The following is a 144,179-nucleotide window of genomic DNA, read 5'->3' as shown; positions in this document are numbered from 1 at the left end:
GTTTTCCTGGGCAGCTTTGGGAATGCCAGGCCGAGCCTTTTTACTTGTGTTGAATTGGCTTTGGCTGCTCAGAGGCTGGTACGTGGTACCATCTGCCCGGCTTACCGAGTGCGTGAGGGTGTGTAGCTGCTCTGGGAAAAAGGGACATATGGAAAATGATAGCTGGTGAATCCCAGGAAAGAAAAGTCACGGGAAACCACCTAATTACCAAGGCTTAAGAGCCAGTGAATCGACAGTAAGGAGCTTGGTCCTGAGGTCCTGTGGCATAAATGCGTGATTACGTTAACGCCCCACTGCTACTGGGATACTTTTGTTTTTACAGGGCTTTCTCCCTTGTTGCTGGAGGCCTTCATATCCCAGATAGTCAAAATCTCTATTCAGTGCTGCCTGCTGGGCGTTTAACAAGGGTCCTTGTAACGGGACCTGGTACAAGTGCAAACATGAATGCAGAGTGCAGGGGCCAGCGCAGCACGGCAGGCTGCAAGGTAGCCAAATGGAGGCGGCCGCAGAAAAGCAGGAAAAAGTAGACAATGACCCTGGGCGCCTGAAGGCATTGCTTCAAAAGGTGTCAACACCAATTAAATTGTAAAGGCTCTGTCAGCTTCTGAGAAGTTATCTAGGCAGGGACAGAAAGTAGGGAATCAAAGGGGCTGCGGTGGGGTTCTGCGTGTCTGGCAGCAGAGCGGGTGCACACGTGCTCCTGGCGGTGCCTGGGACCCGGCTGGGAGCCTCCCGCAGACACAGAGCCGCGTGCGGGCTGGGAGACGGGCCAGGCGGCCAGCGCCGGCTCTCCTGCTCAGGCGGATTTTATCAACACTGGGGGAGTATTTAATAACGCAGAACCAGGGTTGGTTAAAGAAAAAGCTGAATGTTTCCCTCCCACCTCCGTCAGGGGTTAATACACTTGAGAAATGGATGCAACATCTTCCCCAGTAAATTTACATTCTGTGTGCTCTGAGCATTTTTAATTTCCTTGTAATAAATAGCAGCTCTCAGATTTACTTTAGTCATTGCTGTATAAAATTGCTCATTAGAAGAGGAAGTGGTGTTTTAGCAGCTAATTTCATTTGTGGTTAGGTAGATATAACCGTGAAACGCTCGTGCTGTCTTTCCCCTTTACTCGTGGGACTGTGACAGTCTCATCCCATTCTTTGGAGAGGTTAAAATGGTTGGAGGTTCAGGGTGGAGGTACACGTGGGAGTTATCCTGTACCTCATCAACGAGGCTGTTGCGATGCACACAAATGCTTGTCGTGGTCCTTTCTGTGTGGCAGTTGAGCTGTGGAGTCTAATGCAGAATGAAAGAGGGTGAATATTGAGTCTGGTGCTCATGTGGTGGGGGGGAGAAGCATGCGTCTTCTGTGTGTAGTGCCTAAATTTCCATGCAAAAAGGTAAAATGCTTCATATATGAAATAGATTAAATGGTTTGTGCTAGAAGAAAGCTTCTCTGTAATATTTATTCTCCTCTGTTGCTCTTTAAAAAACTGCTAAAAGAAGATTTTGCTTTTTTTTTAAAAAAAAGCTAATTAAAACAAGGAATTCCAGTTGTTGCTTGTAGTCTTAGAGTTTGTTCGCAAAGCATTGTTATGTCAATTCAAATGACGGAGTGATATTGATATGAAGTTGTCTATGTAGATAAACACAGCAAATCAGAGAGGTGGTTCATGTTTTTGTACCATGAATCCTAAATACGGTATTTTGCCAAATCGCCCTCGGTATTGTAACAATTTGCTTTATCAAAAATCAGTTTGGTAGGAGGAATCTGAGTTGGAAGATTTAGGAAAGCTGTTTAAGTCAAAATGTACAAAACTCATGGTGTATTGCTGCATTTTTGAAAGCCTTTTCCAGAAAAGTAGGCAATTTGGTGGGCCATAATATAAAAGCAACAATGGAAATTACTGGAATGTGTTCAGTTATCCACAGATAACTTTTTCTCTGACTGAAAGTTTGGACGGTGTTCATTTTTCATTGTTTGTTTATCTTGTGTCTTTGAAATTCATTGTTCCTAAATGTCCTGATACTGTGAGAAATGAAACACTTTCTGACAAAGTTGAAGGACAAATCAGAAAAATTTGGACTCTCTTTGTCTGCGTAGCAGTTTAATTTAGCAAATGTTCTTAGCAGAAGTACTTTAATGGAGGAAAAATTGGACTCAGCGGCAGGTTTCTCTCCATACATGAGGATTTCCAGGCTTTGCACAGGAGTCAGGGCAGCTCTTGGGACTGGCACCACAGTGCACCTGAGGTCACGCCTGGTCCTGGAAGCAGGTGAGGCTGTCTGTGACCCAGCTCCGTGAGCAAGAGCGTGAGCACACGTGTGCATCCAGCAAGGAGGTCGGGAGGAAAACAGGAGTGTGCTTGGACAGCTGCTGATTAGTATTTCTCCATCAATGATGGTGAAAGACCAGACTGTGGCTGTGCTTTGAGTTGGGAATGGAAGAGAGCAAATGTGCCGGAGCCACCACGTCTGCACTCATCAGAGGTGCTGCTGGTGAGATGCTCCCCACGGGTGTAACTCAATCAGAAGTGATAGGGAAGGGGGATGATCGTGTGAGCTGCAACTCACTACCGATTTCATCCTGTGCGTTTGTCAACTGTTGCTAGGTAGCTGCCTGGTGGGAGTGGAGAAGTGGATATTTTTTTTTTTCCCCCCCCCTTAAAATGGCTTATTGCAAATTGCTGTCCTTCTGTGCAAATGGGGAGAACACCTCCCAGCGCTGCTCTGCCGCCGGCCGAAGGAAAGTGTGGCCGTGAGCAAGGCTGTGCTCCTGTCGGCCTCCGCACGCCGGGGACAGCACGGACGCTGCAGCTCATGGTTAAACCATCCCTAAACAACTTCTGGCAGGCTCCAATTTACAGGAGAAAGGGATTAGTGGGCAGAAAGCCACCTGATTATGGCAGGAGAGAAAAAATTAATAAGGTTTTGCTGTGGTTTGGGGCGGAGTTCCTCAATCTAATGCTGGTTTTCTTCTTATTGATTAATTTTTCATATGGAACAAAAGAGCTCAAAAAGAAGATACCATTTCCATGTTGCATTTTGCTCTGTAAAGCAAAAGCATTGGAGAATGATATCATTTCTGCTGGTAAATACGAGCACAATCAGCAGTGCAATTATTGCCCTTCTGTGTGCATCAGAACAAATTCTGCAAATAGACTGTGATTCTACTGCAAAGAAAAAATAATCTTGGTCCTTTAAAGAAATGTCATGATGCAGGCATTCCGCAAGGTTTGGCAAAATTCCTACAGCTTTTTCTGGCCAGTGAGAAGAGCAGTGTGACTGTGTGTGGTGTCCTGCGACGGGCGAGGGGGTAGGGCCTCCTCGGCGTCGGGGGTCCCTTTGGCTCTGCCCTGCCTTTGTGTGGGCGTACGGCGCAGGGATTTTACATGGCTGAATGCATCGTAAACTCCGTCACTTCAGGGTATCACCCACTTAAACAACATCCTCATCATTTTTCTTAGGAAATGATCTGAGACAAAATATTGAATTATTTAGAGTACCACTGGGAGAGGGAATTGATTCCTCGCTGTATCAGAGAGAAATAGCTGCTCTTTTGAGGCTTGATCCAAAGCCTGGAGAAGTCAATGAGAATCTTTGCATTGATTTCAATAGGCTTTAGATCATGCTCTTATTCACTCATCAACTATTTTTCTTTAGTTAGAACAAAACAATGCGTCCTTTCATTGCAAGATACTCAGTTTGCTATACCTAAGAGAAATACATTCTGTCCAAGTCTGCTGAATATAAAATCACTTACGGCCTGATGAAATAAGTAGCAAACAGCTTTTTGACGTCACTGAAAGTTAGATTTAGCCCCTCTGCATCTGAAATTCTTGTAGCACGTGCACAGCTACCTGCATATGTACGTTTTAAACTCAAGATATGAGCTTGTGAAACTGTCTCCTTTCTTTGCAAGTATTTCTTCTGGTTTGGAATAAAAGGATGCATCCTACTTCTCTTTCTAGGTTTTCAAATGTGTTTCAGCCACTTAGCTGCCAAAGGAAGAAGTGTAGTACACTTTCATTAGTGACCAGTTCTTACTCTGTTCCTGGGAAAGTCCAGAGGCAGCATCTGTGTTGGACAGCACTGCAGCTTCCCATTTTGCCGCTGATTCTGAAAGAAGTAGCCAAACTCGGCAGAGCTGCTGCAGCTGCCAGCAGCTTTTCCAACAACTTCTTTTAAAAAGACATGCAAAAGTTATTTTCTTGAATGTCTGACTTGTGTCTTCTCTTTCCTCATGCCATGCATGTTTAAACAAAATTTATCCATGTGTAACGAATACTGGTCCTGTGTGTGCATTCACAAAGGAGACTAAGAACAGATCGTTAATCCAGTGGTCTTTATAAAGTGACTCAGAAATGGACCTAACACAAAATATAACAGGAAAACAAATAACAGTGAGTGCCATGCTCAACTTCTGACCTCTCAGGTTGTGTTTGAGTCAGGAGCAGGGTAAATTCATTGCTCACCATCTACAGCATACTTGCTTCTGTGCTCAGGCTGCAGAGTACACCTGATGGCTCTGCTGGAGCGGATGGAAATTCAGTTTAGTGTAATTTAGGTTTAGAGCGGGTGACACTCGTGATACGTAGCTGCCTGTAGGGGTTGCATACAGGTACCAGTCTGCAGTACTTTAACCTGTTGTGGAGCAGCCTCTGCTGCTGATCTCCTGGCATGCTGTAGTCAGCTGCAGAGGACCGGCATGCCGGCTGGAGACAGAGCACCAGTGTGTGTGTGCTGTGCCCGCAGCCGGGTCCGGCTTGCACACCTCCCGGGTAATCCCCAACCCCGGATAGGGGGCGAGAACTCCATCCGCCGGGGGCTTTGTGCAGAGGGGCACGTATTACAGAACAGTGTTCATTGTGTAATTCAGCGGTGAATTACAGACGTGCCGTGTAACTGCCTATCAGATGGATTTTCTTCTCATGGCCTGTTTTTCAGTAGAGCAATTTTTTCACTTTAATAATTTAATATTTTCAGTACATTTTACTCCTTATCTTGAAGGAAGTATTTTCAGCTATATAATTATTCAGTCATCCAGAGGGACTTCTAAGCAGCAGATTTATAGTACCCCCAATAATGTTATTCAGAAAATGGGTTGTATCAAATTGTAAAGATTTTGAAATGTTAGCAAATGATGAAAGCAAGAGGAGATTATCACAGCAGGGGCAGGGACAGCGTGTGAAAGCACCACCTGTGAAGGGTGCTGCTTTTGGGAGTTATCTCCACAGTCAGACTTGTGAAGAGTTATGGACCCCTTGGTGAAAAAAATGGAAATGTTGTTTATATTGCTCTGTGTTGCCTACCAACAAGTAAACTAATGGAAAGACCGGACGGGATTGAGGTTATTTTTTGTTTTAAGATGACTGAGGCAAGAGTTGAAAGAAGAGAAGCAGAGCATGGTTTCAGAAAACTGCCACTCAATTTTCATAGCCAGAGGGTTTCTGTCAGGGAAAAGGAAAAATAATAGCTTATATAAAATTCTGAAATTTTATTAATATTTACTAATACCAAAATATCCACCAGAATCAATCACAGAATTGGTAGCAGTAGCACATTTGAGTCCTGGTACAAGTTCTACTGAAGGCAATCTGATTGCGTGCATTGATTTTGAGAAGGATGAGAGCGATGAAGATTTTGTCAAAAATTTTGCAAAGGAAACCAAGAGATCACAGCTAGCAGCCCTTCCAGCTCCACAGTCACAAGGCATGGCATAGAGGCTGTATACTGGGACACCTTATTGGGAAATTCTCATAGCCGTTTTGGGGGGGAATTTATCAGCTTCCTTTGTCAGTGAACTTCACCTCTGAGCGAAGAATTAGCAGGGAATTCATTTCATATTTCAAATGGGATTTGAAGCTGCAGAGACTGGATTATAGCACACTAGTAGGATATAAATATGTTAATATCAGTTTACTAATGTGAAGGCAAAGCGTTCTTGAATCATCTTTGAATAGGATAATTAATCTTCAAAAACTTAAACTTGCCAGGGTGCGATTATTTAGGCGAGTAAAGCAAGCAGGATATAAACTGTTAAATAGCACAATAATACTATAGAAGGTTTAGTTTTCTACATTTTCTAATTAAAATAACTCTGAACTAAACACTTCATTTTTTTGTTTCTTTCAAATGCTTTAGTATTTGAGAAATTTATTATCTCTAGTCAAAGCTCTGCACACTTTCTGATAACTCTAAATTTGGACCTTACTGACAGGATTCTTTGTGATTTTTGCAGCTGCTTAAATCTATTTTCTGTTTAAGTCGGTGATAGTTTTGCAGATCCATAAGAAAGAGTTTCTTTCCAAGAACAAGGACAGGAGCAGTTATTCCACAGAGCGCTGTGTTTATTTTCCTGCCCCATTCCTGTGTAAGCCCTCTCTTTCCCCATGCTTGCTCCCCTTGCCTTGCAGTTACGGGTTAAGGAAAGCAGAACAGCTTTAAAAACAAGTTGATGAACCTGGTCTCAGAAGCAGGCTGCCTTTATTCTGAGGGTTATTTTCCACAAATTAATTATCTTTTAGTAAGAATTTTCGGTCTATGCTGGTGACTAAAATTTACAGTATTTGAGTGAATCATTCTATGTGGGTCCATAAGCAGACTGAATTTGGAACAAAATTGCATAACTGGATAACTAGTAAGGAGTCAAACAATTTTCTGGGAATCATCAGGGCTGGCTGAGACAGAGTCAGGTCGGTGCTACCCGCTCTGCTGAGATTTCCTCTTGGATAAGAGGAATAAGAGCTTGCAGGGCTGGGTAGTTCTCAAATCTCTTGACAGCACAAAGCCAGTTCCTTGATTTATCTGCTTGTAAAATTTCTCCTTCCAAAATAAGAAGTTCAGAGCATTTGGTGGAGTTAAAAATCTGTCAGTGATTGATATTTTTGTAAATATGGAAAAAAACAAAGATAATATTAGACTCAGAGACACTTTTAATTTTTTTTTTTTTTTTTTTTCCTTTATCTGGCTGTATTTTTCTTCAGTAAAACTGTGATTATCTCTGGCTATTTGCCTATCCTGACAACTATAGATAGATACATTGTGATCCGTTTGTAAGCTTAAAACATGAAATAAATGAGCTGAAAATTAGGTATTTATGTTACTAGTGCCTGCTGTATATTTATAATTGGTAAGATGGAAAGCTATCTCGTTTTTTTTCACTTGTATTTTTAGGAAAGTGTTCCTCCCTGTATTTGTAGAAAATAATTTTTTTGGTTAGCATTCCAATTTTAAAAGGAAATAGTACTAGTCAATCTGACAGAAATTTTGTTAGAGATGCAATTACCTTTAGTTTTTTCCTTCCCATATAGAGTTAAATTCCACTAGCATGAATACTCTCTTAAAGTTGTAAATACCTCCATAGCAGAGAGAACCATATTGATTTAATGATACTATATTTTTTGAATATAGAAAAAAATATTAGATGAGGAAAGTTGAATAGATATTTGATGCTTCCCAATTAAGAGCTGTGATTTTGCTTGTAAACAATAGTTGGAGTTCTGAATTGTGATCATTATTATTAGAATAATTTTTGCTCAGTCATCTGTTTCCTTTTATTGTCTTGTAGATTCTAATGACAATGATTTCATATAAGTAATGAGCTTGCAACATTGAGATGACGAGATGACTTGATCTTGGAAAATATTTCACAATTGCAGATATGCATATATCCTTTCCCTCATCTTTGGCAAGCTTGGCTTAAAAATTTTTGTCATTATTTGTTGATGAATAATATTCAGATTAGGTTGGGTCAACACTGCTGATTTGGACCCGCTGCCATTTTTGAAAATATGACTATGAATTTTTTGCTGCTGGAGTCCATTTCTGGAAAGAGAACTAGATCATTAGCTGGCAGGAAATGGCATAGTTGCATTGAAAACAATTTTCACTAATTGATTATCTGGCTGATTCAGTTTTTAGTCTTGGCTCTCACTTGGACCAGATGCAGTAATATAACTCACGGTTAATTTTACCGAAATGATTTTCCTGTGAAATATCTATTTGTGCAACAGAGTTAGTATTTATCTATCTTATTAAAATCTAAAATAAATTGGGGCAATCCCATCCCACATTCAGGAAAGTGTCCTATTTTTCGTCTCCATGCCAACTCTCTGGAGAAGTGTCTACTATTTTGTACCATCATTACAAGTACATTTTCTTGTTACGGATAATAAACCTGCTCTCCTTTCTATCGCCCTAGTCTATTCATTAAAAAATCATTTCATTTTTACAACACTAATGTTACTCCACCAGCTTGGCAACCCTGGGATAATAGCATAAATCAGTGAATTATTATTTTTGTTTAAGGCATTTCTAATTTTTAATTAAAAAGAAAAGTCAGACTCTTGCTGATCACCTACAGGATTGTGACTCTCCATGGTTACCTGTCACTCAAAGAGATCTAGCTCTGAGGAATGCTAATTAGCACTGTTAAAGCACTGGTAATTGAACTGTGGAGACAGCCTGCAGAAGGAGGTGGTTTGCATTCAGCACTGCTTTGCCATTTAAATGGACTAGTACAGCATGAAGGTACGGTGGATAAAAGCGAAAAACAAAAGCACTCGGGCTGTAATTTTTCATTTTGACTTCAAAGTTGTTTACCAAAGTGTTTCCTAGAAACGAGTGCCCGCACCAAAAAAGTGTCATGCGTAGAAACTTCACTGACAGTCTATGCCTAAAAAGTGCACAGTGCCCTTCCTCTCTTATTTGCTTGTTGCCTGGAACAGCCACTTGTAGCAGTGGAGCCCAAGATGCTGCGCTGGATGACCCATGCCTCCTTCCGGTGAGTGCTGAGGTTCCAAGCAGGAGGAATTAAGGAAGCACCGAATTTAAAACAAGCTGAAGAAAAACCCTGAAGGAAACTAGCGTTCACACCACAGTTGATGACTCTTTTCCGGATGTTTGTCTGACTCCCAGTGCTGTGATATCCACGTGCCCTGGAATAATGCACCTTCCGTCACAGTATTTTATGGGTTTGCTGAGGTGAGGCAGGATGCCTCTTGGCGCAGTGGAAGTGAAACCCAGGCTTTCTATTGCAAGGGCAGGCTTCTCGTCTGGCACCTTCAGATGGGCTTGATTTTCCTCTGAAGATAAAGACGCAGCATCTCCTGAAGATCTAGTACTTTTTAGAAAAGCACCCCAGAAGTGAGATAGGCGTGTCATGCTGATCTAATATGTATTTGTCATCTCTTTGGTTGCTCATGCGATCTCTTTTCCCATTGTACAGTTTAACGTCTTGAACTGTTCTGCTTCCTACATGCCGGGGCTCATGTGAGACACAGGCAGGGTGCAGTGTGTAGCCAATGTAGGGCATCACACACAGGCGCCAGACCCAATGTGGAGGGCACGGGGTAGCTGTGCTCTTAACGGGGCCTTTGCAGCATGGCGTGGTGCCCCCAGCATGGTGGAGAAGTGGTTCTGATGTCAGGCTGACCTGTCCCTACTGTGAAGCTCCCTGCCCCGCATGCCTCGTGGGTGCCGTGGACAGGCAGGCGTGCTGGCTTTGCTGCTTCTTGCTGAGGCTGGGTGCCTGTTGAAGTTTCCAGCAGCTGTGCCCACATCCCTGTGTGCTGGCAGGCCCCTGAAAATAAGAAGGAAGTTTGCCCTAGCTCCCACCTGTCAGTTAATCAAGCAAAGAAAATCAGCCTCAGAAAAGGAGGCTCTGACTTAGCTGCACCGAAGGAAGCCTGGAGTAATTTTTGACAGTCCAGGAGTCATCCAGCCCTTGAATACGTGCCATTATTGATCCCCTAAATTTGAAAGCCCACTAGTTAGGGTATAGATTAGTGCCTGTGGGGGCCAAATAAAGCCTTTACTGGGAATGGGGAACTATGGCGGAGGCTGACAGAGAGGAGTGGGAGATGCTGTACTGGGGCCTCCAGAGGCCAATGGGCTCCCGTGACCCAGTGCCTGGCTGGGAGGTGCTGCTGTTTCTGCAGCAGCCCGTCAGCTCTGGAGCAGTGGCACAGCACAGTTCTTTGATTGCAATGAGTGTCTTAAATACACAGTATGGTTTTTGAGACTAGACCAACGCTGACCTATCAGCAAATAGACTTTAAGGTCACTTAAATCAGACAGTGGACCTACTGCGTGTCCCATTCATCTAGCAGGGCAAGATAGTGTTTTAAGACCTATTTTTGGACATCTGGGGTGGCAGTCACCGTGTGCATCTCTGCAACACTGCAGGTAAAACGCCATGCTGAAACAAAGAACTTCTTCGTCTGTGGCTTCAGAGGAAGTGTATTCAAATGTGTGTTTGCTCTTCCTCACCTGTCTCTGGAGAATTATGCCAATTAGATTCACACAGAGGAGCTCAGTTTTGAGCTCAGATAGTTTCTAAATGGGCAAACCTTTTGCAGGTGTCAGGACCAGATACACTGAGCAGAGGAGACATATTTGTTTGGGGAATGTGGTAATGTGGAACACTGGAGCACTAAAAATTCTGGTTTATTTTAGTCAGTGTTACGGAGAAAAAGTGCCTGAATTAGGAAAATTAGGCAGGGACTTTATTAAACAGGCATTTCTTCTCTGTTGACTTGCCAGAAAAAATATTGGTGTTATGAACAAACCCAAAGGCAAAAAGAATAGGTGACTTACCTGGTATCACTCAACATGTGAAAACCAGAAATGAGATGCGAGTTGTCCTGCACCTATGCCCCTTTCGTTAACCCAAGCTACCTGGCACACAGGCTGTTAACAGAGGCACAGGGAAACAGGGAAATTAAAAAATCTGATGATATGTTATTTGTATCTGCCTAGTCTTTTTCAGGGCAGAAAAGCTTTTCACTTCTTAGAAGTTGTCTGCAAAGGGATATTTCATCTTGTCTATATGCCTGAATGGGCAATAATTATATTGCATTTAAAGCAATTTAATCTGAACTGCAGGTAAGTAGTACTAGGGAGTTGCATCAGTGTGACTACAGAGGTTTAGTGCTCAGTTACAGCAGCGTAATTGCCTCTATATATCTCCCCTGTGCTGACAAACCCTTAGATGAGCAGAGTAGTACTGATTTCCCCTAAGTAGCCGTTTCAGAGCAGCGACTTGCCCTCAGTGCCGATGACACTGAGATTTGGATTTCTGGAGCAGGGGTACATGCAGACAAACTCAAAGCAGCACGTGGCTGAATTTCCTGCCGGCTGTGTTGTGTGTTGTTGGGTGTGTTGTTTCATGAATCAGACGAAGAAAATGTGTGCAATGTGCTCTACAAAAAGCTAGTACAAAGGCATGGCTGGTTTTGAACCAGCAGCTTTTTTCCGCTACTTTTTATATGGGGCTACTGTCTTTTAGACTAGAGGTTGCAGTGAGTCCATTGGAATTTGAAAACACGGAGGACCCTGGAGGCTGGATCCTTTGCTCATGTAAATTAGAGTTGCACCATTCTCTTTAGTGCAGTTATCAGTTGTCAGATAACATTTGTTTGACTTCTGTGGCAGAAGAGCCATAAAAGCCTTTCATTCTTGCAAGTGAACAGTAAGTAACTGTACCAATCTGCTAATGGTGAACAAATCTAGGTGTATTTTGAGTATATTTACATTCTCTTATTGTTGGAAACAGTGTGAGTGGTCAAGCATTGGAACAAGCTGCCCAGGGAAGTGGTGGAGTCGCCATCCCTGGAGGTGTTCAGAAAACGTGTAGATGTGGGACTTCGGGATGTGGTTTAGCAGGCATGGTGGTGTTGGGTTGACAGTTAGACTTGATGGTCTTAAAGGTCTTTTCCAACCTTATTGATTCTATGAACTGGATTTCAGTGTCTCTACGGGCCACAATTAGCTGCCGTATGCAGCAATACTGCACAGGTTCAGCCCGAGCGTCTGCGTCATGTCCTTCTGACACTTGCCAGGCCCCCAAGAGGTGCGTGTCTCTGTGTCGGGAGCGTTGTTACCTCATGTGCCAGCCTCACGGAATTTGTTATCCTATTCTAACCAACCCTGCTCCAGCCATGAGAAGGAAAGCACAACGTTTAGAGTACAAGTTCCCTGGTGGATAATCTCGCTGGAGACTGTTGGGCAGCTGGAGCTCACTGTGACGTGCTGGAGGCTGCATGCTGCAGCAAGGGTGCTGCTCACCTTGCGCATTGCCCACTGCGGGCTGTGACGCTGCGTGGGTTGCCCACAGTGTGCCAGGAGAGGGGTGCCAGCCCCAGCCCCCTGGCTTTCTGTCCCCCAGGAGCTCTCCTCTGGTCGCCTCCTCTACCAGCATCAGCAGGCAGAAACGCGTACCTTCAGCAGGCGCTGGACCATGCACAGCTTCTCTGTGCTAGGGTATTTGCATTTCCTTCTTCATTCTGTGCTATTAGAGCAGATCTCGCCCCATCACCTTTAATACTGAAAAATTTAGCCATTTGATTTGAATATCACATTTCCTCTTCTGATTGTTAAACCATTCCTAAAATAGACTTGGAAACCAATTTGCAGTTTTGTCCCTGGAGCTCTCACACTGGCAGTGGGACAAGGAGCTTTGTGTCAAAGAAAGATGTCTACCTCCAGCACCAGACTCAAATAATAAATGATAATAAAACACTTTTAAGAATGCATTTCACAGTTTATCCTTAGTGTGAATTGCTTCTTACGCTGTGAAGTTTTTGGACTGTAGGGCTGAGAATTTTCCTCTGAGTCCATCCAGGTTACAACCAATAAAGGTCTTGGAGCAGAGATGGCAAAGCTTCTGCTCCGAACTCCAGAGAACCTGAAAATGGAGCTCTAATGAGGACGTCTGTCCTGTGACAGCTTTCCCAGCAAAACAACAAACTGGCCATACTCTCGCTGAGCACTAGAAACCCTTAGGGGATGCTAATGTGGCATGTACTCACTTCCTGATTAACTGTACCTGCTGAAAAAGCCTTTTTGTTCTCAGGATCTTATGAATTGCTCCAGTCTGAAGGATTACATTACAGAACAGTTCATGAGTATGGCATTTCCTGGAACATATTTAAAGAAATATGGTGCAAGTGCATATATTGGCATACAGTCTTCAGCCTTCCTGTAAATGAAATATTACCAAACCCAGAAAACAACCCCCACCAAGAAAAAAGCCCCAAACCATTAGGGGTCTGTAAGGCATCTGAAACTAGGTATGGACTATGTCAGAAAGTGCATTTCGTTAGTGTAAGATTTTCAGCTTGCTTCTGAAATCTGAGTTCATATTGCTGTTATACAGCTACACATTTCTAGGCTAATGCTGACATTAGCTCGACGTTACGTTTGAGGATTTAGATGCTTCTTTGCAACAAAATGCAACGTTTAGACAGAAGATTATCCACAGCTCTGTGGCTGCAGAGTTTGAAAACATCCGTGCCTCTCAGGCTGAATTCAGCAGGCTCTGGTACTACCCTGTGGTAGACCTCCTTCGGTTTTGTGAACATGCTGCAAACCTCTGGCTACTCCAAAGCCCAGGTACGCGCTTTGAAGATTACTTTTGTGTTACTAGCAGATGGATGTGAAGCCTGCTGAGGCTGGTGGGACTTGTTTCCATCATCTTCTGCGGCTGGTGGGATGCAGCCAGGCCTGTGAGTAGGAGAAGTGTGGGTTTGGTGTAAGACCCATGTTGCTTATCAACAGAGGTAATGGCTAACTTGCAATACATATCTGATTAATTTGGCCTTGTTTTCTTCATGTGAAATATTAATGAAGATTCACACATACCGTGTTTATGCTTGTGAAATAGATTTCTCCCTGAATTACTTGGCTCCACTTACAAGGGCTGAACAGCAGTGCTTACATTGACAAATCTCCTTCAGGCTTAAGATCAGTCATTGCTACTCTGTAATAGTACTAAAGCTGTCTAGACAACAACCAGCTGCAGGTACACAGAGAATTGGAAATATCGGCAGTTGCAAAAACCACAGAGTGGTGCTAAAGGCATGTCCTTCTGTAATGAGAGAGGTGGGGTGGCAGTGGACCGAGAAGGATGGTGCCAGCCTCACAGCTGCCTGTAGGAGCAGCAGCCATGCAGAACACAGCAAGGCAGCAGGCACGCGCTCTGGGCATCTTAAAGATGTATTTTTATTGCTAGCTTAAACATACCTTTTCTGGCTAAATGAAATTCCTAATGACATCCTACTAATATACTGTGGCACAAATAATGTTAATTTTCTGAAGAAATCAGAAGAATCGTTTCTTCTTTTAAGCAGCTAGTTTTAAAAAGATTTTATCCACCCTGAAGGTGGAAGAAAATTGCGTAGAATATCCTGTTTGGCAGGGAGAAAGGTGTATAGGGAAACGATCCTACATTGATAACAAGTGTGAATGAATTATGTAAGTTTGTTAATATTGCTGCTGGCCGTTTTCTCCTTGCTATTGAGTTGTGTAACATCAACTCCCATTTTTTGTTGTTTATTTGAGCAGAGCAGCAGTCGCAGGTTGCTGTATTTCAGATTGACTGCCAAGCAGGTGGAGGCTCTTGTTTCGTGACTTACTCTTCTGTTATAAGCAGGCGCAGGAGACTGGTTTGGTGAAGACATTGCAAATGGCCTATAGACACTTTGGCACCAATTAAGGAACATTCTAGTACTGATGGGGGTTAGAGGCCTCAGGTTTTAATTAAGACCCCACAGTCCTTGATATCATGCAAACATAAGCTAGAGTCTTGCTGTTGCATGGACACAGGCCTGTATCCATGGAGAGCATCAGTGGTATGGAGGAACCTCCTTGTGAGCTTAGAGGTTTGGCAACGGGACACTGGCCACAGGACTATGCTAATTGTTTGAAACCTTTCCTGCCCTGATGTTTTTAATCTAAATAAATAACATGGAGAAACAGGAGAATGGATTAATTTTACCTGAAGCTCTTTGAAAAACAGGGCACAGAGAGACTGCACATGAATGCAGTTAGTTTTCTAGTTTTAAGTAATTATTATTGCTGTCACTCCCATTTTACAGGCAGGAGATGGAAAAACTAAGTAAAAATTCAAGATTAAAATTGCAGTGTCTCTGACAGACCTGAGAGCTGACCGCAAGATTTCTGAGCTTTGTGCCAACCCGAGGGATGGTGCGAAGAGGCAGGGTGGTGGTGGCTGCACACCAGTGGGAAGAGGCATTAAGAGCTATAGAGCGAGCTGCATCCAGCATCCCGGTGTGTTACTGCATCAAAAGTAACAAGGGACTTCCCAAATCTACAGCCAGCCTGAAACATTACTCCCTGCAAGTATTTCTTATTTGCTATAGTGAAGCAGTAAGTTGCTGTAGTTGGATTCTGAGCTAATTTATCAAGACTTTGAAATGTTGCTGATCACTCCTGTACAAGCATTTAGACTGTTCCCAGCACAAATCTGGGAAAGACAATATCAAGGTTTAAATTTTCCATCTGTCTCAGACCAGGGGTTCGAGCAAAAATGTCTCCATGTCGACCTGGGAGGGTATGGGAGGTATCAGGCTGCTAACAGACTGAGCTGATCAGTTTAGTTTTGTCTGTTCAAGCTCTTTCCTTGTCTGTGGAAAACTTAACTCTTCCCTGGCAGGGCTGGAGCTGAGGTTGTGTCTCTCAGGTGAAAATCCGAAATCTCCCATTACCATCTTCTCAGCCAAAAAGTGTTTTACCTGTCTGTGTAAGCTGGAAGAGCATCCAGAGGAAAAGATACTCAGGCACAGAGTACCCTGCCGTGGGGACCGGGCCATGCTGTTGAAAGGGCAGGCGTGGGTGCAGGATCCCTCCAAACCTCGGCAGAATGGTGCAGTTACCACGTCAGCAGTGTGTAAGTGGCCTGCGTAACCTCCTGTGATTTATAGCATTTTTTTTCTTATTGCAACAACTTGCAAGTGAACTACCCTGTTGCAGCAGGAGTTATGCTTGTGTGTAGAGAAAAAGAGTAGCAGAAGTTGGACTCAAAGCAATCCTACTGTTGTTTTCCAGTCTAGATTTCAGACTGGAAGAGCAGTCCAAAAAGTGAGCATGCGGCTGGGCACAAAGTTGCGCGGCCCGTGATTTTTGAAAAGCCGCAACCGATTTCTGCGGGGTTTCTGTCAGTGCATTGGTACAGGCGAGGAGACCTCCACAGGGGCTCGCTCCAGGTCATCCCCTGTGCCTCGAGCAGGTGTCACGGGGAAGCCTGGAATACCTGAGCCTCAGGGATGGTTTAATTCCTTGATTCTGCACTGTCATTTAATCTCCATTGTGCTGCCTTTTCCCTGCGAATAATGCTTCTGACAGTGTATTCGCTGCCTTCTCCATCAAGCTCACTTGTGCCTTGCTCTAGGGACAAGTGACATAAAGCCCTTCTTGCTCAACGAGCGAGGCCCCTTGTGCTGCATTACAGAGCTCTGACTGAACGCAAGCCCCAAGCTGGTATTGCTCATACTTAATCAATTGTGTCACTGCCGATGGTATTGGTAATTTCTGAGTTCTGTCTGCTAGGCAGGCTGGGAAAATCATAAGAAATGGCCTGGAAGAAAAATCACTTTGCAACAACCAGACTTGCAGAGCTTGAGATGGCAAAAATTTACAACATCTCCTCTTTGGCCCTGAGACGAGAGGACTCCATGCTATGCAAGGTAGGCTCATTTTTTTACTGTTGTGCTGCTTTCGTCTCTAAATTTAAAATGTCGGAGTTTTCACTTCTGTGCTATGGTTGAAACTGTTGATTGAACTCTCACTTCTGTTGGCAAAATTGTCATGCTTCGCATGGTAGAGCTACTGCTGCTTGGAGCAATGCTTCTGTTACTGCAGATTTTAATTACCGCTCATTGAGAACAAGATAAATGGAGCTTGAAGTCGATAGCATTAAAGCTATCCACAGACAACCTAACTGTGCCTGTTACTGTGCTTAGATGATGTCAGCAGCATACTATTTACTTAACCTATAAATGTCACCGATGTGATTTGTGCTGCTGAAGATGATTTGGGGAGAAATTCTAACAAACACACAGCAAAAGAAAGAAACCTTTGAGGAACAGATGGACAGGCAGGATTTTCACACTCGCTGTTCATATGTAAGAGCATGGAGGACCCCTATTCAAGGCAGCAGATTTTTGCTGGGGGTGAGCACATCTTGCACGTCACTCGGCGTGCAGGCAGGAACAGGCCTTCCCTCCACACCGCACGCCCACTGGCACAACCTGTGGGAGCCCGGTTGGTGTGAGGAGGTGTAGGGTGGGTGCCAGCTCTGTGCCCGCTGGAACAGTTCTACAGGTGCGGGCTGGGCTGAGCAGAGCCAGCATCCAGGCATGCCGAGCTGCTCCTCTGAGCAGAGCTTGGCTCCTGGCAGGGGAGGCTCCGCTGCCAAGCTGCTGGCTCGCGCCAGGCTCCGTCAGGGATGTAGGGAGAGGGTGAGACTGCGCTACCAGCCTTTGAATCCCAAGGAGAAATTTTTCTAGTTGGGTGGGAGAAAAAAAAGTCCTGTAAACTCTTCTCCACTTGTCTGCCCTTGGCCTTAAAGTTACCAGCAGGCTGTGGTTACTGGACGGACTCGCGGACCCCCTGCGTGCGGTTGTGCTGCAACATCGGGGCTGGAGGGTTTTTCCCCATGGAGCAGAAGCCCCAGGCGAGGCTTTGCGAACTTCGGCTGGCAGCCCTGCCTGCTGGCATCTCCAGTGGGTTCCTCCCCATGGGTACTTCCCCATGGGTGCCTCCCTCCAGCCAGGAGGCCTGCTCCTCCGGAGACGCCGCTGCTCAGAGCGAGGGGAGGACAGAGGGAGGAAAAGGGTTTTTTTTTCTTTTGTTTCTGTTTTTGTTTTAATCTCACAGGAGGTCATGAGACAATGTAGGTCAGTGACAGGGCAAGGCTGGGGACACTTTAGTTATAGCTGCTGTTCGCGCTTCGGGGTGTAACACGGCGTGCTCCGCAGCAGATTTTATTTTTGGAGGGGTGGAATGAGGGGGGAAAGATACACCCTCTGAATTTAATTCCTGATTTATATGTGTCAAGTTGGCTGTATGCTTTTTTCCCCTCTCTTTTTTTCCTTTTTTTGGGGGGGATAAATTTGTACTTCTTTCTGGTCTTTATCCTGTTTGATGAATTCATGGTGCCATCTACTGATAGAGACGGAATTAGCACCAAGTTCTAGTCGGAATCACATAATTAGATTTTATTTTGAATCTAATTAATCATAAATAAAATCTAATTATGTGATTTTATTTTGAATCTAATTAATCATAAATAAAATCTAATTATGTGATTCCACAATAGCTTTAAACATGGAAAGCACCAAACACCTGGGATTTATTTTTTTTCTCAGCACCTCCAAATCACCCTGAGTACTCTGGGCTGTGCGCCTGACTCTGTGGGAGGCTGAATTAGAGCAGTGCTGTTGCAATCTCGCCCCAAATGGACAGCAGAGCCCCAAGGATTTCTCATTCCCCTTGTGCTCAGAGAATTTGTATTCCTCTGCCACTGCTCTGCCCTTCGAAATGAGAAAAAGTTCTCAAAAACATTTTGAGCTTTTTTGAAAACTGGAGGATTATGGGTTTTTTCCTTTTTAAAAAAATAGGAGTAACCAAACCCAACGGATCAATGTGTTATGTTTTGAGTTTGTGAAGCAGACAAGTCCTTTCCCCATTTATCTGGAATCAGTAATGTTGCACAACATGATCGCACAGCCAAATCTGCAATTTAAAAAAAACAAATCCCCAGTGAGAGTGGAAAAACTGATCTCAGCTGTCTTTATGGATGATATTTCTGAATTTCAGATTTCAAAAATAAACGTTTTGATTAGAAAGTAAATAAATGATCCAGTAAATAATTTGCTGGTTCTACTGAGGGTACATGAATGGGGATGAGCTTTGTTCCTGCAGATCTCTCCTGCAGCTTTAATTTCTGCCTCATGCTATTACTGTCTCTTCCGTGCTGGCTGCTCCTTATCTCCCAAACTGTCTGTTTCTCCTGAAGTGACCTGCTTTTTAGGAGTCTGTTTCCCATCCCTGGACAGATGCACAGCATCACCAACCTAAGAACCTGGCAGCCGACCTGCAAAACAGGGCATGGGGCCAGTTAGAGATCCAGCACATCTTCATCCCCAGGTGGCTCTTGCATCTTGAAGGACTCTCTAAGAGGAGTGAGCAACAGAAAATGTGTGGCGAAAAAAACACAAGCAAGGAGAAACATCTTTAAAAAACATATGAGTTCTTCACTGAATGCAAACCAGCCAGGAGGCTTAACTGAGATACATCAGCTTCGCTTCTGAAAGATCTTGTTATTTTTCCTTTAGAAGAAAATGCAAAATGTATTCTAAATAGCAAATTATTTCCACACAGACCTTTAAAGCACAGCCCCTCTTCTGTAAGCACAATGATTGCCCATGATAGCTTGCCAATGTTCCTAAGGTTAATAGATAAAATGGATAAGAGATAATGGTGTTCCATGTAGTGGTGCTTTAGGGAATACTGCAAATATTGAGGTAATTGGGAAGTCTGTAAGGGGGAGGAGGGGGGACCTAAGAGGAGTCAAGGCAAGATTAGAAAAGCTGTGCTGCAGATCTCGGGAGTACTTGATAAAGGTCAGAACTACAGGCCACTGGATCACTTTCTCTTGAAATCCTGAGTCAAATAAAGAAGAGCGCAGACCTAAAGCAGTACCCATTATTTCCGACATCTAATTATTGTATAGATATTGTTATTTTAATAAGATTAGCCAGCAGTAATGGCAAAGTAGTAGACCCTTCCCTTCTTTGTATATCTGATAGATTAGATTGCCCACCAGCAGAGCAGTGGCATGCTTGGAGAAGGGCATGCTATAGTTAGGTATGACAGATCATAAGCTGGTTAAGAAATAACTTTGATACTTTATTCCTCTTCTTGTACCATCAGGTTCAGCTTTGCACAAGCTGTTAAAGGCAGGTGGTGGGGAGCCAGATACAAGTTAAGAAGTGGCTCAATTAATGCTGTAAATGGACAGCTGGTATTTATATGAAGAAGGTTTGGAATTTGGAGGGTCATTATTTTTAATCCAGGTCAGACCTGTTAAATTAAAGTCTTTCAGTAAAAGCAATGCAAATAAGATTTTTTTTCTTTATAATGTACCATTTTAATCCCACCCCAGGGGTAAACACAAGGAATATTCTCGCTTCCTACCAAAGGTAAGGGGGACCGGTCAGGATTACCCACTGCTGCCCATTTAAAAGGCAAATGGCCTGATTTGGCCTGCTCCCCTTCGCAATTTAAGCTGATTTTAGCAAACATTTTGTTCAAGTTGTAAGCAGTTTGGTACAGCTGTGTTGCCGTGAGCAGGCTGTGTTATGTGATACTTCAGGAAAGTCAGATTCACACGTATGGTAGTGAGCAATGCCCTGAATGTATTCATTGATACCCAGACACATGCAGCAGCCTTGCAAACCAGCTGGAGGCAGGGATCACTGTTCCTCAGTTTGTGTGGAGCTTGGCACATCAGAACCACAAACTCTGCTGTTTAATAGCAACAGTTGGTGTTTGGTAGCTTCTGGGCACCAGAATCACCGACTGGGACTGCACTGAGGGTGGGACTCCGGGCTGAGGCTGGAGGGGAGGATGGTTCCTGTCTCCAGGAGCTTGTAGCACCATAAGACAGCAGATGAATGGGGAGTATGAGAAAATAAGTAAGTTATTGGGACATTATTGGGTAGTATGACAGTCAGTAGTCTCATAAGACAGTTTGTTTTGTGGTGGTTGTGCTCTTTTGGTAGGATTTGTGGCAAAATTAAGCTTCTTATGAGGAGTCTGGAGGAGGAAAGTGAAGTGATGTGGGTGTGTGTCTATGAGGAATTCCTGTTAAGAAAAGGCAAAAGCATGAAGTCACTGATTTGAAAAAGTAACTAGAGGGTAATGGAAGCTGGAGCCATAAAGTAAGTAGACATTATGGTTATGGTGGGAATAAATTAGGATACACATTAGGAGTAAAGAAAAGCAGGTTACATTTGGTCTGAGAGAAAACATTGGCCTGATGAAAGTAAGAGGCCAGGGAAGTTTTGGGGTGTTTATGGTTCTGGGTTTTTTTCATTCTTCACAATGACAGTAGTGGCTATGAGGAGACTACCCAACAAACCAATTACTCTAGCATCTACACTCCCTTGGTGTGGTACATATGTCTAGTTTGAGCAAGGATCCTGTGAAAGGGAGACGAATTGGGTATCTAGAATTATGGAGAGATGACTTCAAGTCATTCAGTCACAGCAGCACCTCTGTGTGATCGTTGGAAAACGGACCTTCTCTGCCTCATGGATGTACTAGAAAAAATCCACAAAAAATAAAGGTCACCTCAATGGCTGGTAAAAGCCACTGCAGTGCAGGGGAGCTGGACATCGCACCTCTGGCAATTTCCTTAGGGTATTAGCTTGAGGTTTTGCGTCAGGAACTGGACCCCTTACAAACCCCTGTTGTTGGGGTTTTGCTTCCCTTCGTTTATAGGTCTCTGTTAAGATGGTTCTTTCAATTCCTAGCTCTTCCATAGACATGCTGAAGTCTGAACTCCAGTAGTAGCCTATAAGGTCAGCCAATGCTTGTGCATGTACTACTGATGTTTTGCCTATGCAAACATTTGTAACTGCTGCGGTGCCAGTTTATTGCTTGACTTCTGAACTGGGTTGCTGTTAGTACTCTGCGAGACTCCAGCCTCACAAGAGCAGCTGAGCGGAAGCAAGGCAGCGAAACACAGACTCAGACACGCTCGTTATGTTCTGTGCACCTTCAAATTGATCTTCGCCTCTCGTGGACCTGAAGTTTACAAGGCAAAAGAATGGTTAAAGGAGTTGGAACAAGTCGCAGGGGGGTGAGAAAACAAAGAGGCTCATTAAACTTTATGCCTGCATCTCACCTATAAACAGCATAGTGCACTTTTTGTTAATGCTTTGAATTTTAATTGCATGCTGCCTTAACTAGTACACATCTAGTCTTAGCTTTTTCCACCTGGTATTAGAGAATGAATCTCAAGTTTAATTTAAAAGTTGCATGAGATTTTGAGGAATGCTGGAGTAAATGCTGGTGTGTAGCATACAAGTTTGCTCATCATTTCAAAGACAGGAAAGATATTTCCATTCTGAAGCACATTAGGGACTTGATTTTACTGTCCACAAAGCAATTAATAATGTATTAGTATGTATGACTGCATTCAGTGTTTGAGAAGTCCACATGCTTCTATGCAGAACATCTTTTCTTCTGAATATGACATCTTTCTTAACCACCAACGAGTATAAACATTGGTCTTAGTGCTTGAACAAGTCACACTCCAACAAGTGAACCACATTTTTAAAGCACCATGCTGTATTGTGGCATTACTGAATTTTTGTACAGATCAAAGCTGTGACAAATTTTCCTCTTCCCTTGAACGAGGCCATTTCCATTTGTTCTGTCCAAGCAGATGATATTCCAGGGGGTGACACGAAGTGTTTCAGAAGAAGTTCTCTTTTTTAAGTTATTCTTTCTGAAAATAATACAGCATCACAATTTGAAGATTGAGCCTATGATTGAAAAACTTTTCATATAAAGTTTGCTCAGAAAATGCCAATTTTATGAGACGCACTCCTACTTTGAAATTGCCTTTAATTCTCTCATGTGCCCTGCAGCCCGCTTCATTGGCAGTGGGCTATTTTGGGAGTCAAAGCGACTGTGCACAGACCTAGCACAAACTGTGACCATGCACATCGTCTTCAGTCTTGTGCCTTGTTAGTCCAGCAACTCGCTCCATCCCAAGGGTTTTTTCTTACTGCATCCGGTGTCAGGTAGAAGCAGTAGTATCAGCAGAGCAGCAGAAGTGCTGGGACGTTATGGAACAACACAGCGCAGTAAGCGCCAGAGAGATACGCCCATGCGGAGCTCAGAGATTTTCACAAAATGGAGTTGGTTGCTGCTCTGTTGGGATCATCTGACTTACAGTGATTCCCAGCAGCTGACAATCAAGTCTAAGATGTTTTTCTCACAGCAGTTCTACATAACCAGAAGTTTGGAAGGAATATTTCCAGGAAACCTGCAATTGCTTTAGAGAGCATCCTCCTAGGTCAGGTCTAAAAACCTTTATGGTGAATATTGCCTACTTTTATCAGTGATTAAATGGAAACTGGTCAATCATTCAGGCTTGAATTTGACACAAACAGGTAGGAAAGTGGTTTTTGTTTATTTTTTTCAGGGTAGATAAATAATTATGGTCAAACCTGGAAACTGAATGAACAATGAAAGTTACTTTAACATACGGGACATGTTTGTGCTCATACACATATGTATCTGTAAATAAAAAAAATGCATAAGTTTAGTAGGAATTGGAGTACTTACGGAAATGTGTCAAGATCCTGCAGACTGTTTATTTTGGAGTAAATTGTTGTCTCAGTGTCACTTTTATGGGTGACTCCGAAGGGTATTTAAGAAATCAAAAGGAAGAAAAATGGTACCAAAAAAGAGAAAAGTGCTGAATGTTAATTTACTTTCTCCAGGGCTGAATGGAAAAGCCATTAGGGAAAATATGCAAACAGGTTTGGCAGCCTGTGCCACGGGAAACATTTCCCCTACCACATGCAGACAGAGCGGTTAAGCATTAATAGGAAACAATGCTGGTTTTTTTTCCTTGAAACAGATATTAGTAGATATGTTGTTAAGAAGTGTTAATCTGATATAAGACACAATTATTTCATTTATTAAATGCTCCTCACTACTGCTGACACCTGGGAAACCACGAGTAAGAGATGAGATACACCCTCCTGGTGCCTGGGGAGCCAGGTGTGTAAAGCAGGTTGCGAAGTGGCTCCAGCGGCTACTGGGGAGTCACAGTGTGTGTTCCTGGGGTGGCAGAACAGCGGTGCTGGTGTGAGGCAGAGGGCAGCTGCCGGGCGCGGAGAAGAGATGTGGATCAGAATTCATGGCAGGAGCAATTTCCAGCACCCGCGGTGCCCTGGCAGCCTGTCCTTGCTGGTAGCTCTCACTTCTGCTCTCTGAGCCGCTGCCACACTTCACCTTTGCTTAATTTTAAGCACAGATATGAATTATCCCACTACCAGGAATGAGATTGCTCATATATTCACACTATTTCCCGCAAGTAAGTCTGAATGGAAGGGGGACTACCAGAAAATGTTGGATTTATTTTCCAAAGTTGTCACGTGTGTGGTTAAATTATGTTTATGTTAGTTATTTTTTTATATATGCGTCTATTTTCTACAATAAATCAGTGCCGTGGGATCGTAAAATAAATACTTACATGAAATATATGGAGGAGGTTATACAAATTAGGTTATATTGACATTGCTGATCTGTTTTATATTGATATTTATAGTATTTGTTTTGTTACAAGTGAATTGAATTATACTGTGTTTCTTAAAACAAAGTCTATTTAATAGAAAGTATTGAGGTAATTTTTCTGGCATGATATTTCATGGAAAGCTTGTTTTTAACCAAACTAGCAGCTTTTGGAGCACAGCTCTACTCAAAATCTCTGTATTTCCAAAAGCGATATGGAAATTTGGTAGTATACTGGAGTCTGATGTACCTGTAAATAAATCAGATATCTGGGACAAGAGGGACTTTCAGGAGTCACCCTGGGTCAGGTAATTCAGTTGTGGCATATCTTTCATAAAAGCAATGAGGAATCTCAGCAAGTTAATAAGCTTGCAAGTCATCAGATTTTCCGCATCCAGTCATGTCCTGCAAGTGCAATAGAGTATATTAATAGTACTCCGATGTAACATTTTCCAAGTGTTTTGTAGTAATATTGGTTGGGTCATGTACTTCTAACAAGCGTTAACATTCCTCAGGGAAAGATCAGGATCTGAAGTGCCTTATACTACCATAAAATGTGGAATAATCAAATATGTGAGGGACAGACCACTGCAAACCTGGCAGGAATATGTGACACTTGTGTATTGTGTAACAGGCGTTTCCTCTATTTCTGTGACGAACTGGAGGAAATTTTGAAGTATATGCATTTGATACATGAAGCAGAACACAACTTTACATACCATTCAAGTTTCCTACTTGATCAACACATTACTGTGGTGGGTTCCTGGGATGGAAAAAAACTGAAATTGCTGCTGTCACCCCAAAATCTTTGTGCAGTATGCTTTCCTCCCTTTATGTATATTTTCTGTAGCACCTGGCTTCCTATTCAGTTGTTGGACAGTCAGGGAATGTTCTTTGCCCCAGGGTGTGTAGAAGGTGACGGTGAGATGCCACACAGGTACCACTTCCATGGGTTAGTCTTTTGGTGAAGACATGCTAGAGTAGGATCCTGACAGGTGGCTGGGACTGAAGAAGAATTGCGTCTGGATCACCTTTGAGTAGTCTGCACATGGGTGCTTGAGAAAAACCGAATCCATAGTACAAAAGATGCAGCGGACACTCATACAATTTTAGTTAAGAGAAATTCCAGTTGAAGGTAATGTCTTCCCATTAAGTGGACTACGGGGGCAAGGTTCATTCTTTCTTTTTCGAACAGTGTTACTATTTCACAAGAGCTGTGTCTTTAATTGATGACCGTATAACCTGCCTGTCGATATAGCTAATAGCCAATGCCACTGCAAATGCTGGAAGATATTGCTTAGTAGCCTAAAAACATGCTTATATTTCATCCCCAGACTCAATCTGAAGTTTCACCCTGCCTAGATATGCACCCAAAGTTTGACACAGCCGCTTGCTGCAGGGAGGCTTAATAAATCCTCATGCATAGATGTTTTTCCTGCTTTGTCTGCAGTTAAGGAAGCTTCTGGGCAAGGCTGCTTGTGAAAGTATGTAACTGGTGGGTTCACTTCTCCTGTGATCGTACGTCATGGCAACCTGTTGTCACCTGTCCTGCTGTAGGTCCTGAGTTCTGCAACAGCAGGTCATCTCAACCCATCTTATAGAGACACGTTGCTTACAGTCCTTGAACTACAAAACCTTTTAACTCAGGGACCAAAATATTCTGTTCTGTGAAGAGCTTCACACATACACTTATATCCTACACATGATCATTTGCAAGAATGACTTATGTGTTGCAGATTGTATGAACTTCCAAGTATCTTTTAATATGGAAAAAATAATTGGTGCAACTATACACACGGAGTGAAATTTAATTTCAATTAATATCATAATCCATGTAATAGACTAACATCTGGTTCTGACTTCCCAAATTTGAGCTTCTAAACTCTTCAGAAATTAATGGGAAAGTCAGTAGAAAGGCTCTACGTAGAGCATAGTATTAATTCTTCATGTCTGTTTTATTTTACTTTATTTATACGTGAAAGATATTCTGTCTTACCTGCATGAGTTCAGATACCTTCTCTCATCACCCAGGAATGGGAATCACATCACTATGTCCTCATGTATTATAACTGCAAGGAGAACACTGAGGGAAAACAGCCAGAGAAATTCAGCCCAGACAATGGCATCAGTTGTGTAAAACAGTTCTTGTACTTTCCACTGGGCTGACCTTTTCCACCACTTGTTGTCTGAGGCACTTTAATCGGTGGATTTGGATTTTATTGTGTAGTACATGTCATCTTTTTCAGACAGTGAAAGCCTTGTTAACCCTCTCTTGTAAATCAGTGTAGAATTTGGCCAATCTGGGAAACTTCCTGAGTTTGTTGTTTCAGTCCCAGTATCTCATGCTGTGGGTGTTTTGCAGTTGGTTTTGATGGGATTAGACATAGTCATTGAATCAGATCCATTCATTTTATTGATTTATTGATTATTTGAATATACTAATTGAAATACTGAAAGTGCTAATCACTGCAGCTATGTACAGTTATCACTGTGCAGAGAGGATAATAGTTACTTCTTACAGAGTTCAGCTTCCAACGATGTGTGTTGGGGTCGATGTAGCTTGAGAGTTAGCATGACTAGGCCGTTTAAGTTAAAGAGTTAGCATAGCTGGACAGGCCGCTGGAAAGGACTGCTAAGAGTAAACATGATGTGGGTTAGTAAAAACAAGATGTGTTCAAGGACGTGGAGGCGGTCTGCTGCTATTGGCGTTAGTGCATCGTTACCAATCATAAGGGAATATGGGGTGTGTGAACAGTGCCTGATTTATGTCTTTAGCCTATCCGAATAAGCGTGATTGCGTGTGCAGATATGAAAAATGTATATAACCACGCAAGCAGACCAATGAATCGAATCGACTGTGCATTGCATCAATGTGTGAGAGTCGTTCATGTCCCTGCATGGATGCTGAAACTCGGCATTGTGGTGACCCTGACGTGATACCGCAGCTGAAGAAGGCAGGGGACTGCTGGCCGGCGAGGTAAGCTGGGCTGCCCGAGAGAGGCAGGAGCGGACCCGTGGAACGCCAAGGGGGTGTGAATATCGGCAGTATGGGTTCCACTGTATCAGTGTTGGAAAAGGCGGCACAGAAAAGCCTGCCACAACTGGTGGATCGAGCCAACGTGAAGTTAACTGAAGGAGAGATATCAGGTCTATTATTGTGGTACTGCAGACGAAAGCTGATAGCAACGACAGATCGGTTGTTTGACTTGGATGAGTGGCAGAGAATCGGGGACTCTGTGCAGGTCGGCAACAAAGAGGAGTGATTATTAGCCCTTGTTTTTTGAGCTGTCAAAAGCATGATCAGCTGAAAGGAACGAAAGCTCAATTGAAAGATTTTACAGAGAATTTTGAAAGAACAAAGTCTTGCAGTTTAAAATCCTTGAGGAAATCATTACTTGGAAATCAGTGCATACAGCTTTAAATGCTCTAAAGCTCGTAGAAAGTATCTTAGAAGCACCTGCTACTCCTCCACCGTTATCTCCAAAGCAAGGACAGAGCTACAGTTTTTTGAAATTTAACCCTACATACCATGAAATTCCTAACCCAACATGAGAAATGCGGGAGGTAAATCTGCCAGAACCTGACGATCCTTTAAATCCAGAGAAATGGGAAGTGGAGTGCAAAATCCGGCACCCCGAAAGTGTACAACAGGGTCCCTCTACAGCAATCGGCTTACCCGACCTGAGATCAAAGCAGGGTGAATTCCAGCATAAAACTGTGCAGTCCCTCAGACACAGCACAGCCCGCAGCACCAGCAGCCACCACACCAGATGGATCAGCAAACCTTACACCTGGTGGGGCACACGGCCCCCTCATGCAGTCGGCGGCACGGACTGGCCGCCCTCCCCCCCCTCCCCATCCCAGCGCGCCGGCCTGTCCCAGCTAGCCCAGAAGCAGCGCGGCAAGAACCATCTTCCTGACATTCAAGAACTTGGTTGGAAAAAGTGTGTATAATTCAATTACTGCAGTAGAATTCCTTGTATCCTTATCGGTGCAAACTGTTCTAGCTGATTATGATATTAATGAATGCTAATGAATTCTCGAGAGTGCCTGCTTTCTAGGGCTCCGGAGTTAAGTTTTGGAGAGTGAATTATTTTGCTGCTTTCTGGTAATAGATTTTGGGTACCCAGGTAGGATGCTGCTCTTGAACATCAATGGTCCGAGGGATTGCAGGACCTCCAGCCGGCACCGAGGGATTCTCGGGGAGAACCTCTGATCCCTGGACCAAAAAGTTCTGAGCACGAACCATTGATAAGACAAAGGCATTCTTCCAGAATTGTTTCTTGTTGCCTGCCTGTTAGTTGCCTGCTAGTCATAGTGAAAGCTTCACAGCATTAAGCTATATCCCTGGGGAGAGGTGAAAGTGCCCTTCCTAAAACAGAATTGAAAAGAGAGTACTCTTCCTGAAACTGAGGCTTGGGAATTTGTCTGTTAAATGTTGAATGTTATTGTAAGTCCTTGTCTGTTCATAAGTCTTTGCACTGAAAAAAAAAAAAATCATAAGTCTTTGCAACATTTGGATTTATGTTGAAAACTTGGTGTGCTTGTGCGTGTGCGGTCGCGACTATAAATGTGTGATTTTATGTGTTTGTTGTCATAGTGTTTGTATTTCTGTGTTCTGATCGATTTATTTGGTTTCTGTGATCTAACGGATTTGTCTGGACTAAGTAACTGCCTTTGCGTCTTTGGTTTGGTAAGTTCTGCAGGATTTGATTATTTCTGGTTTTTGACTTCAGACTGTTGTATTTGGACTCTGATTTATTGGGATTTCGGAGGCATTTGATGCAGCAGGGAATAGATGTGGTGATGTCTGCAGATTTGTCCTTTTATGTACATTAATTTTAGCCTATATAGTTAATGAGTTATACCCTTAGATACATTGATTTTAGCCTAGGTGATTAATATGAATACAGGTTATGGTATGCACTTCACATCTATATGTCTTTTTATTAGCATTTGTGTTCTTGTGTTTGTTTTTAGTATTGCACTGTAGTAGGGCTGTTACTGGACCATAATGCCAATAGTGATGCTTAGGTGTGTCAATGTAGCACTTGCTTTAAATTAATTAAATAAAAAAGGGAGAGATGTAGAGGAAGCAGTGATTATGTTGGTCCCGTGTATAATACGCATAACACAAAAGGCACTAGAGGTAACTGTGAAGAAAATTTTTGTGATGCAACTAACACCAATTGAGCAAATGTTTTTAAGGCAATGATAAGATAGCTTAGCTTTTTTTTGAAAAGAAAAAGGGGGAGATGTTGTGGTCGATGTAGCTTGAGAGTTAGCATGACTAGGCCGTTTAAGTTAAAGAGTTAGCATAGCTGGACAGGCCGCTGGAAAGGACAGCTAAGAATAAACATGATGTGGGTTAGCAAAAACAAGATGTGTTCAAGGACATGGAGGCGGTCTGCTGCTATTGGCGTTAGTGCATAGTTACCAATCATAAGGGAATATGGGGTGCATGAACAGCGCCTGATTTATGTCTTTAGCCTATCCGAATAAGCGTGATTGCCTGTACAGATATGAAAAATGTATATAACCACGCAAGCAGACCAATAAATCGGGGAATCGACTGTGCATTGTATCAATGTGTGAGAGTCGTTCCTGTCCCTGCACAGATGCTGAAACTTTGCAGATGTGAAGAAAATCCCTCTGTCTGAAGTGATGCCATGGTCAGGTGACCACCATTTCCAAGGGAAGAGTGTGTCCAGAGAGATGTAAACCTTCGCAGAAGCTCTTTGTGTGTTTGTAAGACCCTGATTTCAGAGGTACTTATGAAAAAAAGATTCACAAAGGCATGCATGCTATCTATATGTATCTTTCTATTTCTTAGATTTGCTTGTGTGATGTGTGAGATGCTGCTAGCGATCTAACCAGTTGTTTGTAATCATCCATGGTAGGTAACTGCTAACACAAAATAAGCATTTCTACTTTTTTATGCATTTGAGAGCATTTTGAAATGAAACCTCCTTGCTTCTATTATGTCTTTCTCTTTTGCGTGGAATGATGATTTCCATTATCCTGAATATGCAAATGTCACGTACGAGATATTTTGTGCACTTGTAAATTCAGCAGGCATTTTCTTGGCACCTCAATATTCCATTGATGCCACTGGTACTTTACACTCTTCATTAGAAAAAAACCCACAACAGTATCTTGCCAAATTACGTGAAGTCTAATCTGGCCTTTACCTCTGTACATCTAAAAGTGGTGGTGTAACCCCCCTTTCCCTGTCCAGAAGCAGGAATGAACGTAGAAGAGAGCAAATGCAGAGAGCTCGGAGCTCTCAGATGTGTATATCTCAAGATCAAAGAGCTAATCATAATGAATTAATTCCTTTTTCATGAGCACTAGCTCTTCATTTTGCCACAGTTCAAGAACATAATCACGTTCAGGAAGTCTGAGTACTTAAGACCCAATTTATGTCTCGGGTAGGCAGGTGATAGCAAGGCTGCAGGCAAGGCATTGCTGTGATGACAGCTCAGTGTCGCTGCGTGAGAGATGGCACAGCTGCACTGTCCCCTCCCGACAGCGCTCACCTGCCCGCGCTGCCAGTGTCTTCTGCTGTCCCCCACCGTGTGCTTGAGTGTTTGTCAAGGAGGGTGTATTCATGGGATATTGTATTTTAAAGAAGCTTAAGAGATGTGTTTATGTGGCCATTAGGACCAGAAGAGTAGAGAGTAGGTTTGAAAGGAGGACAAAAGCTTTGCAAGGGAAGCAGTTGGTCACAGAGGACAGATTTGGGCAAGAATGAAAGGAAGGGTAAATATCATAAGAAGAAGCAGGGCAGTGCAGGAAGACAAAGCTCTATTTGATGTAATCTGGGTTGCTGACCTCCTGAGATGCTGCCTCTCTAACTTTCTGCCCACTACGCTGTGGCAGTTCTTCTGTCACTGTACAGGGGTGTGTATTGTTATCCCACGCAGCTGGCAGTGGAAACCCCATTGCTTTAGTTCTGCAGCAGAACTGCGACATTTCCATCTGTTTAGAAGGGATAACTGGTGGAAAGGGTGCTGAGATAGCCCAGAAGGGAAAGCGGAGCAGTCCCAAATGCTGCGGTGAGTCCTTGTGAGAGATTGGTGTCTGCTTTGGTGACTGTTGAAGTTCACAGAAAATATATGCTTCGCAGTGGAGTGCTGCACTGGGACTGCAGCCATGACCCAAACTGGAGGCGTGTGCGCCTAGGCGATGAGGCAATCCTGACTGCCCTGTGCCGTGCAGGAAGGTGCCTGCACTGGCTCATGCATTAGACTGGGACTGGAGTTCCTGCATCTGACCAGTAAATCAAAGCCTATCACAACTTGATTCAAAGCACTCCTAAATAAACGTGCCTTTCAGCTGATGTCAGTAGGATTTCTAGTCTCTTTCCCATTCCTCGGCATCTTTCCATCCCCAGAGAATATAGTCAAGCACAGGAGACTGTAACGATCCGGGCTTGGAGATTACGCAGCATCAGGCACAGCCTTGAGGAGTCATGTTTGCTGACATTAAGTTGACTACAGCTTTATGGTCATTTTACGCACGACAGCATGTCAGCTGTGTGAACCTCGCTGGAACAGGAGATTGCCTATGACTAGCTGCTGTGGAATTGAAATGATTTGTCTCTGTGTCTACATGGACTGAAAATTGTGGCTATTGTTTCCCAGTCATTGCACTTCCTCAGGCTTGTTTCCTAATTCAGTGTAATTTTGTAGCGGAGACAAGGTGTTAAGGGGGTTCATGATGTGGGTGTGTGCCAGACCCCCACTTCATCAGTGCCTCCCATCATATTTAATGGGCTTCACCTTGAAAGCACCAAATCATCTTGTATTTTCCTAACTTCAGTAGAATTTATTCCAAGGGAAATCTGTGCCATTGCAGAGAGAAGTATTACTCAAGGTTGCTCACTCAGGGTAACAGAAGTGAGCTCTAACTGACATGATTTCTGGCAACTAAGGTACCATTTAGCATAACTGGTGTAGAGTTTGAGCCCACGGATTCCTGTGCTTTTGGTGTAACTCTATAGATAATGATGGATGTGCTAGTCTGCACCTTGAAACAGAGCAATTTTGTAAATAATGATTACTCCGGTTCTCATTTTTCAGACTTATCAGTTATATAGAGCTTGTGGTGTAGTTAAACAACAGGACAATACTTTGAGTATGGCTTTTGAACATAATACTGTTCAGCTATATTTTGCTTTAAATTAGCATACAAAAATGGAAAATGTTTTGACCTGTATTTTTTGACCAAAAGCTACAGAATTCCTCTGTGTTCCATGACCTGACCACTCCACATGTCACAAAGAAAGCTGAAATTCTTTAAGTGTTTGTGATATTCTATTTCACGTGATTTGAAGTACGATAAAGATTGGGATAAACAGGCTTGATGTAACACCACATCCTAGTACAGAATATTTTCTAAGAGAAAAGGAATAAAGACTCCCACTGAAAAGCTGCTGCTGTCAAATAATCATTTATTCTGCTGTTGTTGACTTGCCCCCATCTCAATGACAAGGGCTTAGCTACCAACAGGAAACAATGTTCCAACAAATGCTTGTGACACCCTGTGTAATTCTTGTCACAACGAAAGCCCATGTGGAACTGTGTGCTTTTGGCTTTAGCGTTCTCATTTTTCTCACGCATGCAGAAGCAATAAAAGAGGAAATATTTATGCTTATCAAGAAAGAAGGCTACTTTTTACAAACATCCTTCCCCAGCACTTCAGTGAATCTTAAACTGCATTTCTGAAGTTTGGGTGAACTTCAGGGTTGATGTCGCATATTGTACTCAAAATATTTTTCATCATGCTCTCCATGTTCTTGTGGTAGCTGCTAGTGATGTTTCGGATGGTTTCTGTTGTTTGCTCTTCTATTTTAGCAGAGAGGTTACCGTGGGAGCCCATTACCTGAAAAGCAGAAATCCTCTGAGCAAAATAAAGGGTTAAATATGACTGTTTATTGTACTTTTCTTCATCATCTTGCATAAACATAACACAAACACGTGGCAGTGCTTCCTAACAGTAAGGGTATGGTCTAGGTTGAACTGTACGGATAAAAACAGGATTAAAGGGAACTCTTTCATATGCTCATTAACAATAGGAATCTCCCCACATAATGAAAGTTTCCCAGCTCACTGTTGGAACAACTTTATATATGTTTGGTCTTTTATATCGCTCATTTTAATTTGTTTTCTATTTTAATGACTAGTCAACTAAGTTCTATCACCAGTGTGCTTCATTTGGCCTTGCGGAGAATGAATATGAGTGCAGCTAAGGAGCAAAACATGGGGGAGCCTTCCTGACAAGGCACAATTACAGTTTCAGAGTACTTGAAATGTCTTCAGCAGTTAGTGATATATAACCCTCAACAGGCCTCAGACAAGGTCTTTTAATGTTACATTTTCTTATCTGGCGAAATACCAGACAGCTTCTGGCACAGTTAATATCAGGACATTCGCTTAGAATTTAATTGACTCTAGACTCGCTGAACATTTTAGCAAGGTTATGTTATAAACAGATGCATGCGTTCCAAATATGTGACTTTGTTCCCTCCTCCCCCACTGCCCCAACATCCCTTAAATTCTTCCCTTATGGAAAAGTCCTTCAGATACTGGAAGTTGGTTTCCAGCTAAACAGCTCCACAGGGGAGAGCAGAAGACATTTCTGCACGCTGACAGAGTAAGAAAGGAACAAGTAACATATTCATCTCGTTCCTGCCATGGTTTGTCTGGAGCAGACTAGCAGCTGAAGCTAACCTGTGGTGTTAGTGGGATGCCCAGAGGATGACCACAAACAAGGGAGGAGTCATTAGATTTATTTTCCATGTGATTTTAGCCCAGCTTAGTCCTTAAAAGAAGGAAAAGCAGCGGAGTTAAGGTCCTTTGCACAGATCACCTTTGCCATTCTACTTATCAGTACCTGGCAACATAGTAACAAGTTTGTCTGTAGTCCAGATGTAAAACACTTTCTGATTTGGATGAAATACAGCACGTAGACATAACTGTAAATATCAGGAAAAGATTATAGTTTTCTATAGTAACTATTTTTGGCTGGCATTTAATTTTAGCGTTTAGACAAGTTGTAAGGGTCATATGGGAAAGATCGTACAGCTTAGACCAGATTTATGAAGTGGATTTTTTCCACTGGGGAAAATAACTTTCTAGAGATCCCAGATGGTTGTATGTTATCCAGCTACTATATGGTTTTGAAAAACCTCAAGAAAAGTATTATAATTTTAAGAAGAGCCTCTGTAGACCGGGAACCTGCTTTCTCAGTTCATGCTAATACTGTAACTTGAGATAGTTGATTCTCACTCTCCTACATTTTGTTTTTCCTGCTTCTGAACTTGAAGACCTTTTTCTTGTCAGAATTGCAGACAATGCTTAGCTTAGTCTATGATTTCTGCTGACCTTGAAAGTCTGTCCCTTATTTTGCCTATACTGGTTTTATGCTAGTGTCATTCTAAAGTCACTAAACCATTGCATCAACTTGGAAGCCACAAAATTCAGAACTAGGCTTCAGATCTCCAGAGTCTGGTGATCTCAGACCCTGAGTGCAAACACCAGGAGCACTAGTAGAATTGGTTTGAGATCCAAGCTTTTTTTTTTTTTGTGTTTTGAAGAAAGTACCTTGCATATTGTCACTCTAACCTCAAATGAATCATTGTTTTGCATTGCTGCTGTTGTTCGTTCTGGACTGATGTGGAACATCTCATAGTAAGAGAAAATTTACCCCACTTTGGATACAGCAGCACAAAGTAAGAGGAGGAATAGCGTTACATGAGATTGTGACAAAGAATTAAAAATACTTGGGTCCAAATACCATGAGCCAGTGAACTGAACTGGGCATCAGACCTCGCTCTGCACTGCCTTAGCTGGATCTCCTGACTGCCTTCCAGGCACAGGTTAACAATGGTGACGTTTGTCTGGGTAGATAAATGTTCGACATAATGGGGTCAGGGAATGTGAATGAGGACTGCAATGATCTTGTACAACATGCTGTCATTTGAGAGGCAATATGTGCTCTGTCCTGCTTGTGTGAAACTTTCAGTTGACAAACAGCAGCCTTTCCCTGCAGCTTTAATTTTGTTTGTGATGAAGAAATCGAGTTCACATGAAAGCCACATCTTTTCTCTACTGCTATTTTCGACCTAAAACAAGAAGTCTGGCTTGACTGAAAAGATGAACAAATTTTAGAGGTGTTTTTATTTTATTATAGTGTCAGTAAATATTTGAAATTGTACATACGAGACAATTCCACCTGGCCTGGCTGTGTGACAGTGTGTCTGGGGACTGGCGGTGTATGTTAGAGACTTTGTGTGTATATCTGTTCCTAAGGCTTGTGATCTCTGCTGGAAAATGTTTTATGTGAAGTGTGACTGAAATTACAGGTTTGTAAAGCAGTTTTTATTTGACTTCTTTGGCTAGTTTTGTGGCTGCTTTTGTGGCACATGTAGTTTCCCTGCCTTTGCACAAAACAAGCTGGGGAAAAAACAAGAACAAAAACGATAAGAGGAAGGTCACCAAGTAAAGAGAGAATGGTTTGCGAACCTTCATGAAAGTGCTAGAGAAAGCTGGAAGATGGCATAAATTTGTAATATGTACTATAATTCAAATATGAAAATATCAGCCAGACCACTCTACTATGAAAATGTAGTGAAAAACTCCAAAGTTTTGGTGATTTCAGTTCATCAAAGATGTGGTCTTGTATGCAGTCAAAGAAGTCAGCTAATGTGGAACAGGAATAGAAAGAAAGATTCAAAAATCTTTGGTTTTACTGGAACATCCACCTTACTGAAACCTTCAGCTTCAAGACAGGAATAAGATCTGTCTGGAGTTAAACAAAGAGGACCCAAAAGTATTTTTCCTTAAGGGAGGTAAGTCTTCAAAGGACAAGCATGAACCAAATGCAGAATCTGGACAATTTTAGAGGTGAAAGTCCACAATACCTTCTAGAAATGCATTCAAAGCCTGTGAAGAAGTCAAAATGCAGCATGTACCCATCATAGGTGATATCTCTTTGTTTAGTCAGGATGATCATGTTGATTTGCAGAAGTCTCCATATAACACTGTTTGAAGCAATTTGTTTTACCATTGAGGACATTGACACTACAAAGGAACATGTGCAGGTTTCTTACTCACGTTTGTTTGCTTGTTCCTGAATTCCTTCTCCCTCTGTAACCGGTAGTGGTCTATCTCAGCTATGGCTTCTTCCTTGGCCTGCCTCAGCCTCTTTCCCTTTCCTAATGGGGGAAGAAACAGGGATTTACTTCACCCTTCCCACTGTATCCCAAAAGATGAATCTCTGTGAATCGGAGGTATTTTGCGTAGCATAGTAAAACAGACAAAGCTTCGAGCAAAGTTAACAGCAGCTTTATTTGCATAAGAATGGTCAGAAGAGCCAAAGTGAGCTAGGTATGGTACTTTTTGATTGAAAGCCAGTCACACAAGTACCCATACTCTGAGATCAACTCACTGTGTGGAGCACACATCAAATGAAAAGCTTGTTGGTTTGCTAACTACTTTTTCTTTTTAGTCACAGCTTGGTGTTTAAATAAATATCTGTCTTTCCTTCATCAGCAATAGTAGCAGCCAGATAACAGATTTTAGCTGTCATTGATGGGAAAAGACGTTATTCTGTAAGGTTTGCTGTATTGACTGGTTGCCAGCATCCCTTCGGCCCACACCAACTGGATTCTGCTTAGAGATGGCAGATTTCCAAAGCACTGCAAGATACATCTTAACCACTTACCAAACTGGGTTGCAACCTTCAGGCTTTGTCCTCTTCTCCTCCACCCTTTTCCCCTAGCATTTGTTAGATGCAGAGGTGAGTGATTAAAAGGAGGTCAATATTATTCTCTACCCATGCATTGAAAATATGAAAGTTGATTAAAAGGCTTTTTTTTCCCTCTTCTTTTTCAACAGGAAGATGATCTGTAGGGTAGCATTTTAGGGTGTACTGTAAACACTCCTGAACCGACTTGTTTACATACTTAATTTTGTTCATTTTGAATAGTTACTTTGTCTTAGGTAAAATCCTACAGGTTTGTCAAATCAAGGCCACGTAAGTCATTGCAGGATCGGGCATAAACTGGTTCCTGGGTCTAGCAGGGATGTTGTGTAAAGGATAGGAATAGAAGGTGGGATGGGAACGTAATGCATAAGTTTTCACATGAAGCAAGTGTTGAACATGTCATAACCACCCCATGGTGATGCATCTCTGTCTGCTGGTTTTGTGTAAAGTTGCAGGGATCTCTAGAGGACTCTGCTACACTACTTTGTAAGGAAAAAGTCTCTGTCTATAACTGATAGGGCTGTAAACCACTTTGTGAGGAAAAAGTCCCTTTCTATAACTGATGGGGCTGTAAACCTCTTGTAATGAAAGTTTATATGTTACATCTGAGACATGGGGGCTGATGCTGATTTCTGGGGTCTCTTTCTGCTGTACAGCTAGAATTTTAGGAGTTGGAAAGGACAAGTGTTCTCCCTTTTCTTAATGGCAGAAATGTCTTCGGTGGCTGAAAAAGCTATTGCTTGGTTGCTTAAATTAGGGTATCACAAGAATGAGAGGGTAGAGGCTAGGCAGCTGAAAAGGCATCTTCAGCTGATCTTTTTATCTTTTTTCTTTTTTTTTAAATCTTTCAGTTCAAGTACAAAAGTTGAAAAGAGTACCTTTTCCAGAATCCTAAGGAACATTCTCCAACTGGGCCAGAAAGACGAGCATTAGTATTTCTTATTTATTTTCTCCATGATGCTGCACTGGATTGGCTACACTTGTGCTGGGCTGCGGAAGCCTTATCAGGTGTGGCACATAACAATGTGCCTCCACTGAGCATGGTACAGTGAGGAAGCTGAATCTCGGGAGGAAGACTGTTGCTTTTGATACATCTGAGATTCAACAAAAGCCTGGGTAAAATGCTTGATCCAGCGGTAAATTGTTTGCCCACTTGATGGCTCCTTCTGAAGTAATTATCTGCAAATTAGTAAGTAGAAGCAGAGAGATGCCTGAAATATGAATTTCTGTTTAAAGAGTTGAGTCCTGGACTGTTTGATTCTGTGGGTGTGCTTATTGTGGGACCTGGGGTGCATGATTGTATACAGGCTTTTTACAGGAAGGAGCAACCTGGTGAGGAACTAGCTGACTTTACTGACTCTCAGTTCATCAGCATAGTGCTCTCTTGTGTAATTAATTATATTTCTCAGAGTCCTTCTGCCACTGTAGCACTGTGCTCATGTATAAAGGGGCAGGAAGGCAGTTTGAAACCTAGCGTTTACTTTCCCAGAGTTTGTGTTTGTTTGATAAGGGCTCATTCCCTCAGCTTCTGCCACTTGCTATATGAAGTTTTGGGACCAGTATGTGTGAAGTGACAGATTTGCATAAGGCCTGACATCAGTCTGGACAACAAAATTTGGAACCAGATTTAGGTCTGTATTTTGAAGTTTCCCTTATTCTTTTCTCCAAATTTGGAGCTGAGCAGCTTTTTAGAGAGTTTTTCTCTAGGAGCAGAGCTTGTGGGGTGATTCTCTGGAGCTGCAAGTTGAGGGGAGTGACTATGATGAAGCTCTGCCAATTTCACCAGCTGAGGAACAGGGTCTCTATAGCAAATTAAATGATTTCAAAATCAGTGGGATTTTAATTTCAAATTCCATCTGGGGGGCCATCTGTAGTAAATATGTTGCATATTTAGCCACCAGATAGATAAACAGATCCATTTAATATGCACAAAATGGAAAGAGATTAACTGTAAAACAACAGTTCATTTGCCTTTGATGATATAGCTAGTGAACCAAAAAGTATATCTATACATACATGTCACCTCTTGACAGTGCACTGGAGTAAGCACAATACATACGGTGTCACTGTAGGGTGGCAACCATTTCATTTTTCCATGATGCCTTTAGGATTGGCACAGCAGGAACCTGCTGCTTCCTATTTAATTAAGTGGAAAAGCTGTGAGTAAATTACTGCTAGTTCAACAACGCTGTGGACAGAATCAGCAACTGCCAACATATGCGATAGTGCATATGCTGCACCTGATTAATTTAAGCAGAAACTAGAGCTTAACCTGCTGTTTCACTAGAGACAAACCAAAATTAATTAATCAGTCTGTTATTAACCACTTGTCTGCTACCTTAGTTGTGCAATATGGGATTGCCTTTTTAAAGTCTTACTGGATGGGTTTCTCTGCAGAGCACAGCCGAGCTGAAATCAAACCTTACACAGTGAAGGGCATCAGAGCATTGAAATTCAGCCAAGATCATGCCAAAAGATGGCAAGAGATACAGGAGGACTGGCAAACCAACCTGCCCCTACGACATTTCCTCTAGGATCATAAAGGTGAGGTACAGAAATCTCTAAGTTTGAAGAGACTTCTGCCCCAAAGGGCGTGCTGTGGGGACCAGGTTTGCTGCTACCCCTTTGTCCCTCCTTCCCGTCCTTAAAGACAGGGAGCGGCAAAGTAGCTGTGCTGTGCCTGGTTTCCTTGTCCACTGTTGTCCATGACCACAGTAGCTGACAGCCTATCAATTTCTAGGCATCGTGTTAAATTGGACAAATCTTAACCAACTTTCTGTGACAAGTCAGCCTTGTATTAGATTTTCTTACCTAACCTGGGACTGCATTTTTAGCATGGAGAAAGGCTTTATTCTTCTTTCTAGGTATTTCTATGGTGTTAATGAAATACCTAGCTCTGGATACATCCAAAAGAACCGGTGAGGATTTATAGGTTGTTCGAGTTTTTTAGATCTTGTAAGAAACGGATAGTAGAAAGCAAAAATGTTGCATTCTAATTTGCTCAAACACTAAGTTATCTTATTTTCCAAAAACCACCATGCTAAAATTGGCTTTCTGTTTTCAAACACATCATCTAGGCTTCTAGCTGAATTTCTGCATAGAAATCATGTCATACAAAGAACTTGCCAAAAATTAATCATGTTTTCTTTAAATAGGACCATTTCGATTGTCTTGAAGAGTGTTAAATTGTCTGTAAAATGGGATTTAGGATGCTTATTTTGAGAAGACTGTTTTGCACTTTTAATAAAATACAATAGAAGCAGCTGATCAGTATGCATAGCTTTTTCAGTAGATAAAATATGTCCTGGATATTATCCAAGAAAGCACAATGGATAGAATTCAGTTTACAATATCTTATTTTGATTAACATTTGTTTTTAATCTGATTTCCTGAAATTTTTCATCTGAGTTTTCATTTTGTTAGGCACTAGAAATGCAAGCCAAGATATAATAACCTATAGGAAAACAAGTATTGCTAAACCCAGTGTTCATGACACATTTGTTTCCCTTGTTTTACCCAAAAAGATTCAGGATTTGATGTCTTGGCTCTGACAATGGTCAGTTATTTCTGGGATCCAAATTATGCTTAAAGCAAAAATGATACATAAAGCAGTGCTGTGTATAAAAGGCCAAAGGATTGCAGGCTCATTTGGTTTGTGTTTAATCAATTTAATAGTTTCAGTGTTGTTTGTGTGCATTTACGACAAACTGTTAATAATTTGTCAGGTATAAATGACATCAGCTAATGATACAGTAAGGATATTGTAAGCCCGGATAAAGGGTATTGACCAAGAAGTATGAAAAAGCATGTGCAGAGGAGCTTTAGCACTATATTTTTGCGTTGCTTCATGCCTATAAATATAGGTTTATTTAATTGCTGATTTTTCAGTTATCTGAAGTGGATTTTGCATTGCAAACAGCTGCACATATGCCAGCAAAAGCTAGGCCCATTATCTGTTTATATACAATATTATGTGTGTTCACATTACATTTTGATCTGGTTATGCGAGTATCACTGTAAACACTCAAGGGTTTGCACAGGGGTAGTTTCGCTAATCACATTTCCTTGAAAATGGCTATTCCTGGTTGTGTCCCATGAAGGAGGTCTGCCTTTCGTTCTGCTCAGGTTACAGTGTAAATAGAGTAGTCGGACACATTTGTATAGTGGTGCTGCGTGGTGGCTGTCTGTGGCGATGGAGGAGGTCATAGGTACAGTTTAGCAGGGAAGGGACTGCATTAGCACTCGCTGGACGGGTTCTTTGCTTTCACTTGCAGCCGCGATCCGCAGAGTGCCAGGCCCCGAGCAGATGCTGCTGATCTGAACTGGTACCAGGTGGATCTGGGCTGGTGTTTCCTGGGGTGAAGTAGAATGTCCTTGCCTTGTTTCTCCACACTGTGTGTGCACAGGTTCACTGATTACACTGGATATATTGGTTGCGTGTTGTGTAGTTCCTTTTACCTTTGTTTTTATGCTCAGAGATAAACTATGTAGTCCTTTATGCTGCTCTAACTGCAGAGTCACTCGGGAAGGGACTGTTTGAGACGTTCTGACTTGGAATAAATGGATTTGGCACAAAAAGAATCCCTTTTGTCCTTGTCCCACAGTGTTAAAGTTATGCTGGTATAGTTGGGTATCTAAGGTGGTGTAGTGGCATTGCTGTGAAAAATACTGAAATTAAGGCCAACATGGAAACTTTTAAATTTTTGTTTTGTACCTTCACTGCAAATGTAATATTGAATATAATAATGACTTTCTAGGTATAATTATTCTGTTAGATTAGCTGTAATGCTTGGTTTAGCACAAAATCAAGGGTGGAGTAGTCCTTACAAAAACCTGAATCAGAAACATTAAGGCCTGACCTTGCTCATGTGATCCATGAGATTTAAAATTCACAAGCGCTTTGCAGTTCGCACCCTAGTACAATCTGTTGGCAGTATTTAACATGAACAAAAAGATCCGCCAAAGTCTGTAGGCTATGGATGAATATGCCATGTAAGCAGTTATTTGATCTTTCCCTTGATCGGCTATACCTAGGAATAAAATCTCTTGGAAATGCCCGAAGTTTTTCACGAGATTGCATAGAGCTGCTGACGCTGGAAGGGGCCACCGGGGTCTTCTCCAACCCCCTGCTCAGAGCAGTCTTGGCAAGGGCAGCTTGATCGGGGCCAGATCCAGTGGGTTTTGAATGTCTCAGCAGAGACTCCAAGGCCTCTCTGGGCAGCCTGTTCCTGGGTTTGACCTCCCTCGCAGCCGTGGAGTTATTTTGTTACGTTTAAATGTATGCTATTGTCTCCTGCCCTTTCAGTGGATACCCCTGGAAAGAGTTTGGCTCTGTCTTCTTTAGCCCCCTCCAACCTTCTACTGTATGAGCTTCAACAAGGCCAAGTGCCAGGTCCTGCACTTGGGTCACAAGAACCCCATGCAGGCTTGCGGAGGTGTGGCTGGAAAGCTGCCTGATGGAAAAGGACCTGCGGGGTGTGGTCGATATCCAGCTGAACATGAGCCATCAGTGTGCCCAGGTGGCCAAGAAGGCCAGCAGCATCCTGGCTTTTATCAGGAATAGTGTGGCCATCAGGAGTAGGGAGGGCATCGTCCCCCTGTACTTGGCACTGGTGAGGCTGCACCTCGAATACTGTGTTCAGTTCTGGGCCCCTCACTACAAGAAGGACATTGAGGGGCTGAAGTGTGTCCAGAGAAGGGCAACGAGGCTGGTGAGGGGTCTGGAGAACAAGTCTGATGAGGAGCAGCTGAGGGAGCTTGGACTGTTCAGTCTGGAGAAGAGGAGGCTGAGGGGGGACCTTATCACTCTCTACAACTACCTGAAAGGAGGTTGTAGTGAGGCAGGTGTTGGTCTCTTCTCCCAGGTGGCTAGCAATAGGATGAGAAGCAATGGCCTGAAGTTGCATCAGGGGAGGTTTAGATTGGATATTACGAAAAATTTCTTTACTGAAGGAGTGGACAGGCATTAGAACAGGCTGCCCAGGGAGGTGGTTGAATCACCACCCCTGGAGGTGTTTAAAAAACTTGTAGATGTGGCACTTCGGGATGTGGTTTAACAGGCATGGTGGTGTTGGGTTGATGGTTGGACTTGATGATCTTAGAGGTCTTCTCCAACCTATGATTCTATGATTCATTTTTTTCTTTCTTTTATTTTTATATATGAGAGAGTTTAATTTTCCTTCATAATTTTTATAGAGGCAAAAAAATGTTTGGCTTTAAAAGTAGTATAGAAGAAAGTCTGATTAAATATTTTTACTCTAAATATTTTTACTGATAGCGGAATTCTTAACAGCTGTTTTTCTGTAGCTGCTGAATAACTCCTACCTGAACACGACTACACTAGTAGGTGTAGACAGTGGTTTAAGTCAAGTTTCTGACTCAGAGGTGTCTGGAAGATACTTTATCTGTAAGAAGCCCTGTACTTACTACAAGCACTCTGTGTGGGGCTGAGGTAATGACAGGGGAGTGTGGTTTTTGCAGCGTAGAGTAAAAGCACCTGTAACCATGTCTGGATTTTGCAAGACACTCGTCTTCAGTTTTTACTTTTATATTATAATGATACTTTTCATTTTTTGAGTTTCTTAATTTATGAAACATCTTTTTAACTGGCTGTTTAGAAAAAAAACCCCTCACTATTCTGTTTTTTAAAACTAAAGCAAACCAAACAAAAACACAAAATCAAAACCAAAAGTAAAGGCTAATCAACATCAAGCTATCATAGCTGGAGGCCCGATTCTGCAGCTTGTGTTCAGACCAAACCCTGACTCCCTCCACTGTGGGCTGTGCCTTTCCAGGTTATACGCTTTCTTGCGCTGGGGAACAGAGCATTTCCTCTGCCCTATGTGAGGAGGGAAGAACCATATCCGTGAGAGCACCTCCTTTGGCTATGTAAGGTCAAATCACTTCATTATTCCTTGCTTTCAGGCTGGGAGCTGCAACCACAAACAACTTTTATGAAGATGGGAGATTCCCGCTCCCCCTCCATTGCTTTTGCAAGGCACAGGCAGTGGCTGGGTGCTCAGGGAAGGGGTATTGCCTTCCTACTTGCTTTCTGTGTGCTGTTTTACAAATTAACATATCGCACGGACAATTAATGAACACACAGCGATGCTGATTTCTGTGTAGAAGGAATATAGGAACTACACCAATTATTTTTGTTTAGCTTCTATTTTTCCATGGAAAACAAAATATATTCCTTCATCACACTCTTGCAGCACATGACATCATCTTCATGCATTGTAGTTGAGTCCTGCAGGACAATTTCCTGCTGCTGGTTTCTAAATCAAGATAACTCCGTGAAACAGTATCAATGTTTCACTGCTAATGAAGGTCAGTGACTCATGTGTTGGTACCAATGTTCAGGAGAATAAGGTCATCCTATTTTGCATTAAATCACTAGGAGATGAATGCAGAAGATGAAGGAAATGGATAATGGAAAGACTGCCAGGAGAATTATTTCTTTGATTGAAATAATTCTATCAGATACCTTCATTTTTATATTTGTTGTTCTTACTTTTTTGCTTATATTTGACTAGAATCAAAATATATGAATTTATTATTATTGGCTATCTACACATGACTTCCCCTGGGCATTTTGACATTTAGCAAACAAGAGGTTGATTTTAAATTGAACGTTTAATCACTTGCTGATTGCTTTTACCACGTAGTAAGACTTACAGGAATGATCTGTCACAGTACTGACAGTTCTTTGGGTTGTACCATGACTGCCATTGCAATCCTTGTGCTGGTCTCCCTTTTTTTTTCATATAATTTTTTTTAAGCCTTGCTGAGATTAGAAGGCAAGGTCCTAGATTTCATAAGTAAAGAGGAACACTGAAAAATTTATGCAAGCCCTATAAAGAGAAGTAGAGCTGGTAGCCAGAGGTGTGTAGGCTTCTAGTCTGAATACCTAAGGAAGGCTGTAATGACTTTATTGGCATTGAGATAAAGCAAGAATAAATCTAGCTGACAGGTTGACTATAACAAAGAAAACCTTGTTTGATCTAATAAGTCATGTGCATGTGTGCACACAGGTGTACACAGAATTTTAAGCAAACTCTGAAAGTTCAGGTTTGGTAAAATGCCTGGCTGCAGTCAAGGCACAGCGCTAATGCAAGTGTGAAGAAAGAATAGGAGCAGCACAGCTGTGATGTATACAGATGAGAAAGCATTGTTCTTCTGTGAGCCACTGTAATTCTGAAGAGCTTACAGTAGAAAACTACAGTAAAACCAGGCCAGCTACTCACTTTTTTTGGCTTCCTCCAGTTTGTCCTTGGCACGTTTTTCTGCCTGCAGAAGCTGCTGGATTCCTTGAGACTGGCTGGTCATGCTGATTGCTGAGGCCGGTGTACTTCTGCAGGGACCAGAGCTCGGAGGGAGTTTTTAAACAGCTGCCAGGCTCTTCCTTGTGCTTTTTGTTCTGTCTGTTATTGCAACAGCCTTCCAGATTGTGCCAAACCAGCTGGCTCTGCCTGGATTGCTGCTGGGCAAAAAGGTCTGCTCGTGTAATCAGAAAAACACAGCAGTGAGTTTGAAAGGAATGTTCTTCCTTCTTCAGGGCCACTGAAAATCTGGTGTCTGATTGACACACTGGGAAGAGAAGAGAGGAGTACTCCAAGTGGTGTGTAGCTTAATGGGTTATGGTTTTTTTTTTAATATTTCATTACAGAGGCAGAATGTAGTTAATTTTGTCAGAGGAACTGTGGAAATTTTTTTTTTTGCTTGAAATTTCCTTTCAATAAAACTTCCTGTGAATGCGAAGAATTGGACTCAGTCAACAAGTAGTTGTGATTGAATACAGTGAACTGGTTGTAGGCTTCTGTTTGGAGTCACTTCTTAACGTTATTCATTAGAGTTTTTTCACTTAAAAAAAAAATCTTCACTGGAAATGAATTCATTGAGGACTGAAGTTTAAAAAAAGCATGTGGTGGTTGAGGTGTGCTCTGTATTTTAATCTGCCATGAGAGTGATGAGTGCTGTGGTGGGAAGCTGAGGAATTAGCTCTAAGATACAGATTCTGGGAAGGTATGACTGGTGATCTGGGTCTTGATTTCAAGTCCTACTAACACACACGACAGTCAAATGAACGTGTGAGCATGGCTGCAGATGCACATCTTGTTCCCTATGATAGGAAAGTGTCTTGTGAGCTGCAGCACACTCATATTTTGGATCCTTACAAAAAACAAATCCTACTGTCAAAGGTACGTCAGCCATTACACAGGAGGGGGGACATATTGAGATGCATAATTAAAATAGATTTTTCTTTTTTTAAATACTTCATACCATGAGTAAAGTGTATTTATTGTAAGTTTTTCTGATACAGTTGTGTCAGGACCAGAGACCAGTTTCTGATGTAAAGGACTTTTTCTAGCTACAGTTATATATATGTAAATAAATTTCTATGTAAAAGTGTGTATATATATTATTTCTGCATGTATATTATAAAATACGTATATATAAAAACTATTTGGTGCTCTCTGCTAATGGCCCTTGCTGTAGGGCCCTTTGTTTTTCTGGGGCTTCCTGGGGCAGCTGTGCCATGCTGCTTGCTTGCTGCAAGGCTGTTAGATGGTCCTGATGAGGATATGTGTACCCTTGTTATGAAGTTCCCCCCCAAATAGCTGCAGGCTTGAGGGAAAAGCCTCTTGCCCTATTACTGTCTTCAGCTGTGCTCTGACTGACAGTAGCACTGAGACTTTGCAAAGGAAGTTGTTTTGTTTTCTGGCTTGTGATACCGTGGAGTCAAATTCCACCCAGGCTCCCTCTCAGGGAAAATGCCCATTTCTTACAGTGTACTGGGCACCGAGTTTCTTCCTTCATCCAGAAACTGTGCGAGATGCCTCCTCACCTCTAGCGCTGAAATCGAAGGTCTAATCTAGCTGCAAGAGAGCAGACATGGCACGATATATGGAAGATTTTAATGCATAGCCTTGAACTTTGTTTTATTCAGACAGAGAAGAGGGAGTGATGATCAACTGCACAGAAAGTATAGAAACTGTAGGGTTAGCAAGCGTTTTATGCCACTGGGGCTCAGCTCCAAATGATCTGACTGGCAAAGAAAAGCAAAAGTGGTAAATGAAAGTATAAAAATGAAGAGATATGGTTTACTTTGGGCAGGAAACTTGGGCTCAGACCTTTAAAGCAGTAGTTACTTAAAAATTAAATAGGAAGTGGAAATGTCAGGCTTGTCTCAGACATCAGAAGTATGTTCCTGGCAAAGGGTTTGTCAAGCAAATCTCATTGCAAAAAGAAATGTTACAAAACTGCTAGCAAACTAGACTGTTTCAGAGTTTCTGGACTTGGCTGAAAGCATCAGAAGTCAGACCCTGTGATTTCTCTGAACAGTTCTCAATGCTGTAATTATGTTACGTGGGCCTCAGTAATGATCTAAATTTTGATATTTACAGTCTGTTAATTTTAATTAAGATTTCACAGATAATAGTTTTATATGATTTTTTAATGGAAAAAAAATCCACCCTTGAACAGGTTACAAAGCTCTTCTATTGTTAACAAACTCATATATTTCTTAAGCGGATCGTTTGAGCTGCAGATGTCACAGTTCACATATTACAATGTTTTTCTGAATCAAAGAAAATCTCAGTTTATAATTTTTGTTGTAGTTAGTTCATATGCAGTGTAGTGGCATGCTGTGCTGGTATTCCTCACAGCATCAGGCAGGTACTGGTACCAGCCTCTGCAGGGGAGGTGGTGATCATTTATTTTGGCTGGTTCTTATACACATCTTGTTAGACTCCACACAAAGCAGTGCCACTTACAGCTAGTTTCAAAGCTTGTCTGATGATGACAGTGATGATCTCAGACTACTTTGACATGGCACCTCTGTGTATCCCACTTCATGGATAATTCATTAAAATAAAGTAGGTTAAGCCACCAACTGACCAAACAGGCTCCTACTTCATCACACAAGCTAATAAGAAACTTCTCTGTGTCGTAGTTGCTGGCTTTCTTTCCAAGTCAGCTCCAGGCTCATTTAATTAGAGAAGAGAAGCCGATGTGGTGACTGGTGATGGGGGAGGAGGAGAGGTGTTACCAGAGGGAGAGAGGGCAGAGAGAAGTTCGGGTTTTTTTTAGACTCCTCCCCTTTCTCAGCATTTTGTCCAGCTGTCTCAGTCCCCAGAATTTCCCAAGCCTTTTCTGGTTATCCCAACTGGCAGTTTTGGCATTCTTGCTCCCCCAAAGCAAAGTCATGGAGCAAGGAGATGAAGCGTCTTACAAGGAATGAGAGACCCTGCTGAGCTCCCCCTGCTCATCCACACCTTAACCAGCGGAAACGCTCTAAATCGGGCATTTCTGCTTTAGACAGAGGCTGTGCAGCTGCTGTCTTCTCTCTGCAGTGGGAAGGTCAGGGCCAGTTGGTAAATTCACCCTAGATAGTTCAGATAATTTTATTTGGAAAAACTCTGCTTGCTGTTACTCAGATTGAGCCTTACCTAGCATGAATAGAACAACTTCTCGGTCTATCTACCGCTGAGCAGTAAAGGCAGCGCTGTGGCATCCTTTTATTGTGGTTTAAGTGTGCACAGGCTCTCCTGTATGTAGGAGGGTAGCAGACAGGGTTTCCACTGTAATATGTTTAAGCTGAAGGTCTCCCATGCATTGCTTCTGTGGCTGTATTTCCCAAAGCAAGCACATTTTTTTAATCACTTTTTTGTTATTTAAAATATTTTTTCCAAAAAAGGAGCTGTGACTACTTGGTAGTATGCTTTGTTCAGGCTACAGCTTCAAAGCAGTGACATTGATTCAATGATAAAGTGTTAAAATCAGCAACACATCAGGCAGGGCAGCTGGTGCGGATGCTTTTGTGTGTCAGTGTGTGCCTTTTGTTTTGTTGCCCTAGAAAGGCCTAAGTAAGGAAGAGCAGGGTGCACACCTGCATAGCTTCCTACATCACGATGGGGACTGCTTTTCTGATGAAAATGGAGCACCTTCAAATGGAGTAAGATCTATCATGTTGAGAAAGAGTAGTGGGCTCCTATCAGTGTTAATGTCAAAAGGTCTTTGTGCATAAATTAAAATGTATGCAGTGAAAACTATCACACATATCTCAGAATCATGGCCTTTTATTTCTGAATTCACCTACCATGTTTGCTTATATTAAAAGAAAAATAGTTATGAACTTTGTACTAAAGTTGTAATTATGTCTGCAAGCTAGGACTCTTGCTACAAGTGTTTTCTGACAGTGATGATCTTGCTCTGTTGACATCAGTGCAGTTGACCTCAGCAGCCTGAATTTCACCCAGAGGCCTGAAAAATATGGGAACAAATAGGTAAGCAAAGATGAATAAATATTAAAATATTGCCAGAGGCTGGTTGCTGCCATACCGTCTGTGTGAGCTTATTGAATGCTGTCCAAGTCTGTCGACACAGCCCCAGCATCAGCTGGCATTGCAGTCTGCCTACCGTACATTGAACACCTGCCTGTAAACCAGCTCAGATTTTTTCCTAAATTTGGCCCGTGTCTAGATAGGAGTAATTACGTTTGCAACTATAGTTGATTTAGCGTTCAGAGAAAGCCAGTGTGAGCTGTGTATTTAAATATTTTTTTCTAAAAATATCTTCAGCTCCCAGGAGAAAATTAAAAAGAAGTATCCTTTTTTGCACTACCCATGTGATAATTCAGATACTGTAAATACTAAAAAAAAAAAAAGGTGCAAAGAAAGGATACAATAGTCTCAAAAACTTCCAGGTTAATTTATAACTTGACCATCAGTATGGTTGTGATTATTTCCTGTTCTCAACGTATGGTGTGTTCACCCCAGCCAGCAAGTAAGCTCCCACCCAGCAGATTGCTCACTCCCCCACAGTGGCATGGGGGAGAGAATCAAAAGAGCAAAAGTGAGAAAACTTGTGGGTCAAGATTAAAAGATTTTAAAAAGTGAGGGGAAGGGGTAGAGGGGAGGTGGCAAAGTGATACAAAGGCAGCCGCTCTTCGCCTCCCACAAGCAGACCAATGCCCAGTCAGCCTCTGAATAGTGGCTATGCTGGAAAGATGTAATCCCCAGTTTTATTGCTGAGCCTGGCATTACATGGCATGCAATATCCCTTTGGCCAGTTCAGGTTGCTGTCCTGGCTGTGTCACCCCCCAGCCTGCTCCCTGGGCGAGCAGGGCAAGGAACAGAGAAAGCCTTGACACCCTGGAAGCACTGTTCAGCAGCACTTAAAACATCGGGGTGCTATCAACACAATTTTAGTCACAAGCCCACAACATGCAGACTGTGATGAAGCCATTAACTCCATCCCAGCCAGATCCAGCATGCAATGTTTCATTTCAAATAAAGTTTCCTTTTTTGTCTTTTCCCAGTGCAGCTATTTGCTATCTTCTTTCTCACCCTTCTGCTCGAAGAGCATGCCTCTTCCCTCATTGCATCCTCTTGGTGATTTTCAGCATTGCTGCCTTCCCCAAAATAAGTCTGCAGCCTCACCAGCGTATGTGTGCAGGCAGGCAGGGAGGGGAAGTGGGGAGTCATGTAAGTGTATTTTGGACTATGTAGGCTAACCAAAAACACGCATCCATGTCACAACTCAGCATTCACTTGAAGAAAACCAAGTGCGGTACATCAGAAAATATCAGTGCAGTCTTAAATTAGATCTGCCAAGGTCAACAAAGATACCGCAAAGAAAATAGTTCAGCTTTGCAGCCAAGAGGAGCTGAACCTGTAGTCCTCTGTCTTTGTACTTATGTGCTGCTGCTTTGTATATAGCTTAAGGCCGTTTAACCAATGTGGTGACCTTTGACAAAATCTTAATTTTCTACTCAGTCATTTCATTGTGTTTCATTCCAGCTTTGAGCAACGCCAGCTTAAACTGAAAGTGAATAAAAGGAGTAAGAAGAATTTCCTTTCTTCTGGTGAAAATATTAATACTATAAAAGGAAGAAGGAAGGTTTTGGTTTTTTTTTGTCCTCATAAGGCAAGTGATTATTTGGAAAGGGAAGACACACAACCTGGGGTGGGAAGATGACAAATACTGGCAACCCATCTTTCAGACCAGGGTAAATGTTGCCTTAGCTAAGCTAGTCCCTGTAAAATTTCCTGACGTTATTCCTGATATGATTATGAAGGTGATAGGGGTGTTTTTCTCCTTATTTTGTAAGATCTGATTTTTAGTGTTCCTAAAACAGGAAATGTGTACATGTACTACTGCTAGTACATTTGTACATACACAAGCGTGTGTTTGTGCATTAAGTTTTAAAATCTCTCTTTCTTCACTTTCCAGTGCCTTCTAGGATTTTTGGTTTAACAAAAAAAATTAGAACTTACCCTTTCTTCATAAAAGAAATTGGAACATTGGCTAATTTTAGCCTATTTGCCAGTTTACATCACGTCTCTGGTATTTCTGTTCTCTGTTTCTCTTGCTCCTCATGTGGCTGTGAGTGTAGCAAGTCTTGCATGTCAGGCAGTTCCTCATCTTAGAGGGGGAAAGGCTTTTCTTGTCAAGCCTTTATGCAGGAAACACTTTTTTTTTTTTTTTTTTTTTTTTTTTTTAGCCAGACCCTCAGTAACTCATAGGGATTTGAGTTTTGCTTTGCAGACAGTAATTCTGCTGATGAGGATCCCTGTATGTTTTATGTAAAGCATTTGTCCCTCTTATGGGGTTGGAGAAAAGGTTGAAATTCACCATTAGTTTTGCTTTTATTTCAAACACTTCACTTGCAAGTACTTTCAGAGCTTAGGTAAACTAAGTGCAATTATAGCCTGTTGAATGTGTCCTGACTTCTAGTGTCAGACTTCTTTAAAAGCTGCTTGGTTTGTGCTGCTGCGGGCAGAGCATAAAAAATACCAGCACGTCTGCGGACAGCACGCTTCACGTTTTCCTACTGTGAGGAATTTTGCTGCTTTATCCAGCAAGGACATGTACCTAAGGCCTTCCTGATAGTTTTTCCTTACATTTTCAGGGCTGCCATCAGAAAAATCACATCAGATTATTCACAAGCACAGGCTTAGTGAAAATATTTTGGGCAATGGCATAACGTTTCTAATTTGGTACTAGCATTTCTAAAGCATTACTTTATTCAGACAGTACACTTTAAGATGCAAATACTACGGCAGGACTTGTGAAGGAAAACATGGGAACTGCAACTGGAGAGTTAGAACTAGCATATGTGTACAGCTGACAGAAAAGCAGCCCTGTGCATGGGTTGCGAGGCCTTGTGTGTTGAAGGAAGCCATCGTCGCTGGGCCCAAAGGCTGCCCTGTAGATTATCCACTCTCAGTGAAACGCGGGAGACAACCAGCCCCCCAGTAAAGTTTGGGACCCAGCAGAGCCCCCTTATCCCTGTGCCTCCCACAGGCCTGTTGCTGGGCCGCCTGCCAGTCAGGCATCGAGCTGCCGGGCTAGCCCCATGGGGAGGAAGGTGTGGGGGGAGTGAGCAGGGCACGGCGCTGTGGGCCTGGTTTGACGGGGCAGGAGTGGGCTGGGAAGACATAGCTGGTGCTCTCATGACGCCTTTTCAGAGGAAGGATGAGACTCAGCTCCAGACTTCACTGTTGACCCAGTATTGTTTGAGATTTTCCGTTGTTGGGATGGAAGACAACAGGAGTGGTGATCCAGAGATAAATCAAAGATGAGGTGTATCATTGTCCTGGAAGTGTAATGGACTGAAAAGATACATTTCTGACAGGAATTGTGCTTTTAATGGTGGATCTTGGAGCAGGGGCCACCACAGAAGACCTCCTTGTATGTCTCCTTTACAACTACTGTGGGGAGGTGTTGGCTCCGTATTTCTGTGGTTATTGCACAGAAGTTTTATGGGCCAAAACTTGCCTGGGAGATGCAAAGAACAAAGTATTGTACAGTAGGAACATTTTGGAAGTTACTTGTCTATCCACAGGGTTCCTCCCCTGTGAAGAACCGCAAGATTTCTGGTATCACGCAGCATTTTAAAGGAGAATGTCTGACCTGATCTCTGCTGTTCCGAAGACATCACAAGAGCAATGTGGATGACTTTTTAAAATTATTTATATTTTTTTTAATATAAACTGAAACATCATTAACATGCAGTTAATGTTAATATGAAAAGTTTTCTCTAGTAAATATATTGTCAGAGAAGCTTCTGGAAATGACACTATAGACAAATTATTATCAATAATTTGATTATTATTGATCAAAATATTATAGGACTGAGCAGCTCCCTATCATCTTTGGGAAGATGATTTAGGCAGCTGCTGGAGAAAGAATTGGAATTAAACTACCATAAAAGCAGGAAGCTATTCTCTGTATTTCTGTCTGAGGGTATTGTGAATATTTGCATTGCTCTTTTTTGACACTATAGGTAACAGCAGAAGCAGCATGGATTAAACCTGCTTTCACAGAGCATGGCACAGGCTATAATAGAAGTCTCTCAAAAGAAAGAATCATTGCTTTGAAAAACCTCAAAAGATCATTAAAAAAAAGAAGCTTCATGCTTATGATAAGGTAACCCTTGATAAAAGGCTACACAATTTTGGCTTTCAAACCCCTCTTGAAATTAAATTAAATCCATTGAAATTCTCAGTAAAGACCTAGCAAGTAATAGCTTTTATTCTGTCAGTGTACCCTAATGGATCTTTCCATTCCAAGCCACCTGAGATCCTCCTCTTAGTAGCAGAGGTGATTGTAGATATGTGTCCTAGAACTCAGAATGCTGCAGTAGTTCACCTGTCCATTTCACTTCTCCCCGTTTCCTAGGTAGGGGTGAACACCTTATGCCAAAGTACTGAGAATCTCAGAAGTTATTCTTTTTCTGCCACTTTCTTGCCACTTGACCCCTCCTCGCCTTCAGAACGAAAACAACTCTGGCTTTATGAAGTAACCTGTGATCATACAGAGAGCAGGACCTGCATTTTGTAGGTGTCAGCGGCTCCCTCTCAGCGCTGGCTGTCCAAAGCTCTCTCTGTTCAGTACAACCTTCTGGCAGGCTTCTGCACTGACCTGTGTGCATAGCACTGCCATCCCTTTCACTTGCTCTGGTAGCCATGTTTTTATGAATCCCACCTGGGAAGGAAATGGATAGAAATGATGACGAAAAGACGAAACTCTCTGTGTGAGATAAAGTGATTGGGGGAAAGGGAAGCACCCCCCTGTGTACATTAAATAACTGTTGTGTTAGTGTCAAGCTTTTTGGATAGCAACAGGCTGATGTATTTTTCTGAATGTTGATACTATGTCCCATATAGTCCAGAAAAAAACAAGAATATATGTTATTACCCTTCAGACTGCTTTGAAGCATTGTAAGTAGAGCACTATCATTTCCCTGCAATTTGTCAGTATAAAATACTTAATCTCATTTTAATATTTTAATATTTTAATATTTTTGATATCGGTGTTTTCTTCTTCTTTTTGCAGTTCTGCACTGTGTGAAACGCTTGTTATTACAGCAATGATGATACCAAAGAAATAACAAGGCTCTGCAGCGTAGAAAGTTGTGTCAATAGATATGTGAATTAAAGGGTGGGAGGGGAGCTGGCGGTAAGAAGTTCAGAAACCTGACACTTTACAGTAGCTTCAACTTCCTCTATACACACTTTTACTCTTTTGAAGTTTGCAGATTAAAAATATAAAGAGAAGGCTTGGTTATGGGAACTTGCTCCCTCCCCAGACAGTATCTGATTTGATTGTTACCAACAAACCAAAGGTTTGTGTGAAAATATACTTAATTGTGGCTAGATGTATGTTGTACTGTTACTGGGCTCACAAATCTTAATAACATCTTTAACACATTCCGTTGTCAATGAATTTATGTTTATTTTAGAAAACTGACTTGAAAATAATTTTGCAAGGGGAACCTTCAGACTTTTCTGCAGGAACATGATTTGAACATATTGAATCTTACCAGCATTTGAGGATGAAGATGCTTTGGTTCCTCATCTACTAGCACCTTGCTTGAGCTCTGAAGGAACAGATTAGTGATTGTCCTGGTTTTGGTTAAAACAGAACCAATTCTCTTTTAATGAATTTTCCTTTCAGCTAAGTTCTTCTGAGTAACTGTGTTTTTCTGATGTTGGCCGCAAATTTTTCAGAAGTAAAAGGGAGGGCATCTGCCACTCTGTTGCCGCCCTGCTTTAAACGGTGACAGTGGTGCAGCAGAGAGGTGTCCTCAGTCCCCAGAGACAAGAACTATGGGTACTAAGTCATGACAGGACATCTACTACACAGTTTACGGACAGCCCACCTGTGTCCTGGTTTAGAGAGGATGCAGAGATGATCCAGTCCTTTCCTGTACTGCATGATGTCTTCCAGGTTGTGTAACAGCTGCAAGCAGCAGTGGAGAACAAGCAGTGCACCGATGTTACTTTAATGAGTGAAGTTTCATTTCTAGTGTTTGTTCAAGGGACGTGAAGTGGAGAAACTGCTGCATACATCTAGTCTCTAAATGCTTCCTAGAGCTAGCATTCTCTACTGTGCGCTAATATCCACATGGGAAAACGGAGAGGCCTTGAGAGGCTGTATTTCCTCCTATGGAATCACCAAGAGCTCAGTTAAATATTTTTAGGCTTACGGTTTTCTGTAATGTTACTAAATCATGGCCTCTGCACAGAAACCTTAGAGTGGCATACTTTGAAAACTGAGAAGAGTCTAGGTATTGGGAAATGGCTGGAAGAATTAATATCATTTAGTACAGTGATTACACAGACTCTTAATACTCAGAGTTTTAGTAGAAGGTGTATGGCAGTAGGCTCTGTCTTTGGGGGAAACCCTCACATTAAACAGAATATTTCAAAGCAGAAGTATTTCAGATTCCCTTAAGAATGAACTGACTGGGGAGCAGGAAAAAAGCAGTTGGGGGAGTGGCATAAATGAAAACCTTTGCTTCACTTTTGAAATCATAAAGTAAAAAAATTCTTCTACATAGACTGTTAATTCCAGAGGTAAGGTTTTTTGTTCTTTTTGTTTGTTTTCTATTCAAACATCATAAAAAAGGAAAGAATTTCTAACAGTTTCAATATGGAATGTGCTTAAGTCTCTATCAGTGATTGGTACCGACTTTAAAGATCATGTTTCCTATCTTTCCCTCTCCCTATAATTTGATTATTGTAATGGGCTGTTATCTTAAATCATATGCCAGGATTAAGAGATTAGTTTTGAAAGCCTTTTTTTCTTCTACTGCATAGTTTGTGCTATCTTGAAGTTTCTCTGCTGTCTTTATCATCCATGGTACCATTATTAAGTAATGGTATCAGAAATATGTACTTGTAATTCTGGAAATAAAAATATACTGGAAATATTTTTATCTCCCAAATACTGTATCAGATGGATATTTCCTGCCTATATTTACCTATCCAAAAATCAAAAGAGCAAAAGGAAGTTTAAGGCAAAAAAGTCCAAAGAGGAGAGTATTAATTATGGAGGTCTGGCTTTTCAGGAAAAAAAAATTTAAGGTGCCCCAAACAAACTTCATGCATAATTCTGCAAACTGCTTTCAGTTATAGCTCTATATCCAAGTCTATACACTCTAGATATTAAAAGAAAGCTAGATTCGGTTACAGATTCATAACCATCAGAATTCACCATCCAAGTGTCCACAAGAAGTAATGTCACTTCAGAGTCCTAGCATTTCATAGCTAATTTGTTAATTATGTAGGGAATAATTAAGAGATACTTATGTATGTAATCTTCTTAGCTATGCAGATATTTGCAACTATAGAACCTTGATTTTTTTTCACAGCATTTGTATGCTGGTCATGACAGAAAAATAGATTCTTATTTTTTTGTTCTTCAAATAACGCAATGTGATTTTAAACAGTATGAAACATTTAGCTAGCATAATTGATTTAGTGGGAACTGATTGATGGTTAGTAATATTCAAATTACTTAAGTTAGTTTTAAAAATGAATCAAATTTTTAATTAAGTGAAAATTCTTAGTCACTAAAGGAGGTGAATAGGAGTGAATACAGATATTGGGTAGCCTTATCTTACTTTTTAGATGTTCTTGCCACATTGGAAAGCATTGCCAGATTAAAATATATTATTGTATGTAGGCTGAACAATACTATACTGTTTACAGTAGCGGGAAGATATTCCCTTGATGATATCCAGAGAGCTGCTGTACAAAAATACCAGAGACTTGTTCTACCATGTTTTGCTGTGTGGAATTTTTTTCAGTCGTTACTGGCAGTTACAGATCACAGAAGGATCTTCAGTGGAAGTGTGGTTGTGTGGAGACATGCATATACATGTTGATGAAAAGGTCTACCATTCCTACTTTGTGGTGCAAAAATAGTTTTAAAGTCTCTCCCTCTCTCCCTGAAGCATCTTAGGGCTAGTTCCAGAGACAATGAGAAACATAAATGTGAGATGGAGAAGGCAGAAATATTTATGTATAAACCAGAAGGGGGGGAAAATCTATTTAAAAAAAAAATTATTTTTTAAAAGAAAGAAAAAAACAAAAACAAATGCAATGATTACTTTGAAATGCATACCTAGACACTACTTTTATCTTTCTACCCTTCTCTTCCTGAAGTATAGTTTTAATATTTTCACAAAGTTAATTTGAAACATGCAGCAATAAGACACTGTAGAGCACTATCTCAGGGAGCTATTAGCTAATGATACCAAAGAGAATGTAGGTTTCAAGGTGTCATGACTAAAAATAAGAAGGGATAGGCTTTTTGATCTGAATAGCTATACGTGGAACGAAGTGTATGTGTATACATGTGCATATATGTGTCTGTATAGACGTAGCAGATAGTTATATACATCAGCAATTGCGTGAAATTTCAAAGCTGCTCCAGTACACTGTAATAGATCTGTAGTGTTAATTAGGTGCATTTTAAATGCAGTTTTTCTCTCCATATGGACTGCATTTTCAGGCCCCTTTTCTTTCTGCCCTTCACCTTATTGGAGTATTCATCTTCTTTGTGTAGAAGACCAGCAGGAGGTCTGTAAAATGACTTTTTTTTTTTTTTTTTTAGTAAGGACTACAGGATTTGGCCTATAGTTTTAGTGTAGATGAAAGAAATAACGGATTTCTTTGAAAAAACAAGGAAAATCAGGACCATTTTTTTCAATACTACACCACTGTTTCCAGTAATTGGCCTTGTACAGTTTGCAAGTCTTTCCACTTTATGTAAATACATTTACTTCTGAAAAAATCCCTTATAGCTGTGAGGTGGGGCCTTTTGAAGGAGGTGTTCTTTTGAAGGTTCATGGGTCTCTTAAACACACATTTTTTTCTTCAAAGTAAATCTTGTAGACTCCCTGTCACAAATCCTTCTTGTTAGAAATTCTGCTTGAAGAACTGTTTGAATTTCAGTATCAGTTATTTCAAACAAATACTTCTAATGCCTCAATACATTTTTCTTATGGTCAGTCAGAGGCCCTAAGTAAGAAAGAGAACCACTAATAATCTGAAATCTATTCCTAGCAATCCTTTGAAGAAGAAAATATCTGAGGCTTTTATAGTTACTCCTGGAAACTAAGAAAGGGAAAGTAACCATACAAGGGAAAATAACTGTAAAGTAAACTTTCAATTTTTGAAGCTGCTGAAATAATAATAATAATAATAAAAAAACAAACTAGTTCTATAAAAAAACCTATGTTTCAGAATGCAACTTCTCACCTCCTTCCCCAAGCACTTGGTGAAACTCTTCTGGTCCATATTTATGCAATGAAGTTACAGAATACCCTAGGCTGGCAAAGGTCTCAGCACGTCATCTGCCGGTATCCCTTGCTTAGAGCAGGGCTGACTTCATTGTTAATTGCTCACAGCCTTTTCTAATTGAGTTTTGACTCTGAGGATGGATGCTCCACAGCTGCTCTGGGCAGCTCATTCCACTGGATGACTGTCCTTGTGATATTTTGGTTCCTTATATAGACTCATAATTTTTCTTCATTCCGTTGGTGCCTGTTGTTCCTCATCTTTTCATTTTCCACTTCTGAGAAGCGTTTGACTCTGTCTTCTCTTTAATAAGCCATCAGGTAGTTGAATTCTGCAATAACATCCCCTTTTAGCTTTAATTTTGGTCTAGACTGACAAACTTAGCTTTCTCATTCTCTGCTGCTTCATCAGGTGCTCCAGTTCTGTATACTTTTATAAATAAGATAAATGAGAGGTGCAAAACTCTAACAGTGCAATAACATATAGGTTGATTTTTGTCTTGACTTCTAAATAGAGGAAATAATTCAAATAATTCATTATAAGTATTTCAGTCATTATCAGTTTAAGCTGTCAAGGGAATAACAGTTGTACTTAAGTTTCTGTAGTGAAATCCTATTCTAGCAGATTTTATTGATTGCAGGACAAGGGATCTGTTTTACATGTTATGCAGGTGTAAGGTTGTAAGGTTTTAAAGCATTTACCTCTGAATTTCTTTCTGTAGCTAAGAATGGCTATTCTGTTTGGTATGTTTTGAAATTTCCAATATGCTATAGTGCAAAGGTTTAGTAGGCTTCAAATCTGGAAACAGAAAAGGTACTTTTAAAGTTTGAATGTGGATAAAAAGGATATCATAATCTCAAGAAAGCTTTGTAATAAAACCTAGAATTTTTGCTCGGTGTTCCTATGCAGTGGTGGACATGAGGAAGTACATACCTCATCTTGGATTTAAAACCTTTAGCTATAAGACAATTGAGGGAGCACATAGAATACTTGAAAGCTTCTCTGGCTGATGTTGGATTGTTACAAGATTCCTGCAGCTCAAGGACACCATCTTGTTGGTAAGAAGACCAGAAGTGAACCTGTTTCTTGAAGTCCAGCCTCATTGTTACATTCAGGGTCCCCAGGAAGGAGAATCATAAATCTGGAATGTTACAAAATCTCTTTCCATCATTCAAGATCGAGCTATAAATCTAAGTTACCATGTCTCTTGCTAGATATGTATTTTCTTTAACTCTTAGATCTTAAAGCTTCCAGGAAGTGACCCTTTAAATGCTATTGATATTAATTTTAGCAGCAGATGTGAACATTAATCTTGCTGAGCTGGGCAGTACGTGTTGCTTAAAAGAAGTATATGATCAAAGGTTTTTGTATAACATGGATCATGTAAAGGATCCCCTTAGATTTATAATCCTTCCACCTAAAAATGACAACTATTTTGCAACTTCACACACATGTATATATTCATGTACATGTTCATGTATACACCTGTGCACACACTGGGGATTCTGTCCGTCATTGCCTCTTTGGAACACCCCTTGGGTCTTCCCCAATGCCTGTAGAGCACAACCACCTGACACCTAGATGGAGTTGGATATAGTGAAGCACATTGTACCAGCATTCATGCTTTTTCTGCTGAGATTATTACCAACATCCTGCTTTCATCTGCAGTGCTCTGAGTGATCACTGCTTCTTACTTCATGATCTACTTCTTTCCTCTGCTCTCCTCCTCCCACTTTCCTCCCACACACATTTGCATTGTTCATCCAGAACACTTGTGCTGCACGGAGCTGGATTAGTCAAAGTGTGCATTTCCCTGAGCAGTAGCATGGTTAGGGGACATCTGGTGATAAATGCTGTCAGTGCTTGTCCCCAGCTTGGGAGAAGCACAGCCTAGATCTCTGCACTAGCAATATATTATGTTTTCAAAAGATGAAAATGTTCAAATTATTCTAAAGAATGCAGCAGAAAAGGCCATAAAGCAACAGCTGTGGCTTTCTAAACATAGAAAGCCCAACCTCAAGCCTCACTGGCTGGTAAGGGAAGAAGGAGATACTAGCAATTGTGTATACAATAGGTAGATTGAAATGTGTTGTTAAACTACACGCCAAAGAACACTGAGACATAATACCAATCCCGTTGAATGCACTGCTGAAAAGGGGCATTAGGGAGGGCTATCTAATGGAGCATTTGGGTTCTGTACAACATGTTCAAGTCCTATCTTGTCAACTGCAAGCCATAAACAAGCTGAAAGAACAGCCAGGGGACAGGCAGAGCGAGAGATGTGCTCTCAGCACTTGGACTGGACAGAACTTCAAATTTCTGCACACTTCTGCAGCCCCTCCATTGCCCCAGAGCAGGGTTTGATGGTCCTGCAGGACCTGGGAGTCAGTGTCATGTATGCTTTAGTTCAGTGCAAACTTCAAATCACCCAATGTATCATGACAAGAGCTAAGAAACCAGCTTGTCAATTTAGAAGAACCTGAGGCAACTGACTGAAAAAGTTTTGCTGTCCTTAGATGAGAATTTGGGTAGTATTTGTCTGTCACTGTACTTTCCTACTTCTAGTAAGAAAGCGCTGGCTCCTATGGCACTTCAGATACAAAGCCAGACTGGTGACAAGGAGCTTGGTACCTCTGATGTACAAAATGAAATCCAAGATATTAATTAGACTGTCCCCAAAGGACCAGCCTTTTCATCCAAGAAATGCAAAGGTAAGAAGGCATGCACTGACATAAATTGTTTCAATATGTTAAACTGAGATTGGGGAGTGGGGGGGGGGCTGTGTATCAACACTGCTGTTTTCAGCTCTCATAGTATTTCTTAACTTCAGGGACCTGCAGTGGGCTGCACCAAAATGCCTTAGCTGATCTCCAGAAAGCCCATCTTCAAAGACATCTACCAGAGACAACATGAACGAAATTGTCACTTCACTGATATAGCCTGGATTTCACTTAGTTGGCAAAGAAGGTTATATTCAGGCCCTCAGTTCTGAATTTTGCAACCCTGCCCCATTGCTGGGCCTTGGTGATTATCATACAGGAACCAGAAAGTGAAACCAGCTTGGAAAGCTGAGAGCAGCATTGCTTTGTAGGCCAAGCTAAGACAAAGCAGAAAGCAGCAGTCAGGAGTTTTTATTGTTTTTCAGATATGTATACATGTATATAGATATAGAGATATATACACATAGATAGGCTTTATTGGGCCTAATAGTCTTAATCTGACAGTCTTGAAAACACTGCTGCTGATGTTTCATGGAATAATTAACAGTAAATGCATTAAACGTATCTAATGTTGCAGTTAAACAAAATTTGCTTCTAATACGTAAACTGTTCATAAACAGCATAAAAAGTAGTGTCAGCAGTAGTTTAAGTTGGTATTTGCTTGGATTCAAGACAGGTGATCTGTTTGACAGGACTTTTAGGTTTTATTTTTGCTTTTCAGATTTTACTTCATCAATAAGCAATTTTAAGAGGTTTTGAAGACTAGTCTAGATAATTTATAAAACTCGTTATACACAATTTAACTATTGTATATTATGTAAAGAAAACTATTTTTTCCTTAATTTGAACATTATTGAAATCATAAAACTCTTTAAAATAGGTAAAAAAGTAAAGATGCATGACCTTCAGAGGGTTCATGTGGTTGGATGGTTGTACAAAGAGTATGTACATATGCAGCCTGCTCATATATCAAACCCAGACTCTCTCAAAAACACTTTTTCTTCTTCCTGTTAGCCCTTGGAGCCGAGCAGCGGCCACTGTGGAAGCAGCAGAGAAAAGCTCTTCTCACCTCCCTTTGGAACTTCTCTTTTCTCACCCTGCTCGTGTTCCTCACGCAAACAAAACAGAATGCAGACTGAACTCCCCACCTCACCCCAAACTCCCCAAACTCAAGGATTTGCTTGGAGCTCGGTTTCCTCAGGACTGGTATTTGGTGCTCTCACTGTCCGAATATTGTAGTAGTATGCAAAAGATATTATTTCCAGCTAGAAGGAAGTGTAAGTCTGATCTGAAAGGTTTATGATTTAAGATCTGTGAACAGTAGTGAGAGAGTTTAAACAGTGGTAGGTATTTTTTCAGGCTAATGTGGGAAACTTGGAGAAAGGAAGATTCCAAGAGCAAGTAATAGCATGAAGGATTTTCTGGATCAAAGACAATGGAGGGCAGGCTGGTCTGATTTTGTTCACTGTCATCATCTGTCTTGATCTTAGAGGTCTTTTCCAACCTATGATTCTATGATTCTAAATTATTTTCCTGTGTACAGTAGAAGAAGGAAAGGAAAATCAACAGATTAATTGCTTTTCTGAGAAAAACTTCTTTGTGAATCTGTATTTTTCCATAGTGGTTGGTCTATTCCACCAAAAATGACAGTGTACTGAAGGGGTGGGTAAAATCTGTCAGAAACTTCACCCCTCCAGAATGTGTCTCCATTGATGAGTGTGGGGCAACTTGCTGAACATCATAAACTGAATGTACAGTTGTGATGTCAAACTGAAATGAGCTTCGTATCTTTCTTGGTATACCTTTGTCTGAAGGAAAAACCTTAATTTTTGTTTACCTCTTTAGAGGCTGCATAGACTGACTTTGCTCTGGGAACCGGCGATGTGTAGCTAGCAATTTTTCCTTGTTTTGCATAAAAAACCAGTTTTAAATAATGCCTCTGCATTTTAACTCGGAATTTCATAAATTCTAAAGTGAATCTTCTTGTGAGAAGACGATGATGATGACAGACACAGCTTCTTGCCAAATCATTGTTTAATGAAGTTTCATCTTCTGTGATATTTCCTAATTTACGAAGTATGGGAAACGACACTTGCTGTCAGGCAGAAAGAGGATGTGCAAATATTTTATGCTGATCTTGAGAGGAGGGCGGAGGATATTACCTTAGTTAGTATGTCAGTCTGAGCTTGATATGAGAAAAATGAGCTGTTCTTGATGTGTCAGAATTTATACTGCTAACACTTTATCACTTTTTAAAACAAACTGAAGAAACAATAGGGATACTAGGCCTTTTATGTTTTTTACAGAGAGTAGATTTTTGGCAGTGTACACATGAGCACAAATTATGAAATTTGCTGTTGTGAAATTGTGATATTTCTTTGTGAGACATGATAGGGTTTTTGTCTTGAACTGAAGGAATCTGATACTGGTTTATTCCTGTTATGATTCAATTGTTTACATACTCTGAGAATTCCAGGTGTTTTGAGAATATCACAGCATGGAATGTTTCAGCATGACAGATTACAAGCTTTCCCTACTGCCCCTCCACCACTATCCTCTTTTGGTTATTTTTGACTATTCCGTTGCATCGTATGCAGAAAACACATTGTATGTGTTTATAAGGCCCCAGAAATAAGTTTCTTGAGCTTTTCTGTTTAAATAGCCAATTTGTGCTAAATGTCTTTGAGTGTTTATTAAAAAGTAACCTACAGTGAAGTAGAAATAAGCTGTAAAACAAAAATAATTAAATCTATTTATTTCAGTGTTTAATTTTCCCAGTGCTTTCTTTTCTCTTACCTGTCTTTAAGTCACTCAAGTATTTTCTTGGCTATCTGCCACAATTTGTCTCACACAAGAGCCTACTGTTTACTTGGCTGTTACTTCAAAACTGTGTATTCCCAATATTTCTACACCACTGTTAGCTGACTTTAATTACGCCTGTTAACAAGAAGTGAAAGAGAAGCATTTGAAATTGTGTGAATGACTTTATATTATACTCATTTTAATTCTTTTAATGAAACTGAAATGCTTAATTGAGTCTCTCTTTCACTTTTGCTCAGATTTAACTTCTGCAGTTCTCATTCAGATTAGACACCGGTGTGCCCAAGTAGCATGATTTTCACTGAACTTTCTGAATACTGTAGAACTTTGGGGAAGGCCAAATGAATATGTGATCTACAAAGATCAACCAGACCATCCTAAATTTGGTAGGTCCTAACTGCAGATCTCATCTTTCCTGAATAATCTAGTATTGTCTTCAGTTTTTCTCTTCCATTGTCATTTTTAATCCGCAGGAAGTGATTTCTATGTCTCAGGACATATAACATTTTTCATTAAAAGAAAGGATAATACCAGTATGGAGGTAGCAGAGAAAATGAGGAGGCTGATAGTTTAGTAAATTTGGATTTAATGTAACTATGATTGCAAACACCTAATCAATTTGAAATATTTTGACCAAGAAGTACACATAACTTGCAGCAAGTAACCTTCTTTCCATGCTGCTGCATTGCATCTCATGTATTTTTCACTTTTGCTTCTTACCCTTCCCCTGTTTCTTACCTGTATAGTAATTTTTTTTAACATTGACTCATTTTATGTCAGGCAGGGAAGATGAGTGATAATATCAGATTTTTTAGCACTTCTACTAAAGGAGAAGATAAGCAAGGTACATGGACTTTCACAAGACTGAATAGAAAGTGTTTCTGGGACAATACTTTAAACGTGTATACCCAAAGTATATGTCCCAGGATGTAGCTTCATGGGATTTTCGGTGTTACAGATGTCTTTTTACACTACAGAAACTTCTCAGAAAAGTTTATCTCTGTGTATAGTCAGCTATTTGCCACTGTTTCTTTCCAGTTTTGATAACTGTTTTTTTTTAAAGAATCTTTGAATTTACTGCCTGTACTAATTACTTTGTTGTTTTTGTAGTGTGAGAATAAACAAAGACAACCAGTGTATATTTAGACAGACTTTTTCTGAGTATCAGCGTTATGAACTTGCCACATTTTAAGATGCCTTACAGTGTGTGTGTGTGAAACATAAATTGAAGAGCTCACAGGCAGGGAAGCTGAGGGAGATAGATGTGACGTAGACCCTGATGTGCAAGATAAGTCTATGGGATCAGTCTGGTTTCCTAACTGTTTCAAATTTAAAGATGGATATTACAAGATTATAGAAATCTTCTAGAGTCTTTTAGCTTTATAGCAGTAGTTTCTTGACAAGCCACTGAGGAAGAAGTAATGCCTGCCGCATGCTTATCTTTGGAGACATCTGTCTAACCCATTCGGACAGCCCTAGAGAGAAAAATCATGTCAAAATGTGGAGCAGGATAAGAGATGGACTATCAGAAGGTGACCAACAGCATGTCTATAAACAGACTAGCCTTCTAGGTAAATATTTATGGTTTATGTTTGTAAATACCTTGCTCAAAGGCATTTTTGTGCTTCTGTACCATAATGACTGCAATCAGCTGTGGAAATACATTTCCATCCAAAAAATGATCATAGTTTGGATGTTAGGAAAGCATTTGGTATAAAGTTATCCTGTATCTTATTGGAAAAATGCACACAAATACTCTTGGATATAAGCACTGTCGTCTGACAGATAGCAAAACACTAGGAGGACTTGCAGAGTACAGCTAATAGTGTATGACAATGAATCTGGCATCCTAGATGGGAAGCCGCACAGATGGAAGCAGAACACAATGCTAGAAGCGAACAACACATAAGTTGAAGTCACTGAAGATACCTACTTGGGAAAAACTGAAATCTCAACAGAGAACTTGCAGAAAGCAAGCTGATCTACTAATTTATGGCACAGACTTATGAGCAGTTAGCTCAGAAGTATCGTATTGTATGATAGCCCAAAACACAGGTTCAGTAGCCTACCCTGACATTGGTCCAGGCTTGCTTCAGCTGAAGTTGTGCTTAAACAAAAAAAATAAAAACAAACAAACAAAAATTAAAAATCCCCACCTGGTTTGGTTATTTCAAGCACTAGCTTCAGAATAAACAGACATGTCTCCAAGTATGCTACAGAGCACACAGGAGACAAGGTCCAAGAGATAAGCGAGTGTCACATGAACTGCATTAAAGTATGTGAGTGCTATTTTGAAACTAGAATGGAAATGCTTTGGGAAAGATTGTTTCTGTAGGCATTTTCTTTTTCTGTGCGGGCTCTTTTGTGTTGGCTGGTGTTACTATTGCTTTGACTCATGTTCTGTCAGGCCTTCTGCAAATAGGGCACAACTATGACTTTATGTATGGTGCAGATAAGACAGCATTTACTGCAGAGTGTCATATAGTTGTGTATAATTTTGCATATAATTCAGGAAAATTAGCTGACAGATGCAGATTATCTAATAGGAAGCAATTAGCAAGCAAGTAGTCAGCTTTGTTAAAGGCAGGGTGGATTTGGTGAAGGAAATAGGGGATGTTCTGCAAGGAGGGAGCTTATTTAGCACCTCCAGCTGCAGAACTCCTCCTCAGTTTCAGTGCGATTGCGCAGAGCACAGCTGCCTGCCTGGCATTCAGCTCACTGCTTTTTAAAGCTATGGTTGTTCATATGCTGAGTCAAAGTCATATGAGTGTCTATAAGAATCTAGAGGTTAGTACTAGAAGAAATGAAACTGGAAAAAAAATCCCCGAGAACTGGACTAAGAGAAGGAAAAATCTGCCATTGTTGAAGGGCTCTTTCAAATGAGAGTTCAAGAAGGAGTAGTCCATGGTTAGCAAATATTCAAACAAGTGTTGTCCCTCCTTTTCATTTTCTCTTTCAAACTGGATGATGGAAGGATGATGAAAGGATATGAAGAAAAGACACTCTGGGTAAAAATGTTTATCTGATGTTTCATAATGTGAAATTAACTCATTCATTGCATAATGTTTGAACACTGTATACAAAGCTAAGTCCCGAGCTGTTCTCAACATCCAGCACTCATTCAAAACCAGGAGGAGGAGCAGATGTTCAGCACAAATCTGATGGTGCTTATGGGTATGCGACCACTGTTAAGGGCAGCAGATTCCAAGGGGGCATGTTAAACAGAGCTACTCAAGAACACCCATTTCACAGTAACTGTGCTTAGTGTTATCCTGGAATGATTTTATGTGTAAGCAAGAAGTAAGCACCTGGCACTTCTGAGAGCTTATCATAGACTTCTTGCTCATTTTGGACCAGATTGTGAATAGTGCCTCAGGGATACCAAAATACGCTCTCTGTCCTGAGCAGGTACAACATAGATCATGCAGATAACATATGAAGATGTCAAATCATCATTGCCTGAGGGTTGATTGCAGCATGGCAGTATGCCTGCACAAAGAGATGTATTGTTTACTCTTGGCCTTAAAATAATTTGATCCAATATGACATATTACGTAAAAATGTTTTCTTTCTTCAAGAAATAGTTCTTGACAATTGCAAACAAGCTGGAAAAGTAAGTGCAAAATAAATTCCTTAGCAAATATTCAATATAAATTTAAGAGTATTGTAACATATATTCTTTAACATGAACAATGTTTTCACTGTAAGGCAGTCTAATTAATTTTACAGGATGAAATGCATTATGGAGGTACCTCCCTTGATCTAAACAGAGTTGCCCTTGGGATGAATTTATCCCGTGTCCATTAGTGTTTGCTAAGGTGTGCAACTTCAGATTCTGTATCACTCTTTAATTCTGATGTGCAGCCATGGTGAACATCGGTGTAACTGAGCTCAGTCATAAGAGCTGACTGCCATGCAAGGAGAGTTATGTAAAACAAAGGAAGTGTGCATAATTTTAAATCCAAGTGATGTAAGGAGTATATAGAGGATTTAATTTTTATTGAATTGCATGCTCTGTACTTTAGTCTTTCAAGGCCTCTGGACAAAAAGAAAACAATGGTGGCTTCTTGAAAAAAATAATTTATACAACATTCTGTAAACATATTAACACAAAACAGCATCAAGTTTAGATACCAGTGGAGAACACCATTTCCAGAATTAAAAGCAAAACAAAATAACCCAAAAACGCAACCCAGTTAAAATTCTTTGTGATGAATGCCAGGGTGACACCATATTGAGTTTGTGAATCTGGACTTGGAAGATGTGTTGGATGAGGAAGATGAATGCCCCGTTGTTATTTGGCTAAACTCTTAGGGAAGTGAACACAGGGTTGAAACAGAGTAGCGTGAAATCCTATGAAGAGAGAACAGAAAGAGTGCAATTTCGTTGGTGCCTTTCAGTCACAGTTCCTATGGCATTGAACACAGCAAGCACCAGGAATGATAGCTTTTGGGTGGCTCAGACCCTGTCCATGTTAGCGTGCAGGGTAAGCATGGCTGTTATTTGATACCTGACAGCAGATACAGGGTGGCCCAGTCTTTTGGGGGAAACCTGGGACAATCCAACCTGAGATGCAAATTCACTTACCTTGTGGCTCTATGAAAATGCTGCACATAGCCTGGTTACTACTACTCCTGCTTTCCCTCCATCTTTCCAGTCTATTTCTTCACAGCTCTGTGGTACCAGGCAGAGATAGGGAATGGTTTTGGGAACTCTCTGTGGGGTGCAAGAGGGGAGTCTCAGAATCACTTACATGGTTGAAGAGTTTGTTCTCTCCCTGCTTCTAGGGTAGATAGTAGTGTTTTTTATGGCTGTTCTCTACTTTCCTCTACCCTTCACTGGAATAGGAACTAGCTCCTTGCCTTCTCCCCTAAGAACAGTAAGGGACTTTTTAGCTGCATTAGCATATGCTGGAGTTGTTCGAGGGCAGAGGTGTCATGCGGCCTCCCTTTCACACACACAGACATCACTGTTACTTGGAGGGACGAAAGAAGGCAGGAGTCTGTACTAAAAAGAGCAAGATGCCACACACCCCGAACCACCTCCTAGTAAAGCTATTGCAGAGCAGTGAGCTTTGGAAAAGTGCTTATGTTTATCTCCATCCCAGCAAAGATGATGGAGCAGCTCATTCTAGAGGTCATCGTCAAACAAGTGGAGGAAAAGAAGGCTATGAGGAGTAGTCAGCATGGATTCACCAAGGGGAAATCATGCTTGATCAATCTGATAGCTTTCTATGATGGCATGACTGGCTGGGTAGATAAGGGGAGAGCAGTGGATGTTGTCTACCTCGACTTCAGCAAGGCTTTCAACACTGTCTCCCATAACAACCTCCTAGGGAAGCTCAGGAAGCGTGGGCTGGATGAGTGGTCAGTGAGATGGATTGAGAACTAGCTGAATGGCAGAGCTCAGAGGGTTGTCATCAGCGGCGCTGAGTCTAGTTGGAGGCCTGTAGCTACTGGTGTCCCCCAGGGGTGAGTACTGGGCCCAGTCTTGTTCAACTTCTTTATCAATGACCTGGATGAAGAGTTAGAATGTACCCTCAGCAAGTTTGCTGATGACACCAAACTGGGAGGAGTGATGGATATGCTAGCAGGCTGTGCTGCCATTCAGCGAGACCTGGACAGGCTGGAGAGTTGGGCAAAGGGGAACTTGATGAGGTTCAACAAGGGCAAGTGCAGGGTCCTGCACCTGGGGAGGAACAACCCCATGCATCAGTACAGGCTTGGGGCGGACCTGCTAGAGAGCAGCTCTGTGGAGAGGGACCTGGGTGTGCTGGTGGACGACAGGTTAACCATGAGCCAGCAGTGTGCCCTGGCTGCCAAGAAGGCCAATGGGATCCTGGGGTGCATGAAGAAGAGTGTGGCCAGCAGGTCGAGTGAGGTTCTCCTCCCCCTCTACTCAGCCCTGGTGAGGCCCCATCTGGAGTACTGTGTCCAGTTCTGGGCTCCCCACTTCAAGAAAGATGAGGAGCTACTGGAGAGAGTCCAGTGGAGGGCTACGAGGATGATGAGGGGACTGGAGCATCTCTCCTATGAGGAAAGGCTGAGAGAGCTGGGCTTGTTCAGCCTGAAGAAGAGAAGGCTGAGAGGGGACCTAATAAATGCTTATAAATATCTGAAGGGTGGGTGTCAGGAGGATGGGGCCAGACTCTTTTCAGTGGCACCCAGTGACAGGACAAGGGGCAATGGGCACAAATTGATGCATAGGAAGTTCCGTCTGAACATGAGGAAGAACTTCTTCCCTCTGAGGGTGATGGAGCCCTGGAACAGGCTGCCCAGGGAGGTTATGGATTCTCCTTCTCTGGAGATATTCAAGACCTGCCTGGGCGTGGTCCTGTGCAGCCTGCTGTAGGTGACCCTGCTTTGGCAGGGGGCTTGGACTAGATGACCCACAGAGGTCCCTTCCAACCTCTAACATTCTGTGATCTGGCCTACCTTTTTACTCCTGTTGTTGCTCATGCTTTGTCTTTCTTAGATGTATTTGAAAATGCTGTGGCCCCTTTTTGCAGGTTTCCCACTTGACTACAATTGCCTTCATGAGTGACTTCTTTCACTGTAAGCTTCTGCATGAGCAGATACAACCTAGGCTGTCCATTTGGTTTTGTTTGAAAGTTGCTGAAATACTCTGGGAAAGGAAGTCTACTTAACCACAGAATCAAGCATATTCAGCTGAATTTTCTCTTCCTCTGCCTTGCTTTTGCCTACTCAATGTGATAAGACGTGGCCAAGCAGGACCACCACTAAGTAATGATGACTTCAGAAGCAAAAAATGTGATATGCTCTGTGTAGTAGTGTTTGAGGAGCACATCATGCCCAGTGTGCTCTGTGATTTGCTGCCTTTCTGCAGCACATTTTGCAAAATGGAGCTACAGAAACACCTCGTGGTAGAAAGGAAGTCGGCAGTGACTGTGGAAGGTATTTGAGGTCCTGGTCTCTCTCAGCAAGCTCTGAGACTGTCTGGGCAGAGCTTTTGCACTATTAGGATCAGTCATTGAGTAACTACAGCATTCTTGCCTGATATGTTATGAAAGATTGTGCAGGAGGATAGGCGTGTGGTAGTGTGCTGAAGATCACAACTCCTTGCTCCAATGCTGCAGTCTTCTTAGCGGTGAGAGAACCAGACCTCCCTTTTGGATTAACCAGAGGGCCAACTGACTAGGCCTAAGGCTAAGACTCAGCCCTGGGAGCAGGAACAGTTGCCCTCCCCCTTCTTCCATTTAGGGAAACAGTTTAGGGCTGGCACTGAAAGGTCGATCTGTGCTGGGACTCTTCTTTCCATCTAACTCAAGTCAGTCTGCCAGGAACAGCGGATGTGTGATTAGAAGGGAAATACTTCTGTGCCAGAGGGGAACTCTTGGTTCATGGGCTCATATCAAATGCTCAGAGCATTTATTAGACCTAGCCAAGGACTACCGCGGTGGGAAAGAGAGAAAATTGGGAGTGAGGGTTAATGTTATCTTTATCATCATCTGCTTATTCAGCAATCATTATTCTGATGTGGGACATCTGGGTCAGGTATAAATCAGTGCAAATCAAAAACAGTGGGAATTTTCATTGTATCTTTCCAGAGAATAATTTGATTTTTCTCCCTCCTTACATCATCTATTTCAGAAATCCATTGCATGGATTGAGTATCTGAATATACAGGATCTAGTGGTATGTTTCTTCGAAACTTTATTTCACTCTCACAGTAGAGCCAAATTTTTTTTTTTTTGTGATTGTCAGTCAACCCAGTTGTGGTGTATTTTAGCTGTTGAAGCTGAATATAGCCTGCATTTATTTCTGTAGACTATTTAGCTAGTTCTGAAATGCAACTTGTTTTATGTTTGTTATTTCTTATGAGTTTGTTTCATTTGTTGTTTGCCTTTTTAATTTTTTGGTTTTTTTAGAAAGGTTTAGACCAGATCTGGGATGGTTAATTTATCTACAAATATATGGTAGCTTCAGCATAGAAACATTTTCAAATGGCATAATTAGCATTATATAAGAAACATTTGTCATAAAACACTTTAATTAGTACAGAATTAATCTAATTATTTTATCATTGTGATTTCAATGCTTTTTCATGTAAATTTTCATGAATTGCTTCATAACTATTTGCAACTCATCTGGAGCAAGGACATATTGCTTTAATTCTTTCTACTTTGAATTCCCTTTCTTTTTTCTATATTGCAAGGGCTCTATTCTATACATTTTTGGTATGAAGCAGTAGGTGTGTATTTGTGATTTTTTTTCCAAAGTCTTCAGATGTAAACTGAAAGGAAAACTGATTGTTATTGGCACTTCATATTCTTAGAATTTTCTTGTGGTTGTGATACAATTGCCCTTTGAACTGCACAGAATGTGAAGACATTTATAGTAATTTAACAGATCTACTTTATTGCAGAATAGGTGAATCAGACAAGGAAAGTTTTGCTTCTTACAGGGTTGTTGTTGTTGTTTCTTTATTTTGGGTGTTTTGGCTCTTTTCATAACTTAAGAAAGAGAGAGGTTTCCAAAGAGATGGGAAGCTTCAGCATCTACATATTTTTTAATGTCATTTTAGGAATCCTTAATAGTACAAACTGATGGTCCTGCCATTGATTCTTTCCAGTGCAGGGGAAGTATACCGCTATAGTTACATCCTGACATAATGATTTGGCTAATTAAAAATTAAGGCTGTTTCCTGAGAAAGGTGTTATTTTAATATCCCATTACTTAATCTTCAGGTAGAGTAAATGAACCCTCTCTCACTCCCCCCAAAATGGGGTTTTGATGTATCTTTGGGAAGAAAACTGCAGTTTATGTTTGGTAGAAGACTTCTTGTGTTCTAATAGCCTTAAACACATTTATGTTTAATGCTGGCTGAGCCAGAAACAGGAAATAATATGTATGGAGAATAAGTAACTCTATGTAGCCTTTACATATTAATTTACAGAAAGCTTCAGACTGAACCTATGTGATATGGAGCTCAGTCTAAGATGATAAGTGTAAAATCCCACTATAGCATCTTTATACTATCGCTTTCAGCACGGGTCTGAACCACATTAGAACTGAAATTTCCATACTTTGTTCTTTGGCTTGCTCACAATGCAATGATCTTAGCTAGCAAACTCAAGCAATCTTTGCTTGACACAAGAGTGAAACAGAAGAGCTTATATCCTGGCCATCAGCCAGCCCTAGGCTATAGGAATTTCACCTTCACACCATCTTTTTCTCTTTCTTTTTCTGGAGCAACTGCTTTTATGGACCCTGTTTTCCACTCAGCAAGTCTACAACAACCATATCCTGACCTTCCTTGTGGCTGAAAGGAACTGCACTGTCCTTATTTGTTAATCAGTAGAGCTGAGATTGCTCGGTCAGTTCTGAAGTCCTCTAATACACAACTTTATATCCAGCGCCATTTAGGTTTTTCTGGCTAATGAAAATGCTAGCAGAATATACTGATTCCCTTTGGCAGACTACATTTTTTGCTTAAATCTGAACTTTTGTGTAACTTCCAGCTTTGTGTATGTAGTTGATAATTGCCTGCTTTCAAAGGCTTGTTATGAGGGGAGGGATCTTGAGAGAGAATGCTTCTCATCACACGCTTCCTTCCTCCTTCTTAGGCCAGGTCTGCAGCTGTTTTGAGGACTTAGTAAAATGTACATGGTAGCTCTCAGTAAAAATATTGGCTTCTTAACTATAGTCTTTGAAAAGCCAGTGTTTCAGTACCACGATATCCTTTATTTCTTCCTCAGTTGTCCATATAGACAAATGTCAAATCGACAGACTACCAAGATTTGTATTTCAAATGCACTGCAAGCAGATGGAATATTAAAACATCTGAGACTAATCTAAAATCAAAGACACTGTAATTTCTGTGAAAGTGTTTGTTCTCTCTCAGTTACAGGGCAATGGTTCCTTGCTAGAAAACGGGCACTGAAATAAATTGCTGACTGAAGGATCTGCTCTTGGAAAGAGAGATTTTTCTTCTTAGCACTTCACTGAGATTTATGATATATGATTTGAGTCTCTGAATTCTCCATGAATTTCATTTATAACTTTGGTCAGTAATTTTAACAGTTGATGATTTATGGCTTCTCAGCTGTTGAATGAGTGTAATAATATTATACCTGTATGGTATGATGGCTAGATTTAGTGATGTTATCACTGAATAAGATATATGATATGTTGCAATACTTAAGCACTGTGGAGGCTATGTAAATACCACATAACCAGAAAAAGTCCACTGTGCAGGAATTTGTCTTGGGGACGTAGCTTGAAAAGTTAAGTGGAGGTTGTATAAAGCTGCTGGGGAAGGTCAGGTAGAAATGGACCCTGCTTCTTGACATGAAATTCTCCATAGGATATTGTGTACTCTGTTCATCAGATGGCACACTTCAGCCCTTCTGTTAACCTGGTTTTGTCTAGGATAACAGGGGCCAAGATGTCAGTGCTGCAGACAATATATGGCTATAGTGCAATTTGCAACAGCTCCGGGATGATGAAGTTCAAAGTTGGAGTCTCTGGAATGCCAGAGCGATATTACTATGTCAGTTTTGTTCTGACCACATTTACAATAGAGTTATTATTTCAGCCAGTTCATACAGAGACATACTGTTTAATTGAAGCTAAGATTTTGGCCTTAGTTGTAAGACTTGACTCAAAGCCGGACATGTAGAAGCTGGATTTAACCTTATGAGGATTTGATTCACTCATGTAATCTGTGAATTATTATGTGAGTTTGTGCATCTTTTTCCTGTGTGTTGTTTAAGAAGTCTCTGAAAGACTTATGAGGAATAAACACAAATATATTTTCTTACCTTCTTTATCTGTCTTGTGACAGTATTCTGCTGGTTCTTCTAAAACCTTTGAAACCTCAAATAAAAGAAGCAATCCCAACATTTATTCCTCTCTTAATCTACTGTCTAATGGATGTTTGTTATCAAGTTGTTGATTACTATCTCAATGCATACATAGACAGAAAATATCTTTGGTGTAACTTGCATCTGCTCAAGGAAAGGGACCACAATCCTCTGGCGCTATCGTGGTAAAGAATTGCACGGAGCTATCTAAATAAGAACTGAACTTTACAGATAACAGAATTAGACTGCCTCTATCAATTTGTTGTGTATTACTGTCATACCTAGAATTGCATCCTTGAGAAAAGATTAAATATATCCCATGTTTAAAGGGGACTTAATCAGAAGTCACTTCATGTGAGAATGCATATTTTTATCAAGGCCTTGTTGCCAGTGTAAGAGTTTTGTTGACTGATGGTCTGGGTTTCTCCTTCTCTCAACAGAAATCTCAAGAAGCATCTGTAACATAGAAGAGATTCAGTGAATGTATGCAATGGAAAAGTGAATACGAAGACAAAGAATGACTGTTTGTTAAATCCAGTCCTTTGAAAAGTTAAGTCTTGTTTAGTTCCTCGGTAGAAAGAAATGGCTGAAAATAATCTATTTCGTTTGAATTAAGGAAGCTGAGCTTTACTGCAGCAACTTAAGTAAAACCCTCTTGACTTCCTGGAAACTGAAAGAATTTTTTTTGCAGAAGTAATTTTCTCTGACATCACTAAACTGCATAGTGAGTTTGCGAGTGGTTAGTTTGGGGTAACAGAGGAAGCAACTCCTTCACAGATAAGCAGGCAGTGCAGTGCATGTGCCTAGTTATTCTCCTTTTTGGTTCAAGTTTTGCTGAGAAATTCTTTTGCAAACAGATAACACTTATTTTGCTTTCCAGAGAGAGACACATGCTGTTTCATAAGGATACACCTGATTTCCAGAAATAACCATGTTTTTGTGGCTTAAACTCGTAGCATTTGGCGCTGTATTTCTGAGACAGGATGCCTTTGTCAAAGGTAGGTAGAAATTGATATTTCTTTCTCTCATTTTGATCCCGTAATGTCCACTGTAGAAGTTAAACAAATGAAAAGCTTTGCAAAGTGGAGAAATAACATTTGTTCAGAAACTAGAATACAATTGTATGCAATGGTGTCAGAACCTAGATCAGGAAGATTGGTGCATAATGTATGAGGCTAAAATGTCGTCCGCATGGTCATATGTGAGAGTTTTACAAACCATTTAAAAAAAATTGTAATTGTATTTGAAAAAGAATACATTTAGATCTCTAATGTAAACCTGTTCAATGCAATCTTTGGTTTCATCTCACAATGCACTACTTTTTTTTTCTGTGTTGAAGTCCTTCAAGAAAAAATCTTCTCATCCATTTTAGCCACTCCCTGATCTCAGAATCTGCTTACACTTCCTTAAATTTTGATTTTTACTGCAGCGGGGTTAGCAAAAAGATCTAAAAAAGATCTAAACATTGTAAATTAATCTCCACAGTTGGGAAATTACTTATTTTATATTAATTTTGTAAAATAGATTTATTTATTTTATAAAAACTGCTTCTTAAAGAGCCTTCAAAATTTTAAATTGTCTGCCTAATTACCCCACTACAGGTGAATTTTTTGCTTGGCTTTTTTTAATTTTATAAGAGAAAGGTAGAGCCCAAGAGGTTGATCTTGTAAAACATGCTAGGTGTGACAGATAATGTGAGCAGCAACAAGAGCAATTAATTTTGAAATAATACTTTATCTAAAGACAAAAATGGAGCTATGTTTAAGAAAATATTTTCCTGAAGAGAACATGCAGCATTTTATATATGTGTACCTTCCATCAGTTTAGCTAGTTAATGTATTTTGGGATAGTTCATGGCAGACACAAAGGTTTTTCTCTAATATTCACCCTGAAAAGTGGCTCGAAACATATATTCTGAAATAGCAATAAATTATATGCAAGGCTGAAACCTCTTTTCACATACAATGAATTTATATACGCTTCTGTCATCATGTCACTATAGTAACTCCAGGTTTATCCTGATGTAAGCAAGAAAATGATCTGCATTTAGTTGGTAACCGGCTAAGAGGAGCATTTGAAGCCTAAGCATTAGTTCTTGTGTCCTTCAAAGTCTCTGGAGAGAGGCAGTACTGAATAAATCTGGCTGCTAGCGGTTGGATGTTATAAGAAAACAAATGGATGCTGTACTGTAGAGGAAAAGAACAAGATCTCTTGCTTTTTCTGTCCTTTTTTTTTTCTCTAATCTGCTGTCCTACTTTCCATTTTATAAGTCTTTGTAAGACTTCCCACTGCTCTCTTTTCTCCAGAAAGGGCAGGTTACTGTCTGCTCTTAGCCACCTCCAAAGTCAGTTGATGTGTTAGCTAACAGAGAGGGCTGGAAGACAGAAAGAGGGGTAGCAGTATTTTATTTCAAGTAATAGTTATTTTCTCTGTCCACACACAGTAGTATAGCTCAAGCCAGTTCCTCTCTACATACTTTTACTAAACAGAAGATCCTCAAAGAAGTTATGAGTTTTAACTCCTTTGTAGTACTCTTAAAGCAATTAACAGTCCACAGTGTGGTATAAAGTACTCAACCTCACAGATCTGGTTTTCATGATGTAGTTTGGCACAGAGATTGATTCTTCTGTCTGGGTGACAGAACCATTATACTTTCTTTGCTGTGTAGATTACTCTGCCTCCAAGGAGGATTTTGTTAATGGAGGAGCAACATTCAAAAAGGGTGATGTAGGCTTTGGTTTTACAGCAAGAACAGTTTTCAGGTGCTTATTAGTAAGTGTTCGGTGGGCTTCGGGACTTGTTTTGTTGTTACTATTATTATTGTTATTATTCTCTAAGAGCCTGTTGTACTTAGTGATTTTGAAGACCTAGCAGGAGAAATTTTAAGGTTGTCTGACTTCCACCACAAGTGAAGACTTCCTATAAAACATCTCTAATTTCCTGTAATTACCACGCCACTTTTAAGCACATCAAATGACATTAAAAGAAAAAAAAGTCAGAAATATCTAGAGCCTACACAAAGGCCTTTTCACTATGTAAATCCTCCAGATGAAAAACATGTATCCAGCTGGTTATCCTGGTAAGAAATAGATGAGTAATGGTATTTGTGGATGTACCCATACATACCAATATATGGTGTCAATAAACACCAGACTTGAAGTTTGATGTGTTCTTGTAAACATTTGCAGTGCTGAAACATCCCATTAAATTCATCACGTTTTTGTGCACTGTTTATTAGTCTTTCAACTTTACCTACATGGAATAGCTAGCTTTGTTAAAATCTTTAGTTGCTGCTTAAAATCTTTAGTAAGATTGATAACATAACACCTTCTAATATCTAGGCTGACTTCCCAATCAAAAATCTTATGCTAACATACCTGATACAAGCATGAATGCCTGTTTATGCAAAGAAACCCCAACAACAAAACAAAAAACACCCAAGGCAACCCAATTAAAAAACACCAGAAAACAACAACAACCCGCCGCCCAGTGCCGCCCCCTCCAAAAAAAAACACCAAACCAACAACCAAAAACGGAAAACCCCCTTTGCTCCCATTTAGAAAAAAAAAAAGAAAAGCTTGCAGGACAAGCGCTGTTTTTTCCATTAGGTCATTATTTCGGGTTCATCCCCCACTCTCCACAAAAGTATCAGCAATTTGACAGCTTTCAAAAGCCTTCACCCACTGCTGGGCCACTTCCTTTATTTCAGAAAACTAAATAATTGCTTGATATCTTTGGGTGTGACTTTTTTATTTTCCTCATTAAAAGTACCAAGCTTCAAGCAGGCACATGAAATCTGCTGCTGTGCAGTCTCCACGCCTACCAACTGTGGAGGCTTCCACCTGCAAGTGTTGTGTTTTCTTTGCACAGACGTCAGCATCAGTATAGGCCATCCTAGGGTTTTGACTTTCTGTGAAAAGCTTTTTCATGGATTGGTCTATCCCTTTGGAAAGAGTCTGGCAGACCTAATTTTTAAGTAGCTGAACTTAGTAATATTGGCTCATTTTATGTGTAGGTTAAAGGAAAAGGGGAATTGCTCTGGCAGGAGGATAGGTATTAAGGTAGAAGGAAGTGAAGGATTTAGAGCACTGCCTCTGATGTCTTCCCTCTTATTGATATCCCACTGCAGGTTGTGTTTAGGACTCTATCATTTTGTTTTTAGTGGTGCACTTAAGGCTTTCTGGAATAGATACCCCAGAGTCCTGCACTCAGGGACTGCTTAAACATTTGAAACCAATTGCCTGCTTTCACATCTTGCACAGTTCCAATACTTTCTTAAAAGTCAACTGGGACTGAGACTTTGTGTATCCACAGGGATGCTGGCAGTCCTGCTCTCTTCCTGGGCTGGCCAAATGCAAGCCAGTTCTAAACTGGAAGCCATTCAGTTTCATAATGGTGTTGTACCTAAGCCACCAGCAGGACACAAGTGGATCGGAGCACAGCAGCACACTAGCATAGCTAAATGGTTTCTGGACTAGGATTACTTACTGATTTGAACCAAACATGTAGTTTTCTTTACCTATTCACCTAGACCTGCACAAACATAACAAGCAGGTGTCTGGGTTGTTGTGGTTTATTGAGAATAACTGTAGATAGAGCAAGAGACATTGGTTCTGGACTAGTGGGTATTTGTTACGTAGTATGGAAAAGACATTTGCTAGTCATTCTGTATTCGCTCACATCAGTATATTGATGTGGTAACAATTTTTTACCAGTATAGACCTAAAGCTGCAAAACTGCCATGCAGAGACCAGTTCTGAAGAAAATTCAGCTCTCGGTGGCATGGTATGTTAGAACTACATCCTTTAGTTTTAGTTTTAATTTGGTGAACTTCCATTTATATATTTAGGTTCTGAAGAACAAAGCAAGAGTGAGTGGGTTAGAAACATTGCATATATAGTGAGGTAAGGCAGAAGTGGGGGGAGGAAACAGGATGAAGTGACTTTTCAAAATGTTCCTATTGTGAGGAATGAAGCTCTGTTTTTCTGATTCCCATGACCTATCTGCAGAACTGCCTGCCTCTCTAGGAGCATGTGTATGCATTAAAAAAGTAGGCAGTCTCCACACTAGAATTGTGAACGCGTTGTATATAGTGCATAAAAATTATCTTGCTTTCTTTCACTGTGCAGCCGTATTGTGGTATATACTGTATCATGCTGGGATCAAGGAAAGAAGAACAGCAGGCCATGAAAATGTTCTGCCCTCTGTTTACGTTCTTGATCTAGTTTGAAGAGTTAATATTCATAAGCATACATCTGGCCTGCCAGGAAGGCAGAGCAAATTAACCAAAGATGAACTCTCTGCTGTCATGTCTTGACTTCTCTTTGTACTTCTTCAGCTACCTCATTTATAGTTGAGTGTCTCTGCATTACCTCGTGCTTTGCAGCACAGGTTTACCATGAGTCTTGCCACTGTCATTCCCCTTTGTTGGGGTGGCTATTCCTCCCGTGCTGCCAGCCTCAGGGGTGAGGACCGCGGGGGATGGCTGCAGAGATGGCGCCTGAGAGCAGAGATGAGAGGCGCTGAAGGAAAGTGTCATGTGCTGGGCAAGGCTTGCTAACATGAATTCAGCTCCTTGTGACTGAGTGAACTCTTCTGAAACCCTAGCAAGAACACATGCGTTACAGCACTGGAACAGCTTAGGTAGGGCTGGACTGGATGTCTGTGGCCTGCTCAGGACAGACATGCCCTTTGAGCTGGCTGCTGGGGCTGTGACTGCCAGATCTACCTGGGTGACAGCAATTATCGCTGAGCTCTGCTGCTTTCTGAGGATGTCCATTTTTCACATTTATTCATCTTTAATCATATATAACTAGAAATCAAGCCATTATTTCTTTCAGGCAAACTTATGAAGTGTAAAACATCCAAAGCATTTTGGGGGGAATAGCTTGCTCTCTTCAAAGCTCAGTTTAGGCCCTGAACTGCTTTTGCGCAAAATACGGTAAAAAGTTTTAAAGTGGCAAAACTCTGACTTCCTCCTGTAAATGTCAAGATTAAAATAACAGACATAGTTATGAAAGCTGTTTTTTTCACTGCAACTTTACTGTTCTCTCAGACTGTTGTACTGTGTGTCCTGATGTATTTCCAGGCTATCCATACACTTGCAAACAGAACTTGTTCACTGGTGTTTCAGTAACTGTTACAGCATTTTATCTATTTCCAGGCTTCTTTCCCTTTTAAGTAAAGCAGTTTGGGGCCTTCAGTGCCAGGATTTTAGAAACTAGCTATGAGCACTGCAGTGGCAGCTTGTAATATCTGTAGTGTTGTATAGCTAACAGGATCCACTTTTCGTTTCTTTCATACCACTACTTTGGAGTACTGTTCTTCCAGTTATTCCCTCCGTGTCAGTGCCTCCTTGGCTAGCCTGCTTGCTTAGGTTTCTATTCTCTAGTTTCAAAGACTTCTCTTACAATCTGTCTGTTCTTCATTTATAATCCCACTGCCCTGCACAGAGCTCTAGAGGTATCTTTTGTTGTGCATGAATGACTTTTGTTGTTGTTGCAAAAATGTGGACTCCATGAAGCAATGTTTTTAATTACCTTTTGAAAGACATTCTTTTCCTGACAAAAAGAAATAATCAAACTAGCTGTCTAACAGAATAATGAAGCCATACAATGAAGCTTTCTGTACAACGTATAAGAAAATAGCAGTTCGTTAAATGAAGCATGTATATGCTATATAAGCTGAAAACTTTTCTACTTGGGGAAATGTAGTACAATACAGAGCTGAGATGACACAAAAATATATGGCTAGTAAAGCCTTTTCAGTTAATCACATACATTGCAGAAGCTGTGAATGGAATATTTAAGATAGTATTAATCCCTGAACTATTTCTGGATGCTTGTGAGTTGAGACATGTATAGGTGGAAAAAATGGTAAGATAAAAGGCAGAGCATAGCCAAGCTTCTGGAATAAGATCTAAGAGACAGAAGTCAGCTGCAGTCTAGGCTGTCTTGGACACTCATGGTGTGAAGTGTTAAGTCATTTTCATTTCTCCAGATTTCAGTTTCATCATCTGTTAAGTTGAAGGTAGTAACGCTTACTTTGTTGCATAATGTAGAGCCATTAATTCCTTAAATATTCTGAGGGATGCTTGTCTGCTGCAACCTGTAAACTATCACAAATTAATCTGAAGAAACTGGTTGTGCATTAGAGTATTTTGAAAGGTATATCTGAGCAAAGAAAACTAAGTATGAAATAAGTGACTTGTAGATAAATTTCTACCTTGTTCTCAGTCCTAAAGCACAGGTGTTGTCAATAGGGGGCTGATAATTTTGTGCTAAGAACAACCCAGACCGTGCTTAACTTCAGCAAATCTGAAATTCTCTAAAACATCATGATGTCAACTGTAATCTCCATTTTAACCAATGTCGGGTGAAATAACTGAAGTTGGTCAATGAGTCCTTGTGAGGCATAAGAACAGGACCGCCAGCTTTTTACTTCCCATGTCTGCGGGTGAGATGAGAAGGTGTGCTAAACGGACCACACCTGCAAAAGGCTTCATGTTACACAAAGTATCCTCCACACTTAAAGGTAAATACAATAGTGAGCCTGTCTAGTAAATGAGGTGTTTTAGGAGTCTCAGTGGTAGCATTTATAAACATAAACCAATTGTTCTAGAGAAAGGCAGTCCAAGCTGACTCTGTCAGCATAAGATTTAAAAAGAGATGCTCGCATAATTGAAGGAAAGATGACCAATGCTGCTCTGCAGCAGTTTAGTTAATCTTCTTGGGACAGACCTCAGATGTCTAAAATGAATACAGAATCAGGTGCATATACATCTTAGAGAAATCTTTTGGTTTTAACAAGTTTTGGATAGAGTATCTGCAGGATTTCTTTATTTGTATCACTCTTTCTTGGAAGAATTTAAATGATAATGAAACATATATTTTTAAAATTATGTATCATTTTTTTTGATTGGTCCCTGATGGCTGTGAGATTGTTGCCTGACGTCTCTTGTAAGCAATATGCAAGTTCCCTCATCCCTAAATAACGTGCATGCCTATGCCATGTATCTGTGTGTGAGTGGAAGTATAACATTTATGATTCCTGAGACTGCCCAATAAGTACATGAAAATACTTGGCCTCGTTTGCAGTTTCGTTAATGCTTCTGCGCTCAACTGTGCAGCAACGTAACTGGAAGACTTTTCTACATCCTCCACACACCTGCAGTCTAGTGTGTTAGTTTGAAGTATGAAATGTGGTTGAGGTTGGAGGGAAAGATGTGAAGCAGCAGTAAGAAAAATACATTAGTACAACTTAGTAGTATTTCTGATTTTGCTGTCCTAGTCTGCTAATCAAATGTCTTAGAAATAAACATTTCTGAGAGATACCCAATACGCTCAATCTATAAGAACAGCTTAACCCAGTGTGAACTTACGTACTTACAGTTCAGAAGGTTATAGTGGAATACAAGGGGGGCAGTTCAAGGAACTGAATGTGCGATCTCTAAAGAGTTATTTATCCTTCATAGTAATGGAACAAAGTTTTGTAATACTTAGAGATTTTGTAATACTTGGAGGTGAAACTTTCATAAAATCCAGCAATGTTTGGCATCCTGAATTTGGCACTTCATACTTTTTTGAAGATTGACCAGTTTGTCCATGAGGATTTAGAAGCAATAAAATAGATAAGCTTTAATAAGTAGTAATATAATATTTATAGAGGCATAATATTTATGGAAATCTCACCTACAGATGCCCTTTGAATTAACACAGGATGTATTCAGTTCATTAGAAACCATAGAAGAGTTCAGGAGAGAAGGTCCTACAAAAATTTCAAGATTTGAGAATCAGATTATTCTGAAAGCTAATAAAAAAGTGACAGCTGCATTTGCCTTCCTGCTGTGATTAATGCTAGGCATAAGGGCCTGTTAAGACTCAGTTTCGCACCACCCTGAATGAACAGACAAGTGTTTGGCATAGTGGCTTGTTTAAGTTTTTGTGTCAATGCGGGGAAGAGAGCCATTTACAACGTGGAAGTGATTCTGCTCCAGACATGTCAACAAGTGTGTCGTCATTGCAGGATTGTACCTTAAATGGCAAGGGAAGGATTGCCTGCAAACCACAGCTTCTAAAAAACACTCTTCACTGAGCAGTGAAGACATTTTAATAACACTGAGCATGTCAGATATGCCATTTTCGGCGACTCTCTCTGCAGTTGATGGTCTCTGTTTCTCTTCGTAACAGAATTGCTGCTCACCTAACTCTTACCTCAGTGGTGATGTCAGTGGAAAGTTGGAAAAGGCTTTCAAGTGTCTTACAGAATTTATTTTATCTTTGTGGGTTTTTTACTGTATTTTGTTGAATTATTTTTGGCTTCAGATTAGAACAGGAAAATAAAGTCCACTCTTCAAAGTCAAAGTTCTGTAGCTGTCCTGAGAAAGCTGTTTAGTGGAGACACCCCAAAGTTTGACTATAAGCTCCAAAATACTTGAAAACTGTTTCTTCATAGAAGAAAGTGATCAGATTTTCAGAAGACCTCCACGTGCTTGTCACTGAGACGATATGAAAAATTGGAGTGTGCAGCTGCAAGTTAATCTTTTCTGAAACTTTTTATGAAGTTGTGAATACAGAACACTTGGAAAGTCAGGAAGGAGCTGCTCCTGTGTGTGTGTGACTGTTGTATCTGTGTGTATATTAGGGCTAATGGCCACAGTCATGATCAAGCATTCTTGTTGGGCCAGGTGTTGTACAAATGTAGGATGAAATATGATCTTGTCCTCAAAGGGTTTATGATCCAATTCTGGACAGCGTGGATACTTATTAAAAAGGAATGGTATAGAGGCAAGAGGAAAGACAGATAAGGGAAAAATTAATAGTAGTGTATGTGCCCAGCCAAAGAGCTGGCATAATCCCCTGTGCTATTTACTTCGTTTTCTGAGAAAGAGACAAACAACATGTTATTCAAAGCAGCATACAACTGAATCAATTATTCCGTGGATCCAAAAGAAACTTTCCTACATATGTCCATATATTGCAGGTCTAACATGGTGCTTTTGTAACATCTTTGCGTGACAACAAATGATGCATATATTCCTTAAGGATAGCTCTTAATGATAAAACAGATGCAGGTAAAAATTTACAGTGCTCCAAAGCTCCTCTCTTGCTGTATAGAAACAATAAAAAAAAATCAGGTCACATATAAAGGCACTACGTTTATTTGCAATGATTATTTTCTCCAGCTGTTTAATCCTTTCATTAACATATTGCATTCTCTCACCAGTGAGTGAAATATGATAAACAAACAACAGAATGTGTAGATGACGTATTACAAACACACACACACATACACATACACTCTCTTGTACGGGAGAGCATATAAGCTCACCCCGCCAATTCTCAGTTCTTGTAGCAGATACTCTATCTGCAGGAGATGAGCTAACATGAACAGCATCTGTATATGAAAGAGAGGAAATACATTTTTTTCAGTTCAGAAAATTTTTATGTTGCATTCAGCATTCTCATACCTAAGTGCTCATAAATAGTAACAATGATAAATTAATTTCTACCTGTAATTGACCTAATAGACTTATTTAGACTAAAAAAAAAAAAATTGGATTATAACTCATTTCTCTTGAAAAAAGAAAGGAGAAAGAAATACACAACTTATCTGCAGGGTTGCAGAGGATGACATAATGTTTCCTGAATGTCTGATGGTGAACTCTATAGACCCAAGCTTCTGCAGGCGGGTTGGACTAGATGACCCACAGAGGTCCCTTCCAACCCCTAACATTCTGTGATTCTGTGATTTTGTGAATTCAAGTGTGATCTGGATCTGTATTACAGTATAGAATATTTATTGAACTCTCCAGAAGGGTTGTGTGGTGCGGGGAATTTTTGGTGGAATTGCTTGTGTTTCATTTGCTGAGTTGGAGTTCAGGGTCATAAGGACTTTTGGGTTCTGGATGGCTGCAAGTTTAAGTGAGAAGGTTTTGTTGTAAAATACTAAGGGTTTGGAATGGCTGTGTCTGCTATTACAGTAGGTGATCATGAGATATAGCTGTGAGTAGAGTCTTGAATGAAGCTGTTGTATTGTGTAATAACAGTTTAATAATACTGCCTTTCTGTAAAATCTGAGCTTTATCTGTTAGGTCAGCTTATCCTTGTGACAATGAGCAACCATAGGTAGCAGGAAACAGGTTTGTAACCCTACATACTTTTTAAAAAAATCAGTAAAGATCTTTATGGTAGTCTTTAAAAAGTGCTGCAATGATTGATAGAGTGATAAATCTTCTGATTTCTGGCTGGTGTCATGGCTTTACAGTGTTAGTGAATGCAATCGTTGTCTTTTTTGTGAAATTTTCTGTAGCTATAAGAATTAACATTCAGAAAAAAGTTCTGATTGGGTATGAAGCCAAATGAGAGGAGGTCAGTGTTGTGGGACAAGGAATCAGGATGTGATGGTACAGCTACTGCTACCCCAAAGCATCAGAGGAAGGATGATGAATTTGGTTTCAGAGAAGAGATTGGATGCTGGGACTGAGATGGCAGCAGGGAGCAGAGCAAGTGAAAGAAGGGGGACAGAGAAAGACACAAAAAACATCTAGAAAGCCTCTAGGTCATACTGCAAGGCCTGAGATAGCAGCCAAGGTCCCTGAGTTTCACTACTCCTGTGCTGTCGGCACATACCTGCAAAACTCGTTGATGAAAGTCTTCTAGCACTGTCCTATACAGAAGATGAATGTTTCTGTAAAGCTATTGGTACTCCCTTAAGCCCAAGGGGCAGATCTGAGCAACAAAACACACACATCCCAGTCCCGCTGATAAAGCCTGGGGAGAGCAGTATTGTGCCCTTTCATGAAGTTTCTTATTTTTCTGGGGGGGTGGAGGATGTTTTTAGAAACTAAGAAATCACATGTACAGAGCGAAATGGTTACGAAGCTAAGTACCCAGTTTTCAGGAAGTAGCCTTGTCTCTGTATTTTATGGCACTTTTTACAGTCACATACCATTTTTCCACTACAGGATTCTCTTCTCTGTGTAGAGAATGAAGATATATTCAGTATATTTTTATATCTGTGTTGCTCAATGTATAGTTCAGGCCAGATTTACAGAATTACTGTTCAAAACTTTCTGCAGGTAGAAATATTAGTTTCTTCTTAAGCTTTTTGATGATGATCATCATCTTTTGTAGCTAAGTGCTACACACATATGGATTTTCATATTTGTGATGACAAAATGATCCAAAGAGAAAATCAATCTATCAATTCAGAAAGCTTAATCGGAGACAAGTGCCATACTCTTTAAAGCACCCCTTACTTGAGTTAATTTGCAATTTTGAATGGTCACCACTTCTGTGAATCAGATTGGTCTGCATTTATCAGGTTGTTCTCTTAATTATACCAATTATTAATGACTGCTGTATGGAAAATTTAGTATAAATAGATTTTGTGACATCATACAAGTATTCTGTGACAAGAGCTGGGATATAATTCTGTTACCTAAACCAGCACTTTACTGATTAGCTGAGAGATCCCTTTTCTTTTTTGTGGTTCCCTGCCTCACTAACTCCATGGTTCAGGCACAGAATTAGCTCTGTAGGCAAAAGATATCTTCACTGCACACTCTGGAGCCTTTCTGTGCTGAACCAAAAGAGTGGTTTGTGATCACTGGCAATACAATACTCCAGAATAATTACCTTTGCTCCCCAGACAATGTCTTTTGGAACAGCTTATGTGTGTACAATTTTATTATAAAGTAGCGATTGTACACTGTGAAAGTCACACTTATCTGTGACTTTCCAGGGTGTAATCCTGTGTTGAAGTTCTGCCACTGTTGTAAACGAAGCAAATTAAGCTTTTTCATAACTTCTCTTCCAATATTTGGAATGGAATTGAGAAACTAATACTAAAATCGTGTTTTGTTGTGTGTTGATGCATTTTTTTTTGTTTTAGTTGGGTTGTTTTTTGTTGTTGTTGTTAAAACACCTAGTGATGTCTAATTAAACATTCAGTCCTTTGCAGTACCATAGTGCCAAACCTGCCACATTCCTGCACCTCTTGACCAAGGGCAACCCATTTGTAGCTGTCTTTCCTACTTATTTCTGATGATTGCAATAGTTTGTTGTGTTTATGACCATGAAAGTGACTTGTATCATGTTAGTGTAGTCATTATTTTTTGTATTGTTTTCAGTTATAGTTATCAAAATAGATATTGCATTTGTTGATGTTATTTGTTTGACAAAGGCCTTTAAACATTGTTTTATGAGACACTACTGCTTGTTGCAAAAAAGAGTGAAATATTTTAAAGTAGATGCCACATTTAAAGTAGATCACATGAATATTGATAACCTTTAAAGTAGATGCCACATTTAAAGTAGATCACATGAATATTGATAACCTTCACTAGTTCTGCGTGACATCAGGAAAAGCAGAATTACAACTTGCAGAATATGTTAAGTATCAGTTTGGACAAAGGGCAGTGTAATTCTCATTTAATGGAGCACAGAATGGAGATGGAAGTAGGAGGAAGATTCTACTGAAAAACCATTGCATCATATCTGTTTTGACCTGTAGCCTTTATTTTTATATCCTTAATCAGCACCAACACTTGTGAAATGGATGATGGTAAGAAATTTAAGTGCAAAATATTGTATAATAATATTTTATATCTTTGCTCAGGTGCAGGAGATGTTTGAGGAGAAAAAAGAATATGGATTTGTTGACTTTTTCAAGTCTGTCTAAGTTAAGATGTAAAGCAAATTTTGTATTACTGCTGTAATGTCAAGATAAGAATTAAGTAATAAAAGAGAATGTATTGGTCTCTTTGGGTCATGTTAGGATCCCTGCGGCACAAACTGATTTCCGTCAAGTTTCTTTGTACTGTTGCTGGAGAAGCTGACAGATTTGGTTTTTTGTTGGTTTTTTTTTTTTGATGGGTATAATGGACTTCTTGAGAATCACTTAGACTCCTAAATCCCTTTTATGTTTTGGAAGTTTTAACATTTGAAATGGCTTACAATGAATGTGCTGACATGTTGCTAACTTGTATAGTAACTGCAGCCCTGATGCTAAAACAAATAACATGGGTTTTTTTCCAATAAATACGATTTCTTTCCTATGTAAGGAGTAAATAAGCACTGAAGGGACGATCACCATTTTACACGTTAGTGTAAAGAGGATGAAAACCTAATGCCTAATAGCTTACCTCCAGCATTTCTTCAGTAGTAGCATGAAGAAAGACCTTCCCCCTCCCCCATTTTTTCTTTTTTAAAACTAACACTTGGTGTCCTGTGCTTCCTCATTGACCTCATACTTTCTGATAAGCACAAGAACTAGTGCAGAGCTTAGCTCTACTGACTAGTTAGCCACTAACGACTGGTTTGCTACTTGGTCCCTTGTCTCATGTCACCAACTCAAAGCCAGGGAAGAGCTGGAATGGGGGCCCACAGTGGAAGAAGCTGTGGAATCTGATAAGATTGTAATTCTGAGCACACTTACAGTCATGGAAAGAATGTCCTGCATTTTTTTAGTGGTTATATCTGATTCATTTTGAGGGAGAAGCACTAAAACTCTTGAACTGATTCAAGATAGGCAGCATCTTTGTCTCTAGCTGAGTATGGAAAATTACCTGACCTTTGATGGATATTTTGATAAAAGCAGACACAGAGGGCTAGGCTGAGTTTCCAGGAAGTGTAGGCAGAATACTATCATTCCACTTATAACAAAGATTAAAGGCAGTTCTTAAAGGGGAGGAGGAGAAATTCTTGCTCAGTGAAGTTGCTGAGAATGTCTCTCTTCTCTATAAAGCATGTTGTGCAGAACAAATCCAGAGGGGAAAGTGCAATGTCTAATTAAGAAAAATACATTCTTTTTCCAGTCAGGAAGGCATTTCATTCAAATCTTAGTGATAGTTAGAGCTGCACTACTGAAATGATTGTATTGTCCCTTCAGAAAATTTTTAGCTGGAGAAAATTTCAAATTATATTTGTGAGAGTTTTGCCTGAGAAAAAATACCTTGTCTTTAAAATAAATGTTACTAAGATTTTACTAATTTTACTTATTTAAATCTGTGCCTTCGAGAAAGAGAAGAGTTATTCACTAGTATAAATTTGAGCCAACTTCAGTAGGGTTATTTATAGTGAAAATAAAATACATCACTATCAGGCTAGACACACGAGGCTTGATCCCTTAGCCACCATATAGCCTCCAGTCAGGATTCCCAACCCATTAATGGGAAGACAGTTCTTTATAGCATGTGATTTTATGTATATAAGTAGAAATACAATAACTCTTCCTAGATGCTGAAGAGTTTGGAGTAGATTTCTGCATTCAGGAATGGACCTGAACCTTGGTGTTATTTCATACGCATATAAGTAGTTTTGAGTGAAATATAGTGTTGGCAACTGTCATTTTTATCTTCTAGGTGAGACAAAGAAATGTAATTTCCTTAAAACAACCATGGAACATTTTTCATTATGACATTACCTTGCAAATATTTGTGTCATTAAAGGGAAAAGTATGCATTTGCAGAAATCAGATCACTTATTTATTTTAGTAAGTGCTGCTAAACATTAGTTATTAAAGGAAATGCAAAAGAAAAGAACCTTGGGACACCTGTTCATCATAGCAAATTGTCACCTTGTAGAGCTAATATAAAATTTTTCTGCTTCATAAATGGACTTCAGTGCACCTTCATAAATATCTTGCTGCTACACAGAGCTCAAAACACTTGAGCAAAGAAAAGTCATTATTCCCGGGGGTTAAATGGAAACAGATCCAGAGAGCTGACTTCTAAAAGGTCACCTAGAAAGTTGTTAGACAAAAAGAAATATTCTGGAACTTTTTCTGAGTAAGAAGCAAAAAAAGAAGGGAAAATGAAGACACAAGAAGGAACATTTTTTAATTCAAACATAAGTTGTTTGTTTGTGACTGTTATTTCATGAAAGAAGTCACATATTTTATTGCAAACTCAAGCAAAAACTCATACTGAAAAATGTGAAACAAGAGGAGAGAGTAACATTGATTGTTATGCAAAATAAACCATTCATTGAATGCATCCTGTTAGTCCCTCAGCGAAGTAGTAGGAGGCTTGTATACCACCTCAGCTAGTTGCAGAAAGCCGGGGTTAACCATCTGCAGAAAGTACTTGTCACCCTAGCAAAAGGTGGACATAAGAACTTAATCTGATATTCAGCAAAGACTAGTGGAGTAAGGCATTAATCCTTCTTCCTGAGACAAGATTGCTGTCAGCTTTAAAAGAAAATTTCTGCCTTGGACAGTTGGGTAAGATCAAAGGGTGGCACCTTTCAGATATTCTGGAGCATGAGCAAGAGTAAATCAAAGTCAAGAGAATAACAGTAATGCACGAGTAATTTTGCAGCAGGGGTCAGTGCATTTACCAGCTGCATTAAATTTTATGTTCTGGCATTGTTGAGCTACTGCAGGAGGCAAATGCAAATGAGAATTAACATGATCAGGACTACAGCAATAGGTCTTAGCGAGGCAGATTTCTATAGAAGTTATCATCTACTCTCCTCATAAAAGAAATTCAAACCCAAAATCAGAATAGTTCAGCTGTGCTGGTGCTGCAGACTCTTAATCAAACTTAGGTCAGAGCGGCACACATCTGAGTCCTGTTTTGATCTATACACATATAATAGCATTTTCACTGGAGGTGGAAGGTGTTGCAGAGTGTATGCGGTTGCAGTGTTGGTGCAGTCATAGAGGCAGATGAGAAGTCTCACTACAGGAAATGTGATCATTAGGGAAATGATCTGTCATGAAATTCATTGTAATGCCACATTTCAGAACAAAAAGTACTTCAAAGCTTTTAGCTCAAAACCAAACTCAAACCCAAATCCCTATGACTTCTTCTCATACTGAGACAGGAGGTTTCGCTCATAATGAAGAGTGCTGGGAATGACTGACAGTGCGTGATGCTGAGCATTTGAAGTGTTGGATGCTGTTTTCTTGTCCACAGATTCCATCTAGAAGCTTCACAATGTAGTTGCTGGAGAAGAAAGCAGCTTGTTTGCAAATAGATCCTAGATTGGTCTCTCTGCTCATTATCTTTATGGTACACTTAATTTTCATATGCCTGCTGTTTTTATAATACCCAAAATGCTTTCAGAATTTCAGTTCTTTGATGATTCCTTGCTAAAAATAATTAGATTTAATGTTATTTAAGTGTCCAGTGTTTACAGTCTTACTGGTGCATATTTTTAGTATTGCTTTTGATACATTTATTACGTTAATGACTAAATTGGCGAGCACCAGCCCAGCTCATGCTTTCTTCATAGGTGAAGCCTTGCTATGAGGAAAACAGAGGAAGTCAAGAAGATTCCTGAGAGTTTCTCAACTCAGAGAGGAGTTGTCTGTGTGCTATAGAAAAAAAAATGAGGTTTAAACAACATACCGTACAGATTGTCTAGATCTGGGGGGATTAAAAGGATTATCTGGAGATGCAAGTGTTGTTCATCTTCTGCAAATCCCAATTCCTTCCATTTTCTTGGCTTACAATGCCAGAGGCATTTCAAGGACACATCCAGGTCCATTGCACTAGCTTTGTACTGTCAGCAGACTTATGATGAATCAGCATGAACTTTCTGTGTCTCTTTATAGAAATATACCTGTAGGAACTCTTTTTTTTAATGGCACTTATGATCTGTCTATCAGGGCAATTTTATTGACATCAACCAATTTTTTCCTGTTCTCTAATTTTAGTAATTCTGTTCGGCAGACAGAAAGAATTGTTGGTGGGTTTTTTTTTCGTTTAAATTATGGAAACTGTTTGTATTTGATAGGAATCTTCTTTGAAAGCTTAATAAAGCAAGCTATGAAATAAAAAAAATCCTTAAATAATTATGAAGTAGGTAAGAAATATGATGTGAAATACCCAGGTGTAAACATCTTTGACTGGATCTCTTCTGCAGGTAGTAATATGCTTTAAGCTGCCCCTTGCAGCCTTGGCCTTCTGACTGTCCAGGGGGACATCCTGGCACATATCACTGCTCCCTTGCCTCCTGCACATTTAGGCTTCCTTCATGTTGTAACCAGAGCATGGCACAGAGAGGCGCTTCCCCTTTGGTGTCTGGTATGCTTGATGTGGACCTGTAACCTTGGAAGTGTTTTCAGGTTTTTTGGTACAGAGATAGTCATCCATTTCTATTGATGCATGAAGGGTGAAATCTGAGGCCACATGGATGCCTCTTATACTGTGTCCAAACCTGCTAGGCAATGTTGAATTTTTCCAGTGATTGCATTGCTCTCATTTCAGTGAGTCACCACTTTTTATCTAAATATGGACATGGTTTAATGTCATGTTGTAACTGACACTTTTTTACAAGGACTATGTTCTGCTTTAGGAAAAGCACAGGTAACAATATGCACATGCGGTGATTTGTTTTTACCTCTGTCGATTTTAAACTTGGTCTGAAAAATCCTTCTCCATTTCATTTCCAGTGCTTTGGAAGCACACAATAGTCAAATCTGTGTTCTTCTTTGTGTGAGGACAAGGCACGTATATCATAGTGTCACTGCACATACCACTGAGTTAGAGTGGAAAATGGGCATACAAAGAAACAACGTGAATTCACTCGGTTGTATCAAGCTCCCAGTATATCTAACCAAAGGACTAGTTGCACAGTTCAAGGCCTTCATAGAGATTTATCATGAAGAGCTCCTGTCTTATAACTAGGTATTTGGAGTTAGTCTTATAAAAATCTATGCATGCTTGGTAGTAGAATGTGGGAGATGTGAGGATGTTACATAAATGTAATGTCTTGCAAATAAATATGCTATCTTCTAGGTATAATTTAAACAGAGTAAAAGTTACGTCTCCTCTGAAATTCCCGGTGCTATTTCTGCAGAATGTGATTGCTAGTGTTCTTTGAGATGAGTGTTGTTCAGATGTTAGCTCTAGGAGAATGCATTTTAGAACGAACTGAAAGAAAATGTAAAAAAATAAACTGAAATCTTAGAAAGGAAGGAAGGAAATTATGTTAATGCACTGTGCAAGTATGTATCTGAGCCTAAATGGAGAGGAGCAGTAAAGCCAGAGTGAAAAATAAAAGGTGGGTTATGAGTGTTTGTTTAGGTACTAGAGGTGTTCTTCTGAAGCTGGAAATCCATCTGAAGTGATGCTAACTAAAGATGATATCAGCTGCTGTAGGTAAATTTCAAAGTAATTATGACCAAAATGAAGAAGAAACTAATTCAGGGAATAAACCATAACAATTTAAAAAATTATTTCAGTGTATGAGAAAAGCTGTGAATAACTTGGTGGGTCTGCTAGATTGTTAGAATAGTAAGAAGAGCAATCAAACAGAAGACTAAAGCTGCCTTTTTGCAAAGTTTTCGTGCAGTTGGTCCTAGAGACGTTGCTTTTCACTGCTTGAAAGTATGTGGCAATGTTAGAAACGCGGTTGGCTACAATCTGTTAGTGGTGTGGGAAAGGAGGCACAGCAGTGTAGCAGCACAGGGTGTTTGCTGCTGTGAGCAATGCGGAAGAGAAGAAATGGGACTCATTGCCTTTTTTTTTTTATGCTAGATTTTCTTTTAGGAAAGAACTTGACATAAAGCTTGTGAATGTTGCCTTTAAGAAGTAAGCTTCAGAGCTGAATGATGTGGGATTCACCCAAAATTTCTTGAAGGACTTATGAATATGAACTTACAATAACAATAAAAACCAACTTCCTAAGCATCAGTTGCTATGGTGGAGGTAGTCAGTGTACTACAGTAATCATCTTTTTAAAGGTGGCTCTTTGGACGTTAGGTCAGTGAGCCTCCAGTAATTAAAGGATATTGAAATAGCAGTAGCAGAATATAAAAGGAAGAGAAGTACTTTTGATGTTTGTACTGGGCAACGCAGACCGTCCTAAACCAGGACAGGCACTGGATTTTCTGTGTACAGTGTAATGCTTATGGAAGGTAATCTACAGTCTTATTTCTTAGTTAACAACTGTCCTGTAGTATGACGTACTATGAGGCTTGTGTCGTTGTAGATGCTGCTTGTGTATTGCTTTGTAGCCAAAAAGGCACGCTAAAAATGAAAGATGAGCCATGAGGTCAACTACACTTTCTGGTTAGCTTAGTTTTGCAAAATTCTGTGTTTTCAAATGACGTAGGCTGAAGTGTTAATATATTTGTACATTGCTACTCTTCACCTTCCCTCAGTGAGGAAGTTTACTCATTTGTGGGTTGACAGGCAGCTTTGCCATGGGAACGGGAAGGCGCTCGCTTACAATGCAAGCTGAGAGCTGGTTTGCTAAGTGCAGACCAGCGCTCTGCAAAATGGCAATAAAACTAAGGCACCCACATCCTGTGATACCATATAGTTCTTGCAGGCTACCATGTACCAGGAAATCAAAGGAAGTCCAAACACTGTTAAAACACCCAAATGCTTGAGAAGTTAGCCTTAGTTTCCCTTATACTCTGTACCGTTGAAAGCGTGCCTTGTGAGCTAGACCTGCTGCTGCTGCAACTTACAGCATCTTCCTGGTGGTGTCAGAGGAGCATAAAACAGCTCTGACTACTTGTCTGCTGTATTAGCTTTGCGGGTGAACATGTGTACACTCACATAATTCATAGCTAACACAACTCTTCTTGTACATCTAGAAGCATTATTTGCTGTTAGTTCCTGAGAGTGTTCTTGCTCTTGTTCAAAAAGTGTTAATTATGCAGTCTTAAATTACTAAAGAAAATTCAACTGTGTTCTATTTAAGGAAAACATATACATTTCAGATGAAGTTATAGGCTAGGAAGAAATTGACATTTTCTTTTTTCATTCTTGTGCTTGGCAGTAATAATGGGAGGAACTTAAATTTTTATTTGTCTTCAGCAATAAACTATTAAACAGGGCTGACTGGGTCTATTTTGTAAATTCCTTTGAAATTAGTAGGTTATTGTCTGAAAAAAAACATGAATTTTCATTAAGCTTGCCAGTTTACCTGAAGTCAAACAGTATTCACCCAGTTAAGTCTGATCAAGACTAGGAAGATAAGCATAGTGCCATGGTCACATATCACAGGCTTGCTGGGTAAGCAGATCGAAATTACTGTCTCTGTGGAAGGCTGAACCAATCTTTGATCTTGTCACCTCTGATTCTCAGAATTTCCGATCAAGTTGGCAGAGAGATATCAAACTATCAAGGCATCCCAAAACAGGCAACCTAGATGGCAATTCTGAAGCAACTGCAAATTCATAGTGAAAATCTGGTGTAAGAAAGGGTTAGTGCTTAGGCTGTGGAGACTGGGTAGATCTTTTAGATGGGGATATTTGTGCTGTGGAGCCATCATCAGTCACAGACTGGTTTCCTGGAGCATCACATAAGTAGATGCATGGTGAAGAGGCAATGAATAGAGCCAGGCAGGAAGGGATCAGCCCCTTGAACAGGAGACCATCGCGGTTGAGAGGTAGGCTGCAGAAACTGCTTCAGAGGCAGCAGAGAACCAGGAACTTCTAACCAGTGGTGGGGGGGGGGGGGGACAGCAAAAAAAGGGGCAATCATTAGCCAATCATGTATGGCTTTTGCAATTTTAGGCTTCCCAGCAGAAAGTAGCACTGTCTGGTGCATGTGCAGAAAGCAGTGAAGCTCGGCAGCACCTGCAGCTAGCCCCAAACCCCTGTCTTAGTCCATTAATGTGTCAGCACCACATCGTAAGCTGTTGCAAGTGTCAGCATTAATGCAGAGCCTGGGAAGGAACACACAAAGACATTTTTGTGGGACAAAGTTACTACTAGAGACCAAGCACATTTAACAACAGTTTTTTTACTTTTAAGTGTTCAAATAATTCTTCTTCCCCTTCCTAAAGAGGTGATGGATTGCAATGGGTTCTGTTTGCTTTATGTGATATCTTTATATCTCTGCCAAACCACCATATGAAGAGTAAGCAAAACTTCAGCCTTACTAATGGGTAAACACCAATATTGACCTCTCAGTTTTGTCCCCTAAGGTCCAAAGGCAGGAACTTAACAAGACAATGGGAACCATCCCATGGTTAAGCCACTCAAATCTGAACCAAAGTTGATTTATACTGAAAAGGGAGTTTGACCATGTGGCTGATTGACTGTAATGACTCATAGCCGAAAACGATGTGACTATAGGGTACAGCAAAGCAAGACAGAGAGGTCCCTGAACAAGCAGTAACACAACTAGTTGCAGAAGCAGGATTTTTACAACCACATTTGGGAGCAAAGTGCCAAAGCTCATTAATATTGATGAGGTAAAAGATGATTCTCATTAGCAACTGCCAGTAACTTGAAACTGAAAGACAAAACATGCTTGGTGATTAAGCTATTTTAGCATTGTATACCTTTGCACAAGTAAAAGCACCTGCACTCCTGAGCAGATGGTCTGGCAAAAGGTAACTGTGTTCTTTGTTTTCTTGGGAGTTTACTAATCTTGGTAAACGTTTTCTTTGCCCCTGTAAACCTACAGAAGGCCCGTGGTTTTCTGCCTTGTCTTTCACTACACTATTTCAGATTGCTTTACACTGTCATTGCTGCAGATGCTGTTGGTCTGTCCTTAATTTCTTTGGGTCTTGGTTGTGTAAATGCATGCAAAGAACATAATTTATTTCCAGAAGGAAAGACAGACATGGCATTGTGTTAACAATGCACAATTGATTGATTTTGCAGCAGATCTTGCAATGGGCAGAGCATCGTGCATTCTTGACCATGGAATTTCCTACAAAACAATCTTGTGCAGCAAAATGGGAATCCAGAAGCTAAAATTTTACATTCTTATAGATTTTTTTTTATGGATGTGAAGGTAATCTTGAAAATCCTAACTGAACTGCTGCAGCCTGTTTGAGTCTTCAGGTATAGTGGTCTCAACTGCCTTGATAATGTTGGGCACCATTATAAATTCTATTGCATAATTTTAGTTTGAATGAAATTGGCTTGAAATTTTCAGTTTCAGTATGAAGTGTTATAAAAACAGTCAAAATGACACAGAGTTTGGCCATGGGTGCTGTAGATTTTGCAGGGTTTTGACCATAGTTCGGTTTATCCAAGTATTCCTCACAGTGTACACATCGGTGCAGAGCAGCCCATGGTAAGCCAGGTGATTCCTCACTGGAGCTGGTCTACATGCACTCAGTGGCAGGCAGAGAAAAGGCTCATGTGCCTTCCTGAGCCAGCAGAGCTGAATGCTGAATTAAGAACTATAAGTTCCCACTTCCTATTCGTATTTGTTGCTGGGGTGATATTAGAGGTCTGTTATGTGCTTACATGCCTGTCTCTGTAGCAGTCCTGATTCAGAACATCATCTTCATTCAAACTATGGGCTTAATTCCTACAGAAGTCAATGATGAATTTGTGTGCAGGGGTACCAGAACTTTGTCTTTTTGGTTTCTTCATATTATCAAATTTGTGTGACATGTATGAAATGCTGTATAGGTGCTAAGTAATATCTCCAAGTATCTTATTCTACACAACTGAAGAATATCTGGTGTATTCCCTCAGATAAAAAAGAAAGATCAGGTAATTTTACAAATCACATGGTCATAAATTCATCAGCTATCCAACCAAATGCTGTTAACGTATAGACTTTATAAGAATAAAAACTTACCCACATTTGCACATACCATGTGTTTCTGCTTCATCGTTTCCATCTGTCCTCACAGAAGACATTACACATGCTGCTTCCACACTGCTCTATCTATGTGTATGTGTGTATACAAACTGATACTTGTTTTACAGATCAAATCGAATTTCCGACCTTCCGCTTCCAAGTGGGAGTTGTTCTTGCTATTGTCATAAGATGTGTAATGCTACTATATACCTCTTTCTTGTTATTAGGCATCAGAAATGTTTACAGGTCTGCTGAATTTCCAGGCTTGTGCATTGCTGTGCCTATATAAAGAGTGTAAAATTATTTGGAGCATGAAATTGGATGTTCTCTTAGCTTTGGCTTTAGAGGGCTTTCCTTGGGTCCTTGTACTTTGAAAGGTCCATAACATACTTTTCCTAAATAGATTGTTGTCTAGTATCTTTACCTAGTATCTTTGGTTTTAATTTTCTTTACCAGACTGCTTGCTTAATATTTTTATAATAAAGAAATTATAATAAATACATGGAAAAAAATGAAAATATTCATAAAATGCCTAATGAAAATTGCTTGCACACACAAAATATGGAAGCATGGACTGTTTGTATTCCTTTTACCCTGAATTATTTAAAACAATACTGAAATTAGTCTTGTTCAAATCCTGAAGAACATGAGCTTTAGATTTCTCAGGTTCTTAGCTGGAATATGGAGCACCATAATCCCTGTGAGCAGAGTGGATTCCTTCCATTCTAATCCTTTATTTTCATTTCCCGAAAGGTTCAGCATACACTGCCTTTTAGAAAAGAATGGTTAGCACAGTGTTTAAAGCAAAATCAGATGAACTGTTTTCCCTCTTTTTGCTTATGATTATCAGATAGATTCTTTAGTTAAAGTTGGTGCTCACATCTGATGTTTGTTAGAAAGAAAATGGCAAATAGCGAAGAGGAAAACAGGATACATTTAAAATGCAGGTAACTGCCCAGAGTTGGGCACCAAAATTGATGATCTGATTTTCAAAAGAAAAATAGAGAAGGAAAGGGGGTTGAGAAACCATTTTCACTCAAAGTTTTAATTGAGTTCAGGAGTTGTGCATGCTCAGCTCTCTTCTGAAATCTGTTCGTCATTGCTTGTGGCTTGACGTTAAATACAGGTCCCTTCTCGATAGCGCTGGCTCAGATTCCCTGAAGGGGTAGAACCCAGGTTTTGTAATCCAGATTTTGAGAGGCTTTTGTATGTACGTGCACAGCATTCTGGGGAGCTCGAGTTCTAGGAGTTTCTCTCTTTGCAGCCCTACGACTGTTCCTGTTTATGCAATCAGATGGATGTAAGCGTATTTTTTTATAGCACTTTCAGATCCCATGTCTGAAAACTTCATAGTTTTTAATGAATTTTAATTGCAATAAGCCAGTTTAGTAGAATGGTGCCATTATCTCCGCTTTGCAGGGGACATTACAGAGGCACAGAGATGGAGGCTACATCCGGCCACTCAAACAGCAGTAAATGTGGAATCTCTGGGTCGGACCTGGTCACAGTTCCAACTTTCCTCATGCTGGCTGAGTACAAGATGAATATCAAGTTATATATAAAGTACAGGAAATTTTGATGAATGTAAATACTGGTAATTTTTGCTTTTCAATAAAAAAGAATTATTCCACGTGTTTTTGTATAGGAAATATATAAAAATAATTTCTAACAGGCAGCTTTTCTAAAAGATATTGGTGTGCTTCAGTGAATGGTTCACTTTTCAAATGATTTTTGCACGAGTAATGGTGGTAGAATCTGATGCTTATATGACACTTCCTATCAACATTTTGTGTGTGTATTTTACTGTGTTTTAAATGGTATCCTAACAAGTACACAGCTGATTCAACTGTTGATCAGTGAATACTGTTTGTCACAATATTTTCTGAACAACAAAAATGTCATTCAGTAACATACTTCATGAGTGATACTCAATTCTGATCATTTCTGGCCTGAATGTCTGGACGAAAAAAAAAGTCAGGATAGTAACCAAGTAAAATCACTCTCCCTTGAAACAAAGAGAGTTTGCTGGCTGCAGCTGGCAGCCCCGGGAGGGCGAGGAAGCTGCCCAGCAGGTAGAGTTGGTATGGGAACGGTTCTCCACTGAGCTGGCTTATGTTTTTTCTCTCTGTACTCTCTGTCCTTTTAAGAAACAGAAGCTAGACGTCTATCAGCCAGTGCTGGTTAGGATCTTCTCTTCATGCTGGAAGAAATCTGGGTCATAGGAGATGACTGAGACTAGCAGGATAGTTTAGAGCATTGCTGCTTGGAGATGTGAGGCTGGAACTTTGGTTCATGGAGCACAGAGACTGCTGTTAAGCTCGGAGTAAGAAGCTGCAGAAATACAAATGACAAGTCACTGGAAAATTAAATTTTTGTGCCACATCTTTATTCTGATTTGTGCCTTTCTGCTGTAGTTAAGGATCTTTCAAAGGCTGGGGCTGTGCAGGCAGAGTGACTGAGCACAGCAAAACGCAGTGCTGTGCAATGGAGGTACAGAGCAATGGCACGTGCGTTACTCTGCTGTGGAATACAGCAGCTAGTTCTCTTTAGGCCTGAACTACACAATCATCAGATAATTCAGTTAAACAGTCATGTTCTTCTTGTGAGCAGATAAAAGTTAGATCCTCACTCTAAATCCAATGTGCTCAGCTGAACCAAAGAACCTGTCTCATCTAAGATAGCAGCTGACTTCACCCAGCCTCGGGCTCTGTAGTAGGGATGCTTCAGCAGCAGCAAACATCACTGCAGTCCTCAGATCACCACTCCTGTGAGCCACTTGGCATGTCCTGCAAGTGCGAGAAATTTTATATTCAGGGCACTATCTGAAATATGTGATTTTTGCAGCAATACTGAATTAGTGGGAGCTTCACCTTGGTGAGGGGAAGAACTGTCCTGTGGGCCATGGTACTCCTTAGTACCTTTACATGTCCTTTTTCATTAAAAAAAGAAAAAAAATCTGCGTAAAAAATGAAGATGTGGTTTGTTAGGGACTAGCCATTTGTGATAGGAAAAGGATGGATTTGGGCATTTGCACAGCACTAGATAGTTGTTTGGGGATCCTGCTTGTAGTGTAGACTTTTTCTAAGAATTTGTGAATGCTTGTCTCAAGTTTTGTGGTTGGTTTTTTAATCTTACTATTGCCATTGTAACACTGGAAATTTTCCTTTCCTTTTCTTCATCTTGTCTGACTGAAACCTTTCCAGGCATAAGTTGTCTTACACAACATCCATGGAACATAGCACAAAGCAGTTATGGTTGGGATTGAGGAATACTGATATTTCTGCATTATAAATAAAATTAAGAGGAAACAACCTCACCTTGAAAATTGGACTTCCATCTAAAACTCTTTCCTGACTCAAATACAATGCACATCTAAGGTTACCAAAAAAAAAAAAAAGATTAAAAGAAATGTTATGGTCTCTTTTCAGAGCCTGTGCATTTTCTTTCCATTTTTCGTTGCATTTTGATCCTGTTTTGTAGGAAAGCAGAGTATCTGCAGATCCCAGTGATGTCAGTTGGAGACATAGTTATTCAGAGCACCTGAGTATCAAGTATTTATCTCTGTCACCTGCAATCCTCCCTCAGGTCCCCCAGGCCAGTTAGCTGTTTTTGTCTGGGTCTTTAACATAGCAATAGATCAGAGAAAAATATCACTACAAAAAGGAAAAGCTCACAGACAGATGTCATTTCTTGGAAGAAATGTTCATATCTTTTTAAAAATCACCAGCTGCATCTTTTTGAAAAACACTGATTAGAGTCCCCAGTGACATAACGCTCCCCTTAGGCACAGAGCTGTTGATACAAGGACTTCATGCTAACAGGTCTCTACCAAACAGAAGATATTTCTGATTTCAACAGGCTTTATATTATCAGTGGCTAAAATGCTGCTATCCATACAGTACTAAACTGTTTATGGCTTGACATTTGAGCTGATTAAAGATAGTTTAGAGAAATATTTCCAAGTTGTTTCTGTTTTGCAGAGCAAAGGCCCCATTTTCTATTGCTGGCAAAATTACATAAAAAGTGACGTGCAGTTATGAAAAGATCTACAATACCAGATAATGCTTTTATGTCGAAGGAACTCAGAGGTAGATAGAAAAGCAAGTCAGGTATTTAAATAAACCATGGTTCAATGAGATAGTCTGAGATGAAGAAGTTTGTCCCTACCTCACACTCTCACCAATAGTCAGTCAGTTCTCACCTGCAGCCTCCTTTTCTGGTCAAAACTCTTGGGAACTGAGCTGCCTTCAGCTGTGCTCAATAGCTCCCCGGGACTAATAGAGTCAGCAATTGCAAAAACATGGGAGTAAGAATTGAGAGGACAGTGTAATAGTTGCATGTTCTTTCCTCCTTCTGCTTGCCATAAACAATAAGCCTCCAGCAAATCCAGAAACAGTCTGTCAGTATCATTAAGCAGAGCAATACGGAGCAAGTGTTGCTTTCCACTAGTGGTAGGTGTGGAAAAGGAAGGTCAAGGAAGGTACGGCAGGGCTAGAAAAGTCGTAACTAAAGTTAGGGACTGGCCTTTGACAACAGATAAGTTTAGCATTTGGTATCAGTGTGAGTGGCTCCTGACTTTATATATGCACAAATACTGAAAATATACAAAGGGCAAAGCGAATATTAACACAGATTTTCTTCTGCATGTAGAACAAAATTGCCAAGCAAGTATCACAGCCAACCTTCCACTCCTCGTGTACAGGTGCTTCTTAACGACTGTGGATAGTAGCCAGCATTTCACAGCTGAAGCAACTGTTACCTCAGGGTTTGATATTCTCCCCCCTTGCAGACAATTCACATGGTGACAAGTACACTCTGCAAAGCAGTCTGGACTGTATCCCAAAGATCACCACCCTCCTCTGTATCATATTAATGAACCTGTACAGCTAAAAATAATTACAAATGCAAATTTGGTGAAAAGGAGTTTTAATAGGGAAATTTCATGACTGCACTAGAGAAGTTGTGGTTTAGCACTAAGATAGGTCTGATTGCTTGAGCATGTGGGTGCTATGGTAACTCAGTTTCACCATTTGGAAGCACTTAAGCTCTAAACCACAGTATGCTGCACCCTCTTCCTTTTGAGTAGGGTTCTGTAGAAGAAAAACAGAAGCAAACAGCATGAGAGAAACCACAGAGCAGCGAAGGCGTTGTTAGCTGTAGTCGTACAAGTGGGTTACTGTAGTTAAAGTCCTCCTATGAAGACCAAGGATGTCATTTAAATCGCAGTGCAATTGACAGAAATGCTTTCCTTCTGCCTGCTGAATGCACAGTATTCCTGGAAGTTTATTTAGAGTTTGCAAGAACTGTGTACATGGCAAAAAGTATTTGAATTGCTGCTTTTAGTTTTTGTTCTACTTCAGGTTTATGGTTATGAGAAATTCTAGATATCATTGGTAACAAATGTTTCCATGAAATTAGTATTTCTTGAGGAAAATTTCTATTTTTCTCTGCCTTTTTGTTTTTCTCTAGAAAAATGGAACTCTCCAATTTACTTTGCATAATCAGAAAATTCCTTTTTTTTAAATGGTCAGAAATATTTCATTTGATTTCAGGTTAGCTGAGGAAAGAATAACATTTCAGTATTTTTCTTGTAATTTTCCTCTTATCCTTTCCTTAAGACAGGCTCTGTATGTTAGCAGAAGTTATGCTTGGCGTTAATTTGTTTTAGCTGATGAATGCTGACAAACTTGGATGTTTGTACTTCCTCATCTTTCCTGAGCCTGCAACATTGTGCTCCTCCTTGTATCTGCCAGGTATAAATTCTTCTTGATTCCATGTCCTTCTTCTGGCTGCTGCTCTTGTACTTGATTGCTGGTTAATTTGAATTTTTTGCCTTCTCCAATGCTGTAAATGCTGCTTAGTAGTTGACTCTGAAATTCAAAAGGAGAAAGACAAGTCCTGTCCTGGAAGCTGCACAGCAAGGAGAGGGTCATAGATGTTGGAAACCAAGAAAAAGCATTAATTTCAAAGGTCAATTTTCATTTAAAAAAAAACCCAAACACATTGCATCATATTTAGCTGTAGTGTAGGCCTGTACTTGTTCCTGAGATGCAGTTTACAGGAAGACTATGCCTTCCACAGTACCATTCACGACTGAGAACTGATAGGAGTCTCAGAAGTGAAAAAGCCTTTGGCTCCCCAGATATATATTAACCAAAGATTAAAGGTGGTGGGAAAGAGTGAGGATTTGGCTGTTAGGCAATGGCTGCAGTGTGTTAAGGAGCCCCTATGTGTGACAATTATTTAGGGACTTGTATAAAGGAAATATTTTGACAAATTCAAACAGAAACTATTTTAATTATCATTTTGGAGAGTCAGAATGAATGTTACAACCTGATGCCAAAAGGAAACAACTGGCATTTCTCAATCAAACCATTTTAGAATATCTGTTAAAGTGTACAGTTTCCATTTTTTATCTCAAATTTCTGGTGGAAATGAATATTGAAAATATTGCCTGTGGGGATAGACATTCTAATATTTATTTATTTAGTTTTAATTCTCAGATACAGTAAATGTATAGCATTCCTATGATTGCTGTAGGGCTATGAAGATTTTTGCCAATTATAGTTTACTTTGAATTGATTTGGTGTCTGCATCTTCAATGGCCAAAAGTGAAGGTGTTTTCATTAAGACCCTCTGAAATGTCCCAGCTGCATGAGAAGTTTCTAGATGTTAAACTCAAATGAGTAATTTGTTTTCTGACTCAGAATATGCAAAATTTCACATATTTTTTATGTGATCTTTATATGGCAATCTTTTAATCAATTTTCAAAAAGCAGCAGTTTGTCCAGAAACTGGGAACAGGTTGGGGTTTTTTTCTTGTTTACTTCCTCAGACTTAGTGATAAAGTGTAATTCTGCAGTCTGTGATGATGAAAGCACTTCAGCTCATATGATCCTATCTATAAAATTTGCGGGGTCCTCTGTGGTATGGAATTACTCAGATGTTTAAGTGTTTGCTAGCCCATTCATAGGTCTGCCTAGATTTATTCATAAAGTAGCAATGGATCCCTTTATTTTGTGTTTGCAGTAAAAAGAAGTAGTAACATCTCTGGCCCTGATGCTCATTTATTCTAAGGTCCCTTTAGCTGGTTCTGGCAGCATAAGGGAGCCTAAAAGTAGGTGTGAATTACATCCTATCCCACTTGAAGTTTAAAAATAAATCAAAGAAGGGTGGCTGGCAGCATTTTGTAAGATTCCTTGCCTTACTCACCCTTCACCTCCCATCAGGAACTGATCTTTTTTGGCAATTTAGTATTGGCTTGCGATGGAGCTGACTAATGCCTGTGCTGTTTGCTAGAAGACCCCCTCAAAGAGCTTTACTCCATCTGAGCAAGTCGATCACATCCTGTTGCTTTCTGTACAGATGTGAAGAGCCCTGACCCTGCTGAAGCGGTGCCGTTCAGCTGTAAAAAGAGGGAAGACAGAATCTGGACCTACACTCTCTGCTTTGTGTGAAGTGCTGCTCGGCAGGGGTTGCTGGGGTTTGTCCAGTATGCCAAAGGGTGAAGAGATCCCAGGAGAAGGGCAGCAGCTCTGCAGAATAGCTAAGCATTTTTGCTGGCATAAAAACCCAGCTGCCAAAGGTCTTGCAGACACGAGGCTGAGAGGAAGGATTGCTTCCTCTGCCCCCTCCCCAGGTCTGGCAAAGACACGCTGAGTGCAGCTGGATGTGAAGAGCCAGCTGGTATGGTACCACGCTAGATAAGACACCAAATGCGCTATTAGCAGAAATGGATCCTCCTTTCCACATTGCTCTATGCTGTGTGCATCAAGGAATGCAATACTGCAGCACTCCTGTGCTGCTGAAGAGAGGGGACAGCCTGAGCTACTGGCATGCAAGCACAGCCTCCTGCCCAGCCCAGCAGGAAATACAAAACCGGGCCCATGTTAGCCACTGTGCAAATTTAGCAGCAGAGTTAACAGACACGTTCCCTGTCATCAGCTAATGTATTTTTGCCTATATTAATGCGATAATGCTTTTATGCTCTTAATGCAGATCCAGCAGTACCTCCATCTTATCAGCTGGAGTTTCCTTTAATAACACATGCGCACAGGAAACGTGTGCTGGTGCTTCCTTCTGCACGAGAAGATCAAACCCTGGATTTCTTGGAACACAGTTTCTTTTAATATATCCTAGGTCTGAGCTGTCTTCCGTAGGGTCACTTGGTCCTGCCAAGTGGAAAGCATTTTCACTTTGTAGTGTCTTTCCTGAGAGGACAGCGGTGAGCAGTAGCTGCTTATACATGTGTGACCACAGTTGACTGCAGAGAGTGCAGAGGCACTACTGCAGCAGCAATATAGCAGCTTCTGCACCTCCAAATGTGACGCGGACAGCCTGCTGTCCCTGGGGTTTGAAGTGTTTGGCTTTTTTTTGTGGCCTGGTTTCTTTCACGGTTTTTCCATTTACTCTTCTTGTTGCACGTTGAAAGGTTTCTTCAAAACACGGTAGTCCCATGTTTCACTCCCAGGGCCTGTAATGTCTTTGAGCTTTCAGGAGAAAGGTCTATTTTGTTGACAGCCTCTCATTGCATCTAAAACCTTTCTTTCAAGCAGCAGCTGCACTCTGTCTGCCAACTGGTAGCCATAGAGGAAAGGGAACGAAAGCGATAAGCCAAGCTCCCATCTGCCCATGGTATGTGCTGGTTGGATCCTTTTGCAGGGCACCCGACTAAAGCCAGATCCACTCAAACATTACTGATGGGTTGCAAGTCTTTCGGGTAAGTCAATGGAACTGACTAGTGGCCAAATCAAGAGAAGGGAAAAGGAAGCTTAGAAAAATTCCTTCAGTAGTAGGAGCATTTTGTATACTTGAATTCTTCCACTTGGGTCATCTAAGTCTGTCCTACACATATTATCTTAAAAATGTCTCATGGCTGGATGCAGTTTAAGATTCAAGAAAAGATTTGGGACAATTCCTATTTAAACACAAACCAACTTGCTTAGTTTGGTAATCATCAGGCTTTCATACCACACAGCAAGGTTTTTTCAGGTTAGACACCCTTATTAAATTTTAAATATGTTGTAAGATCTCAGCCTTTAAGATTCCAGAGTTATGTTTTAGAATATAAACATGAGCAGACAGTAGTGACTTTGAGGTTAACTTTGTTACCCTGAGGCTAACTCAGACATGTTTATTAGCTGTGGGGCATTTTGCGAAAAAGAGATTAATTGTAGCAATATGCCTATTAATATTGGAGTAACACAGCCTGGCATGTTGGGATTCTTCGTTATATTCCTTCAGTTTACCTAGTACCTCCCAATAAGATACGGGGAAATGTTTCTGCTTTGCTGTTTGAGAGGATTTTTTTAGTGTTCTGGTGCCACCTATTGAATTCTTTTCAACTGCGTCCTATTTCATTGCTATAATAAATCATATAATAGAATAGAATCATAGAAGAGCAGGAGAGCTTTAAAATGCTTAGAAGGACATAAAACTGTCATGAAATTCTGTTAAAATGCCAGTGCTTATTTGGAGGGGAAAAAGGGTGATCTAGGACTTACAACGTTCCCAACTCTTTTAAGAAGTGTTCTGCTCTAGTTGGTGCTGGTCTGAGCAGGGCAGTTGGACTAGATGATCTCTTGAGGTCACTTCCAACCTCGAGTTCTGTGATTGTGTGTAACATTTAGCATCTGTCACTGTGAGTGACCATAAACCTCACGCTGTATTTAAGCTAGTAGCATTATTCCTAACTTTACAAGGGAGAGCATGGGGAAAACGGGTTTCACAGGAATCTTAAGGAAGGGAATGAGGCAATCGGAAATACAACGCTGTGACAAGCTTAGGAGCCCTGTTTTGCTCATGTGATCTTACTTCACTTGCAAGAGGGAATCTTCAAGCATGTCCTTTTGCCTCCATCATGTTTGCATTAGATGTAAGTAAATAGCCTGAAAAGTATTTCTAAATGTCTTGCGAATCTCTGAGCAGAGTTTAATTTAGGACTTTTTCTGCAACTCCTTTTATTCTTTTCTTGGAATCAGTTATTGAAGTGATAGTTAATCTGAGTAGATGCTCACAGAAAGTTAATTTTGGGCTTGAGGTATACTTAATGTGCTGAACTAAAGTAAGATTTGGTAAGGAGGGGAAATAATTGATTCTTCAGCTGATAAGCCAGTTAAAGAAAGAAAAATTGTATTATGGAATTTAGAGTGACCAGCTGCCAGCTTTCAAACACTGAATTTAAAAATCATGAAGATACACTGAAAATGGATTGCTCATGGCAAATATGAATGTTAGCTTTTACAAGATTCCTTGGCAGTTTAGTGTCTACAGTTAGATTATACAATTACTGTTAAAAAATGTTCCAGTCCTTACTAGAGATTTCTGATGCTGAAGTTACATCAATAGTTCAAAAGATCATCTATATTTTTGTTTCTTATCTGTAACATCTCTCAGGTAAGGAAGCTTCATCTGCTAACATTCTGTAGCTCAGAAAATTGTACGTGGTCCTGTGTTTCAGTGGAGATATATAGGTATAAATGAGTTAACACACTAGAGCTCTTAATATAGTGTCTTCTAAGCCCATGTTATCCAGTCTGTGGTCAGTCTACTACATTTTTTACAGTTTATATTCTTACAATTAAGAGCAATTTTACTTTGACAGTTTCATAACATTTCAGACAAACTAGATGCAGGCCCAGATCCTCATCTTATGAATCAGATTTTAGGCAATGCCCCTCCCCACTTCTGTAAAGAATGAAATAGCTTGCTTTGCACTACTATTTTTAGCTGAGCTTCATTTGACTTCTATTGATACTTTTTCTTTAAAATATCACACTACTGGCTTTTTCCAAATTTTAATTTGTAGGAAGCGATCTTGAATAGTGTACAGTCCGCAACAAATTTAACTACTCACTAGAAAAGTACTTACAGGATTTTAGCTTTTGTTGACATTCATTTTTATATCATGGTTTACACACATTTCATGACAGTTCTGAGCATAAAGAAATTGCTTGCTCTCCACAGGTGACTGTTGTCACTGGTTGGGGTTTTTTAATGGCTATTGTCAGTCTTCTAAACTGTCCGTATGGGGTGCAGAATCCATGGTGGCTGTTGAACAGCCACCACGAATGCTTCTGCTTGTCGGGTCGATAAGGAGAAAATCTTTGGAGTCCCAGGAGATCTGCCTATGTTGATCTTCTGTGTCAGAGATGACAGATGTGGTTTTGACACTGGCACATGAACAGGGCAACGGAACATGCCTTCATAAGCATTGCAGTTTTTCACATAAACCTGGATTTTTATTTTAAAGATGAAAGGAGTTTATTTTCAAAAAAGCAGAGCTACAACAGTTGTGAAGTACCATGTAGGGAAGCTGAAGTAACAGAGAAATTATAAACAGTGAACTAGTATTTGAAAAACAAGCATGCCAAGAAAAAAAATCCAGGAAAGAAACGTAGTGGGAAAGAACTAGTAGATAAAGGTATGAAAGTTTGTGGACAGTCACAGCAAGGAATGTGAGAACAAGTGAGTTTGTTTCTTGCTGAAAGCCTAGCAGTCTGTGGTAGAGAGAGACATCCTAAGGGAACAGGGATGCTTTTGGGATGGCTTTCAGTATTCTTCTGTCAAAGTGGAAGCCTCTAGTCCTCAAAATGAGTAAAAGATTCAGTGATGAGAACAAACTTGTGGTTCCAGCCATTGCCATTTATTTTTGCCCCTCTTTCTTGCAGCAAAAATTTTACATTACACAAATACAAAGGGTTTTCGAGTCAGGATTTCAAAGCAGAGTGTAAAAATGAGGCTTGTTTTTATAGATGTGCAAAGATCATAGCTCCCAACTGAAGTCAGGAGGTAATTTATAAACTGGAGATGTTATTTGTAGAGGTTCTTAAATATCAGCAGGATGGTCCAGGAAGGGCGCTGCCATTTAGAAATTAGTATTAGGGAAAGTAAATGGCTTTCAGGAATGTCAAGGCTTGGCTTTCCAGCTCTTGCGCAGTGAGGATTATAGACAGGATTTCTCTTGACAACAGATTTAGTGTTGGTATCTCTTCTTAGTAATGAAGTCATTTTTCGTTCAGCAAAAAGTCACCCTCTATTTGTTGTTATTGTTTGTAATTGTATACACTGCTATGTGATGATGTGAAAGACTTTGAGGGTTTTAGCTTTTGGTATTGCACAACACATTGATAAACCTGAAAACATTTAAGTATCCTCCAGTCAAATCTGTCCTGAGAAATGTGTTTCAGACAAAGCTGTACAAACCATTAACCTTTTTCTACTATAGATGAATGCCTCACCTTCATGCATTACTCACCTGGTGATATTTTTTCCCCACTGTGCAGCAGGAGATGAAAATCTGGCAACTGCCAGCTCTCCTTCCTCTGTGTCACCTCCACCTGCATGCTCCATATCACCCTCACCTCCAGGCACCACTGAAGGTAACAGTGAATTTGGGACAGCAGCATTGCTGCTCTGCTGTTTCAGCTGAACTGGCATCTAGCGCAGCCTTCCTGATGCTGTCTCCACCCCTCAGGCTGCACAGCACAGACTCTTGGCTCAAGGAAAAGTGATATCTAACGAGGACAATATCAGTCCACGTATCACATGCTTGATAGTTTGGGGGTCTGGTTGCTGCTCCATGCCACTAAATATTACTTACGATTGTGTAATTCTCTGGGGAAAGCTCAGCTGATAGCTAGGAGGAAGGAATTTTTCGTGTTATATTTTTGGCATATGGTCGTGTTTAATTCCTTGAAAGTTTAATTTACATTTCTCTCCCTCTTTCTCTTTTTAAGGAGATGAGTCAGCAGTGACTACACCTGGTAAGAAACTTTTAATTTACATGACAGAATTGCATTGATGTTTTTTTCTGATCATTTCTTCTTTCCTTTTCGTTCTCACGGTTGTCTCATGGAGTGTGTAATGCCTTTTCATTCAGCCCAATGAAATGAAATATGCTGTCTTAAGAGACAAGAATACCAGACAAGTCTGGTTTTGAGTCATGAATTTGAGTATATTTTAAACCAGAGCATTTAGCATGAAAGAGGTGCAGTCAGTGCCAAAAAGGATTATACTTACTGGATGTTCAGCTGACACCTGTTGGGCCTCCTAACACCTTGAGTATTCAGTGTGCCTTTGCTTGCTAACAAATTCACAGTGCCTCAGTACAAGACCGCTCCAGCACACCAGTTCTCTGTGGTGTGCAGCTTTGTGTCCCTCCTTGACCGGGCAGCCTCCGAAACATTAATGTAACTGCTGTACTTCTCACCACAGGTGTCTCTCCTGCAGACAGCACATACCTCTCCACGCATGCAAGCTCCATCCCTTCCATGGGAATCAGCAACCCACCACGCAGCAGCACTGCTGCCCTCACCACACGCACTCCCATTGCCTTCGAGAATGCTTCGTCAGGTTTGCCATCTTTCTTCAGATGCCACTCACTGCTCTCTGAACTGTAGGGGATAATTAATTAATCACTGTAGGGGATAACTAAATAATTCAGCTTCACGGTAGCCTTTTCCAGCTTATGGTTCATCAAATAGAAAAGGTATCTGTAATTTGGTGTAGTGGCAATACCAGAATTATTTCGAGTACCTGGTATCTGATGGCCAAGTCTTGTAGTCATCACACTAGTACCAAAAAGCCAGCTGCTGTCAATGAGGCTGTTGCCAAAGCAAGAGCAATAGGAATGGGCCTAAAAGAGAAAGTAGAAACCTGTCAGTGGTTTATAAGCAGGGAGATAAATACTGAGCTATAATAAGTAATATAGCGCAAGATATGTGATCTAGCAAGCAAACACTACTGGAATGCTTGTTTCTGAAAGGGCACAAAGGCTATTCATAACTGTGTTTTACTGTAAGAACATAGCAAAAGGTTTTTGTTTTTCCCAGTTCACAATTTTTAATGCCATTTTTATGTTGACTTCATCCTAGATTATGCCAAAACAATGAAAAAAAAAATAGCCCTCGTGCATTGCAAAATTCATTAGTAAATGGTATATTCGTTACAGCTTGCTTTCTGTTTAAATACTGATTTTCTGTTTTATTGGATGTATTAACATGATTTTTCTTTCAGCACTTTTCTCTAAATTTCAAAACTCCCAGCAGAAAAAAAAAAAGCGGAGAAGGGCTGTAGTGTAAGACATTTTTGATGACATAGCCATATGAAATAATTAATTTTACTTTTTGATGCTGATATGTTGTTTATTTCCTTACAGATGATTACAATTCAACATCCTTGCACAGCACCATCTCACCAGTCAGCATGCCAGCAAACACTGGGATCATCCCCACTCACACAATAGGTGACAAACTTGCACACAGTTATCGCCAAGCACAGAAAATCTGTTCGAATGAGGGAATTAAATTTGAATTTCTTTGATCAAACTTCAGCATACAAATTAGGCATGCAACTCCATTAGACTTAAGAGTGTTTTTAGGAATCTTATTAATAGTTTACGAGTAACATTAAGGATATCAGCAAATGAAAAATAGAAATTATTTCCAGACAGTGGTGTAGGAGGAGGGTACATCTGTTAATTACTGTGTCAGTACTCCTCTTAATATTCACAGAAGTTTGCCTAAGCAGCAAAAAAATATGAATACAACCACAGATCTGTGTGCTACTGTGTTTTCTGGTGGCTTCCCTTTTGTTCCACTCCGCAATAACATTTTTTTTGGGATCTAGTATTGCAAACAGTCACACACGTTATTATTGCAATTGCGCTGCAAGGAATTACTCAGGTCAGTAAAATAAGTGTGTGTGCTTGAGCAAAGCACATCCAGGAGTTGGACTCTTACCGTCTTTGTAACTGCCCTTCAAGTAGCTGTAGGCTGCTGTCAGCTCTTTGACAGACTGAGTTTAGCTTTTACTTGTGGGTCTTCTGCCCCGAACCAGCTTGGTAACTCTCCACTGGACCCTCACAGATTGCTCTATCATTAGGTGCAGTACTCAGCCAGATGACTCCAAGCTTGGAGGGATGAAAATCTAGGGCCTGTCTTCTATGAAAAGAATTAGATATCAGTCTGTCTTGGTAATACTTCTACCACAGTATATTTTAGGTAATTGTTTTCAGATTAAGTTCTTAAGCTTCTGTACAGGTTTTCTAAATATCAGCTCATAATTTCCTGTGGGTATTTCAGTGTAAAAATAGCTGTAAAATGATCTGTACTTTTGCATAAATCTCTTTCCAAAGGTAAGAGTAGCTGTGCAAAAAGCACGTAAATTTTGTTTCTTTAGTGACATTGAATACTGTTCATTTCACTATTCCACAGCATATGTGTCCTAGGAAACCTATAGTTTATCGTACCACTGTAAGAATGTGTGATTTTGGAATATTCTTGTGTGACTTTGTATGCAGAAATATTATTAATAACCAGTTTGGTCTGTTGTCAGTGATGTCATTGTAAATGATGAAAGACACATGCTCCCTTAAATAACTAGTTAAAAAATGGGATGATGTGTAGCTGATGTTTTCTTCCCTTTTTCAAATGAGTAGCATGCTAAATGTAATTATTTGGTTTGAATATGTTTAATGAATGGGCAGTACCAGTCATCGTTCTCTAATGCTCTGTTAAAAAAAAATGCAAACCTGCTGAGCTACACCTTAATTTTTGTTTTCTTTTCTTATAGGAACTCCCACAATGACAACTGAAGAACCTTGTGGTAAGAACCAAACCCTTTATTTTTTGCAGTCCTGAAATTTGACCAAATCAGTAAACTTAAATACAGAAAACCTATCAGTGGAACAGATCAGTTATCATCTCAGGTTATTTTATAAACTGTCTTCCATTTCTGAAAGAGTGGGATTAAAGTTATTAACATTTCTGGTCTTCTCATCTTCATTTATAGTTCAGTAAAATTACCCTGCACTAGGCTGTTGATACCAGGGCTGCAGAAAAAAGATCTGGCTTCATTCCACTAGTCCTTCTCTAATTTTATCCCATCATGCTGGCAATCACATGCTGTTAATTGCAGTTCATAACTGAATTAAAACTAAATTTTGGACATTGGTTTACCTCATCAGAATTAGAGACCTCTCCTTTCTAATTCTCAGGAATAGACTATAGCCTTTATTTACTAGATGGTTATGAAATGCTTTGAATAAGAAAATTTGATATTTCTGTCCAGACAAATGATTCAATGTGTCAAAATCAAGTATTTCACATTGAACTGGCATTTTAAATTAAAGCAGATCTATTTGTGAAACGTTTATCTTTTTAATTCTTTAGTTTTCCTAACTAGGGAATTATTTAAAAGAATATTCTCCTAAGGAAATTTTCTGTTATAATTAAACAAGTTTTAGAAGTAAAAGATAAATAAATAAAAAAAGAATAAGAAGCAGCTAATTTTACTGTATTTTCTGATTCTTAAAAGAAATATGGTGCTGGGAGTGCTATAAAAAATTTAATGGCTCTTAAAAATTGTCATAAAATCATTGTTTGTCATTTTATCTTTTTCTTTCAGATGATGATTTTAACTACATCATAGAAAGTGTAAAAGATGACAATAACATGGCTAAAGTTACACTGAAAAATCTCAGAAAAAACAGAAAATATTTTATTTCACATGTTAACGTGATGTTCAATGTGAATTCCAGTACCTATATAATAAACCTTCACAGATGCATGCGATACACAATTAAAGTTAAAAATTGTGCAGACAAGTATCTTACTATTCCACCTGGTAGGTATAGAAGGGTTTTATTAGTTTCTTTTTTCTTTTTTTTTGACATGCAGTAATTCGCCTTTCTTGGATTTATTAGTCTATTCTTGTCTCTTTTGAGAGATTCAGACAGAAGGTTTTCATACTTTTTCTTAAAATACGATGTAAAAAAATATAGTTTTCTCATTGTAAAGGAAAAAAGGTAACTTTACATTGGCCATATGCAGCATGGTTAGCAATAGCAAGACCAGCCAGCACTTGAAAGTTACTGTTTATGCTGGATGTTGTGTTCACTAAAGAGATTGTTGGATTAAAAATTTCATTTGTTATTTGAATACTAGCATTGTCTTTGCCTTGTGTAGGCTTTTCAATTTTTACTTTCCATTTCCTGTGATATTCTTTGTGTATTATTCTATGCCAATTTTATCTTCATATTGCAGAATAAGTCAACATATATAAAAGAACAAATTGCTATTTAAAGAATCAATACAGCTGACGTCACAGTGACTTATAATGCTAATCCTTTTCAGAGACCAGTGAGAATCCTTTCAAAGTTGGGAAAGAAACCAGCACATCTGCAGAGTTATGTTGGGATAAATCACTGGCCTGTGCTAATGTGACTGTTAGCTGTAACAGTAAGACACTTTTAAGATATTTTTAAAATTTATTTATTTATGTATTTATTTTAAAAGCAATGTTGATGTTGTCTTTTGATGAGAAACTGGAAGATTGAAATTAATTGTGCCAGTATGAGGGAAGGGCTGTTCAGAATTTCGGGGATCACCAGTCTGGGGACTACTGTCCCCACACACTGCACAGCTGGGGTAGGTTCAAACCCTGAAAGCTCATTTCCTGAGCTTACCAGCTTCACAAACTGCAGACTTCTGAAGATTTTGAGGTCCTGCTTAATGGTCTGAAGGGGAGTGGCAAGTTTGGAAATCCTGCAGTCTATGGGTCTGCTGTGAGCTGATTCCTTGCAGATTACCTGGGTCTGCAGGCTCCTGGATGGCGAGAGTCCAGGAAATCTGCTCTTGGACTCTTGGAGCCTGCCAGCCTGAGCAGATGCTGGTTCGAAGGCAGCTAGTGCGGTAGGGAAGATGTGGATGCTGGATGTCCTCAACTGTCCCAGAAAAATGCACGATGAATGTCCTCAGCTGTCCCAGAAAAATGCATGATGAGTGTCTGGGGCTGGAGATCATAGAATCATACAAACATTAAGGTTGGAAAGGGAGCTGAAGAGCCAAGAAGCCACTCCAAGGTTTTGTCAGACTCCCATGAAAGTTTTGATTCCTGTGGGAAAACTGTCTAATGATATGAGCTTTACTGATGAAAAGATCTATGCAAACTGAATTAGTATGAAAGAACCTAAAACCTAGTAATTGGATTAGGTTGTACAGTATTCTGTTTGGAATATTATGATAGTTTATTACAAATTATATTGAATAAATATGGTAGAGAAAATCCCAGTTAAAATGGTACTACGTACTTTTGGAGTTGTGAAAAATATTGGTAAAACTCTTTTTGTGTCTACAGATGAAACACCCATTACAGTATTCAATGAAGCTTGTAGAAATCTGAGCACTTTATCACCCAACAAAAAGTACAACTGCACTGGTAACCTAAGTTTTTTTGAAAAGAAGGTTGTCGTTGAAAGCTTCATCATAACCACAGATTATGGCAGTAAGTGTAATGCTTATTTTTGCTTTATGTTCCATATATTTCTGGAAAACCCTACTATCAGTCCCACTATCTGTGTTTCCTGGGGTTGAAGAGGTATTTTGAGCAGCATGCTCAGCTGCTCTCAGATTCTCCTCCAGCTCTTCCCGCCTGGCCTCCTGCCCTTATGGTTGTTCTTTGACTGCAATCACAGTCTTCCTTTCCTACTCCAGCCCCAGCCTTTGAGAAGGTGGCCAAATGTAAGGAAATTTCAATGAAGATTAAAAAAGAAAGTGCAGGCCTAGTCAAAAAAGAGTGTTAAATTCTCAATTTGAAGAAAGATGCAATAGAATAATTGCAAAGAATGTCTCCAGATAAAATTATATGTTTTTCCAAAACAACATCTCTGGGAATAGCTTAGCTTTTTTTTCTGAATTAAAAATGAAATCAAACTAATTCAAGTAACCTGCAAATAAAAATTCAGGCCAAGTATTTAGTTTGTTCAAATTATAAGGAAATTCAAACAACGTGTAATATTTGGAAATGTCAGACAATTTTAGTAATATGTGACATTGCTGTATTCACCTTGTCCTGAATTAATTAAATCTATTAAATTAATATGATGCCTTTACATAAACTCAGTTTATACTTATGTATAATTTCTTTGAATGAAATAAGACTACAAAAATGTTATATGTCTTTGGTATCTTGCTTTAGTAAGCAATGAAATTCAGTCAAAGTAGGTAAAAAGAGGAATATTTTGCGTTTTCATTGAAACATTTCCTTCCGTCCCCGTTATTTTTCTTTTACAACAGCTCCAGAAGCACCAGAAAACCTTACAGTATTTTCTGATGCCAAAAATGTAACAGTTAGATGGAATAAACCTAGTGACACTTCAAAGGGTCCTATAGATGGCTATCACGTGACATGCAATGGCACAAGTAAGTATATGCCCCTTCAGTACGGAATAATTCATTGCATGTTTTGATGTTTACAGAGCACCAAGCATGATGCACTGTCACACCATACTAGAATCTCTTCAAACTGTGCAGAATTTTTTTTTTTGGTACAAATGTTTAAGTTTCTTTCCTTTCAGAGAGTTTCAGTTGAACCATGTGGTTACTCGGTTTACCATTTCAGAACACAGCTCTGTGACCCTTCAGTTTTCATGCTTCTTGTTTTAAGTTACGACAGTTGCCTGATCAGTTTTTAGCATGGTGCTCTGTTTCAGAAAATGCTGCTATAGCTGGCAATGTATTATCTAAGATGACAGGGACCTGCCTTCTTAGTAATAATAATGTATGTAAAAGTCAAGAGTCTTAAGCATGGCAGTTAGCATATACATGTTTAGATAGGCAAAGCCAGGTGGTTGGCTTCTAATAAATGGTCACTCCTTCTAGATAGGCTGGTTTATGCACCTTACATTTAGATGGATAAGTCTGTATCCGTTATACTGGGACCATGTTTTCCAGGTGTCAGCTTTTCTTCAAAACAAGGACTGGAGAATGATGTTTTGAAAATGAAGAGCCTGGTACATGATTCCAGGAAATGTATGTCAGGTTTAAGCTAGTCCTGGGTTAATTAATTCATTCTGTTCACATACTGCAGGTTTTGTAAACCTGGACTGCCATGGTAAACAAAGGCTGTCATGCTCATGTGCTCCCCAGATACAAATCTCTCCCATTCTTCATGCCCCAAATTTGACCACTACCCAAAAGGGTGACAGCCCCATGCGCCAGTTTCTGTGATTGGTCTGGCTTGGCCAGTGTAGGAGACCAAGGTAGTATGCTGAGGTGTGGGGAGGTCACATCTGAAGCAGCCAGAAGGACACATGGAAAGGCCATTGCTCCCCAGTTCCCCAAGCCACCAAAGCCCCAGCTGCAGTGTGGGTAATAGCTTTGCTCCTGTTGCTTCCCATGCTGATCCTTTCTGTCGTACTTGCCACCACTGAAAGCACACAACATCTCTTGCCTCATACCAGAACAGACATCCAATGTGCAGAGTGACTTCTGACATCTGCTTACTAATGCCTTCCCAAGCTGAACACAGAAATGTTGTCCTCTCTTTATCAATATGTGCTTTATGTTAGTTTTTAATTGCACTCATTTAAATGACATACTGAGAAACTAAAAAACAAACCAGAACAAAACCTCAACTTTCTATCTTTTTGAAGAAGGACATGCAACTGTTGGAGCGGGTCCAAAGGAGGGCTACAAAAATGATCCAAGGGCTGGAGCACCTCTCCTATGAGGACAGGCTGAGAGAGTTGGGCTTTTTCAGCCTGGAGAAGAGAAGGCTGCAGGGAGACCTGATTGCAGCATTTCAGTACTTAAAGGGAGCCTATAGGAAAGATGGGGACAATCTTTTTAGTAGAGACAACAGTGACAGGGACGAGGGGTAATGGTTTTAAACTAAAACAGGGTAGGTTTAGGCTGGATATAAGGAAGAAATTCTTTACAGTGAGGGTGGTGAAACACTGGAACGGGTTGCCCAGAGAGGTAGTGGAGGTCCCATCCCTGGAAACATTCAAGACCAGGTTGGACAGGGCTCTGAGCAGCCTGATCTAGTTAGTGGTGTCCCTGCTCGCTGCAGGGGGGTTGGACTAGATGACCTCTAGGGGTCCCTTCCAACCCAAAACTTTCTATGATTCTATGAGTCTATGATTTCTTCATCTTCTTGAGCCTTCACTTAGCATTAGTAAGCAAGATAAACCATCCAAGTACAAGGAAATTAAAATAGAAGTACACATGACGGTGGTTTCAGATACCACTGATGAAGTGTAAGAGTTCTCGTGCTTCTAACACAAATTTCATTAATTAATCTAATTTTTCATTTTTTCTTGAAGAGACAGCAATTGAGCATACGACTACCTTCATGTGCCACGATCTAAAACCTTACACCAAAGGTTCTGTGTCTGTGACTCCATTTACGAACAGCAAATATAGTAATATATCACTTCTGGGAAGAACTGGAACATATACCTTTACAACCAAATCAGCAGGTAAGTCTCTTTTTTGCTAACTGTTATGAGCAAGGCTGATACTAACATAGGGAATACGTACTTTCTTATTGTACCTTATTATACTTTATATATATCATTACTACTATCCAAGAAACTAATTAAAAGAATTTTATCAACATTCATATCATTAGTGTTTCTTAATTACTTAATAATAATCTAGTTTCTATTAAGCATTTATTATTAGTATTCTTATATATACTAGATTTATTTTAAAATTTTCTGCATTCATTTGAAATTCTTGACAAGATTTTTAGAAAGCATTATGTCCTAATCTAAAGAAAAGATTCAAATTAAACAAAAAGAGAATGAAAAACATTCATTTTTAATTTGTGGCATGGAAGCTACAAATACGTGCACAACATACCTTCTGTTCTGTAGTTGGCCGTTTGCAGAAAGCAGACCTGCATTACCCAGGCTACAACAATACCAATGTCTGTACCGGGTTTCGGTTAGTTTGGATGTACACGTGTGCAGATGGCTTTTAAGACTCCATATTAGGTTAAAGCCAAATGTGTGTCAACCCTTGTGCTGACAGAAAGGTCTGCTCATCTTTTTGGGGCTATGCTTTCAAAAGTTTAACCCCGTGGTCCTGGTTCTTTGTTTGCCATACATGTTCAATTGATAGAACTACAATAAAAGCTGAAAAAAATCCAGCCCCAAACCAACAGACTTTGCAGATATTTTCCTGATGGAGGAAAGGCATAATAGAGACGCAGTCCTTTCTATTTTGTTGGGGTTTTTTTCCCCCTTTTAATCGTCAGATATAGAGCATCCTACTGTTTTAGTTCCTTTTTTTGAGAAAAATAAAACAAAACAAAATGAAAACAACCCAAAAAACCATGTGTATCTAATTTCTTCCAGTACCTTTTTATTTCTAGTTCCACCACCCCCAGGCTCAGCTAATGTAGAGATACAGCTATAGGGAAATCATAATGATTTATACCTGGTAAGACACTAAATTGGTATTTCCTTTAATTTCACTGATTAAGCAAAAGATTTTGTTTTTAGTGAAAAATAAAATATTATTTTTGTGCTAGTGAGGTAATCATTGTTTAAAGTGGTGATTCCTCCCCCACCCCCAATAGCAGGAATAATTAAATCTTTTGTTGCTATTAGTACTTCTGAAAAGTATGCAGAAATATATATATAAGAGCATTAAATCTGACTGCTGTTTTTATTAAATCTGTTAGCTTTGGGAAATACAGGGGCTTCTGGCAGACTGTTGTTTTGAATTAGAACCCTATCCCTCTGTAGACTATACAGAGCTTTTGTGTCTTGTTTTACAGGCAATCCATGAAAACCTTGGAATCTCCCTATTATTCTGTGTCATTGAGCTAACAAATTTTAGTTTATACTTTAAAGAATACTGGCATCAAAATTATCATCTGAAGCCCCATGGAAAAAAAAAGATGATAAATGAATTAATAATGTAAACCATTTGATCTGAGGTTTAACTGTAACAGAAATTAAAAAACGTTGTTAATTTTAGACAGCCCTAATTTGAGCATGATCATGATTTTTCTCTCTATGATAATCTAGTTTGAGCGTATTACATTTTCAGCCCTCACTTTCTGGGGCTTCACTCACTTTTTAATAACTCAGGTGAAGAGTACAGTCCACAAGATAAGTTTATGGGTCTTGAAAACAACTTCAGTTCCCTAATTTTTTTGAGAAAATAACAAATTGCTTGCCGTCATGAATTAAAATATTTATTAAACCTTCTCCAACTATTGCAACAGTTGGTAACATGATCAAGCAGATAGTGGAAGTGCTTTTTATGGCTTCTCGAACAAGAGAATACACCAGCAGAGCATAACTCCTTGGAAGCAGAAAAACCCTACATTTTATCAAATGGATTTCATTTTCAACAAACACTTTGCCTCTAGAAATTTTTGCTCCCTCCTTGTCACAGCTCTTTCAGTAGTAAGCTGAATAGGAATCGAATAAACCTGCTCTGTGGATAAAAATCAGCAGACATGTTGTAACGCACACTCAGCCAGGTAAAATATCCTGCCACTCCCCACCTGGGATATTTGACCTGCTCATAAAGCCTTACATATCTTAGCTCTTCACATCAAGAAAAAAAGCTACTGCCATTTACTTTTTTTCTTTTTTTTAATATGCTAGCTTGCAAATTGAAGTGGTTTTGAAGAAAATTTCCATGGTGCTGTTGTACTGAAATGTGGCTAATGGAGCTGCCTTATGCAGAAGGTTGTGTACTTTCTAAAAGGTTCTATAAGCTCTCAATGAAAGGTCCCTTGGCTGTGCCCCCAGTCTGAAACCCATTTGTTACAACATACAAAATTAGAGTTAGAAAACACAGATCAGACTTAGCAGATTCCTTAGCATTAAAAAGTAATAGGGTTCAGTGGTTTTAGGCCACCTTTAAGACAATGTGACACTTTAAGCAAGAAGATAGTATTCCAAATATTAAAATATACTAGTAACTCCTGGTAGGAAATTTTATTTACAGAGGTTCTGAAACATGCGCTCAGACCAAAAACTGTTTGTTCCACTGTCTTGTCTGTTGTCCAATGTTCCTCAAATGGGAAAGTGATATCAGATGTAAGAGAGAGAGTTGCCATCATATTATCTTTGCAGCCTGACTGCCAGTAGAGCTCTGATCTTCTGCGACCTTTCAGTGCCACTTCACATCTTTTCCCGATTCGGATAAGCCTATGGTTAACTCAAAACTGATTTTATTTGTCTTGTTAAATTGGGACCGAAATTTTTAAGGAAGAAAATGTATGAAATTATTAGAAGATAACAGACAGACATGAACACATACAGCTGTTGAAATGTTTTGTATGAGATGATGAGACACTTCTTTTGTGAACAGAACCAGAGCCAGTGATTGAAGTTAATGCAATATTGACAGCTGATAATGCTGTCCAAATTCGGTGCAAAGGTCAACAAGTGTATGGAGCAAAAACAGTGTTTGAACTGAGATGGGAAAATGATGGAACATGTAACAAGAAAGAGAATTCTTGTGATTTTAAGAGAGAAAATCTCTTGTACTTGACAGACTATACATTTACGGTAAGTAGGCTTATTTAAATATATAAAATATTGCTTTATTTTCATAGTTTAAGCATACTATACTTGATTTTAGGAAAAAGGCAGATATGGTCCGGAGGAGTTAATCTGTGGATCTGTAGGCCACAGATGTAAAGAAGTGGCTGTTTCTTTGGAAATAAAATGCATATGTGCCTAGCCTATCAATCAGTCCCTTGTGTGTTATTCCACATAGGTTCTGACAGCACGAAAAATACAAGCTGAATATAGTGTTTGTACTTGATACAGAGAGAAATTCTGGGGGTTCCGTAAGTTTTAGTTTCTAAAGTATAACCTATATTTTGGTGTTTAAAACATGTTTGGTTTAATGAATGTGTGACTGTCATTTCCATCAGAGGATAAATATGGGATTGAAGTCTTGAGATAACTGCTCAGAAATAAGTCGTTCAGAATTTTTCACTGTGAAGATTTTTGATGCTTCAGGGACTAGTTAGTGTAAAGCAGTTCAGATCCTTTTGCATGTCCTTACATCAGCCTTTTACAAGCCAGTCCTTGTTTCCATACAAAATGTATCATCCTCTGTTCACAGGCTTCACTTTCGTGAAGGCCTCCTTCTGTCTTCTCTTCTTTCCAGCATTTCACCCTTTTGGCTTTTGTTGCTCGCAAAGCCGACGGTCTTGTGTGATCCCCTTAATGTGGCCAGTAGGAATATTTTTTTATATCCTGATATCTTCTCTCATTAAAGTTTAGGTAAGAGGGTAACCAGTAGGAATGATGGAGTTGTATTACTTTTAGGAACCAGTTTCACTCATTTTCCACAATCTTTTCCTCTTTTCTCTGTGTCTTCCTGAGGAAATGCAGTATCAGAGAACTTGAGTAGTCTATCTCTTGTTCCAAGGCTTTGTCAGTATTTTTCTGACAAATTGTGCTCGGAAGCCTTTGTATTTGGAAAATAAAGACGAGGTCCTGTAGGAGCAAAAGGTGCTGGCATTGCCGCCATAGTATGAGACCGTGCAGTCTTGTAAGCTTTTTGTACACCACTTGCAGTGAGAAGTTTGCCTTACGGAAGAAATTGACTTCTGCTTGGCTCTAAACCCTAGCTTCTGCTTCAAACTTTTTTTGCCCAATTCTTGCTGGAAAAACGGAGAAAGCCTTCTGACCTTAATTAGTAACTAAAGGATTCTGGATCAAGTTATGGAGGCTCAGTGAAAAAAACAGATCACGTGTGAGAGCTGGTGGATGTCACCATTCCCTTCTGTCTGGACACTGTCTCGTTCAGGGAATGAACAGGAGCCTGCCCAGCATGCTTCTTGGTTTAGTGATGTTTTGACCCCCACTACTGCGCTAGATTTCCGACTTTCACTATTTGAGAAGCTTCTTGCTTTCTTTTTCTGCCACCTCTGCTACTCCTCTGGATGTTGCCACCTACCATGGCTGTCTTCCCAGCGGCAGAAATCAGAAACCACCAACCCCCTGAACACATCTGCCTGTTAGAGCAGAGAGTGGAAGCCAAGGCACAGTCATCTGAGTCTTCTGGAGAGGTTTCTCTTAAGGGACCGAGCAGGCTCAGTAAGAACTCAGCCTGCAGTCAGCAGTGGTGCTGAAAGCCCTTCTCCTCCCCTTTTGGATGATTTGCAGCAGGAGAATATTACTATTAAAATCACTGTTATTCAATCCTGTTAGTATTCTCCGCCATTTAGTATTACGTCTTTAATTCTAAGACAAATTTTTCTTCACAAGTGTGAAATATTTGATGTACAAACTTCAAGCTGCCTAGTAGATTAAGGAAATTTAAATGATTGGATAGATGTAAAATGTATTATGAAATACAAACACATCTAAACAAAGTTAGTATTTTAACACCAGTTAAAGTACCCAAAAGTTAGTGTTACAACAAAGCAGCTTATTTGAAAGCTTCTTTTAGCTTCTAAAATGTAACCATTTATGAATTACTTCCCATACAGGAGCTTGTGTTAAAAATACCCAATTAAGTTGACTATTTGTATATTTACTGTTGAAGCAAATAAAATAATGGTGTTTTATTGTATGTTGCGTGGTTATTTTTCAGATTTGAGAGATTCGATTTTGATTTGATGGGAGTGAAATTTGATTTTTTTCCCTGAGATACAACTGATTTTGATTTTGTAAAATGTATCTCCTATTTCACTAACTTTTTTTTCCAGTTATCTAGATATTTTTGATCTAGATCTTGCTGTAACTTAGATGGAAACCTGAGCTGCACTATAAGTGGCTATAGAAAGATTGACAGCAGATCCTGCTGTCAGTGAGGTTGATTCATTGAACATAGATGGAAGTGTTTCAAATATCCATTGTGCTTTGCTTTTTAGTAAAATTTTATGCAGAAATTTTTGCTTGTTATATCTTAATGTCTCTATTATTCTCACCCACTGCGTGCAGATCTTGGTGTTTAATGGAGAGCACAGAGGGCAGCCAGTAAAGCAGAGTATAAGAACCAGATGTAAGTAAATATATATATACAACATTTTTACTTTTAGACTTTAGCATAGTGTAGAGTAATAATTCAAACTGTGAATTCCATTACAATTGCTCCTAGTTAAAAATCCAGACTGCCTGTTTTTATAGTTAATAGTTGATCTGCATTTGAAAAAATAGTATCCTCATTCAGCATTCATGTGACAGATCATGATGACAAGTCATTGACCGTAATTGAGAATTATTACACAGCTGTTGTTTCTTTAGAAAACATTCAAATGCAACTAGAAATTCATTTCTATAACTTAAATTGTCCACTTTAGAATTATTTTCCTGTGTTCAGATCCTGTGTTTCAGGAGCTGAACACCTGTGACTTGTCAGGGATTCGCAGATTGGGAGCAGCTGAGAGCTCCACTGCTCAGGTGTACAGGTCACTCAAAGCAGGAGACAGCCATGGTAATGCCGAACCAGTGAGTTACAGCATTATGACAGATGGACACGGAGAGTTTAAGTAGAAGTTTTCTTAATAAAGAAATTGAATTCTCTCCTTTTCTGTGAGCTTAAAAGCTTTGGCACTTTGGAAAAACAAACTTAAACTAAACACTTAAAAATATTTGTTTTGTTCTCCTCAAAAAAATAAAAAATCAGTGAGCCCTGGTTCTAGGAACTATACAGACCAAAAAAAATAAAGGAAAATAAGTAATTTTTAAATGCCATTAATTAGGTATTCAAGAAATAATAAATGGGTTTTTTTCTGTTGCTAGATAATTCTAAAGCCCTGATTATATTTTTGGCATTCTTGATCGTTGTGACATCAATTGCTTTACTGCTGGTTCTGTACAAAATCTACGATCTTCACAAAAAAAAGCTTAGGTAAGGTTCATGTTTCTCTCCCTTTCTTGTAGAAATGGGGCAGGGGGTGGCTCTCTGTTTTTCCACCAGATATCCCAATGGATGGTGCAATAATTTTACAAATTTGGTATTTCATTAATACTGGGAAAAGAGGTACTTTTACCTTTTAATCCTTTCAAAAGAAACTCACATTTTAGTGGCTTGTCTGGCAATGCAAACATAATGAAATAGGTTCAAAATCTGTCTACTATACCCTTTCTCAGGGCACAGAAGAACCGGTCTGCTAGAATAAATTATTTTGTCACTAGTTTTGTGAAAAAATGTTCACAAATGTCTGGAAAACCTTTCCTTCATGTTTTAAGTTAATGGTTTAAGATGGTTGGACTTGGTGATCTTAGAGGTCTTTTCCAACCTATGATTCCATGATTCTAAGTTAAATGTAATGAAAATAATATGCACTTTTTGGGAAATGTTTCAAATGCTTATTCACCCAAATATCTCAGGGAGGCTTTGCTTATTCTAGGCTTCTCTAGGTGACTTGGCAGTTCTGTAGGACTGCGGATGGCGAGAGAAGAATGGTCATTGCCTTCCATGATGACTGTGCCAAAGCCCTGGAAAGCCAGGCTGACTGCTGCAATTGCTGTGAAGGGAGGTGGTGCAGTGTGTGAGGGGGCATTTGCTGCTGGTAGAGACAGAGGAGTTAGGGCAATTTCTTCAGAAACCTCTCATCCCTCTGGTAACAGCAGAACTTGGGAACGTGTTGCTTCCAACCCCTTTCCCCCACAACTCTTCCCCTTATGGGGACAGGGAGCCTCTCTTGCTCAGATGAGAACTTTTACGCTTAGGGAAGCAAAACTAATTTTTGCTTGTACAGCTCCAGAGAGTCTGTCTTGTTCTTGGCTACTTCGCATTTAAGCTTAATTTCATTGTATTTTATGTAGGTGTTAGTATTTTGTCACTTATTTAGCAAGAGAAACAAAGATGGTGTGAGCAGTCACTCCAGTGAACAAATTTAAGACATGTTTTCTGCAGGTGATGTGGACAAAATCATGGAAGCGGTAAAGCTGTTTGATGGGGTTCCCTTGTTTTTCCCCCTCAATAGTCCTCAAAGTAGGAAAATCAAGATCCCAACTACCTCTGCGTAGGGCCTGGAAGTTCCCGTTGCAGCACTTGTGTTTCGCAGAGAGCTTGTAATGCAGCCTGCTGGTTATGAAAAGTTTGGGTGTTCACCTACTAAACTGCTTTTATTTAACTCATTATCATAGATACGTCTTACTAGTCAAAGCTTTTACAGATGCTTTTGCTTCTTACAGCAATTCTTCTGAAGGCGTGAACCTTGTTGCAGGTGAGTATCATTATATATTTAGCAAAAGGTAATAAAATTAGTCACGTCTTGTTGCCACCTTTGGATTGTTTATATTCCAGGTTGTATACCTAGATTACAGATATCAGCATGATAACACCTTATTTGAAGAAAAAAAATACTTCAGTAAATACATGGCAGAAGTATTTATACTTAAATGAACTGAAAGTTTATCATTGTTTGAAAAATTCTTATTTATTATTTAATTACAAACCCAATTTTGTTATCCCAGATGAATGTTGTGATATCTTTAAGCCTGAGAGTAAGTCCAGAATCATATACAGCTTCAACCACAAGTTCCCTTTCCTTTGCATCTTTTTCAAAGCAAGGATTTAAGCATAAACCAGTCGGGTTTTAGTGCAAAATTTTGAAGGCTTTCAAATCCCCGGACACAGAAACCAAACATTATGTGCAGCTTGAGATTTCAAAGCCTGTGAGGAAAGACAGAATCATTGAATACCAGAAAGCTTCAGGAAAAAAACAATTACAGCATTCAAGCCCACAGAAATTATCTACACTAAATGGGAAGTATTCAAAGACATTTGCCTAGACACACAGCTGTAAAAAAAAAAAAAAAAGTCTTTTCAATGTAAATGAAAATGAATAAAAGTCTAGTTAGAGATGTTAAAACTTGTTCAATCATTACTTGATCATTAAAGAAGATATAGATTATAGCAACTCAGAGAATAAGTTGGAGAAAATTTGGAAAAGTAGGCAATGCGTGTTGTTAACATTTGTAGGCTGTCTACACAGTAATCCATTTTACCACTGACGATAAATGTTCAGAATTGAAGTAGAGGGCAAAGCCGTGTAACTGTTGTGGGTGTTGGGGCTGTTGCTGTGACCTGAATGTCACAATCACCACTTCTGTACAAGGTGCTGTTGATGTCCCTGCACCTGGCCTCCTCCCGAGGTGTCTCCAGTCAGGCAGCAGAGCTGAGCAAGTTCTGTTATTCCCAGGGCCTGTTTGCTCACGGCTGGCTCGGGCAACACCTTTTTTTTTGAAAATAAACATGCTTAGTTAAAATGAAGAAGTTTGTCCTTTCATTACTTTATCTCACAATTCAAGAATCACATTTACTGAAATATATTTTACATTTTCAAAGTCAGTAACAATAAATGTTGAATGTATTTACACAGTTAAAGATGATGACAGGCAACTTCTGAACATAGAGCCAATACCTTCAGAGCAATTGCTGGACATGTACAAGAGGAAGATTGCTGATGAAGGAAGACTTTTCTTGGATGAATTTCAGGTTTGTCATTGGTTTGAAATATACCACAAATTTGTAGCCAAGTGGTTGGAAAAATTCTGTTCAAGAGCATGTTTGAAGTATATCCACTGGTTATAAATAAATAAAAAACCAAGAATCTGGAAAACTGGGTGAATTCTCATCTAAGATCAATCAGGCTTGCATTAATTTTGCTGCCAAGCTCTCTCTATTACAAGATGATGGTACTTTTTCTTTTCCTGAAGGTGTTTTTCAGCAAAAGTATAAAATACAGTGCAAATATTTCTCATTCTAGAGTACCTTTTACTGCATGTTTTTAATACTCTCCCTTACTGCATAGCCATGGGGATATACATACTATATAACTGTCGAGATATATATTATTTATATTAAGGGAAAACAAATTTATTTATTTTAGATACAAGAAATACATGTACTGTATGAAACAGAATGTTATCTTCCAGAGTCAGTATACCAAATTTTTTCCATATGCATTTGACTGTAAGTAAAGCTACTTTAAATACATGCTTATCTAATAAAGAAAAATTTTATTTTACAGAGCATTCCTAGAATTTTCAGTAAGTTTTCAATAAAGGAAGCTAAAAAAAGCCATAATCAGAACAAAAACCGTTACATTGATATCCTTCCATGTGAGTATTTGTTACAATTTCTCCATGTTTTATAAATATTTTTCTCAGTGCCTTCAGATAATGTAATTATTCTGTTTTAAATGATTGAACAGATGATCATAACCGTGTTGAACTCTCAGAGATCCAAGGAGACCCAGGATCAGACTATATCAATGCAAGTTATATTGATGTGAGTAACTTCTACTTTTAAGAAATCTTACGCACAATTGAAGAAATTCTGTAGTCTGTAGGTTTCATGTATCGAACAACTTTGAGGATTTCCATTTGAGTTCCTTTCAGCTCTATAAGGTGTTCAGTATTGCTGGACTGTTGCATATTGCATTTGTTTTTAAAGTTGCGAATCTTTTAAGTTGTTCATGCTTCCTTTGTATAAGTTGATAACACTGTACTTTTTATAGGGCTTCAAGGAACCAAGAAAATACATTGCTGCACAAGGTAATTTTTAAACTTTAAAGTACATACTTTCGTTATTCACCTAGTTTTGTTAAAGAGTAGTAAAAAAGTATTATTGAATTTAAAGAAAAATTGAAAATCTGACATTTTAATATTTAGTATGAAAAAGTTGCCAATGAGTTTTTGCTTAGGGAATTTTATGAAGATGAATAAATTGTAATTCAAAGGCAGATTTCTCCTGATGTATAATTTTACACCAGTTTTCAGGTTTCACAGATATGCACTAAAGATATGTATGAGACTTTCAAAATGTTGTAGCCTAATCGCAGCAGTCATAATGAAATTAAGTGTGTGGCTGTTATTTGTGTGATCTCTGGTTAGCTTGTCAGATTGCATGGCTAAGCATGTCAAGAAGGCAAGTTTTTTTTCATGTAGCCACATTCTGAAAAAAAACCTTAAAATATCTTCTGCTAGGCCCCAAGGATGAAACCACAGATGATTTCTGGAGAATGATCTGGGAACAGAAAGCAACAATTATTGTCATGGTGACTCGCTGCGAGGAAGGGAAGAGGGTGAGAAATATCGATCCATCCTTCTGTCCATCCATCCTTCTGTCCATCCATCTTTCCATCCTTCTTTTTTCTGAAAACAGAATGGGTTGCTGTGCTGTGGTGAATTACATTTTCTTCTTCGTACTTTGTTTTCATTCTTTGGTGTTCTCTCATTGTGGCAGTACGGATGTTGGAAAGCAAGCCAAAACAGCGTTGCCTTATGGAACAACCAGGTTTATCAGAAAATGTCACCTTAGTCATAGCTGTAAGTAGCAGAGGATGAGCTTCCAAATTACAGCTAATAAATCCAGAAAAGGGCTCAAGGTAAAACTCTAGCTCCTCACAGGCCTGTCATAAGAGGTATGGTTTGTATTTCTCTCGTGTCTATTATCTTCTGATATCCTGGCAATGCCCTCAGTAAATCCTAGACAGAATACTTTTTTAATCCATTGTCTTTGCCCTTCCTTTAACTGGAAGGTTGGGTGCTTCTGGCTTGCTTTTTTTCCTTATTCCAGGTACAGCAGGAAGAAGGGGAGCTGCTGTTTTAACTACTTTTAAAGATGAAAAGGCTGGCAGCTTGCAGATTTACAGCATCCCCAGGTTGATATTATGGGCAGGCAGGAGCAACATCCCTCACTGAAGACTGAAAAGGAATCCATAGATGTAACTGCATACTTTTGTACAGCCTTCAGGCAACGGCAAGAGAAGCTGTTCACTTTTTCAACTAGTGTACAGGACATTTTCCCCACTTTATGTTCCAAGTTAAATTCCATGGGCATGAACTTCAGGTTAGAGACCTGAATTGCTGGATATATGGAATAGTGTGGCACTGGCGTCCTCAGTAGTGTCAACCTTTTCAGGAGAGGGCAAGACCCGTGAGAAGCTGGAAAAAGTATACAGAGTTGCTGTCTGTTTTAAATCGGACTTTCTTCTAGCTCTCGACTCTCTGCCACTTTGCTGTCGTACTGCTCACCTAACTTCTTATCTCCATAGAACAAATGTGCCCAGTACTGGCCATCAATGGAGAATGGCTCTGCAACGTATGGGGACATCATTGTGAAGATCAATGAAAGTAAAACATGTCCAGACTATGTCATTCAGAAATTACACATCACAAATGTAAGTTGATCTGAAAGTGCAAGACTGACTGGAATTAGAGTGTCTGTTTGGAGTCTGTTGGTATTGTTGAGAGATCCTTTTCAGTCAGCTATGAATGGAAGATCCTCTGCTGTTTTTCCCAAGCAACATATAGTTTAAGAGAAAACTTCTTAGATGTAGATGTCGTTCTTTACAAGAAATAAGGATTAGACGTATATTTCCCAATTTAAAAACGTATCTTCCTTAGTAGTCTGGAATCAACATTGAAGAGGAAACTGTTAATACGCTGTTAGATGTGGAAAGCTTAATTCACTGTGGTTTCCGTAGACATTTAGCTTGTTCTTTAACATAGAAATTTTACTGGTTTATGTGTATCTCAGCATAACCTTCTGCAAGTAAGATCAATGTGACCTGCAGAGCACCATTATCTACCCTTGTGATAACTGTACAGTGGGACAATTACAAAATCTGGTAATCTCAAGTGCACTTATAAACGTGTTTTAACATTACCATTTGGTATGTGTAGAATCATGAAGGTTGGTTAATTGCTTTCTTTTTATACATCTGAAATCACATTAGTTGCTCTGTGCATAATTAAGAACAAAATTTGCCATCTAAGGCTAAATGCTCCTCTTAGGCCCTTTGAGAAAATATTTCAGTAGGAGTAAATGGAGCGCAAGTCATAGGTAAAGGCATTTAGACTCAAAGAACAAATCTGCTGACAGATCTTCAGGAAAATAGTCAAGCAACAGATTCCACCCGTCTTGATCCACAATTACAGCTGGAAATTCCTATTCTGTTGTGTGCATTAAAATTTACCCAGGAAGTGGTCTGATTAAAAGAGTGTTGTAACTTAGTGTGAAGACAGTGAGAATATCAGAATGTTAAGAAATAACTGTTGACAAAGACATTGCTCTGTGACTAGAACAATCTGACACTAGAAATGAACAATTGCTGCAGGTTGAGGACTGGTATTTTTAGAACTGTCTGCTCTCTGGTAGGCTGACATTGTATTAATATAGGTAAAACTGGTATGGTTTGTGGAATTTAAGAGTGGTGCCTGGTGAGAAAGTGCAGAATTCTGAAGTTCTGGTGGAACAGTGATGAATGATTACTGAAACAATGGCAAATAATTGTATGAATAACTGTGCCATAATGGGATAATTCAACTTTGAGTAAGAATTTGGAGGTTATTTTAGCCATACTAAATCTTGGCCAGTAAAAGAATGACATCAAGATGTCTTTCTCATTTTGTTTTATAACCATGGTTATGAAAATGCATGTCCTCTCATTTAATCTAGCAGCAACATACGAAAGTAGGACTTGACATGCATCAAGCTTTAATCAAGTTACTTAAGAAAGTCTCATTGAGAACCATAGGTTTTCTTGTATCTACTTCTAAACAGTAGAAGTCTGAGTTGCAGTTTAAATTTCTTTCTTTTTTTAAAAAAAAAAACAACTCTGTTGTACCCTCAGCAGATGACTCTTAGAAGACATAACACAGTTGTTACCGACCTGGGTCCCTTGAAGTAAGAAGAGATATACACTGGCCAAGTTGTTTATGAATAGAGTGGGGAGACGTATTATTCTCTAGATCATAAGCTAACCTGAGAAAAAAGTATTTTTAGCAATACTTTGAATCTCCTGCTTGTTCTCTGTTGGAGTCATTGTGTGTTCCTGATCCACAGATAATTTTTAATCAAAATTGAATATCAAAAGTGTTGTAACCTGAGAGACCATTGGAATTACAACATTACAGCACACGGTTTGAAATTTCTGTTTCAACATTTGATGACTGTTGCCTTTATTTTTCTTCTGCTTTGTATATCTGCACTTGATTTTGGCTCTGTATGTGTGTGTGTATATATATATATATATATATATATATATATATATATATATATATATATAAAAGATAAAAAACCCTCACACTTCACTTTGTCTAGGGAAGAGAAAGGACAGCTGGAAGAGATGTCACTCATATTCAGTTCACAAGCTGGCCAGACCATGGAGTCCCTGAGGATCCTCATCTCCTTCTCAAACTCCGACGCAGAGTTAACGCTCTCAGCAACTTTTTTAGTGGCCCAATAGTGGTTCATTGCAGGTAAAAAAATACTATTTTTTACAATTTTTGATAATGTTAAATGTACATGAAGTGAAGCTATTCAGAAAAGGGAGCTGGTAAAGGTATTTAGCTGATCCCAAATTTTGTGACTAGATTACTTGAGACTGAGGTGGTCAAAGATGCATAAAAAGGCCTGTTTTCTAAAGAATGTTCAGGTTGATAAAATCTGGGGATACATAGACTTTTGGATTTTGGAAAGCAGACAGATAAACATCGGGCTACTCTGGCTAGAGCCACCACGTTTGGCAATATTGGCCTTACTTGCATTAAAAGATATTTAAAATACAAACTCATCATTGTTTGTATTGCAAATTAATTTACAGCAAGAACTGTTTTCAGTTGCTTCATATCCCATTGTTACACATTTTCACTTTCGCTCTCTCCCTGACTTCTCACCTGTTAGAGTGGGACCGGGAGATGCCATTCCCTCTCGATAACCGAATCCTGTTGTGCTTTGCAGTGCTGGTGTTGGGCGCACCGGGACATATATAGGAATTGATGCCATGCTGGAGGGGCTGGATGCAGAAGGCAGAGTGGATGTCTATGGCTATGTTGTGAAGCTGCGTCGGCAGCGGTGTCTCATGGTTCAAGTAGAGGTATCTCACTAACACTCCTGTCACTTGAAGCTCTCCTTTGCTAGGGCTTCATCAGTATTTCTCAGAAGTGTGCTGCTCAGTCTTGGGTACTGCTGCAGTTCAGTTGAGGTTGTTCATAGAATGTATAGGTCTGAAAAATATTAAGAGAGAGAAAAACTTCCAACACAGTTTTTCACTTTTAGAAACTTCAATTTTTTAAGTTTAAGCTTTAAAAAAATAAGCCAAGAAGAACATTTTAGATTTGATAATCCAGTTTTTGGCATACAATTCACAAATGCAAAATTGAGCTTGCATAGCCAAACTTAATTTTCAAATTCTAGAAACTGTCTAGGTATGATATTCTGTTGAGTTGAGAGTACAATAAAAGTTACAGACAGATTCAATGTATGTTTTTAACCTACTTAAGCACTTTGCAGATCTTTCAAATCTCAGATACATATTTCTTGAATTACATTACATTTATTTGCAGAACACTTTTCATCCAACACACTAAATGGGCTCCAAAGTGTCGAATTTGGAAGCCACACTGATTTTTAATACTTCTATTTAATGCCTATTTAACATTAATACTTAGTGTTATTGTAACATCATGAGAGTAATAGCTTCTTACAATGGTTTTAAAAAGTGATTTTTTTTTCTCTTTAATCACTTCATTTTTAAACCCTTCAAACTGGAAACGTCAGTCGCAGTACATCCTTATCCATCAAGCGCTAGTGGAATACAATCAGTATGGCGAAACAGAGGTCAGTCTCTCTGAACTGCATTCCTACCTTAAGAATCTGAAAAGAAAAGATCCTCCATGTGATCCTTCTCTCCTGGAGGCAGAGTTTCAGGTAAATAAGTATTGCATCCTAGTGCCCCTCCCTCCCACTTACATTTGAAAGTGCCTTGCACAATAGTCATGAGATAGAGACACCACACATAATAGATCACTTCCGTGCTATTTTATTTCTCTGCCACAGAAACAGTTGCTTTACCTTCATGAAGAAGGATATAAATTAATGAAATTTTATTCCTGCTTTTGATGTTAGTATTTTTAACAAAGATGGGGAGCATAGAATGATTACTTGTGTCTATGTGATTGATTTCCTGTGGCATTGTACATGGTATAGCAGACATTTTTAAACTATGGTCCGGATGTGACCAAAGTTTAGAGAATTTAACGTTAAGAAGTGATACATTGGGAAATGAAGACTGGGTGTGGGTGTCCATAGGGGATGATGATCCCAGGAACCATTTTAATCAAGCATAATACCAATCATCCTCTTTCTTTAGAGATTACCTTCCTATAAGGGATGGCGGACACAGAACACTGGGAATCGTGAGGAAAATAAAAGCAAAAACAGGAATGCCAACATAATTCCATGTATGTATTTTCCATGAACCTTCCCTTATTTTATCTGTAAGAAAACCTACTAAATTTTTAAAAAATGAAGACAGTAAATTACCTTACTGAGATGTATTTGATGGATTAATTTTCGCAACACTGTAAAATTAGAAACTTCAGATAGTGTTTTAAAAAAAAGAGATGAGTTTTTTAAAATGTGAATTATTGAGAGTGTCTAAGTTGTTTTCAAATCAAGCTGCCTTTGTTCTGCAATGTGTTGTGAAAGGACTGGCCTTTTTCTACCTATTTCCCCCCACCGCACATGCGGGGGCAGCCCCCCTCTAATGCTATGCCTGAGCAGAGTGTGACGTGATGGTGACGCTTTGTCTCATGCAGATGACTTTAACCGAGTGCCGATCAGGCATGAAGATGAATGTGGTAAGGAGGGTGAACATGATTCAGATGATTCTTCAGATGAGGACAGCGACTGTGAGGAATCAAGCAAATACATCAATGCTTCCTTCATAACTGTATGTATTGAGAGGATCCACAATTATATCCACAATATTTCACAAGCTTTCAGTTAAAACTATATTCTAGCTTGAGTTCTTATTCTCTTACTGGCTTTGCAAGTTGAATAGGTTTTACCTCGATAAGGGAGAAAGATCTGACAGTCAATTGGCAAATCCATTTATAGTTTTAATCAAGAAAATCTTCTACATTTTGTTACAGATGAGTCTTTTTCATGGATCTTACATGGTCTTAGACTGTACAATCTCACATAGTGAGACTAAACATAGAAACACTTTTTTTTTGCATGCATGTGTGTATTTTGTTAAAACTGCTAGCTTTCAGACTGGCCTCATGATAACACGTGTTTCTGTTAGTGGGCATGTGCCTAAGTACAAGTTAATCCATATTAATATTTCCCCTGTTAGGGAAATATGAGTATAGTTACTCAGATATACAAAACCCTACTAGTGAAAGTTGGGACCATCAGTTTTTTGGTATCATATATACCTCCAAAAGAAGGACAGCAGTTACTGGTTACTAATGAAGTAGCTGTTTTTAATGGAATTACTAGCTAAATTTGATTTATCTGAATCCTTTAAAATGCTGTACAGTTAGGATATCTATTCAGAGTAAATGTAGTTTCACTTTTGGGTAGTTTAGTGTGAACTGAATATTAAAAATTTCTTTTATAGGGCTACTGGGGTCCAAAAGCCATGATTGCAACACAGGGACCACTGCAGGAAACTATCGCTGACTTCTGGCAAATGGTCTTCCAAAGAAAAGTCAAAGTCATTGTCATGCTGACAGAGCTGAAAGAAGCAGATCAGGTGAGGCCATCACCTTCGCACTGACATATTAAGGTCCTCTATATGCAAAGAAAACACTGCACTCTCTCATTCCGTTCCTCCAGTTAAGCGTGTTTCACAGGATGTGGTATTTGGATTTCCAATATAATTTGTTCTATTATTTACCTTCTTAATTTATTTTCTAATGAATTTTTGAGGGGAAGAGTGTATGATGCTGTATTTTAAAATACAATGACATTCCTACTAGTTTAAATTCAACACATTCTGTAAGCGCATGTGGAAGATAAAATGACATTTGAGTGGTAAGCACTGTCTTGTACTTTTATCCATTTTAGGAACTCTGTGCACAGTACTGGGGAGAAGGAAAACAATTGTATGATGGCATGGAAGTTCAAATGACAGATGTCAACTGTTGTCCTAGCTATACCATACGTGCGTTTGATGTTACACATCTGAAGGTAAAAGTTTATTTGCAAATTCTAAAAGGAAGTTTTAAATTTGTTTCCCTGTTATAAACTTAGCCTAAAGAAAGAAATGGGACAGTTCCCACTGCACTGACCTCCTGCTCTAAGAAATGGAAATATTTTTCTCTTCCAGACCAGCAGCCAATCATGATAAATGCTATAAATTAAGTCAAATTTTCCCATTTATTGAATTGCTGAGGCGGTGGTAGTGGAGTCTCAGAAAGTCAGCTGTCTTTTTTACTTTGAGCAAATCTTGGATGTCTACCAACCTTGTTGGTTCATGAGGTAGAACTCGCATCACCATGCAGTTCCTCAGAAATATAATTTTTCTTTTGTAAATCATCTGCAATAATTGTACTATGTGAATCTTTATTTTAACCTGAACATCTACTACATCTCCACTGCTGTTTTTCAGACAAAAGAAACACAGAAGGTGTATCAGTATCAGTATCACAAGTGGTGTGGCTTGGATGTTCCAGAAAACCCCAAAGATTTAGTCAGCATGATTCTCAACCTTAAACAAAAAGTGCCAGCCAGACCAGCCACTGAGGACAACAGGAGTACCCGCAGTGTCCCGCTCGTCATCCACTGCCGGTGGGGTCCGAATTCAGCACATACCTTAACCTAGCTCTAAGTTCTGGATACATGTAGAAACCACAATTTTAGGATGCCTAACTTTTCCCACAAGCCTTTCCATGTGTCTGGAGACTCAGCTCTCCCTAGAAGATTCCTTGAATTGCTCAAGCTTGACCTTTTTGATTGTAGCACTGAAAAGTGAGCACGTTTCTCTTTGGCAAGTGTGGGCGTGGAGTAGGTGGTCAGAGCTAGCTGCTCTTGCATGGTACACTTATTTTGAGAAGAAATGTTAGGTACTAGTGCTCTTGTAGCATACTAGTAATGAGGATCCAGCAGAGCTTTTAGGTTCATCTCTTGCTCCAGTACATAAGACCACTTTTTTAGGACCGTTTCCAGGAATATCCTTGCATAACCACGTAAAACAGAGGATAATCCTGCTGACAATTGTTGAGACTGCAAGTCTGAAGCTTCTGATTTCTCTCTTACCCCTTAGGTGGCCACATGACAACCAGGTAGCTTCTAGAAAAACTATGTATTGTGTGCACCTACAGTTATTCTTAATTGTAACAATTTTCGTCCAGTAAAAAATGTTTCAGGAATATAATTCATTATGTAGACTGTGAAGTAAATCAAGCATTTAGTCAGAGGACTTGCTGATTTTGCATTTTAAATGTACATGTACCTTTTACATCATCTTCTAGTGATGGATCACAGCAGACTGGTGTATTTTGTGCTTTAATGACCCTCTTGGAAAGTGCAGAAATAGAAGAAGTAATAGATGTTTTCCAAGTAGTAAAAGCTCTTCGTCGCACCAGGCTGGGAGTGGTCTCCACCTTTGTAAGTAAATCTTATGAATTACCAGAAAAAGTTTTGAGATTACTTACCACGGTCACTAATATCCTCATAACCTTACACGTTATTTCTGCATAGGAACACTAATTCTAATCAGGACATTCACAGCCACTCAGTGCTGCTTGGGGATTGGCTGTCACTGATGAGAACGAAGGAGTCTATGAGATGTCCAGAGCTGCAGTTCTATAACACCTTTGTGGAAGGGTGCATATGACAGAATCACAAATTGCATAAATTGATACCTCAATGTCCAGATGGAGATCAGTGGTGGGTGATGTCCCTCAGGGGTCTGAATTGGGACCGGTGCTGTTTAATATCTTCATCAGACAGCAGGATCGAGGGCACCCTCAGCAAGTTTGCAGATGTTGCCAAGCTGAGTGGTGCAGTCGACACACCTGAGGGACGGGATGCCATCCAGAGGGACCTGGACAAGCCAGAGAAGTGGGCCTATGTGAACCTTATGAGGTTCAACAAGGTCAAGTGCAGGATCCTGCACAGGGATTGGGGCAACCCTTAGTATCAATACAGGCTGGGGGATGAAGGGGTTGAGAGCAGCCCTGCGGAGAAGGACTTGGGGGTACTGGGGGATGAAAAACTGGACATGAGTCACCAATGTATGCTCACAGCTCAGAAGGCCAACCGTATTCGGGGCTGCATCAAAACCAGCGCAGACAGCAGGTCAAGGGAGGGAATTCTGCCCCTCTACTCTGCTCTGGTGAGACCTCACCTGGAATACTGCATCCAGCTCTGGAGCACCCAGCACAGGACAGACATGGACCTGTTGGAGTGGGTCCAGAAGAGGGCCACAAAAATGATCCGAGGGCTGGAGCACCTCTCCTATGAGGACAGGCTGGGACAGTTGGGGTTGTTCAGCCTGGAGAAGAGAAGGCTGCGGGGAGACCTTAAAGCAGCCTTTCAGTACTCTAAGGGGGCTTATGAGAAAGATGGGGACAGGCTTTTTAGCAGGGCCTGTTGGGATAGGACAAGTGGCAATGATTTTAAACTAAAAGAGGGTAGATTCAGTCTGGATAGAAGGAAGAAATTCTTTACAATGAGGGTGCGAAAACACTGGAAGACATTGACCAGAGAGATGGTAGATGCCCCATCCCTAGAAACATTCAAGGCCAGGTTGGATGGGGCTCTGAGCAACCTGATCTAGTTGAAGATGTCCCTGCTCACTGCAGGGGTGTTGGACTAGATGAACTTTAAAGGCCCCTTCCAACCCAGACTGTTCTGTGATTCTATGAAGTTTCTGCAGTTGCTTCAGGGATACACATGTGCAGTGTCCTTAACTTCTGCAGAGTTAGGAGGCTAACCCCATTTCCCAGGTTAGCAGCCATCAACTTGTTTAAATCACTCCAGGGGAATTGTGTTTTTGTGGCATACACTGTGCATTTATTAATAAACCAGACGTAGCTGTCATCAATATGGGGCAGGTTATTAGAAGACTTTCCTAGACTCCTTACAATACGTGTTGTTTACAACTTAGGTATGCTAAAAAAACATATTTTTGGGACTTTGTGAACCAAGAGTGTACTGAGTGACTCAACTTGGAACGTCTGATGCAGGCAGTTACAGAGACATTACGTACACTTGAAGTCAGAATAAACCATAAAAGCAACACTCTGTATGCCAAAAACGGTGGAAGCTGCTTCATATGCACTCATGCGTATTCAACTACAGGTTACATTTCTGAAATTTAAGAGAACAGAGAAAGAATGGGTTTATTCTTGGGCTCTGAGCATTCCATTCATACTAACTTCTTCTCTCTCTTTATATTTAAGGAACATTACGAATTTCTGTACGACACCATTGCCAGTACCTACCCTGCACAGAATGGACAAATAAAGAAGAACAGCCAGCAGGAAGATCAAGTTGAATTTTGCAGTGAAGTAGAAAAATCAGATCAGGAAACTGATTTGATCACTATTGATCTTACCCCATCGACGCCAGCGGAAAATGAGCCTTCTGAAGTATGTGATGATTCTAAGGCTGCAGACAACTCTAAGGGAACAGAAAGCTCTACAAATGGCCCCACAACTCCAGTTCTAACTTAGAGGCTATACTAAAAAAAAAAGTGCTTTTTTATGTGCAAAAAAATCTTAAAACAAGAAGTATAAGATTTCTTCCTCTTCCCACCTCTTTTTTGGAAAACATTTACTTTTACATCAGTTTTTCAAAGGTACAATTTTAAAGAAATACTTGAAACTTATGGAGAATGACAAAGAACTGTGAAAGTTTAACTGTTGTGTAGATTTGCATTTAATGTGTCTTCAGAAACCTCTTCACTATTTTTATACTTTTTCTTTTAAAAATATGTACAGTGTAATATTATGTTGAGCAGTGGGAAGGAAATTTTTTTGCTTCTGTAACAAGGAGAAAAGCAACTCAGAACAACAAGATTAGGGTACTGAAAAAACAGGTTGGTCTTGAAAACTATTAGCGAGTAAATGAACCTAACTGGTAAGAATATAGTCGATTATTTCAGGAGTGCTGACCAAGCACTTCCTTAATAAAGAAATGGTACTTGTGGGACTTTGCCAAAGAGTTTTAAGAGCTTGTCATTTACATCATGTGGCAATTCCAAGGAATTCAGACTTATGGAAAATCTGTAAGTCCTCCCATATCAATGTGGAATAGAAATTTTTGCATTTTTCTAACTTGCCTCAAGGTGTCCTTGTTGCACCACATATATTAATCTGAGATTTCAATGTTAGACTCAAAGAAGAGTTTGGAGATTAGCATTTGAATGATTGCAACCATTCTGATAGAAAACCACTCTGTTTGCTCTTAGAGCTTAAAATACTGTGTGCTCGCACATCTGTTTCTTATGCTTACTCTTATTTAAAGGGACTTTTTCCACGAAGGCATCTGACCTGTTTTCAGGGTTGGAAAATACTTAGATGCTTTTCCTCCAAACCTTGTATATTTTGATTGGTACGGGATCTTTTTTTTTTCATTGTGAGACTTTGTTTGTTACAGTTGTGATATTTTTACCATTTCTTGCTGGATTTTAGCCTACTGTTTTTAGAAGAAATAAAAAAGATAATAGTTGACTAGAAGGTGTACATTATTTTGTTCTATTGGACTCTGCAGACTGATCACTTTCTTCTAAATGCACAAAATCTTGTGCTACCCCATACATGGATAAATTTTACAAATTTCAGTAAGAAAACACACCATCTAATTCTTATAAAACTGTGTGTGAATCCAGATAAGTGTCATGATTCTCTCACTACAGAGGAAGGAAACTTCACTTTTCTTTTGTTTGAAGTCGTTAAAGAAACAGTCACTCTACAGATTCAGTGCTCCTAGTTTATCACTGCATAGTCCTAATCTCTCTTTATGAAACATAACTGGAAATACTTAGAGGGCTGTGTAAACAACACGTACAGTCACACTTGGTTAAAACGCAGATTTAATTTTGCTGTTACTCTAGATCAAATGTTTCATTCACAATTATCAGCTCAGACAAGTGCTTCCTGGCAGTCTTGCTGGAATAATGGGCAGCAAACAGTCACAGAGGCAGCCGGATTCCACTTCACTGCCCCCCCCAACTGCCTTTTCGGCTGAAGTTGTGTTAGGTGACAAACTAACAAAGCTGAGGGGGTCGCCTCTGGAGAAAATACTTGTGAGACTAAATATAGTCTAATAGAAGATAATCTAAAAAAATTGTAGGCACAAAGCCTGTTGGCTATTTTTAGAGGAACATGTCAAAATTGCAAATTTAGCATACCTTTGCAGATCAGAAAGGATAAAGACCCTTGGATGCAGTTCAGCTCGCTGCTGCTCATTGAATGGCAGAGAACAATTAATTTCTTTTCCTCTTTCTAAGCTCTGGCCACTGTAAAGCCTCTTGAGGTCGGTGAAGCTACCTATAGTAAAAGTGTGGAGACAGACACTAGTCACACTTTTAGGAATAACTGCAAGTGTTTCCCAAATCAAAATTTAGGCCCAAATTTTCATTTTGTGTAAATCTGAGAGCACTCATACACTTCAATTCCTTAAAAAATCGTTCTGCAGGTTTTAAGCTCCTGCAGCACCTCAGCTGTAAAAATTCTAGAGGATTTTGTTTTGCTTAAATTGTTTTGTAGAATGATTTCAATGTTGTCTTGACTGCATATTTAAAAAAAATGCATGTCACGTTAACACTTGATTTGTGTGTGTATTTTGTCCTGAATTATGTTAAATTTTGCTTCATGCATATCTTCATTACTAGCCTGATCAGGGAAACAGAGCCTTACATTAAAACTGCCCTCACGTGCCTAGTGTAAACCATTTTTGGAGTAGTTCCTTATGGTCACAAGGGGGTAAAGTGAGTTCTTGGCTTTCAATTATTTTCAAATTAAATAACACTTTGTACAATTAAATCTCATTGAACCCCAGTGTGACAGCTGAGGATGCCTGCCTTAACATGGCTTAGAAGTTTTGATTGCTTCTAGCAACTCATTATGTATGTACCAGGGGTGGTTCTTTTCCTCTTCTATTGTCATTTGAATTTCAAAAATCCCCGAGGTGGTGACACTGAGCTTGTAGGAGGCGATCATTGTGCTGGATGCTCCATAGTCACCTGGCTTATTCACCTGTAGGTTTAATGTGCTGTCTCCCAGGAACGCAATGAGTGTTCGGTGCGGTACAGGTGAGGCGTGGAGCCCAGGCTGATAAGCTCTGCTAGGAAATTGCTCTGGCTTTGTTACGGCAAGAACAAGGTTGCAGCAGGCTGGAGACTTGGCATAGCCAAAAAGCTGAGAAACAGACATGCAAAGTAAGATGCAGATCATTTATTTTCTCAAGTAGAGCTAAGCTGCACAAAGACCATTAACCACTGCCTCTGGCTAAGATTTAGCTGTTGTTCAAAAGTGTTTTATAGTCTGAAGTCCAGGACAAAAATAACTAAGCAACAGATCGGCTGGGAGAGGGCTTTGAGCCACAAATGAGGGTTATCATGGGCTTGTGTGACCAAAGGGACTGGATTTCTCCCACAGTTTGCTGGGTAGAAACTGTTAGAAAAGTGCCAGTGCTGTGTTAGCGGAGCCCGGTGTGGGAGGATAGGGGACAGGAAGGATCCCCGAGCTCCATAAGATTCTGCTCGATAAGGTAACTGCAGTGGGGAATGAACTGTGTGTTTGCTTTTGCTTAGATTTTTATACATTTCTTGTGCTCCCTAATGAACAAGGTAGTTACATTAAAATCTTTTTCAGAGACTGTACATTATGAATATCAGCCACATCGTGATCGCTGAGATAAATGTTACACAACACAAAAAATGGCCAGCACACTGATCTTGCTCTAAACCCACCTGCTGGGCAGTAGCTGGTGGCCACACGCAGGAGCCCCAGGGGCCAGACCAGGCCTGGAGGGTCCCCACCTGCCCCACTGCTCACTGCGGCCATCAGGACATCACATGCAAGGGAAAGTTTGTCGGGGGAGTGAGGACAGCAGCGGGTTTCAAGCTCTGCTGCAAAAGAGGAAACCTGAGTTAAATCTCACGTGAGAGGCACAAGTAGAGCAAGTCTGTGACACATCACAGCATTGAAGCTAGGAGCTACAGAGGGAAGTAAATACTAACACAAGCCAATTGCTTGTGTGAGATAGCAAAGAAAGTAAGAAAAAATAGTGTCTCAAGACAGGTGTCTCATTAAGCTGGAGATTGCATCCTTTGTTTAACAT

At 39.9% G+C, this 144,179-nt stretch overlaps 2 protein-coding genes across 8 annotated transcripts; one reads left to right on the top strand and one right to left on the bottom strand.

Annotated features, from left to right (window-relative positions):
* Positions 1-32,734: 32,734 nt before the first annotated feature.
* Positions 32,735-45,210, bottom strand: ATP6V1G3 (ATPase H+ transporting V1 subunit G3). The gene is made up of 3 exons (XM_075424081.1): positions 45,129-45,210; positions 36,231-36,331; positions 32,735-32,997 (listed from the first exon to the last, which is right to left on the bottom strand). The coding sequence occupies exons 1-3, from the start codon at positions 45,208-45,210 to the stop codon at positions 32,824-32,826; spliced, it is 357 nt and encodes a 118-aa protein (XP_075280196.1). The 3' UTR covers positions 32,735-32,823.
* A 30,166-nt stretch (positions 45,211-75,376) lies between these two features.
* Positions 75,377-141,571, top strand: PTPRC (protein tyrosine phosphatase receptor type C). 7 transcript variants are annotated; one of them, XM_075422305.1, is made up of 32 exons: positions 75,377-75,392; positions 75,724-75,841; positions 110,643-110,738; positions 111,096-111,122; positions 111,574-111,711; positions 112,517-112,603; positions 113,932-113,964; positions 114,766-114,984; positions 115,494-115,598; positions 116,497-116,643; positions 117,435-117,560; positions 119,465-119,620; positions 122,481-122,680; positions 125,075-125,135; positions 125,876-125,984; positions 127,277-127,308; positions 128,467-128,582; positions 129,118-129,208; positions 129,301-129,377; positions 129,607-129,643; positions 130,076-130,173; positions 131,146-131,271; positions 133,197-133,354; positions 133,836-133,971; positions 134,655-134,804; positions 135,247-135,337; positions 135,695-135,828; positions 136,504-136,638; positions 136,953-137,075; positions 137,497-137,675; positions 138,359-138,494; positions 140,294-141,571. In XM_075422305.1, the coding sequence occupies exons 2-32, from the start codon at positions 75,775-75,777 to the stop codon at positions 140,564-140,566; spliced, it is 3,663 nt and encodes a 1,220-aa protein (XP_075278420.1). In that variant the 5' UTR covers positions 75,377-75,392; positions 75,724-75,774; the 3' UTR covers positions 140,567-141,571. The 7 variants fall into 7 exon arrangements, with proteins under 7 accessions (XP_075278420.1, XP_075278421.1, XP_075278422.1 ...); XM_075422306.1 differs by lacking the exon at positions 75,377-75,392 and having other exon boundaries at positions 75,611-75,841; positions 110,646-110,738; XM_075422307.1 differs by lacking the exons at positions 75,377-75,392; positions 110,643-110,738 and having other exon boundaries at positions 75,611-75,841.
* The last annotated feature ends 2,608 nt before the right edge of the window (positions 141,572-144,179 follow it).

This window comes from Opisthocomus hoazin, chromosome 6 (genome assembly GCF_030867145.1).
Source record: "Opisthocomus hoazin isolate bOpiHoa1 chromosome 6, bOpiHoa1.hap1, whole genome shotgun sequence".
Lineage (NCBI taxonomy): Eukaryota > Metazoa > Chordata > Aves > Opisthocomiformes > Opisthocomidae > Opisthocomus > Opisthocomus hoazin.
This window is presented reverse-complemented; position numbering and strand designations above follow the sequence as displayed.

Bases quoted from the DNA above. Each gene is read 5' to 3' on its own strand.
- ATP6V1G3 (XM_075424081.1), bottom strand. From the start codon at position 45,210: ATGACCAGCCAGTCTCAAGGAATCCAGCAGCTTCTGCAGGCAGAAAAA. The intron at 36,332-45,128 runs GTGAGTAGCTGG...TTCCCCCATTAG, and splicing joins ACTGGAGGAAGCCAAAAAAA to GAAAGGGAAAGAGGCTGAGG. The intron at 32,998-36,230 runs GTGAGTAAGAAA...TCTGCTTTTCAG, and splicing joins TCAGGAACAAGCAAACAAAC to GTAATGGGCTCCCACGGTAA.
- PTPRC (XM_075422305.1), top strand. From the start codon at position 75,775: ATGTTTTTGTGGCTTAAACTCGTAGCATTTGGCGCTGTATTTCTGAGA. The intron at 117,561-119,464 runs GTAAGTATATGC...TTTTTCTTGAAG, and splicing joins CGTGACATGCAATGGCACAA to AGACAGCAATTGAGCATACG. The intron at 138,495-140,293 runs GTAAGTAAATCT...TTTATATTTAAG, and splicing joins TGGGAGTGGTCTCCACCTTT to GAACATTACGAATTTCTGTA.